Source organism: Empidonax traillii, unplaced genomic scaffold (assembly GCF_003031625.1).
Source record: "Empidonax traillii isolate 1590-97213 ecotype Southwest subspecies unplaced genomic scaffold, ASM303162v1 scaffold325:size649781, whole genome shotgun sequence".
In the NCBI taxonomy this organism is placed as follows: domain Eukaryota; kingdom Metazoa; phylum Chordata; class Aves; order Passeriformes; family Tyrannidae; genus Empidonax; species Empidonax traillii.
In genome coordinates this window covers 374,960-518,906 of record NW_020955518.1, presented here as the reverse complement: position 1 = coordinate 518,906, position 143,947 = coordinate 374,960, and the positions used below count along the sequence as shown (strand labels likewise).

The following is a 143,947-nucleotide window of genomic DNA, read 5'->3' as shown; positions in this document are numbered from 1 at the left end:
GTATGAGCTACTGAAGAGAGTCTCAGACAACATCCTCAGTCAAGTGATTCCATTCACCATAAAGTGGGTGCCTAATTTAAAGTACACTGAATTATTGGCTTCTGGGAAGGAATGTCCCCTGGAAGCAGTGACATTTGAGCACAGCTGGACAAACAGGGTCACAGGAAAAGGTGTTGAGCAAAAGGAAAACAATACATGGCCATTCTGTTTAAAGAGGCCTAGTCCATCACTGAGGTGGATGGAGGTCAGAAGAGTGACAGCATGAAGATAGGGCAGAAGTAGGACATGGTAAAACCGGTAGGTGCAACACCCATGATGCTGAGCTAAGCGGGAAGAAACATCAGGAGATATCCAAAGAATTTTACCAGTGGCAGCCAGAAAACTGCTGGAGCTGATACGAAGGCATAAAAGCTCTGGCATCAGAAGTTTAGGCTACTCTTTCTTTTTTCCCCTCCCCACCACTCCCGTGAATTTTCCTAATCAGAGTGTGGGCTTGCTGATTGCTCTAGTAATGAACAGTGTCTTGGTGTCTTTCATTAACTCTTTTAAGAGAGTAATATTCTCCGACCGCAGTATTCAGCCACACATTGGTGGATGATCCTTACTACTATTCTTTTTTTATTTCCCTTCTGGTTTGCATTTATTTGGCCTAAATAATATCCAACTTGAGAAATTCACTTTTCACTTACTCAGAAAAATAAAGCAGAAGTCAGAGCAAAAAGGACCTTTTTGATGTATCCAACAATGGATCTTCAAATGTGCATGTCCTACATTCCCAGGTAAGAAATGGCTCATCTATCAGTAATCAATAGAGAGGGTGAAGTACCAGCATTTCTGGGTCCATTGCAGTGTCCTGCATGGGCACAGCCCACAAACCATTTTTTTGAAATGAAGCATTTCACTTTCCAAGGACAGGCAAAGGAGAACCTGGGAATTTGGCTTCAATTTCCAATTCTGCCACACCTTGGTGGGGATTGAGCTGCTGTTCCTGGGTTTTTCTGCAAGTCAACTCAACTCGTCTTCACCTGCACATGTCCATAGGCTAAGGTGCCTAGCAAAAATTTGCCCAAATTTTGGCAATAGGTGACATTAGCCTGATCCAAACACTGCTCCAGATGTTTTAGTCCATTTCAGATGCATGGTCAGAAGCATGGATGTTCCCTGGATCCATGGCACTGACCTGAGCAGGCTTGCTGCCCTGACACCTTGGATAACACCAGAAAGTTACACTAGTGCTCCCTTCTTCTCTCCTGCATTCCATCCTCCTGGGATCAGGGAAGCACAGTGTTCAGTTTTCTCCAGCAGCAGGAAGTCCTGATCCCCAGGATCACACCTACTGGTGACCAACCAGCCATCTCTGGCACCAGCGGCAGGGCCACATCCTTCTGCTGGGGAAAGCTCAGTTCAGTGTCACGTGTGACGCTCTCAGGCAAGAATCCAACTCCTCAGGGTGGCCTTCAATTGCATCAAACGTTGGGACACACTTTCTCTCTCTGAAATCCCTTTATTTGCTCCATCCACACTTGTCGAATTTTGCAGCTAATGGGGCTTGGACCCTACAGACAACAGCATTCAGTCCCACACCATCTCAGTTATTATTTTTCAGCCTATACACTGCATGGAGCAAGGGTTTTGTGAAAAAAAAAAAAAATGGTATAACCTTTTTCTGCTAACTCTCCCTATCCCAAGATGGATTAGTTCTCCTTACTTATGGTTCCTTTGTCAACCAGCCCTGAGAACTATAGCTTTATTACTGTGAGTTTAAATAATTATGTATATCTCTCCTAATAAGAAAAAACATGGTTTAGATTTTGTAACAGGTGATCTTGAGGACTTCAAGCCTGATATGTCACTGCAGCTGGCCATCGTTCTCAAACTGACTAGTTTTCTTATAAATTTAAATTATTAAAATCTCAAGTTCTGAGCTTTCAGGGTGGCACATGCATTTTACAGATCTTATTTACGTGTTAGTCACATTTCTATGGGGCTAATCATGAGAATATCCTCCTGATGAAAGCACATGCTGTCATCCCAGTAGCAAAGCGTTGCAATGCCAGGAAAAACTTCATCAACCCAAACATACTTCCTAGGTTGGAGGAAGGCGAATGCCTTCTGCATCATCCGAAGACTGGCAACATTAGCACTGAGTTGGTACTTCCTCCAGATTTAAGAGGTTAGCTCTCTCAAAGAGGAGATTAGACTGTTCTTACCCTACTGAAACATGGAAAATGCCTCTGACAATGTCTGGATTGGAAGATTAGTGCTGTTAAAGTGTTTTAATTACTATGGTTTCATGTATGGAAATTTCTGGACAAATAGGCAGTGCATGTACAAACTTAACTGATCTAAGCACACAGAGTTAAACCTAACACATTTGGGTTGAGCCTGCTGCTTTTAGGCTGACCATTGTCAGGGGAAAAGTCATGGATGTGAGAGTGTGAAAACTGGGATACTTTCAGAGTTTTAGAGGTACTTCACAGCTGAGTAAAGTCCTGAACTATTGTTGTTGAATCTCATTTCTCTTTGGTACCTTGTAATTCAGTGATTGCAAAGGTTTACAATAACCAACATATTGTAGCACAATACAAGACTATAAAATTGCTTTATTTTCCTGCCAATTATGTGGTGAGATATATATGGCTGACATGTCTTGCCACATAGGGGGAAAAATCATTTCCCAATTATCTTTGTATATTCTTGGCTAAGAAGTTTTCTCATGAGTCACAAATCATTTTCTCATGGCATCAGTAACCTTATTACATATGCAAGTAATTTTATTCTGTAATCTAAAGCAGCAACAAAATGAAATTTTCTGATATCTCTCCTGGCATTCAGTTATGAGAAACTGCAATAATTGTTCCTTGTCTACGAATAGCAGTAGGTGAAAAGGATCTCAAAAACAGGAATACCATCGTGTTTTTAGTTGGCAATAAGAAACACAATGAATAGCATATATAATGATCTTGACCTCAGCCTGTCAGTCATCACTGACTATTTTCCATCAAAGCTTCAAAACAATGCCAGCTCAAAAAACATTTCCACAGCACTCTTATTTATTTATCACATGGAATTAATATTGGCCCCACCCTTTTTACAGTAAGATCAAGAGAGAGTTCTAAATTGGTTTCAACAAAGGAGAAACTGAAGATTCTTTTTTCATTTGCTGACCCTCGAAAAAGAGAGAATACTAGTAACCACATTAAATAAAACCCAACATAACTACTTGGCAATCAACAACATTGTAAGTATGAAACATTTTATTTTGATGAACATTAGAAAATCTAAACATAGTGATCCCTGCTTGCCTGCTTCTTCCGAGTTTGTCTGCCTCTCCCAAGAAGTGGTCTTGCTGTCCTCCACGAGAGATCATCCACTATGAAACACATTTTTACAAAGAAAACCACTTGATAATGAAGGTTGTCTTACTAATTGGCTATTTTGAAGTCTTTATGATGAACGTGTCTTGAGCTGCTGTTCTTTCCATTATCCGATTGTTTTGAACCTTCCTTGCTGTAAAAAGATGTCTGATGCAGCCTAAATACTTTTTTTAAAAAACAACCAAACTCCTGACCACCACAAAAATTATAACAATGTCAGACCAGTCGTGGGTATGTGGAAGTTGCTGTAGCAAACCTGTAAAGATCTAGAGTTTTGAGACAAAGGTAACATACCCTAAAATTATTTCAAAACTTCTCACTGCAGCCCACAAATGAAAAAGCAGCATGACTATTTCACATGCAAATTATTCCAAAGACTTAAGTAGGAATAACTGACCTCAAGCCTTCCAAGTTTTTAAACATCTCTATATACTCTGCCTTCAGCAGAAACCTTTGAATGGATTAGTGATAAATATTTTCAGCTCTGCTTCTGAGATGCTACAGAAGATTAGAGGTACAGCATCTCAGATATTATGTTCAGGGTGGAGGGCAGGCCCTGGCAAAGTCAGAGAGAGCCCTGCCTTTCAAATTACGCTACATTGCACAGGAGGTCACAGCCTCAGCCTTCACCCTGTACTCTCAGTACCTCAGTCAGCCTCTAACTATGTTTCATGTATAAGAACTGACCCATGGGACACACTCAGTGAGTTCTTCATATAGTCTTTCTTGCACATGTGTCAGCTGTTTTAGCAAGGATCTATGGTGGTTGATCCGTCAATTAGTGCAGACTCTTTCCACAAGCCAACTTGGGTTAATGCTGACCCAGTGAGGGCACAGATGCACACAGATGTACATGGGCACATGTTCATCTACGTGAAATCAAGGCTTCAGCATGGCTATGGCTCTTGAGAAGAACTTGCTTTTTAACATTTTCCTTCTTTTAAAATGGAGATTTTTTTTTTTTCCTTCTTCCCTTTTGGACACTGCTGTTCTTCGCACAGCATCTAAAGAGACTTTACAGACAGAGTCACCAGCACCATCAGTCCCTCTGCTCTCAGTCCTGCCCAGCCTGGCAAAGCTGGTAGCAGGGACCTAGCAATTGGAGAAGGAGTGAGAGAAAATTGCCCAGAGCAAACCCCCAACACTACCAGCTGAGGAGGACAGGAGCTGAGACAGTCCAACTGGAATGGAAGTGTTTTGCTGTAAGATCAGGAAAGACCAGTCCTAACACAGTAACACAGTAACTAGGACTGTGCCAGTGCCAAACGGTACCAGACTAATTCCAATACCAAGTGGCTCAGCAGATCTGGAAGGGTCATTAGGATTATGACCCTGATCCAAAAACCACTAATGACTTGCTTGTTTTCACTGTTTAGAAATCTGTCTGTGTGTCTGTGACTGTTGAGTTCAAATTCTTCTGCAAACTATCATACTTTGAGAAATTTAAAATAATAATAAAAAAAAAAAGAACAGAGACAGGAACAAGTTTTAAGGCAGGCATGCCTCAAAACAAGACTTCACTCTTGCTGCTCAGAGGTATTTCAGCTCTGCCAGTTTTTTGCAAAGCCCTGGATGCTCAGGATTCTCCAAGCCCACTTGGCTTCCAGATAATGGTGAATTTCAAGTAGGAGTATGATGCAAATCAGGGGGTTTTCTTATCAAGCTGCCACCCAATTCCACGTCATAGCACTTATAGTCACTGATGGCTCAGTTCCAAGCAGTGACAAAGCTAAGGGCATGTTTCATCTTAACTAACTCACACTGAATAGCTTTAACTACTTCTTGGAGATTGACCTTACAGCTCTTCAACTGTACTTTTTCTGCCAAAATTGTTTGTTTCGATGTTTTTCTTTCAAGCGTCTCGAGAGCACAGTTCATACGACTCCACATAAATCTCCAAATTTACAGCACGTCTACGTTATACACAAGATGGTCAGGAAATTATGCCTAACAGAAAACTGTCAGCAGCAGATTATGAGAGAAGTGTGTGCAACAGGTAGTGGTCAGGTAGGAGAGAAATACAAAGGTCTGCAGGAAAACAAAAGAAGAAGCAGTGGGTTTGGGTACAGAACACCAGCTGGCAATAGGCCCAGGATGGAGCGTGGTCCTGCTGGAGACCGGCAGCCCATGGAGAGGGAAACCTGTGCTGGAGCAGGTTTTTCCCAGGTAGGACTTGTGGGCCCTGTGGGAGACCCATGCTGGTACAGTTCATTTGTGAATGACTGCACCCCATGGAGGAGTGACCCACGGGACAGCAGCCTGGGAAGAACTGCTGCCCAAGGGATGAACTCACACTGGAGAGGTCCATCAAGGACTGTCTCCCATGGGAGGGACCCCACAGGAGCAGGAGGAGGACTCCTCTCTGAACAGAGGCAGAAACAACAACTGACTGTAAGCCCCATTCCCAGTCCCCCTGCACCACTGGGGGGGAGAAGGGGGAAGACAGAGAGAAAGAGGGGTGGGGGGAAGGTTTTTTTAAGATTATTTTACTTCTCACTCTTTTGCTCTGATTCTGTTAGTAATAAATTCTGTTAGTAATAAATAAAGTACTATCCCCACTTTGAGTCTTTTTTGCCTGTGAAGGTAATCAGTAAGTGACCTCTCCCAGCTCTTATCTCAACTCATGAATCCTTAGCTGGTTTGTTTTTTTTTTTTCCTCTCCTCTGTCCAGTTGCAGAGGGGATTGAGACAGTGGCTTTAGTGGATACCTGGCACCCAGCCAGGGCCAACCCACTACAGAGTGTCAGCAGGGAAAAGGAGAAATTTTGTGAAGGTACTGTCCATTGTCTTTCCCTCAGAGAGCTCCAGCATTTTCAATCTGAGCTTGTCCACAGATGAGGAAATGGCAGTGAAAATGGGCATGGTGGAGCCATGCCTGACCTTAGGGTAGATGTGCTTAAACCTCCCTCCCTCTCTCCCTTTACAGACTCTGTACCATTGGTCAGAACATCCTCCTCCTCTTCAGTTGTATTTCCCAAGATCATTTCTCTGACCTGCCAAGATTGACAGAAAGAAGGGTTGGTTTAAATAACATGGCAAACAGGAAGAACATTGCCCAGAGGATCTATTTGTGGAAACCTTTGACATCTTCCCCTTTTAACCTTGATAAGAGGTGAGCAGAAAATGGGTGAGTGGCTGGGTAGAGAGGCTTTTGCTGGGGAAGGGCAGGAGAAAACCTCCCAGTGACAGAAGAGTGAGAAAAGGACAGATATGAGCCTGGCAATTCACAACAGGATATCGAGAGGGGCACGACAAAACACCAGAGCAAACAATCAGTGCTTAAAAGTCCAGCTGACTGCTCCCCTCCCATCCTGCTTGCTCAGGTACCTGGTCATTAAAGCAGAGTGTTTTGTTCCTGGACTCCTCCAATGAAACTAAGTCTGTTACCAAGCAGGACATGTCCTGAGAGAAAACTCTAAGCAGTCCTGCTGGACCAGGACAAATGGTCACAACTTTCTGCAACCAAGCTGCTTTTTGCAGCCCAGGCAGTGATAAAACCTTTTTCCTCTGTTAAACACTTCTGTAGTTAGAAGACATTAAAGGCTGGGTTTTGGTAGAGCCGGTGGATGCATAAGGTTAAGCCACACTCACATGTTTAGCTATTTCTTTTTCCAAGTGAGAAAAAAAAAAAAAAAAAAAAAAAAGAATAAGGAAACTCAGGTTTTTAATATAGGCTTTGTCTCATCCTTCCCTAGTATGTAGTTCAGATTTGGCTCCCCAAGCAGGACATTTATTCAGCTGACTTGAAGCTAATCAGCAGTGTTTTGAAGTTAAAGCAGCCTTTGTTAGTCAATCTTGTTGTGAATAAGCTTGGGCGAGGGGAGGAAGAGTTAATCCTATGCTTTTTCCACTATGACACCAAAAAACAGAAACTATTATCTTTTTCCCTTCAGCATTTTTTTTCCTTTGCTTTTCTTTTCAAAGGTCTGGGATAGAAGACCCATATTCCCATCCCTCAGAATTTTTGTTTCTAATAGGTTGCAAACACTAAGTAAAGAGCAGTGAATTTTTTTTTTTCCCTGCTTCCCCTCAGTGAGCTGAAGCAGAAAACATGTTCTGCCGTCCTCTGGCAGAAAAGAGAAGCGTCGGGGAGCCACAACAGAGAGGTCACAGTAAAACGGACCAAGAAAATGGAATATGCATTGCCCAGAAAAGGACACACTCTGGGTAGTGTCAAGGCTTTTCTTTGTCTTGCAGCTATTTTAGCTATTAATATTTGAGATATTCAAGCCTTGAAAAAAAATCAGTTCTGAAATAGGGATCCCAGGTCTTATCTTGAAATCTCTGAGCATTTCCAGCTCGAACACAAGGAATGGTAAATCGAGTCCTTAATACAAATACCAACAAGGAGAAAATACTGCCTTTCGTTCAATGCTTATGTACATGACCCCATACACACTTTTCCCCAGCTGGTAAATTAGAGCTTTTGTTTGCATTTGGGTCCCTCTAGTGGAAAAAGGAGGAAACCCGAGGACAGCTGCAAAACTTGGGTGGGACCTGCTGCATTACAGAAAGCAAGATGAGCCACTGACAGTGTTTCTGCACCATTGTTTCACCATTTAACAGCGGGTCATACCGTGGCTTTTGTACAGATTAAGGTGTTGTGGTGGTAGAAGCCAAATATCAGCCCCCTGCACTCTGACTGGCATTACTCCTCCCAGCCTCCTGGTCACCTACATACCGGGATATTTATTGCACTTCTCGTCCATCATTCAAGTGGGATGGAGCAGCCTCACACAGCTGTACAGATTGGGAGACAGATAGCCTGGCAGCAGCTTTGCAGAAAAAGACATGGGACCCTGGTGAACATCAAATGAAATCGAGTCAGCAGTGCACCCTTCCCAACTTCCTTCTGAGCTGCTGCCAGACTGAAGCCCTGCAGGTTAAGAGAGAGATCCTTCCCTTCTCTGCAGAACTGGTGTAGTCACAGCTAGAAAACTGTGGCCAGCCTTGGGCTTCCAAACAATACAGATGTTGACAGACCAGATGAAGTCCCACAGAGGGCCACCAAGGTAGCTGGGGACTACAGCACACTACCTCACTACCTCCTCCTCACAGGAAGAGAAACTGAGATAATCTTGTTCAGTCAGAAGCAGCAGCTCAGGAAAGACCTTACAGCTCTCTGTACTATCTAATGGGACAGAAGGTGAAGTCCATCTCTTCTCAGAGGTGAAGGGTGAAGAGACGCAAGGCAACAGATACAAGGCAAATCAAGGGAAATTCGAAAGAGACACAAGGGAAAAATATTTCACTGTGAGTACAGTTCAGCAGTGGAGAAAGTATCCAGAGACGGTGAGGAATCTCCAGCACTGGCGAAATTCAAGACTTGATTGAACAAGCCCCTGAGCAGCACACTCTGATTTCAAGGCCCTGTGCTTGGAAGAGGAGGTTGGGACACATGAAGTCTAGAGGTTTCTCCCAGTCCATATTTTTCTGGATTAGATCTCTCATCTAATCAGTAACTCATTTGGGCCCTGGCTTTGGTGAAGATGATTTTGAAAAGGTGAGGTGACTATATGAAAAAAGTACCAAATAGAATAATCCAACATATGAAATTGTGGAACAGAACTGGTATGTGAAGGACAACTCTCAGCCTGCATTTGTCCCACCTAACCCTTGGCACCTGCACTAGGAGGATGGCCATCCAGTCTTGACCCATTCTGAATCCCTTTCTCCATCACTGAAAGAAGAAGCTAAAACACAGAAGAATTCAGTGATGCATTCTCATCAAGAGTTCAGCAGCTCTGGAGAACAATTCTTATGTGCTTCAAATCAAGGCACACGACTGTTCAGATATCATAGAATAATTTGGGTTGAAAGAGACCTTAAAGATCATCTAGTTTATGTTTTAAGCTAATTCTTCTTACTAAAAACTTGCCATGGGGGCCCTGATCCCTTCAGCTCCATGGCAAGGGGCGGAAGGCAGCATATGGACCTTGCTGGTAACCATGCATTTCTGGTTTCAAACACTATTATGAGCCTCAGTTAGAGAGGCACAATTGGATGATGTCTGTCTCTGATTTCTTGGCAGCTGTATGCCTTTGTGGTAGTTCCCCACAACTGGGTCCCAGCACACCTATTCACAGTGGCGTGCTTACTTCCTGCCCACAACTAACATACATCGGGTTCACACTGGTCAGGACAGCTTTGCATTCTTATTGCAGGGTATCTTCCCTGGCAGGACCTTCCTAGCCTGAGTCTTTGCTGTCTGGTAGAAACTGGACCATCCCTCAGCTTCTGCCACTGCCTGTCTCTGTGGGATCTCCATAGTGGCACTGATTTTTCCCATGATGATGAGTGATCCAGAAAGGCTCAGCAGCCTCTGCTCCTTTCAGGGGATGACTTATCCACTCTTTCCTATGTACATGAGAGCAGCCAGTCTGGCTGAGAGTATCCCTGACATAAACCCCCTGGGCAAAGGAGACAATTGGCACCCCTTATGGCCCAGGGGTAGTACCTGATATGACAAAGCATAAAAGAAATTCATGTTTAACAGTGCCCTCAGCTAACCCTACTGACCAAAACACCACCAGCAAAAACCAAAACACCATAGTGGGGGAATGTAGAGGTGCCTTAGCTAGGTTGGGACACAGATTTCAACCACATTAGCAGGAAGCTCTTCTCTTTGATGCAGAGCTGGCTATTACTCTGACAGTGAGTTTCGGAAGAAGTTACCTACAACAGAGGTTTCAGAACTATTTTATACCAGATTCTGCACGGAGTGTCCACAAGATTATGAAATATCATGTCACTCATTTCTCCAGGTCTTCTATTAGTAAAATCTGATAGGTTGGACTCCACAGTCATAACAAGCTCAGAGGGTTGGTAAAGCAGCAGATAACTAAATTAAGAAAAAAATTATACATTTACTAAGTTTGGCTACAATTCCTGAGAACAAACAAATAATGATCTTAAGACCATTTTAGTTGCTTGCTCCTAAGACTAGAAGTAATCAAGTTTCTCAGCAAAACAGTTTTACAAAAACTTTGACATGAACAATACTCATGCAATACTTCACCCCGAAATTAGGACTGCAACAGGCTGAAATTTCCTTCAAAAAAAATCACAGTCCAAGGAAACAGAAAAACTGATGAATTTCGGCGAAAGTATTTTAAGTTTGAAGGAGTTTCAAGTAAGAAAAGCAGGCCTTAGATTGGAAAACTATTTGGTGATACAGGGATACAACTGCTACCAGCTTCACCTAAAACATTCAAATCAATGTATACTGCAGAGTCTGTAGTAAAACTTAGATTAGTGAGCCCAAGTGTTTTCACTGTTATTTGCATTGATACTTACTATGAGAATAGCAATTTTTCATGTATGAATAAAAACATCAAGTCTAAGCCTTTCTGGCACTACATATAACACTTCCCTTTTCTCCCACATGTTAACATGGAGATTCACAGGCAACATGCCAAGAAGACCAGAGAAGCTAAATTCACTGTATAAATAATTCAGGATCAAAACCACTGGTGGTAAATCTGGAAAGTCACCATCTGACCTACCATATGTGGTTACTATGGAAATTGCTTTCTCCTTTAACTTAATGTACTCAGTAGTGGGAACCATTTCCTCATGATTCACATGAATCTCTGGCGTGTGCTCCACTGCTAAGTGCCAGTGAGAAGCTGTTGCAATGATATTATAATACCTTGACAGGACTACAGGACTGGAAACTGCCCCAAACTGGGTCTGAGCTAGCCAGAGTGAAGCTGGAATACCTGTCATCAAAAGCAAATCAGAATAGGACCTGGCACCCAGTATTGCTATGTGGTCATGTCAAATGCCAGTAATATCAGTCCCAAGTCAGTAATAAAACTGTAGCTCACAACGAATAGGCACAGCTTGTTTCCAATACAGAAATAATGTTCATGGCCACCTGCTTATAAAATGTGTTCTCGTTTGGATTTAAAAAGGCCAGGTTTGTCATATGAAGGATTAAGTGCAGTGCAAAAATTCAAGAACTCAGGACTTCTTACCTGCCCCTGTTAGTGCTACGTTGTCTCCAGAAGTAATTTCACTTGTCTGTGCCTGAAACATTTAAATACTTAATTTATTCCTGTGCATATAAACTGGATATCCTGGTGATTATAGCATCAGTCAGAAAGAAAAGCAGTTCTCAGGCTCCTGCAGAAAGACTTTTCCTGGCCCAGATGTGGCTGCACATTTCTGGTCCTTCCAGTAGCTGGTTGTAGAAATCTGTGTTAAGCACATTGCAATGTACTTGGAGGATTCACCCTGATATGAGCTGTGAATCTCCACATGAGAAAGTGTTGGGGGGCTGTAACTCTCAAGAATCACACAGCTCCTGAATGACAGCAGCTGTTATTCTTATTACTCTTTATAATTGCTGTTCATTATTATTTTATTAGTTCAAATACCTCAGCTGTAGCCAAAATGTGGAGCAATAGAGCCTTTCACAGTTAGCAGGAGCTTTCAGCCCTGTTCAATATTCTTCATGTCTGATTATATTGAAGTGTAACATGTTTTTTTTCTGGAATTCAAAGTTTTTTTCCCACCAATAACCAGCTAGTTATGATAGAGATTAAAATGCTAGCAGAGGAGTCAATAGTTTTTTGCAGAGCCTGCCCCAGCTCTGTAATACGGAGGCCATCATGGTGTAAGATTTATGCCCCATTACCTCCAGCACCAATACGCATTTTTCAAACTCAGGCAAATGGAGTTTGATCACACCTATTATAGTCAGCAAAACATGCATCAAGAATTAATCAAAAGCTCTTCACTATGGATAACAGTGACGAGGAAGCTTTGGATTTGGTCTCACCTTAGCATTGCCCTTCTCCAAAGTGCAACACACAGCACACTGTATTTTGGAGTCAGCATGCAGATTCCCTGCAAAACAACATTTATTAAGTGATAACAAGGACACTGTGTGTTACCAACTTTTATCAGGGCATTAGCCTAACTGTAAGGGGTGATGCAGAGCCCAAAACACTGGACCCTGGAAAGGCATTTTGCTCTGCACTCCTGGAGCAGATTGGCTGCTCTGCCCACCAGAGGAGCACAGAAAAAGGATGATCCCAAAATGCTGAAAGCCTCCTAAGAGGAAAGGTGGCCCTTGCACCTTCACGCATGGCACAGCTGCACTGGCAACAAGGCTAAGAGCTGCACCTCAGCAACTGTCTCTGGTCAGGTGCATTAAATGGCTCTTCTGCTTGATCAGTCATTAAAAAGACATATTATTAGTTGAGTGAGGTGCAAAAATCTGCAACAGAAGCTGCAACCTCCCAGCTGTATGTGTGCTAAGGTATAATGGTCATAGAAGTAAAATTTTTATTCTGCTAGGGTAGCTAAGTCACAGGTACTGCCTCAGGTCTGTGGGGGGGGTGATCTCAACTTTGGACCTGACCCTCAATCTGAGCAGATTTACCTGGCACCTGGTAATTTAGATGCACCTCTGCAAGCTCAGATAGTCTGGCTGCCCCTGCACCTCAGCCCCTCAAATTCTGCCTTCATACACTTCATACAGTGCTGGTGTGCCTGTGTCTGGCTTTGCCTCATCCTTTCGATGCAGCGGAATGTACAGAGACTCACAGCAGCACTTCCAGGGTCCATAAGCTCCATCCCTTCATGGACCACACCCAGATGACCCCCCTCCCAGACCAACTCAGACATGCAAACCCCACCCCATGGCCACAAAGACAAGCTCTTTCATTAGTAAGCTCACCCGTCCCATGTTTCTGGTCCAGCTAACTTCAAGGCATCTGAGTTCCTCATGGATCATGGAGGGGGAACGGCACTGCATTCCCAGCAGACTGCAGGGCCAGCTGTCTCAGCACTTTGGATGCTGAAGACCCCTCTTTACCAGACAGGTAGATAGACCTCTTGTGATTGAAGCCCAGCACCTTTCATTATCTTGCAATCACACACTATTATGCTGACTCTCCTTACCTTCCTTAACTTTCATGTGAGAACTCCTCAGGTGCTTAGTTCTGAAAATGATAGATGATCTCTAAATGGGCAAATCTCAATTTCCTTCTATGTAATTAATATTGTCAGGCCTAGGCAGACCTGAGATATCTGACAGCTCTGCACATAAAGCTCTCCTTCCCTACAGCCCACAAAAATTCAAAAGCTGTCTCAGCATGTCCAAAGTAAAGAAGACACAGCTGAGAGTTTTTGCACCATGTTTTATGGTCTACATGGTATCCAAAGCAAATCTTTCAGAAAAAGAATTTGTCTGATTAGCAATTAATTATTTATGTCAGGTAAACTCTGTCAGGCAACTCACAGTTGTTGCTAAGTTATCTGTTTGCATGACCATGTCCACCCATTTCTGCAGGGAATGCATAAGAATTTGCATTACTAGGAAATCCAAATGTTTGTACACTCAAAAATAGTCCAGAGAAGGATTATTTTGGTTCTGCACAAAAAGATTTGGGTTTCATCCACTGAAACAAGGGAAATATTTGGCCCTCAACAGAATTCAGTCAAAAATGTTTGAGTTACAGTTATCATGAGCCAAACAGAAATAATTATTTGGCCTTTACATTGCTTTGTTTGTTTGTTAGTTTCAATAAAACCAGGAATTTTCCTCATCAGTTTTTATTTGACAATGAAATTATTTCTTTCCAAGTCGTGTTTCCAAAGGAATATTCCAACTGGCTTGAGCTGCTCACATATTTGTCCAATAAAGAAAGGGAAAAATGTCAGTGTAAGACACAAAAGCTTCAGTCATACAAAGATGACCAATCATGAGGAGTGCATTTTACTTGGCTTTTTCAAAAAATCCATTGCTCAGTAAATAATTCTGAGTTCTTGTTCATCTACAGATCTCAAACAAGATTTCTAAGAGAAGCATTTATCCTTAAAATAAAAATTCGCTCTTTTCACATGCTTTTCAAAAAAAGTATGTACATACACTTCACATGCAAAATTATTTCTAGCCACCCACACTAGCTTCAGTAACCACATATTCCAATTTCCATAACCCATTTTTTTCCCCCACAATCTCTCCTCGCTGAACTGTCAAATCCTTCATTGCACTCTAATCTCCTTTTCCATACAATTTCCGTTCAAGAACCTCATTTATTTTCAGGTGCTATAAAATAAATAATCATTTTCTAAATTGATCACCAAAGTAAAATCTGGGCTTGCTGCTGTTGTCATTCTACTTGTAGTTCACATACACACGTGTGCACAAACCTTAAGAAAATTAGGAAAAGCCTGGCTCTAAAATCTGAAACTCATGGGATTTCAGGACCTACACTCTTGAATTTTACATACTCTTAAGGCTATGTTTGTACTTGAAGCAGGAGAAATTCACTCTATTTCACAAAAAGCAGTCACAGTGCACGCTTCTATCTCTCAGCTTCAACCAACCCAAAACACCACATCTGACAGAGTCCTGACCGTGTTCATCCAGCTGACTTAAATCCCCATTTTCCTGTATTCCAGGCTCATAATTGGCTTCTGACATGCAGTTTGAGGTACCTGGTACTAAAATCCCTGTAAGACATTATATAAAGGGAACATCATATATCACATGCAACACTACAATAATAGAAACAGCATACTCAATTAGCAACTGAATTATTCATTCTCTTACTTAAATGTTCTATCTCCATTCTTCAGTATAAATGAAGTTGTTATAGAATCCCTACCCCACTGCAGCCACCTAATATGGTTCAGGAAGTTAGAAGAGGGAACCAGAAGATGACAATCCCAAAAACAAACATTGAAAAGGAAGATTCAGCCTTCACAACAGCTGAACACCCCCTAAAACAGCGGGGTTTTTCCAAAGTATTCCAGTCTGATATAACTCTGCTACTGTTTTCTACCTTCGACTTCAAGATTAGGCTCTCCAGGTGCATTTGGCAGCTCATTCCAGAAAATCTGCCTGGATATTCAGCCTAAGGCTGCACTTAGAGAAGTAGCTGGTTACTAAGATCTCATTAAAGTACGTTAGAAGTTTGTCATAATTTGTGCATTTTCAAAAATCTGTTTCTCCTAATATTATTTGCCCCAGAAAGAAAACGTACAAAACACTGTGAAGTTCATGTGTCTTATTTGGTCTTTTTGGAATGCCAGCTTTTATTTTCCTTCTCCTGAAATGGACTTTTGAAACAAAATTCACTTACAAAAGATTTAAATTCAGACCAAACATTTTGTCTCATTCATCTGCATTCTGGGAATTTCACTTGGAAAGGGTAGTTTTTCCTTTCCAGTTGAGAAAGAAAAATCAGAGTTTCCTTGAAACAGAAGACCTAGTCTCCACCTATACTATTTGCCATCAAACGCGCTTATAAATGTTAGGAAAGGATTTTCAAATAATCAAACTCATATCAAAATTGTTCAGAGCTTCACTTGTGTCACACAGAGGAAATAGTGCTGTGGTCACTGAGATCAGGCTAAGTCCCCACACTGGAGCACATGGCTCCAAATGGCAGGTCTGTCCTGGTGCCTTGCTCCATTAAAAGACTTCCAGATCAACCAAAATGTCAAAAAGAAACACCCAGCTTTCACAGAGTTAGGCAGGAAAACATTGATCACATCCAACAGCAGCAGGAGCAGCTTTTGCAAATAGTACCAGTGAGCTTTTATGTGATGAAACTTTGATCTGTCTCAGAAGGACACACTTCTGAAAGTCACTTTTAACGTAATCCTGGGAGTACCATTATTAGTGATATCACTTCAAAAACCAAATAGGATAAAGGGTTAAATTTATTGCACAAATAAGTCAATGAACTCGCTGACACTGGGAGACTTCAGATCACACAGTGCCAAAACTCTGCGGTCTCAATCTTCCCTCGTAGTTGTCCTACCAAATGACGTAACTGGAATTTTTTTCCATCCCTGAATAATTACAAAGATGGACATTCTCCACTGGGAGAAGAATAATGAGTGTGTAGTACACTGAGAGGGATGTTACCACACCCAAAACAAATGAGTCATGGGAGAACACTTTGAAGAACATCACATTTTACGACATGAGATTCCCACAGTGTTCTGGAGTTTTTTAGGACCAGAAAAAGGTACCTGTGATGTCACCAGGCCTGTTGGGTACTTCCAATCTGGGCTTTTGCTGCCAAGTATTCCTGGAGCAGTGATTTAATTTTGGCTGTGTCACTGCTGCTATGTCAGCTGTACTGCTGCAAATGCAGCTCTCATGTCTTTCCAGCTGGGCTGTTGCTGTCCTTCAAAATCCTTGTCATGTGTGATTCTAGGAATGGACAAGTCAGCAAGGTAATGGTTGCAATAATAAATTCTAATTGCATGTATCAGTACAGGAAGGGGAAGATCAGTAATGTTTTACTGCAGATAGCAGCTGTTATGGGGCCAAGTCTGGGTCTAACAAAAACAAACAACAGCCTGAATAAAATGAGGTTTTTGCAGATCCACGCTAAGAAGGTATGTATATGTTTCCCTGCTCCCAACCCTGGTAGAGTGGCTCAATGGGGAAAGGCCACTGGTGGGTTCTTTGCCTTGGAGAGAGGGGCTTCTGTCCTGATGTGGATCCTCCTAATCTAAAGGAAAGCTTATTTCTGTGCCCTGCACTCCAGTAATTAAAAGAACAGACAAAACAGGACCTTTTGTGACATGATGTACATAGAAATACTAAAGTGTGCCAGCTGTTCATTGAAACAGGAGCACAGTAATTCTCCCTTGGCAGTTCCAGTGAGATGGAGCAGCTTCTATCCCTGCACGGGCTTACAGGGCCCTCTGTGGCAACCATCTCCTTAGCTACAGACTGCTCCCTCTCCAGAGCTTCACAAGCACACTGTGACTGCCCCTCAGGACTCCAACTGCATTTTGAAAGAAAAATGAGGAACATACAGATAGTGTTCGTTCTGGAAGACCAATATATATTGAGTCAAGCATAAAATTATAAATGGAGAAGCAGAAACAGCACTGGAGAAAGCAGTTTGCAACAAAACCAAAAAGGAGCAATGTGGATGGATGCAACAGCATTCCATAATAAAGTCCTTTTTCATCTAATTAATAGTTGTTTTCCTGCAGGGACATGTAAAAACTTAATCACTGGCCATGCAGTAAGCTGACACCCATTTTTTAACTCACACAAATCGTCTGACACCATTCAGCTCTCTGGTGGGTGAAATGGAGCCAGGGTGTGAATGCCACAGAGACAAGACCTCAAGACCCCAGCAACCTCACACTGCAGCCTGTCACTGACATGGGGGTCTAGACCACCCAGACTAGCACTAAGCCAGGACCCATTGCCCCACCTCCATGCCACAATGCAGACACAACCTCCCGGAGTCCCCTGGGGACAGATTTTCACCTTCCTGAGACTCCAGAATGCATGCCATTCAATGACAGACCACATATTGCCATGCCCAGCTGAGCTGTTCTAAGTTTCCTCATGCACAGCCTACAGATAGGGCTGTACACAGTTCAAGGATGCTTTGCCTTCACTAATCTTTTCCAGCAACAGACGAACTACCAAGCAGCAGAAATCTGCCATATCAAACACAGGTCTCTTCCAGTTTCTCACTGTATTGATGAAAATTGTGTCCAGAAAGAAGGAACCAGAAGCAGCAGTCTCCAGCTCATTCCTTTTCTGCAGTTCGAGGAGGCAGCACAAGACAGAAGTCAGCACTTGATAAGTCAAGAGCAAGAAAATCAATCACACTATTCTGATAAGGAAAAGGTGGAAGGTCTCATTAGGAACAAAAATATCAAATACATATCCACTAAAGCAACCCTCTGCTTATAAACTGACCTTACAAAAGCAAACAAGAATTTCTCTATTGACTAAAATGTCAGTACAAACTCTTTCCAGCCTGAAGTGACCCATTTGCATTGCAACAGCAGAGACAAATCTAGAACTGTGAATTTGTGTTTTGATGAAATGCAAAGACTGGACAGCCAGTTCCAGCTGTCTGCTGGCTACTGCAGGGCACACATGTCAATAGGATGTATACTCATCCATTTTGGGTGGCATAACATTACTGGACAAGATCCAAACAGCACACAATTAAAAAGATAAACCAGTTAAAGAAGTTGATTTAGATCCGCATTAAAATAGAGGTAATCAACAAGGCAATGGTGAAAACATAACCACACAACATACTGGAGGCAAACCAGAATGAGTGTCTGCTATATAGCACATTTTATTGACAGAATGCCTTGTTACTCACTGTGTTTCCTAAACAGAGAAACTAGAAAGTAAAATCCATTCTTGAACTGAGGCTGGGGTGAAAGATGACAGAGTGAGGCAGGATGTCCTGGTGGAAGGTGACAATGACTGTCAAACAATCAATATTAACAGAGGAAGAACCAGTCCTGACATAGTCAAAAGCTTAGTGCTGTCACTGACTGTTGGATTCTTCCTCTGCAGTCAGTGGTTTCTCTGATTAGACTGGAGGAACAGTGATTTTCTCTCTGGATAATTGCAAGAATAATTTCTCTGTCCCAGAATTTTAATAGATTAAAATTCATGTACTTGGGGAGACTTCCATAAGGTCTCTGGAGCCACATGATGACAAATTCCCTTGCTGCTGCAGTCTGCTTTTGAACTGATCCTGGATGGTGGGACTTTCCTCTTGCTCATTGCAAGGGCTCAAGGAATCTTTTGCACAGGCGTAAATCAGAACAACTCATAGATTTCAATTCCTGAGGAGAATTAGCTAGATCACCATTTTTAAACTAGGATTTTAGGGCAAAGAAAATTGTTTTAAATGAGTCAGAGCAAAATCCATCATCCCTTCAGCACTATGCATATTTTTCTCTACTCTGTAATTTGAACTTTGGAAATTCCAGCAATGTCAATCAGGGCAAACTGAGAGTCCCAAGGAATAATGAAATAAAACAAAATATTCAGTCTTACATCCATCACAATTTAGGAATTATCTAAAAAATGAAGTGGAACCTCTATAAAACCCTGAAAAAAAATCACATTTTGTAGTATCAGCAAAGTAGGAATACCCACCCTTCCCCCCACAGAAATTCACATAGAGCTGTAAACACGTACAGTATATATTAGAATTGTGACCACCTCTTAAACTGACTGTGTTGGAGGGATTTTGTTGCAAATCCCAAGGTACTCTCAGTATTATTTTATTTTATTATACTACTTAAATAAGCTTTATAATTTATACATTGGACTACATACATTAACTTCCACAGTAGCTGTAATCCAGTAAAGAGTTTTCAAAAGAAACAAACTTAGCAATTTTTATATTGTTTTATATTTCAATAGAACAGCCAATATCAATTCTGTTAACCCTGATATTATGTGTTAGATTAAAAGTCTGTGGTAACAATTTCCTGATTTTCTAGGAGTTGTAAGAAAAAAAGCTAGACTCTTCTATATGAAGGGATAGCTGAAATAATAACCACTTCCAGTCTAAAAATGGTACATGTCATCACCCAACAGAGAAGTGCATACAAAAGGCAAAAGGGGTTTGCTTGATATTCTTCTGTGAACATGCATATTTAAGTAATAAACAGGGAGATCAAAGGAAACAGAAATGCAAAGGATACAACTTGAAAAACAGCCCCAGCATGGCAAGGTAAAAGAGAAAGCAGAAGTGCCAGGGAAAGAGTACGTGGCTTGCAGAAAAAGACACTGCCTCTTGTCATCGAATCATAGTCATAGAATGAATCAGAATGAAATGGGTCAGAAGGGGCCTTAATGATCATCTATGGCACTCCTGCGCCATAGGCATCCAAGTCTTAAAACTTCAGAAAAAAATTGATTTTGTATGTTACTTGAAAGTAAGCATCCCTGTGTGAGAAGAGAGGACTACACTCCTTCCTCAGTTTCTCCTCTTCACAAGGGCCCATTGATGCCACTCAGCAATTTCCTGCAGGTCTCCATGTCCAGGCAGGTCCCCTGAAGCCAGTGTGTCCTCTGAGGAAGAAGAATCCGTAGGCAAAGCTCAGACCATGAGGACAAAGCGTTTTTGGGCTCAGCACGACATTTCTGCCAGCTTCCAAGGTGTTTCACGTTAAACAGCCCTGCTGAAATCAATAGCTCTGCTCACATTTGTACTCTTGCTCACAGCTCCCCTGGATGTTGCATGTTCACGTCCTAATTTGGATAATCAAAAACAATATCATCAGTGTGGGATTATGGTTACAGAAGTATAACACGAAGGAGAAAGTCACGTAAGAATGAAAAACTGAAGGAGTACACTGATGTATTTAAACAAGCAACTCTTGGGAAAAAAAATTACGAAAAAGCCCTGCTATTGTATATCGTCAAGTCCAGTGGCAGTAAAATGAAAGAAAATTTAATGTTTAATTCAATGATTATTCATTAAATATTGAGACTGTGATAGGACTTAGAAATCAACTGTGTTGGCCTTCACTAGGTTATCAGTTTGGGGGCTGCACCACCATGAAATACCCCAATTCAAAGAAATACTGCAATTCAAAAGCTCTTTTGCAGACTGCAGAGAGTCGTTCTCCCAGTGAGGCTTTGGGAACCCAGGAGACACAACACAGAAGCAGAAGCAATCCTGCATAAGAATCCTCACAGCTCATCTTTTTCTGACCTATTTGGAAAAATTCCCCAACGAAGGAAGCTCCCCAGGCAGCTTGTTTCACTATTCTCACAGGGGTGTTTTATCCAAGCCAAGTGCTACTGCAGGTTTGCAGCATCCTACATCAATTGTAGTGTGTCTTGACTTGGTTAAAGATGGATTTTGGCCAGAGGCTTTGTTGTTACTGTCATAAAAGTCCTCGCGAAAAAATTATCAGGTGAAACTGTAAATATTCCAATTACACTAGTTTTGTTTTCCACTCCCTTTTATTTAAAAAAGTCATTGTTTATTGGCATATTAATACTGGTATCTATTAATTTAGATGTTTGTCTGGAGAGTCAGAGTTAATTTACTGACTTGTTTTGTTACTTCTTTCTGTGATGTCTGTTTGATTGGAGTCCCCATGGTGTCTCTCCACTAATCCCTACCTTAATTTGAAGGCTCCAGACCAGTGTTAGAACCCATGTAAACTGCTGTGAATCAAATGCAGGTGATATTGGTCTTTTCTGTCTGCTGTGTGCCAGCTAAAGTGACAAACAGACTACAGAGTCACATAGAAATCATATTTTCATATTAAGCTATGATTGTGATATACAAGGGAGCTCATTGGGCTGGTCAAAAATTGTCCTAGGGCTGCTATCCTGGCTCAGAGCAGTGATCCATTAGCTCACTGTGATGTCCCACTCTTAAGGGGAAGGGAGTACCCAAGATTCTTGGATGTTCATAGTCGAAAGGAATGACTAAAGTCAGAAAGTCCACAAAACCTCACAGAGCTGTATTAGTAAATTACACACTTGGCATGGAAATTGATACATTACCTCTTATATAAGCACATGACAGTGGGGTTTGGATAATGGGGTACAGTGAAAGGGAAAAGAAAGAGAGAGACAGATGTACTAATAAGAGGGAGAGAGAAAAAAAAGAAGAAAGAGAGAAAAAGAGACCACCAGTCCTGGCTCCAGAACCGATGCAGCTGGGATGTCTAGAGTCTTGAGGTAAACATGCAGAGCAAGCACACGGGGCTTTCTGGGGGTACCTTTGTACAGATAAGTTTTCCACATCCTGGAGATAAGTTTTTCATTTTCTATGCAAAATAGTTACCATGCACAGTCTGTTCTTCCACCCCTTTCTGGAAACAGGTCAGAGGACTGTGGGGTCTTTTGTGGTCTTTATCCCCCCCTACAGTCAGTACCTTTTTCTCAACCTCATTCCTGCACTTGTGCTGTACTGTGTTGTGCTTATGCCCAGGAGACACAACAAGGACATTTGTCAGAGAAAAGTGCTGTCCTACCTCTATATGGCCCCCTTCTCCAGCCGTATCCTGTTCTCCTTCACAGTGTGTTATTACCAACAATCCTTGGTTGTTATTACCAACAATCCTTGGTTGTTATTACCTACACTCCTTAATTGGCTCCACAGCCATCCAGCTGTTGGTGTTTGAGACATACACATTAGCCCCCTTATCTTGTAGGTTTTTACCCTCACTATCCTGGCTTTTTTAGCACAGCAAGTCCCATGTACTTCAGAGGAAACCTTTTAAAATATCATACAATAGTCTGATATGGATTGCACTAAGCTCTGTGCTAAATCTCAGTCTTAAACCTAATTTTAATGACTGGATTATCCCAAAAGAGCGAGATTTAGTAATAAACCGCTAAAATCTGAGAGAGAAAAAATGTAAAAACAGCTTTAATGTAGAAACTAATTTAGTAGTGATGGATAAAAACAGTATTAGCAAGAGATAGGTAGGCTCCAGCTGTCATCCTTTCTGATATCAGATCCAGATTCAAAGACACATTTGCATTACTAACTACTCTATAGATATGGAAATCTCAGTAAGATCAGCAGGATCTGAGAACCTAAGTGGAAGCCAGGCACAGCCTTGCTCCTTCTACACCAGCTCAAGGAAGACTTATGTTCCACTTGGGCTTTTATAAATCCTGATTCAGAAAAGATTCATGCACGTACCCAATTTTAAACCTCAGCTGTACTGACCCCACTGCAGTCTGACAGAGTCCAGTTCTGTATAATGATTGCATCCCAGAACCGCAGGACAGCTGAGGTTGGAAGGGGCCTCTGGGCATCATCTGCCCAAAACTCCTGCTCAACCAGGACTGCAAATAGTCCCTCTGTCTTCACTGAGACCACTTCCCAGGTACAAAGCAAACTAATCATGCATATCTTTTTGTGTAGGAGACTTCAGCAGGTCCCAAGGGAAGGTTTCTGTTCTTACTGCAAAATGTTTAATTTAGAACAGACAAATAGTCTCTACCATGGTAATTCAGAGCTTTTCAGTGAGCCACCACCCAAGAATGACTGCAGGCATCCTCTCCAGTGGAATGCATATATCAGCAATGCTACATTGCACTGAGCTCTACCAGCAATCAGACATTTTCTGAAGCAAGATCAATGCAAGGAGGTCCTTTGTACTTGACCCTAAATAATAACCAACTGTGAGAAAGATTGGGAATTAGAGGTACCTAACTTTTGGGGTGGAATTCAACTCCAGATTCATAGGGAAAAATTTAGCTGTCCACAGGTGCATTAGTAGTGCGCTCACGTTGCAGTCAGCTCCAGGACTTGATTTTGTTGGACAAATATAACTATGTAATGTTTGATATGCTCCAGGGCATCCAGTAGATCTACACAGGGGTGGATGACATGACAGTGCACCCATGAGATGTCCAGTTCCTCCTCGAGCAGTGTCAGAGGTCAAGCAAGATCTCCTAAGCTGATATCCCAGAGCACCCTGGACCATGTTAATGTAGGCTGTCCTGATTCAGTCACCTAACACAGGCACCTAGTGCCACCTAAGATGCCTGTCCCAGCTACAATTCCAAATGGCTACAGGTGTTCTTTAGATGCTATACCATATCTGGCAGCCCCATGTATGTGTTGGTAAGTGCACTGCAGCATCTCAAATGACACTCGGTGCATACGTGTGGACAAATGATACCACTTTACTTTCACTGGAGAGAAAATAGCAGTTCACACCAACTACTTTAGGCAGGTTCTTTGTGATGACATGAACTGCATCATGGACATGTCTATTGCTATTTAGTGGGTATATAGAGGCTCTAGATGATGTGCTCAGATACAGACATATCTTCACCCGATCAGATGAGAAACACTCCAAGGAACACAGTTATTCATATTACAGGGGTTTCCTCAGAGATTTTATTCTCACTGAATAAAAAAAAAAAGAAAATAGTAATTTTTCCATGGCTGGTTTAAACTTTATATTCTTAATCATGAAAAAGTTGGGAATACCTTTAAATCTGCAGAATACTTTCTTAACAGTAAAGAATAGAGCAGATCATTTCAGGAGGGAAAGTCTTCAGTTTTTCTCACAAAATATAGCATGAGAGTTTACTAAATTAAGTAACAACCATGGGTGAAAGAGAGTTGGAATTATTAGATCTCTTAAACTGCAGAAATAGTTTAAGGGATGAACATAAATAGAATTATGTGCCTCCTCACAGCCTCTACCAATGAATATTCTATCCAATCAAAGTGAATACAAGCTTGATAGGATCAAGAAAAATGTTATGAGTGGGGTGGCTAATTATTGAATGGAAGGTTGGCAGTGGAACAACTAATGACATCTCATCACTAGCTCATTAAAATGGGCATCTCAATCTTGAAATGAAATCTGTTAAAAAAAAAAAATTAAGACACTTTAATAAATTCTACATTCCAGGAAGTGAATTCAGCGTCAGTACCTAAGGCTTATTGCAGACCCACTTTTGGTGCTTTTGCAAGTGGAAGGGTTTTAAGAGGAAAAGTCTTTTGGTCATTAAGGGTATCACAAAAGCAGTTCACATTATGCTTTTCTTACTTGCCTATGTAAGTTTGGCATGAGCCTTTGTTTACTGCAAATGTGTGTGTTTATGTACCCCTAAGGGATAAGACTTAATTGCCAAAGGGAATGACAAGTTAACTGTTGTTTAAATGTAACGAATAACATTAATTTTACTGAGCAGGACAGCAGCAAAAGTTATTATCTAGATGGATTTTTTTAAAATTTCTAAACCAGGATGATGCAGACATCATGCCAAACTAAGCTAAACACAATTCCCTAAAAACTAGGAATCAGATAGTACTTTTGCTTCTAGTTTTCATATCATATTATAGTCTACAAATTTGACTCATTAATGGGAGTAGCAAAAGGTTTCTCAACACATAGAAACTTAAAACTTATTGTCTTTAACCATGTTCCTTTAGAAAAAGGGGAATTTATTTGGTGCTTTCCAGAGGACTAAGTTATCTAGTCCAACCCTGCTGCCATGGGGGTCTCCCTTGGAGTCCCCAAATACCTGCACAACTGGTTACCCAGCGTAGCTGAGTGTCAATTTCGATGTAGCAACCAATTCCATCATCAGCTGGACGGTGATGGGATGATGCTGAAAAGGATCCAAGGGTGGTGACTATGAGCCAGCAATGTATGAGAATTTCCAGGGGAAACGAACAAGATGTATTATTAGTTCTCTTTGGAACACCAAGGCTCCCAGTTGAGGGAAGTAATTATCCTCTTCTGTTGGGTATTGGATTGCTGGGTCTGGGTCTTGGCCCCACCCAGTCGAAGACACTTGGAGCTCAGAGAACAAGATCTAGGAGGAGACGCTGAGGGAGATGAGCCTGTTCAGTTTGATCAAAAGGACACTAAGGGGCGACCTAACAGAGGTCAGCAGCTACCTGGTTGGAGTTACAAGGGTGACAGGCTTGGACCAGGTTGGACTGTGTAGGCAGCATGGGAGAATACTGCCCAGAAAGGTTGTGTACTTGGAGATTTTCAATACTCAGACAGGCAAAACCACATCAGACCTGGACTAAAGTTCCCTTGCTCTGCGAAGGCTCTTGTACTACAGACTTCCAGAACTTCATGTTGTCAACTTACCTGGGATCCGTTGCTTCAATGTCTGCACAGCCTGACCATTCTTTCAGTCTGATCCTCTGCTCAGCTTACTGGTTGACCAGGGCACTGTGGGATGGGAGCAGTGGGATGGGCAGTAGGATATTAGAAAGAAAATCTCCATGGATAGATGCAAGTTTCCCTCTTTACTGAGAGAAATTGTAACAATTGTCTTTGTATTAACAGCCTCTGTAAACTAGCATATACAGAGATGAAAGCAAGACCACTCTTCTTAAGTCATTTTTTCTCAACAGTTGCAAGTAATATGAGCTTGTAATATTTGTGTTTGTGTTTCTCAGGAAGAAAAGGCAGGGGAAAGACTGGCAATCAGAGAAACAGCTGCTGTGGCATTAGTGGGAAGGCATCAGTAGCTTCAGTCTTTTCAGCAAACTGGCCTTCCCAGGAAAGTGTACCTAGTGACATTTTGATATTATGTCTTTGAAAGGAAGAAGCAATCTTAACTACGTGGCAAGAGGACAAGAACAGTTAAACACTGTTCTTGTCTCATTCACACCTGTAAAGTGCTCACAGAAATACACTTCAACTCTTTTCCAGATGCGTAATAAAGCACAACGTTCTCATGTGCCTGCTGCAAGATGCAGACCAGAGAGCAAAGACAGCTTCCAGCATTCAGAAAGCCTTACACTTTGGTAGCTGGCCCTTCTGAGTCAGTGCTCTCTTCATTAGTGCTCAAAAGTCAATAGAGAGGGGGGCACACAGCATGTGCAGAGCACCATTTAACTGTTCACAGTCTGCCCTGGTTATTTTGTAGGTGCTCAGATCTGAGACTTCAGATGATGGTAAAAATCATCTGGCACAACTTGCAGCATTGCAGAAACCCAGAAGTTTCCTTGCTGTTCATGTAGCCTACTGGTTAATCTACAGCGGAGCTCTGTGATAGCCCCTCCTTTCTTCCTAATGTAGAAAGAGAAAGCATCAGCCACGCACAAATGCTGGAGAGCAGTAAGTGCTCTGTTCTTAATCTCCCCCACGTGTACGAGAAAGTAAACGAAAGCCAAGTAAAGAAAATGGGTCACAGAGGACCATATTTTCATAGTGCAGCTCTTAAGCTGTCAGCCATTACAAGCCCCATGCACATTAGACCCATTTGTGTCACATTTGCACTTGCAGATTGAAGGCCTCTGGTGTAATAACTGTTCATTTTACACCAGCAGAGCCTTGACACCTGAGGCCAACGTAGCCCTGCGAGGAGCAGAGACAGCTCTGTGAAAGCCAGGTTCTCTTTCACAAGAACTAAATCAGAGCCCTCTGCTTATCAGACAGGATCCTCTTGCTGTGTTTGAGATTTTGTCCATGTATCAGAAAAACAATTCCTGTAATTCTGGTGGGTCAGGGCTTTGCTGTGTCCATAGGCTTTTTCTGTCCTGTGGCTATGATACATGCAGGCAGCTGCACTGGAGAGGTAGGGAAGAAGCAGGACCACCTCTGGCAACAAACCACAGTCCAAACATCAAGCTCCAGCAACGGCTTCACAAGCTGTTGAAAATTAATAAGTACCATTTGCAACACAGGGTACTAGAGTAAAATGGCTTCAGTCTCAGGAATCTGTAGCATATCTGGCTGTAATTCATGGCAGTTCAGCTGCTGCTGCATGGATGACTTGCATCCCTGCAAAAATTGGTGGGATTCATTCCAATTGTTTGAAAATAAGATGGACACCAGAAGGGTCAGTGCTGCCCTATTCAAAAAGGTCAAGATGAAACATCTTCCTGCACAAACTCAAATATCAGACACAGAAAGTGACTGGGGAAAAAAATTAGAAATTTATATTGGGAAACAAAGGAAAATACGTCACAGCCATGATCAGACTTACCAGGTCTGTATGTGTCCCAGATGGCAGAAGGCGAAGCCTATCTGCGTTAAAGGAAAAAAATGCTTGTAGTACAGACATTTTTAGTTGAAAACTTAGACTATGGAAAGAATATCTTGGCTGTATTTTGCCCATTAAGCTTAGTGAAGTGCTCTGGGATAAGGAAATGAGTGAGAGAATCCCTGGCCAGATTCCACCTTGGCTTCTACTTACTGCAACCAACTTCACAGCTAATTCTTGTGCACCCCTCGCTCCATCAGAGCATTTACTAAATGACTTCAAGTACATAACTATCCCACTCCCATTTAGGCATTAAACAAACACTCAAGTTTTGCTGGCTCAGGGCCCATAGTGAGTAAGAATAATCATGGATATAGCAGTAGCCAACAAAATTAACACCTAATTCTTTACAGTGGGGCCTCTAGCATGAAGAACTCTTCTTCAGAGTGAGAGCAAGGGTAGAGATTGCTCAGACCTCACCACGTTCTCAGGCACAATGATGGGAATCAGTTCACCTAATGGCAGATAGCTCCTGCACAGGTGTTGACAACTCTTCATCACCTTCAATTCCTTTTATAGGAAGTGGAGAGAAAAAATGTGGTTTTGCACTGTTCTTCATCTGATCACTCTGGAGGTCTGTCCAGGGGATTCCTCATACACCTGTTCAGTAGCATTCTGTTGACCATATAAGGGCCAGCTCCAGATAGACAACTTCTTTTTAGGGAACTGATCCTTCCACGTATCTGCAAAAGGCAGGGACTGTCCATCCTCTCAGGTCCGTACAGAGAAACTGAGACCCAGCCCAGGTGTGAGGGTCAATGAGGAACCCTGGCCTAGCCAAGTAACTCTGGGGCTGCAGGGCCACTTCCAGGGAGCAACCTAAGCAAAAATCCCTGCCTCTCAAAAAAAGCCTCTCTGAAGTTCAAAATAAGCCAATGAGCCTTGTCCCCAACAGGGGCTAATCCCGTCCCTGGATCAGCAAGGTGACTGCTCCACAGGAGGGCTCCAGGCAACAGCAGAGCCTGGAAGGCACTTCTGCCCCTTGTACAGCCCACCCAGAGAAGCTGGGGAACCCCCTTCCTGTCCCATTTTCCCAGCCCTGGGCCCTGTGGCAGTCCCAGAAACTGTCTCCCCTAGTCCCATCTGACAGGGAAACAATAAATGATGTCACCATGTGTCCCAGAGCTGCATTTTGAGGCCCATATCCTGAGGAGGTGCTGGGCTGGCCCTGTGTAACTAACTTCACACGGAGGAAATAGAAAAAAGACATCCCAAGAGCATTGGGTCAGGAATAGTAAAATTAGTGAGTTACTTCCAAGGACTCCCACATCTCAAATCAGCCCCTGAGAGAGGACAATTAACTCCCCACCAGCCCCATTCATTAATGGGGATGCAGAGACCAGTGCAATGACAATGCCCTGAGAGAGGAGGCAAAAACCAGCAGGAAATTATGTGTTTAGCCACGGTCTTCCTACAGCACAAAGATTGCTTCTGTGATCGCCAGGGCTCCAAGCTGGAGACAAGAGGCGGATGTGCATATTCACAGCTTGGGTGGCAGATTGACCAAAGGAAATGCCCCAACAGGAACTGCTTGACAGCCTTAAACAGATGTATCTTTAATGTGCTATGGGGTTAGTCCATCAGTTCTTGCTGAGTTCCCACTTTTAGGTGAGTTTATTCTATTCTAACTCTTGTGTTTGCCTCTCTGTACTGAAGTTGGTTTCTTTCTAAGATGGTTTAACGTGCTTGCAGCTTTTATCCTCAGAGTAAGTCTTGGATGTCCTCGGGTAAAGTAATATGCCCATTGCAGAAGTCAGAGTGCAAACAGCTAAGGCAGAGAGCACTATTCCTCTCTCCTCTTATGGCTGGAGAGCTGAGGTCCAAAGAGATCAGCTAGCTAGTGTTATATGTGAAGTCAGTAGCAGCAGGTGTAACACACCCCCCTGACCTGTATCCTCATAGCATCCTAACTAGATCAAGGACTGCCACCCACTTGGTTTCCACTCTGCTTGCAAGGTTTTGTGCTTCTTGGGGAAAGAGACGAATCTCCTGGTTGGAGCTGTGTTGCCAGCTTGGGCTGCATTATGGTGTTTTAACCAGATGTGTATGTGTCTATGCTGCGTCCACCAGAAACTGGTTTATAGTGTGTCCCAGCCTGCTTATAGGGGTCTTTGTCAAGTCATGCTGAACACACTCAGTGCAAGTTATTTAACAGCTGCTGGATTTAGACTTAATCTAGCTCAGAGGCTGTGGGGATGCTGCCCAAGAAGTTCATGAAGCTTGTGAAGGGAAGAAAATACTATGTTTTACTCAGGTCAGTTCAGAATCCACTCCTCGTCCAGAGCAGCTGCAAACAGAGGTGGTGAAAGGGTTCTGGAGAGCAAGTGCTCCACTGACAGCGTCCAGGTATCTCCCCAGTGAGCAGGGAGGCCAATATCAAGCGTCAGTGGCACATGTGAACAGCTGTAATGGGAGGAAAGTGCTCAAATTATGAGGTTTGTTTTCAATTCTTTCCTCAAACTCAGCTCCATATGCTGTTACATTTTTCCAGCCTCTGCAAAGTGATTCACGTGGCATGTTGCCTAACACTGCATGAAGTGTGCCCATATGAGGTCTCACAAGTACATGGGAAGAGCTCTGCACTAAGGCAGGTCCCACCTCACCAAGAGCAGGGAGAACCCACATCACTGCCTATAGTGCTCCTGCCTTTCTTCAACTAAATATGGGATATGAGTTCCTGCATTTCCCAGCCTGCAGTGCCTCAGGGTAAACTACGTTTGAAGATCCCATCTCTCCTGTAGCTTTGGTCATGCCGTTGCATCCAGTTGAGAGAAGACACTGTAACTCTCGCAGCAAACTCTGTCCTGTTGGCTGTAAAAGTCCTGCAAAAAACTGGTCTCTGACCCAGTGCCATGCCTGATGCTCCCACATTGATCTCTTTGTCCAAGATTTATACAGCAACATGATATAAAGAGCATCTTCTATCCGGAAATGTAGTGGCAAACTTTCAGCTGATTTTGTGCCAAAAAGATCTACCATAAAACTCTAATGATCTATTATTGAGAAGGATATCAGCAATAAAAACCCATATAAGTCTGCATATAAATATGAGTGAGCATTATGAGAGTGGGAAACAGACATGCAAACCCTGCATGCAAACTCTTGAGGTGATTTTGTTAACATTTGGAGCTCTGGTGTAATAACCTTTCACATAAATACTGCAAGACTCCACTACATAATTATTCCATCTTGAATGTCATACTCTGTATTTTTCCCAGAATACAAGTGGTTTGGATAATTGGAGGGAATATTTGGGAGTCAGTCGCTCAGTTCCAGGTTCAATTGCTTTTACAGCAGCATGAGCATATGTTGGAGGAATGTCAACTCCAGGGGAGGCAGGGAGACAGAAGGAATTTGATCCCCACTAATACCACATCCTAAAGGGTGGAGGGAGTCCAGTGCAAAGTTGACTGAACTTACAGCTAAGCCAAACCATTCCTGAGCTAGTAAAAATATGTTTCCTATGATGAGGCAACTAGCCCTCTGGACAAAGAGAGGGCAGGGGATGTTGCACCCCTTAACTTTTGACGCAGTCTTCCATCATGTCTTTATCATCAGATTGGTGGAATGTGGGCTGGATAAGAGTACAGTAAGGAGGGTGGAAAATTGGCTGTGCCACCAGGCAGAGAGAGGTGTGACCAACAGTACAAAGTCCAGTGGTCAGGCAGGAGCTGGCAACATCCCTCAGACCAGTGCTGGGACCGGTATTCCTTCTTGTCTCCCCTAGTGGGTTGCATGACAGGACAATGAGCATTCTCTGCAAGGATGCAGTCAGCAAGCCAAGGGATAGGGATACACTGGAGAGCAGGATGCTGTTCAGATGGACATGGAGACACTGGATTAGGTGCCCTTCCTCCATATTGCAGGTTCATATGTGATCCCCAAAGATCGTGCCCAAGTGTTTAAATGCCACTCATCTGGAATTTTAACTGTGTTGTGTGCCAAAGTCCTTCCCTCCCATGCACAGCATCCCTGATAAGCCATCCTTCATCTCAGGCAATGAGAGTCTAAATAACTTTGAGGGTCTCAAGATGAGATGCTTAGCCTGAGGCCCATTGGTTTCAACTGGCATGAGTGTTGGACCTGGGACAGCCTTCCATGGGGCAGCTGGAAGGATTCGGCCCTGATTGAACAGTGACAGGGAAAAAAAAGCGGTGAAAAAAAGGTGGGGAGATGGAAACCAAGAAGCTGTTCTTCACCTGCAAGAAACCCTAAGCCTGTCTGGGTTTTTCCTCATCTCAGAAAGTCATTTTGGGTGTAGATTTGTAAGAAAATGAGAGCTTCTAACCTACTTCTTCTAACAGCAGTGTCTAAAATTCAGGTATTCCTGACACTTGGGAATTTGCCTCAACTGCAACACTCAACCGCTAAATAGCCTTAATTTGGGGGTGTAGCTCCATAGGGTACTTTCAGACCGGAAGTTTCTCCTACTTTTTGCATTTTCGAGGCATGTTTTGGCATGAGGCTAAATGCTATGTGCAATCAGATGGAGGTCATGGGGACATGCAGCTCCAGAGGGGAAACCAAGGAGACCATTGAGGCTGCCCTTAAGACCCATTGATAGGTACCTACCTTGGGGATGGGGTTGGGGCAGGAAAAGAAACTAGCCATGAAGAACAGGGACCAGAGTCCTGTCATTCATCCAAGGAACACCCTGCACATGTCAGGAGAAAAGACTGAGCCCTACTCACAGCTAGGAACTAGCTTTGCACAAGAGCATGACTTGAAACCTGGGCATTTCCCTCCACCTGAGCAGATGTCTGCAAATCCCAGCCTTGGGCTCCCACTCCCACTGTGAATTCCCAAATGAGAGGCCTGAGTTCATAGGACAGCAGGTCACCTAAACACAAGGCTCAAAGCTACACCGTGATGCAGCATTTGAGTCATGGCATTGAACCGCAAGATTTCTTACTTGATGCATCCATCTGCAAAGGGAGACTAAGATATTCATAGCCCCCACCAAGGCTCCTGAGAGAACATGAGGCTTTGAGGCCAGGGGAAGCTGCCCAAATCATCCCACATAAAAGACAGCACATCCTGCTAAGGGAATGGGGTAGTTTTAGGTGTGGAATCAAGATTAGGAGGAAGGCAAGTAAAGTCTCCCTCTTTGCCTTCTCCAAAATACAGCATTATATTTTTTTTTTTTCAGTGATGAATTCTCTAAGTAACTACTTGTTTAAGACAACAAACGAGGCATTTAATTACAGTGATGCCATTCATAACATGACAGTTAAGCATCTCTTGGCTTTTATAGTATAATCTTTATTCTATACAAAGAAAAAAAAAATCTGGGCTAATCTGAGTGAAGGGCCCTGACCCCATGCCCCAATAACAGCAAATCCCTCTCTCTAGTCACTCAAATTTGTTCTCTCCACACCATATACAGTTTGCATGATCATCCACAGCTTTGAGATGGGTAAGTCAAGCACCACAGAAGCCTTCATTACATATTGCTTGGTTTTGCTCACATCTGGTGATTTAGGCCATATTCTAGTAACAGCCTAGTCCAAAGTTTTTCAAACTTTCTGTATTACTGGACATTCAAGTGGGTTTCACTCAACCCCACCCATTACTTGCACTGCCATGGGCTTTCCCATCTTAGCTTTTCTCAGCCTTTCAGTGGGAAATGGTTGAAAGTGATGTGGTTCTGCAGATTAGCTGGATCTCTCACCATGGTCTTAGAGAGAAATCCAGGTGCAGTTTAGGAACATTAAATGGGTGTCAAGACCAAACCATTTTGACAACCACAGCTCTCAAATGGCACCACATTTCCACCATGCTCTTCTGCCCTTGTTGAATACTTTCAGAAGGAAGTTCTGAGAGAATAATCATTGCAAAAGTCACCCAATGTACTGCACTGTGAGACTGCACTGATGTTTCATTAATGAAGCATCAAAACCTGCTGAAATCAGCTGCTTCACTGTGCAGGTAGGACAAGTTGCAAACCAAGCAGAGAACTAGCAGAGACCTCGCCAGATAACCCACATAGCCTTGTCCACCAGCTAACAAGCTCTGCCTTAGTAACTGCCTGACAGATGTTCAAAATCTCTCCCTCCTCCAGGCAGGTAGCACCTATGTAACTCCTGACCCAGGGCAGGGTGGTACAGCAGTTTCAGAAGCAGCAGTGGCACTCCAGGATGGCACACACCCCTTCCCCTCTTATCTCAGTTTATAGCAAGTCCTCACTTCACAGCCAAGATATTCAGGTAGCAAGAGAGGATGAGTGACTTACCAAAAAAATGTGGTGTAGGGTTATTATGTTTGGAGATCAGTTCTCTGAGGTCCCATCTCAACATTATTTTAACTGTTAAGCTGCAAAGGAAGTTAAACAGCTACTAATCTTCACCTGCTCCATCCCTACGAGCTCACCACTGTCACGAACCTGCAAAAAGAGTATTGTCCTTTAAAAGGCAGTTTTTCCTTGACCATCTAAAAATACCTATCTGTGAGATGCATCTTCATTTATTTTAAATGCTTTCTGGAGAGATGTGCTCAAGCTATAGTGTGATTTGAAAGCTTTTAGAGGTGTAAACAAACAAAAAAAAAATCTGCTCCTCAAAATCAAGCAGCAAAAGACAACTGGTTTGGCCACTGCTCCCTCAGACTGCGCACAGCTCACAAGGGCCGGAATTTCCCTCTCAGCAGTAGAACGGCTTAGTGAGCACACACTCTGGGAAACTGAAAAGAACAAGCCAAAATTCAGCTCTTATGGAATGGTTAACGTGAAAAATAATACTTTATTATAGGCAATATCCTCGGAGACTTCCTCACACACATTCATGATTCGGAGCAGCTACAAGGAAGTTGTGCAAACTTTCCATCCTCGCATTAATCGTAGAAGCACCTTGGAGTCCCCACAAGAAAAAGCCAGACTGCAGTAGGCACTTTGCATGCATACAATAAAGGAGACAGTCTGTTCTCTTTGAGTTTACAATGAAGCAGATAACAGAAATAAATAGATGAGCTTTGAAAGAGCAAGCAGCATAGAAAGCATCTACCAAAATTATGACACTTTGAGTAAGCTGTGAATGCATGGAAATTGCTTTCTAATTGACATTTTTCTGAAACTCACACTACATTGCTTTCAAGTGGACAGAGCAGTATCACAAAACACCTTCAGTCCATTCAGCACAAGCTTGACAGCTACCAATTAACCCATCCATTAACCGAACAGTTGAGGGAAGAAAAAGGGGCCAGAGCATCATGATCCTCATTGTTATTGTGTTGATTAAAGTCTCTGTAAATTATGGCTACATAACTTGTAAAGTTTTCTTGCCTACTATTTCAAGTTTCTTTGCTGTTTTTCAGTTCTAAGAGAAAAATTTTCTGACGACATTAGAATTCTAAAAAATAAATTTTCCTTCTTTAGTAGGCATAGGAGACTCTTCAGATGACACATAATGTCAAAACAAAGCAGGTTTTGGGGGAAAAGATGTTTTCGCTTATGCTATTTTCTCTACTGAGATGAGGTTGAGGTTTGTATTTGCCATCTGAGGTCAGTGAGAGCTCTCTGATGGGTCTCACTCCACACAGCTTTATAAAAAAATGATGTCTTCAGTCTTAGTTTTGAAAAATCTGCATTGCTGTGTCTTGCATTCACTTTATCATGCTGATTTCCAGATCACATGCAAAGTTGTCCAGCTCATGAAGTGAAGTTATAAAGACTGCATTTGTACTTTCAGTGGAAGAAGGTATCTCAAGAAAGAAGGGAGAAAAGATTTACATTCCTCCATTTTATTTTTAACTACAGAAAACAAAGGAAGAGAAGAAACTTGAAAGGACAAGGATCGGTATTTCTCAGAGAAGTAGTGGAAGTACTCAGAACAGCACAAGGGAGTGAGAAGGAAGCATGCAGCACAGAGGATTGGGGTACATCTCCTTGGACAAATGACAATCCCTCAACAGGCCTGCAAGGTGGCCCACAGTGCACCCTAGAGCATGTGCTGGGTGTTTCCCATGGGTACCAGCTGGGTTTCCCAAGATTCAGATCCAAGAGCATGCCAGCAGCAGGGAGTCCAGAATCAGCACACTTACTATCAACACTCACTCTTTTCTTTTAAGTATATCCAGACATACCAGAGAAGAGATCAGAGCCTCTCACCACGGCAAGGTCCACAAGATGAATGTAACATGCTCGAGGACTGCTCATCAAGGTGGTGAATGCAACCAGCTTGGTTCACTGGGAGAAGTCCATAAAACACAGGAGAGGAAAGTTATGTTAGGAGCTTATGGATTAGCATCCATGATGTCATTTCTAGAAGTGCTACACACTTACTACCACTCCCAGAGTTCAAAGGGAAGTGACAGCTTTCAAAAAAAAAGACAGCATAGGATTTTAATATACTTTTCCTGATTCAGAGCGTGTGAGGATGTCTCATCATCACATGGATGGGGAAGAAATTGCAACTTTTTCAATGTTTTGGCAGAAAAACAAAACCTAGATTAAAAGATATAAATCAAGATTTTATTAGACAATCTTCAGTATGAAAACCCCCCAAACTGTATCATTTTAGAGAAGTTGGTCATCAGGAAAGGACATTGTTTTCTTTTTTTAAGCACATTAAAAATGGATGAAAATGAGCACACAGCCCTCCAGCAGCTCCCAGCCTGCTCACTCTCAGGGGTTCAGTTGGAAAACTGTGCTTGGAAAACATCTACAAAAATGTTGGCAACTGTATATCAGCTTTTCCCCAAAAGACCTAATGGGTTTTTATTATCCAAACAGATCAGATGGCTTGGAAAATCCACATCTGTACCAAGCTGCCGAATGCGGAATGAGATCAAAATGTGAAACTAAGAACTTCCGATACTTTCTTCGTGACATTACACCAGAGAGAAGAGAAGGAGGTTTAGCTTCTCCATTCCCTGTTCATTCCCTCACCTCCTGATGCCCCAGCAGAAGGAGGCTGTCAGTGACTGAACAAGTTCCCCACAGGGCCACTGAGCCCTTTCCCAGCTGAGTACATGGGAAAGAAATGAAGAGCTTTGGTTTCCACGGCCCAGCCCTTGTGATGGTCTCAGTACCAGCATTACACTCAAAGAGACAAATCAATCCTTGCAACCCAGAGGAAGAATGAAAAATATGAACAAAGAACTTTTCACTGGTATTTTTTTTAAACCAGAGACAATGCTTTTAATATAATGCTTGTTTTCATCAATTTAGTTTCATTTTTTAAATATAGCTTCAGGCTTGTTAGAAGGAATGTTAAGATTAAACCCAGCACACAAGTTTCTCTGCTCATAGTCTTTCCCCCTCTGGACAATAAAAAAAAAAATTGCACACTTCCTTTTTTGCTCTGGCAGTGACTGCTGTTGTTATTATTTTCCTCCCTTTTTGCTGATGCTGCCAGTTGAGTATGGAAAGACACAAGAATGGAGAAAATCGACAGGAGAAAAGGTTTTTGGAGTGAAAGTCACCTTACATCACTTAAAGTTGCTAGGATTAGCTCATTTGAACTCCTATGGATTTGGAAGGTGTGGTGTTTGCAGATAAATCCAGCTTTTTTTCAGTGATATGGTTCATTCACTATAATAAAGTTTCCACCAGGATGAATTTGAGTTTAGCTTTAGGCTTCCTAGTTCCTGTTGTTGTATGCTAGCACAGACTGCTCTGTGCAAACGTGTGTTTCCTTAGCAGTCAAGAAGGCAGATACTAACTCAAGCTGAATCCACCAAAATATAACAAGAGAGACCACTTCTGGGTTATGGAAAAAAATTAGACACATGAAGCCCAGAGCAATAAAAAATAATGTGAAGTGGGAGGAGTTTTTCTGTGCAAACAACTGACTGTTGAGACGGAAAAGCCTCATTAAAGAAACATAAAACTTACAACTAATTGGATCCACATAATTATTCAGATCTGCAAAAGTCAAGACAATCCTGAGATAAGCCTTCTGTATAGTTCTCTTCTGATGTGAAACTGTGATAAAGCACTTGGAGCGAATAATCACCTTATTCCCAGAGCCAGATAACAGGCCATCCACAAATATTTATCTTCATCCAGTTATCAGCAGCAAAGCCAATATTGAATTCCTCATTCCCTTCTCCCATAGTCTGTCTGGGTCTTCTAGGGAATGGGCAGCCTTGTACCCCAGATATAGAAACAGCACAAATGTCACATTTGTGCCTCACTGCAGTGCTGAGGTGGCTTTGGCAAAGAGGGAACATCTTGTAAGTGCAAAAACTCACCTACTAAAACCCAGGCAGACACAACTGAACCACGTTATGGAGACAGTGGACAACATTTAATCAGATTGGACTTGAAGCAAGCTACACAAGACCGCCAAGCTTTATTCATCCCCTTAGTGATCTAAAGTTGTGTCAGCCTACACTGGGAGCCTATACTCCCACGCTTTACACAGAAAATGACCTTGGTGTTCTCTTTTTGTGACTCTTTTTGTGTAGGTTCCGAGTATAATCAGTGCATAGGGCTAGTGCTCAGAGTGCACAGAGCTAATCTGAGAATTAGTTCCTGTCCCACTGGAGGCAACAAGATATTTGCCATTTTTGTTAACGAGGACCAGGATTTCTGTCAAAGTGCTTACAAAAGTAGTAAGTTGGAAGAGAGGAAAAAGGGCCATCTATATGGCCCAGGCACTACCTGTCTACTGGCAATAAAGGAAAGCTGTAGCTCCTGTGTTGTGACCATAGCTGAAACCCCATAGCGGTGGGTAGAAACTGTGCTGTCCATCTCAAGGTTTCCCCCTTCCTCCCACAACCTACACAGATGTGCAGATTTCATATGGTGAGAAAAGTCCATGACACACTTTGATGATATGGTCACCAGATGGACTGCATCTGCAGTGGTCCTCAGATGAAAACATCACTAGAGTTTCTGGTTGACTCAGGGCAGCTGTAGTTGGAGTGATGACTCTACACACATCTGCATGTGTTTCCAGTATCCAGCATGCTAAGATCCACTTTCCCCAAATCTCCAAGGTGAGAACCTACTACCACTGGGTAAGTCAGAACCAGGCAAGAGCACTGCCAGGGGCCCTCCTCCAACCTCTCACACATATCCTCACTCATTTCTTCTAACCGTGGTACATGTCACTAGTTAAGTCAACAGGGAATTCCCTCCTAATCATCCTGTTGTTTCTTACCTTCAGCATCTGCTCCATCATCTTCTCCACTTAACTTCTCTCCAGCAATTAATTCAGAAAAACCACTTTGGCACCAGCTTCAGTGTTTTAATTGTCCAAAATTCAGATGAGATTCAGAAATACCTTCTCAGCCGTCACTGCTGTGCTCTCAGCATTTTCCCTGTCCATGTGGTGTCAGATGAAGGAATCCAAGAGTCTCACCACTGCCTGTATTTCTTATCATCTCATTCACACTTTTTTTTTTTCTGTAGGCTGAATTTTTAATCATGGTTTTCTACCTCAAGTGCAGTCTCACATTCACATGGTCACAGTTTTCGAATGATGGTGAACCCATGCATGGCCAGCTTGGTGCCCGTGCAGTGAGACCTTGTGGCCATCCACAACCTGCTGAGTCAGCATTGCTGCATCCCAAAGAAGCCCCTCACTGAAATCAACTCTGGTTTCAGAAGGGACCTCTGGGCCTTCTCATGAGACAAATATTTCTCCATGTAAGATCTGCTGGGACCACAGAAGAAGGTGAACTTACTGCATTAGGCATCTGTTTTCCACCACAACCAAGTTGTTTTTAAATCACTTACAGTTTTTGTAGGAGCATTACTTTTACCATAAGTTTCAATGGGAATTTCTATGCCAGAGGAGCAGATGAGGCAGTCCATCACATTTCCCTCCCCCCCTTTATTTTTTTTTAATTTGACAGTACACACAAATATTAACATATCATCCTGATAAAGCTTTGTTTACTGGCGTAGCGCCAGCCCCTATGCCGTGCCTCCTGCTTGGCAGCCTAATCTCCTGAAGTTCGAGGGATGCAGTCCAAATCTCTTAGCAACATTAAATCTCATTCAATTAATTTTGTTGGGGGACAAAATTATTTTGTTACTGCTGTTTGCCAGTCTGCCATATACAATATGCCATCCAGCAGTCAGGCCATTCAGCCTTTAGATATGGCAAGGAGGCACAGCATGATCCAGCACAGGAGCTCTGGCTACATTGGGCATCCTGAGCTGCAGTGCAACCCATTAGCCAAAAACTCTATCAAGTCCTCAGAAAGGTCCACAATGGCAACAGGTCCAAGCCACTGTTTGTGTTTTAATGGCTTCTGTTGATGGCCCCTGTGGTCTGCACCTAGCAGAGACACCTCTTCCAAGGCATCATTGCTCTCCCTTTGGATTCATATGCTGTCCCTTGCTCAAGAGACGCTGGTGCAGCAACACCAAAGAGATGACCAACACAGCCTGGCCCTGGACTGGAGCAGGTCAAGTCCCCTGCCCACACTAAGTGTATGAATATACGTCTCCATGTGGCACTGCTCTATGAATAAAAGGCCATTATTGCCTCCAAGGGATGCTCTTTTGTACCTGTTAGAAAGCAGGGAAGTGCATGAGGATATGTTCTAGGTCTGCAGAGAAGAAAAGGAAACTACTACTGAACTCAACTAGAAAATGCTGGGTGCTGTACCCTCTGGGAAGTGGTGGGTTAACATCAGAAGCCTCTCCTATGTGTCATTTTACACAGTATTTATGCTTAATTGCAACACGTGAAGCTTTAATTACAAGTCTAAGACATTAAAGGGAAATTAGTTTAGTCCAAATTCATTTTTTTTCCAGAACTAGTCAAAAACAACCAAAGAAGCAGTAATTTGTTTCCACCACACAGCAGGTGGCATTATATCCTTCATTAAATCATAGAGATATGACTAATATTAATCTTCATTTGAATCACTATGCATCAAATTTGGTATCCATCATACCAGCCTTAGCATACTAATTATTTTTAAATGTATTTCATTAATATGTTAAGACATAAGTAAAAGCAGTGAACAGGACCTGGGCAGGAATCAACCCCTCTCCCACCTCCCCTCCAGAGAGCAGATCCCAGCACTTCTCCGAAAGGTCTGCACCACTATTACAGCCTAATGAAAACATATAGAAAATCTACACTTATTTTTTCATTCTATTGTTGACTTCCAAAAACCATTGCAAATAAATTCAATGTGTTGGGGAAGAGGGTACCCTTATCTTCATATTTTTTAATATTGAAAGAAGTCATTCTGAAAACAGATGGTAATTTTATTGTTCATAGGCAGCAGAATGCATACTTTTATTAATTACCCTCTTAGTGTGTCCCTTCCCTGCCTTTTCCAGTCTTCCCCCTGTATTGCCACCCATCTATTGAAAAACAAACTCCCATCCTGTCTGCTCAGTCTTGGATGAAACACAGGTGCTGGCAGCATGACATTAAATTTAATTTGTATCTTGTAATGTAAATGGACCCAGAGGTTGAAGCAACAGGCACATGTTTTTTATAAATCAAGTTTTACATACAGTATCTTTTTTCCCCAGACACTCTCAAAGTGCAGGAAAGTCAGTATTTTACAGAGAGCATATATGCTGAGTTTAACCCTCTCTGTTGAAAAATGTCACCATAAATTTGTCACTGGACTAGGGTGACACTTAAGGTGGCTACTGTGACAAAATATTTTGCAATGAGAAAGCTGCCTTTCTGCGATTTTCAAGATCAGGGGAAAAAAGCATTTCCCTTTAACTGTAGCAAATACACCTCACCTAACCTGTAATTTACCATGTTATCCAGCAGCTAGCTTTGCAAACCCAGTTTTCCAAAACTTAAAGAAGCTATTACTAGCATGGCCTTGCAGCAAAACAAAATCCCAGAGCTACCCTGGCATGCAGGGAAAATCTATGTGCTGAGGATCTACGGGCACGTCTCTTACTGAGAGGATGATATGAACTCTTGGCTGAGCCAAGAGGATAAAGACTCCAATTTGTTTCTGTGAGCACTGTGATACTGCTTTTATATTTCTGATGGTGGTATAGATGCACTTTTCCGTGAAAGCAGGAAAATTTCAACTGCCACTGCTGAGATCCAGGCAGGTCTTATAAATATTTACCTCAATATGTAAGCCCAACTGAGCCTTCCTGCTGGTGTCACCAACGGGGTGAACGATGTGCAACACAGCTAAGCCAGTGGGTTTAGACTCCAGGGTTCTGGCTGTGCCATGGGTCCCTTGTGTGGGGTTGGCAAAAGTCGCAAGACCCCCCATGCTGGCATTGATTTTTATGATTGCTTGGCCACAGTCAAAGCCGTCGGAGACCTTGTCTCCAGTTTCCCCAGGCCCTGTGTTCCCACCAGTAAATTGGGATAACCTCAGGGGATGATAATATGAGTGTGCAGTAAAGCTCATGAAGTTAATATTCTAAGAACCTTGAGATCCTGGTACATACAGAGTTACAGAAGGATTGTTATTTTTGAGCTTGCACAGCCAAAGACCAGCAAACCGATAACATTCACCTTCAGAAAAGAGATTTTTATCTTCTCACATTAAACCTGCCCAGGGTAAACAAGTTTCTGTCATCCTGCTGGTAAAATATGTTGCCATAACGGTTTAGTGTAACATTTGACCTGTTTCTCTTGAATCTTCCTAGATTACGGTCAAGCCATTTGCACTTCAATAGTTCAGGGGCTGCACTGTGTTTTCTGGGCCTGGAAAGTAGTTCAGCTGTAAAAACTTGCTGGAGGCTGTAAAGTGGCATAAAGAGGCTAAACCAGGGAGTATGTTTAAAGACAGTTTTGGAGGGAGAAAATCATTATACTTGATTCCCTCCCCCTCTGCCCCCCTTTTGGTTGTGAGCCTAAAAATTATGAAGGTCTTCAAGGTTATATCTCCAAAATGGCTTAGAGACAAAGCTACAGCAACCATTTGCCATTTCTGTGACTCAACAGGTAAAGCAGAGAGCCATCAGTGCAAAGTTAAATGGTCTGATCAGTATAATACACTGGTGCTATACTGATTCTGTATGTTCAAAAAGGGACAAGGGAGGAGTAGATATGTGAGGACTGTAAGCCCTTTGCATCAGCTCTGCCATGAGGGACAAGGGAACCTGTAGAAACTGAGGGCTATGTGCTTTTCTATCATCATACAGACCTTGGCACAGCAGACCCAGTGTGGTCCCCTAGATTGTATCATCCTATAGAACTGGCCACGAAGTCGTAATATTTGAAAGTCTAATACTTCTCTGCTCAGTGTGCCACTTGGAAGTGCATAATTTTTCCCAGGTTCCCTCCTCCCCTTCCCAAAACATCTCTCAGCTTTGTTAATATAATAAATAAACATACTATGTAATAGCCATGCATTGTCTAAATCCTCATAAACAGCACAGTGTCTATTCAGCAACAAATAAAATAGGCAAACTAGGCTGCCTGTTAACTTTCCAGGTCTTCAGAGAGGTGGCAAATTGCACCACCAGTCCCTCTAGAATTGCCAAATATCCCCATCAATTCTGTTTGCACCACCAGTCTAAAGATGCTATATTCTACTCTAAGGGACAGATAAAGACACTTTCTGAAACACATACTACAGTACAGATAAATATACAAGCTGTCTCCGTGAATTAGTTATATGTGCAAATAGCTTCCTGAAAGAGCAGGCTCAGTTTGACAGTTAAATTCTGATCCAAAATCAGCAGGAACCACACAAAAAAAAAAAAAAAAAAAAAAAAAAAAAAAAAAAAAAAAAAAAAAAAATCCCCCCTACTTTGAACTAGGGGCTCTGAACCAGGTCCTTGGTTAATTGGAAATGGATAACACTGGATATGACACCTGCTGGGCGGTCTTTGGTCGTTAATCCACTCCAGTTGTCCACAAAGGCTTGCAATGTTGTCACCCTTCACGCCAGGCTCAGCAGGGAGGTGAGAGATGAATGCCTCAGAAGGTCAAACCACTCACCCCAGCCCTGTTATCTTGTGGATGGGGTTGGGGCAAAGCCACAGGGGAGCATAGGTGAAGTATGCATTGCCACCAGCCATGCAACACCTGCCTCCAAGCAGGTAAAAGGGAGTTTGGTCTCCAGCACTTTCCATCTACGGATACACAGGAAGGAAAAAAAAAAAAAAAAACCAAACAAACAAAAAAAAAACCAAATAAAAATCTTAAAAATTCCAAGGATTTCTATTGAAATAGTGCCATAAAGTAATAGAAACGACTTCTCAAAGAAAGTAACTTTCTCTAGGGAAAAAACCCCATGATTTTATCAAGTGGATGCTCCCCCCTAGTCCTAGCACCAAAGTCCTGTAAAAAGCTCCAGAGAGAGCTTTAGCCCGGCTTTTAGGCCAGGTCAAATCCCATCAGCTTGTAGCACAGATCACGCTTTTGTTAATACAGAAGTTGGTTTTTATTCCTTCTGCCAAAGCAACCTGGCCTGTCCAGTCCCGCAGTGAGGTCATAACTCAGGGCTGATCACATCACAGCACGTTGCCATGGCGATGCTTGAACTGTCACAAAGGATGTGCGCTGTGATTTCACAGCAGATGGGCTGTGAGGGAGGAAGCCCTCATTTAAATTTTAAAAATTGCTTTAGTAATTAGCAAGAGCAATAGAAAAAAAAAAAACATCGAAAAGAAAAGAAAAATCCCCAAACTACCATTCTCAGCAAAGGTTGCAGGATTCATGTGGGATCTGCAGGCCATCCCCAGGGAAGGTCAGGTTGCTGCTTCAAGTTCACTGAATTCATCAGCTCTTTGGGTCGCTGATAGGTGCAAAAGTGTCTGGAGCCTGCCTGGCTACAGGAGGCCCAGGGCAGCCGTGGGCGAGCAAAGCCCCCCTGAGCATCGGTGCATTTCAAAGCACGCCGGCACCGGCACCGGGCCAGCCGCCCTTCGCAGGGACCCGATGGGAGTGGCAGAGGGCAGGCGGAGGCTGCCGCAGGCTTTATTAAAACACGAACTGCCTGACAGGAGGGGAGGTATAGCGGTCTGACTTCACAAGTTTTTATCAAGGCGTTGGCTCAGTTGTATGGCCCTTCTTAATACAGCACAAGGAGCACAGAGTCACACATATGTGCTCGCATCCTTTCAGGGACAAGGTGAGGTGTTATCCCTCAAAGGTAAGAGTGAAACACCTTGGCCCCCTAATTCTCTCAGCCCAGCAGCACTGACCCCACAATAGCGTACACTGGCCTTGTCCTCAGCATCTCTCTTACCGACTGATAACCCATTCCCACCTATTGTCCTGGTGCTTGGGAAATGAGATCAATAGTAAACAATGGAGGCAGAGCAGATGCTGTCAAGCTTTCCAGACAGCCATGATGCAGCCCTAATCCCTCCGCAGGCTTCTCCATCCCTGGCAGAGGTGACCTTGAGGAAGCAAAGCCTCAGGTCCCCATTCCCATGACCTCCAACATTTCATTGCAGAGACATCAGAATCCCCTGGCTCACCACAGCATCTCTCTTCCACATCACAGCAGCTCAGCAACCTCAAGGCAGAATTAAATGTCTCTCCCTTCTGCCTGCAGCAGGCAATGCACGTGGTGTTTCAGGGACCTTGGGCTGAGTCCTCATATTTAATGGGGAGAGCAGACTTCAATGCAGCTTGTTCCTTGTTCGTTCAGTGACTAACTGTTGATCTCTCTAAGAATAAGCCAGATGGTTCCCGTGATAAGTGATCAGCTCTCCTGGAGTTTTTGAAACAGAAAAAGACAGATGCCTGCGTGCCTCTTGCCAGGACCCATCTTAAGCTCAGGCAATGAGTGCAAATGCTTAGGGAGGTTGTGTTCAAGGGATTCTCTCCATCCAGGCTTAGCAACTAATCTTCCCCATCAGCCCTGCATCCTGGAGGGGAGGCTTCTTGCCTTCTGACAGCTTCCCCTGGCTTAAGGGCACTACAAATCATAAGATCAGCCCTTATAACTGGATCAGACTTTGATACTGTTTTCCTTTTCTGTGCATTTATATTAACATCTCATTTTGCAGACATCACATCTGATCCATGCTTATTACTTCCGCTTGTATTTGCACACCCCAGCAATTGAGAACACTGATAGGAGAGACAAAGCATTTTAGCAAAGGAGAAAGCTTGTTTTGGGAAGTTGTTTTGATAGAGTGGAAAAAAAAAAAAAAAAAAAACAGGTTGGGGAATGAGTGGCAAACACACAAAGCTAAAGAACTTAGTTTCTCAGCCACTGATGTGAACGGCACCAGTCAAGCACAGCTTCCTGCTCTCAGCACAATGATCAAGGTCTTCTCAAGAAAGAAAAAAAAGGCAGCAGTTTTTGTCTGCTGACTTCTTTTTAATTTGTTTTTACCTTAATTTCTACCTCTGACTGTATAGAAAGTCTGATTCTACTACTGAGTTGGCATTGAAAACACCAAGTGAGAGCCAGTGAATCACTATACCCATGTAGGTTTAGAAGAACAGGAAGGAGGAGTTAGGAGCAAGGTGTAAAATTAGCAATGGAAGCTGAGCTTGGTTCTTCCCAAAACCAGCTCTAAGGCAGCAGCTTGGCCCACCAGCCTAGGGCTGGTTCACCTGCCCTGGGAGAAACAAACACATCAATCCCAAAGCTCACAGCCTCCCCACTTGCTGCTATGTCTTGTAGGCAAAACTCCACTTGATCTCACAGGGTTAGGCCAGCATAAAATGAGCAACATGTAGGCACGCACTCAACAGAAAACAGTACTTTTATTTGAATGCCTCTGTTGTGGTTCTTAAAGGATGTGCATTCCCTTTGAGGATATTTATGCAGTCTCTTCAGAGAGAAATTCGGAGCTGCACCTCCAAGACCGGGAATTAGATCAGTAATGCTGACTCAGCCTACAATTTCATAGGATTAAACAGTCAGAAACAAACCATTAAGCTGAAAAAGACTGAAACGTATGTGACAATACATATGTCAGACACTCATCTCCTCATCATAAAAAAAATTATATATATACATATCAGTACACAGTTCATTATCTCTGATCTAAGTACTATTTCAAGACGAGTTTGAAACTTCATCTGAGGGCTTTATGAGCAGCTGTCACTTTAAATCCAGAGACAGTGCACAAAGGGAACAGAGAGGGCACTAGATTTAAAGCAAGTAAGTGCTCTACCCTCACTTTCCTGGGAAATTGTTCATGTATATTCACTGTGTTTTGTAATCAGTGTAGCTTCCATTGTGTTATTAATTAAAAAGAGAGGCCTTATGCAAAAGAAATTTAAAATTGCAAATTTCCTTTTGCATATTCTGTAAAAGTAATTTCCATTTTGTCATGTTACCCTGCATCGTGTTAATGTTAGGTTTTTATGAACAAATTACATATCGAGACTTCAGAGTTTTCAGATTGCACTCATCACTGATACTTTTTTTTTTTGCATGATTTCCCCAGGAATCAAGGCTTTGGTAATTATAAACTCTAATCTTAAACACAGTTCTCCCCTCCCTCACTAAACTTTTCATCATTTCACTTAACTTCAATTAAATTTGATAGAATCAAAGCTAACAGACGAACGACAAGTCTTCTAAAAGACAGCATCTGGGTAGAGATACCACACAGCCTGCTTGTCTCACTGCTCAAGATTCAGAGGAGGCATTAAATGACCAAGTTGAAAAACACTCAAAAAACAATTTCTGTGCACTATATTTTGCACTTTGATGTGAGAAAATGCCAAGTCACACACAAGCATGTATCCTGAGACTTAGATTATACAGTGTGAGCAGCCTCTCTAGCAATAATGTTGAATACACAGGTGCTCAAAAAGTTGTCCTTAGTTTGTTCATTCAGGATGGTAATAACAACTGCTCCAATTTTAAACCAACTGCTCCAATTTTAAACCCACATCCTCTTCATTTTAAATACAACGAATTATGCCTCATTTTTAATGACCTCCCAGCTCCTAATTTGTGTGACATCATCCACAGTTTTGTGGAAGGCGGCTGAGTCTCACTGCTGGCCTTACTTGGTGGAGAGATCTCTTTGGTCTCAGGTTAGAACTGTCTTTGTAACAACCCGTGCTTTTAAGGTCTGAAACCCCACACCGGCTTCCATTGATGGTCCATTTTTACACTTGAAAGGCAGCATTAGCTGCCATATCACCTAATCAGTCAAAGACCCTTCTGCATTTGAAAATGCAAAAAAAAAGTTTAACAGGCCTTAAAGTAAGTGTCAGTTAGGACAAGAGCAAGCAGATGATTTTTCACCTGCTTTTCCATTGATCTGCCCTTTCAAGAATATTTTACACTCAAAACTACAGTAATCTTATTAACACTTAGGCTTTTCTTTTTTCCAAACCACAGAAAAGGAATTTAAGACAGTAGGAAAAAAGCGTATCCTGTGGAAAAATATCTTTGAGCCCTAAAACAACTCTTCCCCCTCTACCTCCCACTCTGAGCATTCAAAATTCAGAAACATTTCCAGGGATGGGCATCTACTGAAGAGTTAAACAACATATAATCACTAGTATTTATAAGAAAAAGGAATAAGAAACACACACACACACACAACAAAACCCCTCAAAAACAAAAACGACGAAACAATTCTAGGGAGGAAAACCGGAATTTGACAAACATCAGCAAGCTATAATGGGCATCTTCCATACCCGAAACAAGTGCAGAGGGGATGCCCATGCCCATGCTTGTCCTTGCCTAACAGCTTCGATCTGAAAAGAACAGGAAAAGTTAGCAGAAATCTCGGGGCTGGTGGCAGCGAGGAAGGAATCCATCCTGTTACCAAATACTTACAGAGAGAGACTGTACTCTGTCAGGCAGTCAAAAACACGCCTACTCAGATAAGGGTATCCCTGCAAAGAAGTCTTTTGACACTGCTTTGACATATTTAAGTTCTTCCGCGATTATGCAGTTACAATAACTTAGAGCTCTTCTGACACTCAGACACGAGCCAGTCCCCCAGTCCTACACGGAGAAGGGAAATAAAATGCTGCCCAACGAAGTTACTCAGCTGGGTTAAGGACTGCAGCCTGGCCACCCCGATGGTGACACGGGGTAGGGAGAGAGCCGAAGCAAGCAGAGATTTAAAGCCTGTGGATCTTTAAGTACACAATTAAAAGATTAATCTAATGCGATCAAGTCAAAGATACCGCATCGTAGACAGCACACCCCTGAAGTTACAGTGAGATTATTCTTCTCCTAAGTCCTATTAGCCTGGGCTTGTTTGAAGATCTGCTATCTAGTAGCAAGATACAATCGGTAAAAGATTTCTTTTAATTAATTCATTGAAGTAAACAAAACATAGCCTCGGTTCTATCTGCCTACATCTCTTTGGGAGAAAGGCAAAGAGTTCAACGACAGTTTTAAATCGGGGAGAGTATTCCTGCGATGCAGCAGAGGAGCGGAGATTGCAGGAGCATCCTTCGGAAATACACACCACCTTCTGCAAAGCAACAAACAACCACCGCTTGAAACCCACTCCAAAGAGGGTGGCTTGGAAAACCACAAGCCGAGGATGAAGAAGTGCCTCCCACCTCCCCAGGTAATCTGCCCCGTTTCGGAGGGGCAGCCTCAAGGCAACAGCCTCATCCAGCCCCTCAGGATCCCATCGCTGTCCCTATAGCAGGGGTCCAGCCCCCGCCTTCTATATAGCAAGCATTCGATGCTGAGATAGTGGTCCCGTTCCTACGTCCTAGAACAGGGTCCAGCCGCTGCCATTCCCACACAGGGATGTCCAGCCCACGCGATACTGGATCGAGGGTCCTCACTCCCAGTCCCTCTACCTAGGGTCCAAAGCTCCTCGGCACATCTACCGCTCGCATCGCCCGGGGCCGGGGCGGGGAGGGGGCAGCGCCCCCGCTGCGAGCCCCGGCTCCTCCCGGAGGATCGGGAGGGTCCGCGTGGTTCCGCCCGTGGAGCCGGATGGGGAGTGCGGCGGGGACCGGCGGATCGGCCGGCGATGCCAGCGGGAACGGGCCGGCGGTGTCACCACGGGGGCAGCGGAGTCCCCTCGGGCAGCGCTCCGGGCACGGGGTCGGGGGGTCGCCAGGGGAACTGGTGGGGCTGAGCAGGGGGAGGCGCGGCCGGGGCCGGGCGGGCGATGGGGGGGGACGCGGCCCCGGCGCGCAACTTTCGGCCGCGCCGAGGGACCCCGGCGGCCGCGCCGGCGGTGGTATCGTATGCAAATACGCAGGCTGACGTCAGAGATCATGTGGGGTTTGGCGTAGATCCCCGCCGATCGAGGGTTCTTTTTTTTTTTTTTCCCTTTTTTTCCCTTTTTTTTTTTTTTTCCCCCCCCCCCTTTTTTTTTTTTTTTTTTTTTCTTTTTTTTGCCGCGGCGGGGCCGGGCCGGTGCGTGCGCTCGTGTTGCCCACGGGCCGGCGCGGCGGGGGCGGGGGGCGCGGGGTCCCGCGGCCGCGGGCGGCGCACGGAGCGGAGCGGCGGGAGCGGAGCCCCGGTGTCCGCTCCGCCCGGGACAGTCGGTGCCGCCGCCCCTGGGCGCAGGTAGGAAACTTCCCAGGCGGGGCCCCCCCTCCCCCGGTGCGCGGCGCTCCCCGCCGCCCCCTCCCTGCGCTCGCCCCGGCCGCTCGCACCCAACTTTTCCTCCCGCAGGAAACCGTCCGGTTCCTGGGACTTCGGCGGGGGCCGGGAGGTGGGGGAACGGGGAGAACGGGGTGGGGGGCGAGACTGCCGGGGGTGGGAGCCGGGAGGGTTGTTCGGGGTGGGCTCTTTAATATTTTTAATCTGTATTTTTAATTTTTGGCCGTGCAGGCTCCCTCCCCTCGCCCTTCTCGCGCTCCCCGCCGCCTCCTGATCGCAAGTTTGGGTGAAGGGGGGGAAAAGCCGAAGGAGGAGGAGGAGTGTGGGGGGGAAACATGTCTACGTTTGTCTATGTCGACATCAGCAACACAAAATATGGCGTCCGCTTTCGACAGGGCGTTACGTAGAGGCGAGCAGGGCGATTTTGTCAGCGCGGTCCCCGCCGAGGAGCTGCGGGCTCCCGGGCCGGGGGGGCAGAGCCGCCCCGGGGCGCAGGAGGGGCCCGGCGCCGCGCGTGGCTCCGCGCCCGCGGCCGGACTTGGCACCGCTCTCCTCCGGTTTAATTTTTGATTTTTTTTTTTCCCCCCTGCCCCCACTCCCGTCGCTGCCAGCCCCCCTCCCGCCCGTGACGCCGTGGCGCGGGGCTCGCTGCCGGTGACTGCGGAGCGGCGGCACCGAGCCGGGACCGCGGCGGGGCACAGCCGGGCGCCCCGCTCCATCCCTCCTCCAACCTCGGCGAAAGGCTCTGCCTTCCTGTGGCATTTGATTTTCTCCGGAATAAAGGGGAGTTTGGGGAAACTCGGGCTTTGGCACTCTGCATCCGCTTTTTTTTTTTTTTTTTTTTTCCTCTAATGAGGGGTGACTTTCCCGTTTGTTTTAGCCGGCTTCCAAAGCCATCACAGAGCCGTCTCCTTTTATTTTCCCCTTCCCTCTTTCACTCTGGGATGAAGGCGACAGAGAAAGACACAGATTTCCCCCTCCACCCCCCTTTTCTAGGCATAGAACTTGGAAATGACATAGGGATGTACCTGTCTGACTTTGGGGTATCCCTGTGCCCAGCTCCTTCCTGACCACTTTTGTTCTTTTAGAGCCTGGGAATCCCTCCAGATGGAGACGGCCGGGGGGGCGGGGCATGGCTCTGATTTGCTTGGGCTGCCCAAGCACCTCTCCGATGGCGGCTCCCCATCCTGTCCCACGGCAGGTACTCCTCTGAAACCCCGAGAGCTTGCGAGGGTCCTGCCGTGCAGGGAAACTCAGCAAAAGTTTTGGGTTGTGAGGTAGAGAGCAGAAGGGGAGAAAGCATCCAAAGAAGTAGGAATGGGAGGGAAGAGGAAGGCGCTTGCTGGGTGGGAAGGTAATACGGTGATCAGGATTGCTGGGCATCAGCAGCTCCTGCCCACTGGGTCCCACAGCCCTTCCGGGAGCAGCGGGCGAGGGTGGCAGAGTGTGCAGTGCCTTGAGAAGCTGCACCTCTGGCAGTACAGGGCATCTCCCGCGGCAATACCAGCATAAGGCTGTCAGCTAGGCAAAACTTAATTTGATTCCTTTGTCCCAGGTGTCAAATCCCAGTTCAGGAAGGGATTTTAGCACATCGTTTAGTGAAGCCATGATAATCATCCCATCAGCAACAAAAAAATGTTTCTAAATTGGGGCTGAGAAGTAAAATATCAAATACCTCAACATAATTATTTTTCAGCAAATGATGATAAATCATTGCCGTTCTCTGCTTTGTCATCCAGCTCACCTACAAATAATCTGCAGATAGCTTACCAATGAGTTGCCTCTTTTAAAAAAAACTACAGCTTAAACTTCACGCAGGGCTTATCACTGCTGGCTGGGGCTGGGGTGGTCATTCAGACGCAGATGTGACACGGGAGCTCTGATGTCTCTAGCAGAAGCCTCGTGCATACAGCCTTACTGGGAAATGGCATGTGAAGTAAGAGTGCTGTGTGCTGCCATGGTTTTATTAGACTGGTAGATGAGTATTATTGTTAAAGTGGTATCTGTGACCAAAGTGCTTTGCCAGTGTACTATATTTCTGTCCCAGTGAAGCCTTTCTAATGTAGATGTGGCTTCAGTATGTTGTATGGACTCAGCAGCTCTTTGAAACACAGAATTGCAAATCGATCTGGGTGTCAGGGAAAGCAAGGTGCTGGCCAGCAATTGGGACGAATATGAATGCTAAGAAGCCCATGCATTTTTAAAGTTGTTGCTGGTCCCTATTGTAGTTCAAACCCGTATGCATTTATCCCCTCAGGCTTCTTCAGAAAGAAATGGCCAACAGCTCTCCCATGTTGTCCTCTCGTATCTGTGATGAACTTAGTGGTGGAAAGCGTGTATAGGTGTGTATAGCTCAGTGATCAGCCCAAAGACCTCATGATTACTCACCTTCATAAAATGATATTTTTCCCACCTGTCCACCCCAAAAGTTCTTCTGTTAGAGTTTCATCACACAGGACATTTCTTGCTGTCAGTGTTTGAAAGTAGAACACTCTTTCCAATTGCTTTATCTCAAAGTACCACTTCTTTTTTCCTTTTTACTCTAATTACAATCAACAATTTCTAGACAGTGTCTCTGTAAAATCAATAACCCATTATATGAAACAGCCCAAGTTGGCAGTGTCATGTTTTGGTTCTCTCTTGTTGCAGGGGAGAAGTTTTATTTTGTTTTTATTAAAAGTCAAAAAAAAGAAGGCCAGCATTAAATATAGCAAAGTTACTGGCTGCTTTTTGCATTTTCAAACCAGTTTCAAACTGCTCCAATCTGGAATGAGAACACAGCAGGTTTTGCTCATCCTCGTAAAAGACAAAGATTTTAATGCCAGGCATGACATCACTGTACTTGTGTGTGTGACATCTTCAGGTTTTATTTCTTTTTGCTTTGCTCTAGCTTGGATGATCCTCAGAAACTCTCTTTGGAGTCTCTTCTGGTTGGGATGTTTTGACCCACGTCTAAATTATTTTTTTGTGTGTTTGCTTAAGGAATAAAAACATGTACTGAAAAATAAATTAAAATAGTATTTTAATTAGAATTTTTTCAGAAACAGACAGTGTCACAGCTGAATTCCCTGAGATTTCAGCGTGGCTGTCAGGTTTCAGTAAAGCTGCATTGACATTCTGTGTGGAGTGTAGTTGTGGTTTGACTTTCTTTCAAGCATGAGGATAATTCAGCAAGTGTGTTCTTTCCCTAAAAGTTACTGCACATCTGCGTGATGGTATCTGTTCATACTGTAAGTAAGTAATAAACAAAATAGGCATTAAAATAGTCTATAAATGCTTTAACTTTAAACCATTAAAATTATTGCTGCTCTTCTATCAAGGTGTGTTTATATGTGTCAGATCAGCTGGAACTAATATGTGTGGTTAGTTTATTTTATTAATCCTTCAAAAATGGATCTGAAGTTTACTGGATGTCATGATACAGTTCAGTCCCAGGGTAGCAGTATTTGGAGGTTTTTTTTGAAAAGTTAAAAGAGTTGTTGATTTCCAGAATGTTCCAAATACTTTTCATACAGGTTAGTATTTGAGAGTTTCATTTGCAAAGGTGTAGCAAAATGGAAATAAAATTAACTGAGCCCTCAGAAGATGAAGAGAATTCAGTTCCAGTGTACCTTCCAGAGTGGTTCAGAAATCACCAAGCCAGCCTTCCCCCCACAAACTGCCATGCCTTTGCAAGTCAGAAGGGCAGTTTGGTTTACTGTTTTGTTTTAAAAAATATGCACTTGGGGTTGCGGCAAGAAATGTGAGTCTGGATCTAAGATGATGCACTTGGGAGGGTTTTCCCAGAACCATGAGACCCTAAACTGGTTTCTGAAGTGAAAACTGAATTTTCCATAAGCTGGGTTTATATAGAATGATCAGTACTGTGAGTCTGCTGGTGAAACCAGGAGATCAGTGAAACAGAGGGAGAGGTGTGAAATGATGTTGTGTATTTAGCACTGAAGAGGCCTCAAATGGTTTTTGTTAGTGAGCAGGGAGAGAATAATACAGGTAAGCAGAGGAGGTTTATATGTTGGTAACCAGAAGGGGACTTTTTAAAAAAGCCTTCCTGACGTGATTTGTTCTGATAGCTGAGGAGTTGGGTTATGGTGCAACATCTGCTTGAATTCATGGATGAGATTGCACGAGCTGAGCTGCAGTGGGCAGTGCCCCGAGCGGGGCTGGAGGTGGGAAGGCTCATGTCAGTGCTTGACAGGGGAGAGTTTGCCATCTGGAGGGCCGACAGAGAGGGGAGGAGGGGTCGGGAAGCAAGTGGGGAAGAAGGTGATCTGTAACACCTGCGTGGTTAGAAATCGCACATCAGGAGTGGAGGGGGGTGAGATGTCAGCGAGTTTTGACAACCTTTTGTGAATTGTCCGGTTGTGCAGGTACGTGCTGGGGGGTGAAAGCAGGGCACAGATGAGGAATTCAGTGTCATTCTGACAATGAGCCTCCCCAGCTACATCTGCAGTTCATGCCTTCTCCAGATTGTTGTCCAGTGGGGATCTGATCTAGCTAACCAAAGCCTGGTCACCACTTGCTTGCCTCTCAAATAAACTTTTACTGACGTTTTGAGAGGAATTTGCAGATCCCAAGACCCCTCACCCCAACCTACATAGACTACATGCTAAACAGGGCCATGGCCCAGGCTCACTCTTAGGCTCAGTTTCCATCTGCATGGTTCACAAACTCTGAAATCATCTCGTCTTCTCTGTCTTCTGCTGCCTTTTGTCTTGCAGCTGGGAGAAACCTGCTGGCTGCCCAGCCCCTGGGGCTGGGGGTTCAAAGGTACCTTTAAAGATCATCTCATCCAACACTGCACATGATGAACAGAGACGTCTTGCACTAGACCAGGTTGCTCAAAGCACTGTCCAGCCTGACCTTGAACTCTTGCAGGGATGAAGCATCCACAGCTTTGCTGAGCAGCCTGTTCCTCTCCCTCACCACCTTCATCGTAAAAAATTTCTTCCTTATGTCCAACCTAAACTTAATCTCTTTCAGTTTAATACCATTGCTCCTTGTCCCATTGCTACAGGCTTTGGTGGAAAGTGAGCATGCATGTATTTAATACCTCCTTAGACAGGGTACCAGCCGCCTTGGAGCTCACAAGCCCTCTGGTCGGGTCAGCATTCTACAACCACATCAAGAACTTTCTCCTTGGGTTAATGTGCTACTTGTGGATTTATCCTCCCAAACTCTGTCACAGTAAGTGACAATGGCAAAAATGCCCCTTTGCTTGTGCAACAGCCTTTCTGCATGTGGGTTTTGCCAGCACAGCTGCATCAGTGACATGTCATGCCCTGGGCTGATATGACCGCGTGGAAACCATTAGCGGCACAGAACTGATGTGAGATGAGTCCATTGCAGAGATACCTGTTGTCATGTGCTTGTTCAGCTCTTGATGTCTGCACATCAAGCCTCCTCTCTGGGAAACCCGTGTTACAGCTGGAGTTAAGCCCAAGTTAAGCCCAGACTTCCCTGCAGGTGCAGGCAGTGGAGGCTCTGGATCATAGGAGTGAGCACATCCTGGTCCAAATGCAAGTGGCTCTGTGCATGTCATGGAGTTTTCTCCATACTGGTGTTATCTGACCGTGGTGTAGTTCAGTTCACTTGGGAAATCCTTCCACAGTTTATCTTATGTTCTGGAAAAATGTTGCAAGATGAAAAGCAAAGTTATTTGCCTTGTGTTACTCCGCTTAGCAAACCCTTAGCTTTGGGGTCGCACAGAAACAGCCCCCTGCTTCTCTCCCTCCTTCCTTTCTTGAGATATATATCTATATCTTTAGTATTATTTTTAACCTGTAGCATTTCCATGCTGTGATTTACAGTGTTGTTCCAGTTGGCACAGATGGAGGGGACTATTAATTTCATGTGAGCAGTGGGAGGGGTGGGATGGGAACTTCTTGCACTGGTCTTTGTGCCCTCACACAGGCCTGAAATCTTGGGGTTTACTTCCCACTTTTTTTCCCCTCATTCTTCCTGTCCTGACCTTATTTAGCCTCTTAAATAATTTTTTAAACTTGCAACCTCAAATTACCTGTTGATTTTGGCTTCTCTTTTGTAGTTAATTGCCTCATTCCCATAATTTTCTAATAAGTGTTAAAACTGTTTATTTCACTTGCTAGAGCTCAAAACAAACAACAAACAAACAAATGGAAAGAGATTTTCTCACTTTTTATGAGTCAGTGATCATAACTAAGGAAGTCTCAAGTTCAGTGTTATTTAACCTCTTGTCCAGTGTCGTGAGCGGAGGAAGAAGTCATGGGAACAGAACTGTATAGGGAACAATGTGGGTCCTTTTTTTTTTGAACAGAATCTTGTTATTTGTAGTTTGGGGTTTTTTTGAATAGCACCCCAAAATAGCAGGTTCTGAGCTGTTGCTGAAGGGTTTAGTAAAATACCAGTATTTCTCAAGAACTCTGTGCCCCTTCCCTCACCTCCAGTGTATGTGTTCTTTTTCTCACTCCAAGTTTTGGACATTTATTTTTTATATTTCTCAACCTAATTTCATACGTATTAGTTTCAGTTACTTTATGTTACACGTCACTTAGATAGCAGAAGTGGAAAAATACTTGTTCTTTTTTTCTAAATCTTATTTTCAGGACGAAAATCCAAGAGTATAGCAGTTGGAGGTAGTTAAGTTTTGTAGGATTTCAAAGAGTGCCGGGATGGAAGCCTGGGAAGTGACGCTGGGAGGTTTTGCCTCCTCTCATGCCAGTGGAATCCGGTACTAAGCAGACAGCGCCAGCATCTCCGAGCTTTGCTGCTGGGCAGGCAGAGTGCTGCTGATTCACTTTTGCACAAAATGAAGGAAAGTCCTGGTGTGTCTGGCCTGAAGTGTTTTTGAGGATGTGCCTTCCCCGCCCCTCTTCCTGCCGCCCACCTCAAAAGCAAATATGTTTTGTTGTGGGTTGGTTTTTTTTCCAGCATCCTCTTGAGCACAAACTGTCAGACACCACAGGGAGTTTTTCCTTGTCTTTTGTCTCTCCAGAAACTGATTTATTTAAATGATATGCTGGGAGCATACTACTGTTACAGGCTTTGGTGCTTGTTGTCTTCTGAGCTTCAGTACAGTTTCCTTGAAAATTGTGGAAGATAGGATTATCCCTGAGAGTCATGGTTTCCCCTAAAGCTGTTTTTTTTCCTGCATTTTTCCATAGAAATTCCCCTTCCTGGTCTTCTGAGAAGAGTGGCATTGGGTCAGACCTATTTATTTCTGTGTGATTGAAAGTGTGGAAGTTGTTTGAGAGCTCAGCTCCCTCTTGGGGAGAGCACTTGGCTACCTGGCTAGAAGTCCACATGACTGTCACTGCTCCCACCCATGAGACTGCTACACCAACATCCTCCTTTTGCTCAGGCATAGGTAGTTACAGAGTCCTTTGTCACTCATTTATTTACCATCTGGCATCCCCATGTCATCTTTTGCAGCCTGTCACAGTTACGATGCTGCTTTTCATTATTGTCATGTCATACTTGGTACCAGGAGGAGTCATGACTTTGCAGTTGCACATTTTTTGGAATGTGTTCCTTATCTCTCAGGACTTGGCAGCCAGCTGTTTTTGAGAGACAGAAGCCCTTTTACCCTGGGCTTTGACCTAAGGTGCCCATCCTCCCAACCTATGCTCGGATATTGAGGTGCCAGCTCCACCATGTTACCTTTTTGAGGGCTAGGTTTAGTTTTCTTTGAAAAGCCAGCAGTGATACAATGCTAAAAAAGCCTCATGGCATTTTCACACCAGGGAAGGTACCTGGGGTTGCTGCACGGGAGAGCTGGCAAATGCAACAGAGTCCGTGACACACCAGGAGAGGCTGGGGAGTGCAGGGGCTGGTGGCCACTGAGGCCCTGCAGGATTTTTCCCAACTAGTGGGGGTAGGAAGTTCCCAAGTACAAAAGGTGATGAATAAAAACCAGGAAAGTGCTGCCTTAGGAAGCCTTGACTTCCCTCTGCCTGTCTGGGATTCTCCAGCATAAGAGAGGAATTGGCTCCTCGGGTGTTTCAAAACAATTGGAGTGATGAGGAATAATGATGTGTTTGGAGGGAACTGTTTTCTTAGCTGTTTTTAAATTGGCAGCTTCTCTTTCTTTAGAGTTGGAGCATCCTCACAATTTTACTGTTGCTAAAGCAGTTTTCACAGGATGCCCCTCCTCTACGTATCTGCCGGCATCTTGTCTGTGTGCCTGGTGGTGATGTAGAGAGGATGAGGTGGCTTGGGAAATACTGCTCAAGGCAAACACAAGTTTCAAAATCCACAGTTAATCAGATACAGGGAGAAAAAAAGTGTTGGTCTCTGTGAAGGATTTTGCTTTCAACCCTAAGTATGCTTGAAGTGCCTTAAATTCTGTTTGCTTCTCCCATTATCCTGGATCTTAGCCATATCTGTAAATACCTTACTTTCATGTTTTACCTTATTTTTACGTGTTTACTCTCTGTACGATGGTCCAGAGGAGCGTGTGAACACTCAGTGCATGTCCAAGCCAGGAGAGGAGTGTCACAATGTATTATTTATGCTGAAAAGAGCTTGTACATGGGGATGATCTTAGCCCTGGCCCCATCTCTTCTCCAGCAGCAAATCAGAGCGCTGAGTTGGTGGATTTGAAGTTAATCTCCTGAAATCTGAACTCCTTTTTGCTTGCTCTGTTCTTGCTTCCTAGGGAGAAGTGGAAGGTTTTGTTCTCACCTCAAAGCACTCAAGGGTGAGTGCTTTCAGCCTCGGGATGTACAGCCCTAAGATGCATGTGGTCACTGGGCACCAGACACCCTTTGACAGCTGGCCCCAATTTCCCGTTGAGCCCTATGCACCTCTCCCACAAAATTTCTAGGGGACATAAATATAGCGTTCTTCTGAAAGAAAAACAAGCCACAAACCCCTGTCTGTCCCTTCTTCCCTGTTTAGGTGGAAATGCTTTGTTGCATGCATGTTTTGCATTTTTAATTTCTTTGTGGTATCCTCTTCCTTCCCCTCTTCCCCTACCTGCCTGTTCCCACCCTTTGGAGGGCTCTGTCTGCATCCTAGCAGGGAGCCTGCTGTGGCAGGGTGCTTGCAGGACAAGGAGAGATAAGGAACTCTCCATCTGCAGGGAAAGCACTGTTGTGATGCTTGATGGAGTGAGGGATCTGCTTTGAAATGTGCTGCTGAATATGAAGCACTCAGTGAAGAGTGTGTGAGGTACTTTGCAAGGAGATATATGTGTATTTAAATTTAACACAAGGGCTGCTGCATCCCAAAATTGGTGGTGATGTAAACAGTATGCCGTACTGTATGGCAAAGGATTTGTGGCTGTTTGCAGGCTGCTTTACTTTCAGAAGGTAGCAGGCAGCAAGAGGGGATGGGAATTACCACATGGCCTCTGCCACACTTTGAACTCTAGATGTTTTGTGTGCAGCACTATGAGATGTAGTTTGCTGCATTTTGGACACGGTGCATTTGCGCAGGAAAGCTGAATTTGTACCTGAGTCTTCTCTCTATATTGATTTCTGCAGCCAAGGTTTGAATTTGATCCTGTTTTTCAGTTAGCTGCCTTGGTCTTGAGACATCCTTTCCTCTTTACCTCTCACTGGCCCAAGCAGTAGGATCACTGCTCGTGCTTTCATCTAATACGCTTCAGTTATTTTATTTTATGTTGGGTTTTAATCTGCATGCATTTTGTTCATCCCCGTGTAGATAGGGGGGTTTATTTGTTCCTTCTTGCTCTTGTCCTGACCCTTTTACTGAATCTCAGGGTGGAGCCTACCATGTGTTACAAGGTCATTGTTTGGTTTGTGCATCAAGGCACTGCAGTAACATCTTCCCAAGAGTTCCTGTGAGGAGCTTCTGGCACAGGTTGACTGAGAGACCCTTCTTCTGCTCAAGCTCATGAATGCACAGCAGCAAAGACTGTGATTTGCCACCCTTTATTATTGGTCTTTCACAACCTACAGATACCTTAAAACACTCTTCACCTTTTGCTGTGACCGCCTGGCTTGTTTGGGGTTGGAGCTTGATTAATTTTTGGTCAGCGTATGAATGGCCCTTGTCCCTTTGCTGTGTTACAAAATCAGTAAAAAGTACTCTTAGGGTTGAAAACAGAAAATGTAACACACACTTACCACTGAAGGTTTTACATTGTTGCGAGAGGACAAGGTAAAATAACTTTTTTCTTCTTCCTTAAATGAAACAGGCCGCTAGTCGGAAGTTGAAGAAACATTTGAGGTTGGATGAGGTTTTTTGGTCTTTAAACTTTTTTTTTTTTTTTTTACTTGTCTGTGGTTTTAAAATGTCTGTTCTTAAAATATGTAAAATAGATGGTATGAGAGTGAGGAAACATCCCAGTACACATTTGGATTTGGAAGGGTTCTTCGTATGTTAAGTTTTATCCTTAATGTGATTTAAATAGTTCAAGGTATTTAGGTCTTTAAATCAAGGTTTATAACGACTTTAAGATGCTTCCAACTTAAAGCATGAAGGAGTGTTACATGCTGTGGGTTTTAAAAAGAAGCACTGTACATTCATTGGTAATTATGTACTTTACTATCAAGTCTGAGTAGTGATTTTTTTTCGAAAGCATGGTTGGCAAATTATAGTTTTTAATCAAATTACAGGATAAAATAATTACTTGAAATTTAATGTAATAAATTTATTTTATAGGTCTTAGTACAGTAAGGATCTACTTAGGTTACCTTTGATCTGCATTGAGAGTAGCAGGCAGAGTCTTGTTGGAAGGTGAGCAAAGTGAAGGACCAGTTTTGTCAAAAACTAGAGGACAATTATCCCAGGAGGTGCTTGTAGGAAACCTACTGCTTAGGTGAGAGTAGGATGTTGATAGGGAAGGTTTTTGTCTCTTCAGTGAGAACCTGCAGATAGATCAGGCAAATCATTATTTAACAGAGGGCCCAGTGGTGCAGTTGTCTTTGACTCCTGCGCTACTAAACATCTCTGGTTTGGAGGGTAGAATTAAGATTGTAACTTTGAAAGTAAGCTTTTCTTTTCCTTTTCCTCTTCCCATTGCATGCAAGGCTCTTGACTGCCAGCTCTGAACGGCTGGAACAGATGAACTTTTGCACTCAATGCTAAGGACACTTACATAAAAGGGATATACTCAGATTCCATCCAAACCCCACTCAGTTTTCTGTGGGAGGAGATGGGTCTGTGCTGTCCCTGTCCACGTGGGGGTCTTCAGGGAGCATCTCTGCTCCCCATCCTTTTTTTTTTTGTACAGACACCTATCAGAAAACCACAGGAAAAGCTTAATCTGTGACAAGCCAGATGTGATGTGAGCTGAAATCCAGGAGACTGATTATTCCTGGGGCCAGCAGGACCAACGCAAACAGCTTTTAGTGCTTTTGACTTGTGAGACTGAATTCCTGCATGCACTGGAAAGAGGGGTCAGACTAACCACTCTCCATAGCACCAGTGATGGGTGTCTCTCCTCCACACCCTGTCTGCTTTCATTAGACCAGTAGGAAGTTACTGTACTGGGATTGTTAGGCCCACATACGCATGAATGTGGAGGCAGATGAAAACAAACCTCACAAATCCCTTAAAATCAGGGATAAAAAGATGGAAATTGAGTTTGGCGGTGTCCAAACTTATACCCAATTCTTCATGCCGTCCCCTTTCATTTTGCTCCTGCGCAGGCTGTAGGGCTGGAGTTGCTCCCAGCAGCCTGGCCGGTGGCACCCTTCCTCAGTAAAGCTCCTGGCAAGTGGAGTTGCCAAAAGGTGACGCGCTTTCCCAGCTGCACATGTACAGACAAGGCGATGTCAGTTCAGAGGTATGAAAAAGTCCAGCAAAAATACCTTTTCACCAGAGTCCTCTCTGCATATGAGGCTGAAATCACAGAAACTGTTCCTTGAACTTGCCTGCCTGATTGTATTGTGAATTTGGCTTTCAGGGTGCAGCTTTGCACAAGCAGTTGAGACCTTTAAAAGACCCAACCAAAACTCCACTCCTTTTACTGGCATTGTTACATATGTATGACTAGAGGGTGCACGCAGGCACCTGCCCATAGGCATTGCATGGTCCTACCTGGGTAAGTGTTTGGAACATTTCACCTGTGTTTAAGTGAGATGCAGCACTGAGGCCTTTTCACTCCCACAGATGTGCCCAGAGCAGCAGGACAGTCCGTTCAGACCATCTGCAGCAGTCTCCATCCCTGCTGGGTGACAGCAGCAGGGCAGGGGCGTTGCATGTGGTTCTGCTGGAAGTCCTGTGATCAGCTCCTGGGTCTTGCCGTGATGGGGAGAATTTGTTAAAAGGATGAAGCCATTCCTTTGCATTATCACATTGTAGCGAATGGGCAAACACTACTGTTCTCATCTTGCCTTTACCTCTGAGATCACCAGCAGCTGCTTCATTAACTATTAATGGCCTGCTCATTAATGCTGTAAAAGGCAAGGACCAATCTTGCAAATTTTCTGGACTCTTCCCCTGAAATATTTATGACTTGCTCACTGTGCAAAAGGGCAAGAGCAACAGCAGAGAACATGCCTTCAAGTTTTGTTGAGCATTATTAAAGAGCAGAGCTCATGAATATGAAGAAGCTGCCAGCTTCTGTCTGTTTTTTGGCTTTCCAAGCTAGCACTGCACATCTGGCTCTAGGGGTTGAGTGGGCTGGTGGTTTGCTAAAGGATTGGTGACAGAGTCTTGAATGCTTTATTGATGATCTGTAGTTCCTGTAGTGCCTTCCTTTGCATCCTCCTCTACAAGCACCAAGGTGTAATTGATACCTCCAGGGGAGATATCAATTGGGAAGGTTTTGCTTAAGAGATGGGGAAACTTAGGCCCAAAAATTTCCAGTTTGCCTGGAACCAAGCAATAGAAAGCCATAAGAGAATGGAAATGTTTTACCCAAAGCTCTAATGCTACTTTTGAAGTCTGATTAGTGTGAAAGAGGATGCTCGCCAAGACTCCTCTGAACCCATTGCTACAAGTCATTCCCATCGCATTCCAAACAGATCTCCTACATGATTGCAGAGAGCAACACTGAGTAGTGCTTTCCCTGGGAATGTACCAGTGCTTTTAGCTCTCCTCAGTACCAAGAAGCACCAGGGAAGCCATTTTTTCCTTCCATCCAAATTTTGGAGATAAAATTGTGCTCTTCTCATTGCTTATATATACCAGCAATAAAGAGTCTGTCCACTGAATCCCAACTGCAGCTCATCTGATGGTGCACCAGGCAGATTAAAATCTGTATTTCTTTCCCACAACCATCTGCAGAGCAAACACTAGTGTAAATACATGTGGGAGGCATTTTTTGGTAATGTAGAGAGATATACTTTTAAGAGAACAGGTATGACTCCAGGAGTCTGTACAGACTGGTCTGTACAGTGCTTCACATCTCTTCCTTATGCAGGTGGCCTTCAGAGTAAGAAAGCTCTTCTGTGTTTGGAAGGTGCAGGGTGTGTCAGGAATAACCAGCCTTCAGTACTGTTTGAGCTTCTGGGCTTGCACGTAGTGCCCAGGTAAAACCCGGTGGCAAAACAAATCAATATTGGAAACATTCCCTGGTACAACTTTCTCATTATTTCTTACAGAGTGTGAATATTTTATCCCAGATTATATCACATTGCAAGGGATGCTTGGTTTCCCTCCTGGAGTGATTCCTTTTAGTTGCTGAAGGAAAGTTACAGTGGATCCAGGATAGAATTTCAAAGCCCTTCACTGAAGTAGTGTTTAAGGGTTTATCTTAACATCTTGATTTCACAGTGCCGTAACAAGTGAATGTGGTAGCCACAGCTTAGTGGTAAAACATGGTCATATTGTGCCCTACATGACTACAGCAGGCCCTAGTGGGACTCCATTGTCATGCTGATCTCCAAGAACATTCCAGGAGCGTACTGAATGCCATCTGGTTTTGCCCTCAAAACTACAATAAGTGTTTCTGGGGAAGACTTCTGGGACTCTACTGCTACAAGAATAGCATCCAGGTCTTGAGTGACTCTTGTCATTCTTTACTGAAGCAATTCCTCCAAAAGCTGGAAAATGGGTAAATGCAAGAATTGAGTCCCTGTCTGTTGACTGGTGCAGCTGTAGTTCTAGAGACAGATGCACTGGAGGCTGCAGAGCAGATTGTTGGTGGTTTTTAGTTGCCAATGGTGCTGTTACCTCTCCATCTGTAGAGCTGCTCTCTTCATCATGGAAGGTCTTCCCCTCATCTCAGCAACCACAAAGTTCCACCTAAGTTTTGGGACCCCTTTCCTAACTTCTGCCTTGGTAGTTAGGAGGAGTCTGCCACCCAAAACAGACCCTGTTCCTCCTCTCTGAATTTGAGGTTGAATCACAGGTAAGAGATATTATAAAATCTCTGTTCCTGACCAGAGGGAAGATCAGTGTAATTCAAAATGTTGGGGGTTGTGTCTTATCACTGCCAAAGGCATCAATGATCAAGTATCAATTATGTGAGAAAACACAGTGATAATTAACAGTGTCAGTAAGTAGAAACTTACTGTATCCTGTGAAATAACTGGAAAAAGAAGTGGTTCTCTGTCACAACATCAACTTTTGGTTCTTGGTATCATAACATGAACTAAATCAGTGGCTGGCAGCAGTGGAGTTCCAGGTGTGTCTTCTGCATGCTGCTCAGCTGCAAGTTACACCTCCAAGGAAAAAGCATGTCTGTGCTCAGTCTTGTGCAGACTCCTGATTGCAACACTTTGGGACGGAGAACTGGACCTTGCTTTAAAGAATGCTCCAACTCATTATTCATTTTCCTTTTCTGGCAGAGTAGTCGTGTCTTGTCAAATGATTGTTCACATTCATGAATAATGGTTTCTAAAGTCTAGCCCTTAAAATGATGTTTTGTCATCTAAGTGATCCATGGGGTACTGGTAGTTCACTAGGACCTGTGGGTCTCCAGCATTTTTGTTAGAAACAAGCTGTTTATTAGCTATATCTGTGTTTGCCTGTGCCCTCAGGGGTGGTACACAGGGTTAGAAGAAGTCTTAGCTTAAATTTTCACTTGTATTTAGACTAGTGGGTACTCCAGCCAGCAGACACTTTGGTTCATGGTAAATTCTGATTCAGAAAAACGTTATACAAGCCTAAAATTAAGAGGAAAAAAGGGCAAAACTGCCTAATGGGCAGAAATGGGGGAACAGATCAGCCAGCCAAGTAAAATGTCTCCTGGTTGTGTTTGGGATGAAGCTAAGGGACCTGCTAAACCTTGCCTTTTGAGAAGAGTCTAATCATCCTTTGAGATGTGTTAGTTTCTCATTTTTGCCACTGATGCTGTTTATGCATTGTGCTTGCCTTGGCTTAAGGAGTGAAAATTGCCCTTTTGACTGCCCTGCACATGGAGGTGGATTCTTCTGCACAAATGTGACATGACAGACCCCAAAACAGTGCTCATCTAGAGTTTGTGTATCAATGAAAACTGTCCTATTGTGGTTTTAATAAAACCATTTATTTCGTGGCATCAGCTTCTTGGCTCTTACTTGACAGCATCCAGTGGTCCCTGCCTCCAGCAGAGCAGCTCTGGAAAGGCACAAAGACTGGATTTTGTGTTATGGCACAGGCTGTACTGTATGCTGGGAAGTTAGCTTGCATCCTGTCTTCTGCTGAAAATAGCTTGGGGTTAAGCCGTGCCCACACTACAGACCTCTGCCAACAAATCTGTACTGGCCAAACGAATGGAGAGGTCCCTGAGTGGTGTTGCTGTGCTGGCACAGCCCTGAGGCACAGTGTGGGTGCACTGGGGAAGCCACCCCTTCTCTGGCCTGTAAGGGACTTGTGCTGGGCTCTTGTAGGCCAGGGCTCTGCCGCAATAGCCCTGTCTGCTGTGTAACATTTCGACGAGGTTACGTGGGCATTCGTCTGTTGCTGGGGTGTTTCTGGGGTCTTGGTTCCTGTAAATTTCGAGTGATGTGTTTTCAGATCCTCCTGAGTAAAACAGAGGTGAAAGATGCATTTCAATGTTGCAGGTCTGCTCTCATCCTCCTCCTTTGTGGGGTGTTCCCACTGCACTCTGGAGCAGGGCACAGTAGCTGTTATTCTAGCTGTGTGCCATCCAGTGCTGTATAATACTGTGAGATGCAAAAATAAAAAGTGGAAAAATATGCAGACGGAGGAAACAAGGCACAACTTTAGCTCTTGGGCAGAACAACCCCCTTCCCTCTTCCTACCTCAGCTTCACCCTTGGAGTCTTGAAAGATGGGTAACTGTTGGATTTTTACAACCTACTCAGTCTTTCCACACTGACTTTTAATCCCTGGCTCCCTTCAAGAGATTATGTTGTTACACTGCTACTACAGGTCCTTTGATGAAATGTTGCTCTTCTCTTCCTCCCCAGCCTTTTAGAGTTACACATTTCTTTGCTCGAGGAAAACACCTCAAGGTTATCTCCAGCCTAATTGGAGAAGCAGAGAAGAGAGTGGTTTATTGGTACTTATTTAATCCCATCTTTCTTCAAATACAAGCACCTGGTATCCTTTTGGGTATTTTCCATCCCAGTATTTGTTACAAAAATTAAGTGAAGAAGCTCTGAGGAATAAAAATGGTTTACACAAGGATGGGTGGGAAATTAAAACCTCCTCTGCCATAGCATGTCTGGGACTATACCCTCTTGCTCTCTCCTTTTCCTCTGGTGCACCCATGTCCCTGGGCTTTGAGTTGCTTCCTGAATGGCTCAGCTTCTCAGTACAGTATGGGACCAATGATTTCCAAACAAGTCCCTAAGTATGTGCCAGCTGAGTGCCACAGATGGCAAAGACCACATCAGACCCGCAGGTCTCTTACTTATTTGTTTGCTTGTATGTTGAAAGTCACCCTTTGGCAAAACTAGTGCAATAATTTGATCTATTGGAATTACCCAGTTAAGTCTCAGATAAGATAAAGGTCTATTGAGATGTGATTATCAACAAGAAATCATGAAGATCACCGAGTTGTCCTCCATTAGGAGTGTGAGCTTGACTACTTGAAGCCGATACACCGCAAGTGTGTGATTTCGGCTTGGTTTTCTCCCAAAGTAAGAATGGGAAGTGTCTCATCCTTTTTAACAGTCTTGACCACTCCCCTCCCCCCCAGTGAAACTTGGCATTTTTTCTTCCTGCAAAAGGGACCTAGAAAATTATTTTGCTAGAGCAGGGTCCCCAGTTAAGATGCAGACGTGATATGGAGAAGCCAAGCATGAAGTGTTACTACTCTCCAGCGAGTTTCATATATATATGTATATGTATATATACACACCCCAGTTCTCTTAATAGCCATGGATCACAGGGATGTCTGACTTCCAAGAGCACGAAGCTCTCACATTTAGCCTGTTGCAATAGATAACAGGAGATGCAACCTTAGTATCATTTCCATTTCTCATTCCCCCTGTTCCACACTCTCCCTGCAGCCACGAAATCACAGTTACTGTAGGAATTCACACTGGTGTCCCAATGTTCAAAACCAACACTTGTTATTTTTACCTGCTACTTGGGTTTTAGTTTTGGGTTTTTTTGGAAGCAAAATGCTAAAGACAAATAAACAAGTCAATAAGCAAAGCATTTAAATGACTATGCAGTCATTATAACTGATATCAGGGCAAAGGAATGCAAACAGGCCAGTCTGTGGCTTCATGCATTTAGCTCCTGTCCCTCTGTTTTGTTTTTAATTTTGAGCACAGGAAGGGGCCACTATGTGACCATATGCTTACAAAATACTGGTTACAAATGTCTTCCAAACAATGTTGGCATAGTAATGATATGTCATGTATGTATCATGTTTTGTCATGCTATAAATGTGCCTATGTGACTCCAAACCTTACTGTGTTTCCTTCTCCTGTTCCTCAGCGTAGATAAAAATAATTGTTTCCCAAAACTTCATGCTTCTCTTCTGAATAAATTGGATTTCACTTCATTCAGTGTCAGTGGGAATTTCAAACCCTGGGAAATTTGCAAGCATATTGCAGGGAAAATGTTAAACATTTGCTTAAGCATCATTGATTTGATCTGTTAAGTCTGTTTTTAAACGTTAGGAGCTATTGCCTCTTTCCAAACATTGGTCTTACTGGAGGGCTGAAAAAGAAGGAGAGATGCTCTCCACTTGGAAGGCCCTAAAGATGGAATTGCACCTGGAGGGAAGAAATAGTCAGCAGAAGTTGATGCTGATATTGCTGTGAACATTATCTTGGTCATACCTTTTAGTTTTCCAGAGATAAGATCCTTTCAGGATGATCTAAGATTCCTTCAGTTTTCAAATGTTGGGTTTGGTTTTTTTTTCTCTCCTTGTGATTTGTTTTCCCTTATTTTTCTTGTCATGTAATCGCCTTTTCAGGTTTAACAAGGTTTTGAAGTTAACACTACTTTGAGGCAGTGATATGTAGGCCAAAGAGGTTCGCACCTCTTTGGTGTGAGCAAGTTCGTGTGATATTTGTGGTGGGAGGTCTTGTGATGAGAGTGCGGAGGAGCAGGGACTCACGTCTCCTGGATCCAGATTCGGTATCTGTGGCTTTCCCTCCTGCGAGCCTTTGGCAAATGAGAGATGAGTGCAGGCTCCATGTAACCATCTTTAAAATAGATATCCCTTGGGGAGAGTATCGATTAATTAACATTTCAGAGGCGCTTTGAGTTTCTTTGATAGGTGTTGCAGAAATGCGAAAGAGGTTTTTTTTTTTTTGCTAGACATAGGCTGTCTAAAGGATGAATTTTAATGATATTGGTTTACCTGGTAAGTGCTCTTTTTCAAATGGAAGACTATTTAGCTTCTTTTGTATGTACCAATATGGTATTTTACTGCAAATTTAAGCCAAATAAAATATACAGCATCTGTACCAAGACTGGATTTGGTACCCTCACATCATGAAAGCTCATTCTGATAATTTGCCAGTAGCCTCAGGTCTTTGATAGTAATTTGGCAGATGCTATACTGAACCTAATTTGCATCTGTATTTACATAAATGCTTTAATTAAAATTATATGCACCAACCTGAGATAGATGAACAGCACTGCCTGCTATTTGTTTACATTCCCTGACAACAAAACCCTGCCTTGGCTGCTTCTTGCTGATTGTATGACTTGACAAGACTATTTGAGGTGCGGACTAGAAACCTGACAGGTTTCTAGTTAGACTCTGCTGCAAACTGCTGAGGAGCAACATGAAGCTTTCAGGACAAAATTCTACCTGTATTTTAGCAGCAGAGGAGATCTGAGCAACTTGATTCAAGGGGTCAGATTTGGTCTATATCCAGTCCTAAAGCTCTAGCTTTAAGGTAGTTCTGTGCAGACAGGATTTCTAGTTCCTTGCACACGATATCTGCTTTGTCCCACATCCAAAATGTGAAACCCCACTGAGGACAGTAGAAACACATTTTAAATACAGCTTCCATCAAGAGAAAATTTCTGAGCGCTGTTCATCTTTGAACAGAGCATTACAGAGCTCCTTGTAGGATAGAGTGCTCTAGGGGATTTTGGGGCGCAAGGGGGTCCTGATTGTTTCAGTGGAACATGTGAGAGCGTATGGCTGAGTTTGGATGAAGGTAGTGAAGACTCTGGATCTGTTTTTGCTTAGACCACACATTTCATTTGGAAAACACAGTCATATAAATTCAAATTAAATCCAAACTCTGCAGTCTGCCTTTGGACAGTGGAGGTTCATGTTGCTGCGCTGCTTTCCCGTTATTTGGAACTTGTCTCGGAGTTGCAAAGAAAAGAGATCCAGTGGCAAAGTTATGACTGATTTCACAGACTGCTTTGAAGATACATGAAGGACAGGCTAAAAAGAGCTGTAACTACCCTGCCTGCATTTGGAGGGTTGCTGAGCTTTGTCTAAAGTTGTTTACTTAACTTCCATTAGAGGAAATAGTTCAGAGCTGCTGTTTCCTTCACTGAGAGGTCATGTATATGTCGAGGATTGGAATTGAGGTTTGTTTTAATAATAATTAATAAATAATTAAAGCTTTCTTCCAGCCCAAACTATTCTGTGATTCTGTATAAATTTGGGCATTACCACTCACTTTCTTCAGTGACTTCTGACTATATTTACCTGTAGTCTTTTCTGAATCTAGTTTGAGAGACACATTCGTACTTTCAGTTTCAGCACATTTGTACACTAACATTCATACATTAACCCGTTTGCCTGATAGCTTTGTTGAAGATGATAAACTGTCCCCCATATTACGACCTGCTGTGGGAGGGATGGCCAAAAACGTGTTTGCTGAAGTCCACCTGAAAGAGCACAAGGCAAAAAAGCATTTACATTTGTGGCAAAGTGGCCTAAATATTTAACTTGGGAGTTGTTGGTCAGCAGGCTGGAATGCAGGCTCAGGGATGTGGGGTGAGTGGCAGTCCGGGGTGATGGTGTCGATGAAAGCTGCAGCTGGAGCCCTCCCAGTGCCACAGCCCTCAGCCTGGTACAAGAATGCCAGGGGCACCATCTGCCAGCAGCTGGGGTCTGCTGGGGGTCATAGCCAGGCAGCACTTTGCATTTTGGGAAGTGATGGTCCTGGTCAAGTAGTGGGCGTGACAAAGCCAGATTTACAGTCTTGCAAAGCCACAGCCTTAATTTAAACTGACATAACATAAATAAATCCAAACTATTAGTCTTGCTTTGCCTCATCCATAATAAGAGGGTGAATACATTTCCCATATTAAATTCATTATGTCATGGGGGTGCTCTGATACTTGAGAGGAAGGCGGGAAAGTCAGCTGAAGGGAAGCAGCCCTTGTTCCCCCTGATGTGAGGGAGAGGAGGGAAAGGTTAATTTTCAGTGTGAGGCTAGTGGATGAAGGGAAGGAAAACATTCCCCCAGGGAAAGTGTCCTGTTGGAGTGGGATATTTATGTTGAAATCTGCTCTTCAGTTGCCTCCTCCATTGGCCAGCTGTCCTGGCTCAGCCCTCCACTTTCCCCTCAGACATCTGTGCTGCATCTCCCAGCAAGGGAGGAAGCAGCATGGTGGCTGGTGGGCAGGAGCCCCAGAAAGTTCCCCACTTCAACACTGAAACAGCTGCTGGTTTGAATTTGGATCAACATTCAAGGTGTTGGTACCTCTGCTGGTGCCCAGTTTGGTACCTCTGGCTTTCCCAAGGGGAGCTCTTGGTGTGTTGTGAGGTCAGAGAGCAAGCCAGGGAGAGGGTCCAGAGAGCAGCCCTGCATTTGGAGAAGGTTTCTTTCAAAAATCATCTTTTCTGTTTGATTTGAGAATCAGTGCTAGTGCTGTAAGTCTAGCAAGTGCTGTAAGCCAGCCTTCAATCAGCCTGTGTGTATTTTAAGAATTGTGCCGACTGTTACAGCCTCAGAGATACCTGGAGATTTGGTCGAGAGAAGCCTGTCCTAGTTTCTCGGGGTAGCCAGCAAGGCGTGCTTGTTTCCCAGTTTAATGTGAGCCTTCCCAGTCTTTATTTGTCAAGGCATTTTCTTTGAAAGATTGCAAAGCTCCAAGCAACCAGTTAATGCATGGGGGAAAAGAGAAGTCAGAGTGTAACATAGCAGTAATCCCTGCAATTAAAAGTATATTAATAACTGCACTTCGGCCGCGGATGGAGTACAGCAGGGTGGGGTTTGGAAGGAGGGCCATCCTTTGGTAGGGGGACTCCAGCCCTGCTGCAGAGAGGGCTATTCACTTGTCTGCAGCTCTTTGGTTATAGATGTGCAGTGCTGGAGGCAGTGTGCAGCAGCCTGGTGCAGGACTGGCACGCTGTCCCTAGTGAAGACCAGTGCTTACTACTTGTGGCATTTTCTTGTGGCAAGTAAATGTTGGGGTTTAGTCATTTGCCTATCAGATATCTGTTAGGCTGGGGGTTTTGTTTGTGTCACACAGAGGGTGTAATGGAAACCATTACTCATCTTTCCATCCCAGCTCTCCACGCTGGGAAAAGGCAATGTAAAAAGGTTGATGGATCTGTCCAGACAATCCTCTGGATCTTGAGCATGCCAGACAGGCATCCCAGAGCCAGGAAAGAAATGCTGGGCTTATTCAGACCCTTCTTGAGCTCTGATTTGGAAGTGCATGTGCTCTGCTCACTGTGAAACGAGGTCTCGTCAAAGCAGGCACCAGGTTTCCAGCAGAATCACACTTGATAACCAGGCTCTTGGACATTGTTGTTCCCAGCATCACACTACCACCAAAATATGCAAAAAGCATCTCTCAAAAGTAAAAGCATTCCTTTCTGGAAAAGCACTTGGGAGCCATTCATCAGCTCTTTATTTTCACCAAAATTTAATTAGAATTTCCAACTACTTTATTTATTTTTTTCTGCTGTCATCTGAAGTTGCAAGCAAATTTTGTGAATCTCTCCTGCTATAATCTGTCACCTGTTTGTAGGCATCCTCCTAGAAGTGTCCTTTCTCCATTTCCCACGCGTGTACAGATGAAGTTGATACAAGACCTTCAAGATGTCTTCAGCAAGTCATCTCCTCCTAAAACAGGATCCACTCTTTTTGTCACCCAAGGCCAGTTCTTACTTATTATTTCTATTTCAGAGCACCTCAAGACACACATCAGGTTGATGAAATGACATAAGGCAAAGCTGGCGGCTGTGCCGAATAGTTCATAACCATGGAGGAAAACTTGGCAGAGGGGCAGAGAAAGGAAGGGATGAATTGTTGGTAAAATGTGAGTCTGAGTGTTTGTCTCGTTAAGTTTTGTACACCTAGGAGCAAAGAAGTTAAATGGTATTAACAAAAACAGAAGCAATATGGGAAGAGGACATTTACTGAATTTAGAAATCAATTCAATGCTCTTTCACTGTTAGTTGAACTTTATTATTAAAAAAAAAAAAATCCACCTTTTTGATTTGGAGTCACCCAACAAAACTAATCCTTGGCTCAGATGGATGTTTGACTTAAGTTCTGATGTTCTCTTTTTCTTCTTTTTAAACTAAAAAAACCTTAACTTTAAAAAAATGATACAGTATTTGTAGAATCAATAGAGAAGCTGACCCAGATAAAAGTGCACAAAAATTGGTTTCATGCCCTAGAACTCTTCCTGCTTTTTGATGCAATGTATCTGATCCTTCAAAAAGGACGTAACATACAGTGATCTCAGCAGCTTTGAAGAATTGTTCTGCGAGAATAACAAGGAGCACTGGAGAAAGGGGTGTGCACTTATACGTTTTTTTCCCCTCATTAAATATACCATGAGACAGAAGAAATTTAATGTCATATTGCTGGTTATGTGGAAAGATAAGATAAATTTTGTATGAAATCTGATTTTGTCCGATTTTTAAAAGGTGAAAGTACATTTCTTCTGAACAGCTCATCACAGTAGGATGTGAATTGCATGTTCAAACCTGCTCCTACTGGAGTGAGTGGCAAAGGTGTATCGAAGTAGTAGTAGGATTCTCTCTCAGAAATGTAATTATGTCCTAGATCCTGAATCAGGTAGAAAGCTGTAAAAAATATCTGCTGCTCCAGATGTTTTCCAGTAGAATCATAGAACAGTTTGAGTTGGAAGAGACCTTAAAGATCATCTAGTTCCAACCACTCTGCCATGGGCAGGGACACCTCCCACTAGACCTGGTGGCTCAGAGACCCATCCAACCTGACCTTGAATACTTCCAAGGATGGGGTATCCCCAAGTTCTCTAGGCAACCTGTTTCAGTGCCTTGCCACCCCCACAGTAAAAATTTCTTCAGTATATCTAATCTAAACCCAATCTCTTTCAGTTTGAAGCCATTCCCCCTTGTCCTGTCACTACATGTCCTTCTAAATAGTCTCTCTTCATCTTTCCTGTAAGTTCCCTTCACATACTGGAAGGCTGCAATTAGGTCACCCTGAAGCTTTCTTTTTTGCAGGCTGAACAATCCCAATTCACTCATCCTTTCCTTATAGGAGAGGTGCTCCATCCCTCTGATCATCTTTGTGGCCTCCTCTGGACTCACTCCAACAGGTCAATGTCATTCCTGTGCTTGGGGACCCCAGAGCTGGATGCAGCACTCCAGGTGGGATTTCATGAGCGCAGCAGAGGGGCAGAATCACCGCCCTCAACCTGCTGGTGATGCACGTTTGGCTTTCTGGGCTGCAAGCTCACGTTGCCAGCTCATGTCCAGTCTTTCATCCACCAGCACCCCCAAGTCCCTCTCAGCAGGACTGCTCTTGATCAGTTCCTGCCCCAACCTGGACTGGGGGTTTCCCCAACCCAGGTGCAGCACCTTGCACTTGGACTTGTTAAACCTCATGAGATTCCAATTGGCCCACCTCTCAAACTAAGGAGGATCCAAATTTTAAGTTGATTCCAATACAGGACTTAGATCTGCAGGAATCACACATTCAGTATCTGAACCTCTGTAGCTTTGGCTTCCAAAAACATCCCAGGCTGTTTAGGGCTGTAGACCAGCACACATAACAAATCAGTGTTCAATGTAGGCATTGGTGAAGTGAAGGTGATAAATCAATAGGAGGGATTTGTGGGCCCGAAAGACTGGCAGGCTGTAGGAGAGTTTCATTCCATCCCTTTGTATTCTTGGCCTTAAAGTCTAGCTGGAGGGGAAGGATGGGCCCAGAGTTACTGATTCTGAATTGAATAAGCAGAGGCAGTGCCCAGGCTGTGCTGCCTGTCCCCAGGATAGGGAGGAAAGACCACAGAAACAACTGCTTTGTGGGGATTTCCACAAGGTCTCCCAGTCCTTGGGACCGAACCATTTTTTTTAAGTGCTTGGTGTGTGCAGACTTTTCCCTTTTGTCTCCATTTGCCGGAGCATGGGGGGACTGAAGAGACAGCGCTGGAGCTGTGCAGGGTGGAGAAACGCAGCAGGCAGGAATGTGCCATGGGAGATGCTCCAGTCAAACATATAGCAACATACAGGGGGCTCCAGGCAGCCTTTCCTATGGCCTGTTTGTGGTTCTGTTTTTATGTGTAGCTGAAAATAGGTCACCAGGCCCAAATATGTGGGGCTGCTGACCCAAGTGCATCTCACTGAACTTTTCAGATAAGTCACAGGAATGCTCTTACTAAAAGTAAGAGACTCAATAACATGTAACATTGCTGGTTTTCATGAGCGAATGAAGCATAAATACAATTATTTAAGAGGAGCAAAGTGATTTCTTGTTTACACCCTGTGCTCATTTCTTTATTTTACCCCTTTTATATTGATGGCCTATGTGTTTGGCAGGGATTTGCAAACATGTTGGTGCTTACAGCCAAAAGTAGGAATGGTCTAAACAACCCGAAAAGGGAAACCCCTTCCCCTTGTATTTATTTTTATGGCAGCAAAATGTAGTCATTGTCTGGTCTTGATCAGTTCTCCTTTTTTCCCTTTGAGTTGTTTGTTTTGTTTTTCTCTTCAGCTTGAGGGTGGAGAGAAACAAAAGAGGGAATGAATTAAGAGCAGGAGAAAGGAGTGACTGCTGTGGGCTGTGTCATGTGGTGAGGAAATCAGGCTGAAACTGGAGAGACCAGGCCAAACCTAACAGTCGTACTGGCAGGCCTTGAATTGTGTCACTCTGACAGTGGATCTAAGCAGTGAAAATAGCTGGTGATGTTTCTGGCTGCAGTCCAGCATCATCCATATGTGAGATTGTGCTGATGGGCTGCTGCTCACAACACTTTTCGTACCTGCCTGCTCTTAGAGGCAATCTCAAAGGATGAGCCCTGTCCTTTCCAAATTGGCACATGCATTTAGACCATGGGGACTGATGTGGGGTAGCTTATTTTTGTATTGCATTCACTTCAGTTCTCTCTTTTGGTCTTTCCACTATAGCACTGCTGTTATTATGGGCCCAGGTATTTGGTGGGTAGAGGAAGGAGTGTGTGATTTTCTGGCTGTGTCCTCAGTGTACAACTTGCACCATGTCTCTCCAGCAAACTTGTCTGACACCTGGATGAATCTGAACACAGGGACTGCAACACTACAGGCTTGGGGAGGACTGGCTGGAAAGCTGCCCAGAGGAAAAGGATCAGGGTGTGATGGTCAACAGCCAAGGAACATGAGCCAGTGTGTGTGCCCAAGTGGCCAAGAGGGCCAATGACATCTTGGACTGTATCAGAAATAGTGTGACCAACAGGACCAGGGCAATGATTGTCCCTCTGATGAGGCTGCACCTCGAATCCTCTGTCCAGTTTTGGGTCCCTTGCGACAAGAAAGACATTGAGGTGCTGGAGTGTGTCCAGAGAAGGGCAATGGGCCTGGTGAAGGGTCTAGAGCACAAATCTTAAGAGGAACAGCTGAGGGAACTGGGGTTATTTAGTCTGGAGAAAAGGAGGCTCAGGAGAGACCTTATCACTCTACAACTAACTGAAAGGAAATTGTAGCCAGGTGATCGGTCTCTTCTCCCAGGTAACAAGTGACAGGACAAGAGGAAATGGCCTCAAGTTGCACCAAGGGGACATTTAGATTGGATATTAGGAAATGATTTTTCACAGAAGGGATAGTCAGGCACCGGAACAGGCTGCCCAGGGAAGCGCTGGAGCAACCATCCCTGGAGATATTTAAAAGATATGTAGATGTGGCACTTAGGGACATGGTTTGTGGTGGACTTAGCAGTGCTGAGTTAAGGGTTGGACTCAATCGTAAAAGTTTTTTCCAAATGGTTCTATGATTCTGTAAGAGGATATCCCGTGGTGTTGAAAATTAATTAGCAGGTTAACAGTCTATAGTTTGGTTGTTTAAAGTAAAATAAAAGTTATTGCTGTACATATGTTGGGCAGCAAAAGTGTCCAACAACAGTGCAGCAATTGCTGTGTTGGAAAACAGTTAGAAATCATTGTTCTGGCACAGGAGGCTCTGACAAGTGTTTTCCAACACATTTATTACTATGAGCAAGTAGGTAAATAACCAGAGGGTGAGTCTGAAATGCAAGGTTTAAGAGAAATGTGAAATAGTTTAACCTTACTAAAGGCCAAATAAATTAATAATGAACTTCCTGTTTGCCAGAATCCTACAGGACATCACTGTCTCTCTCTGATGGAATTTTTTTATGTGGTCAGATACTCTTTTTCTAAACCCCTTGCTGCCAATTTAAAATAGTATATGAGACTGAGATTTCTCACCCTTCAAGAAAACACTTTGATTTGTTGAAAGAAGCTAGGAACAGTTAAGAAGATAGGAAAAAAAGGAATATACCTTTCTCTGCTGACATCTGTAACTGGGGGATGTGTTGAAAAGTAAATATAATCCGCTTGGAGCAATGCTTTCCCATTCTCTTTCATTCTGGTTCAGTGCTCTGGTTCCCCACAAACTAGATTTAACAGTGGAAAGTGAGATACAGAAGGGCTGTGGGACCTCAGTGAAGACGTGGGGGATCATCCACCCGTGCTGGGCCGTGGAGTTAATGTTATTGCTTGTTTGCATATGTTTTAAGAGAGCACTGAGATGAGAAGTGGCAGAGTCATTGTCCATCTGTCCGTCCAGTGCCAGGGAAGTCAGGCCAGGACCCTCACCAGCCCCCGTTTCACTTTGCAGCTGAAGCCAACTGCAGCTGCTGTTGGCAGCCAAACCACTTCTTCTTCCCAGCTTCAAGTAAAACTGTGGATGGGCACATCCTGGCCCTGAGCAGCCTGTGGCTGAGAGGTTGGAGCAATCCCCTGGAGGTGCCAGTCAGGCAAAGGTGGTCTCGATAGCTGCCTAGGCTTCCAACATGCTTTCTGAAATCTTCTAAAGCTCTAAGAGAGGGAAAGTAGTTTCTATGACAGTGCTTAACACTGAAAATGGGACTAAACCCATGAAGTTTTTTCCTTTTTTTTTTTTGCTTTTTGCTCTTATGTACTCTTATTTTGCTATTACTTGCTCTTTGCTTATTTTTATGCTTCTGAATATTTCCAAAAGCAGATGGCAATATTAAGAAGGCAATGCAAAGAGGGGTTTGTTCAGTTCCTGTAGATAATAGAAGTTTATCTGGAAGAAGGAAAGGCTGGGGAGCTGCAGCATGGTATAGCCTTGGAATGACTCTATGGGACAGCTTCTGCTCACAGATACCTAAAAATGGTACAGTGTGGATAAAGGCCTTTTGAGAGTAATTGTCACCCTGCTGAGGTGGAGAAGACAACCCTTGGCAGGAGCCTCCTACTCTGTGTTTTCCAGGTCAGCGCCAGTGGTTTTCCTGGGGAGCTCAGGGGCTGCCAGCAGCAGCTGCTGTGGTGTGGAAATACCCATCTCCGTTTCAGTTTCATTCAAAAGGCTGGAGAAAGGCAGATGAATGCTGAGTGGCACAGGGATAAGACCGCTGGGGATGGAGAGGTGGGAGGGATATCCCATGGCCTGTCTGAGCATCACTGTCTGCACAGTGCGTGTGCACTTATGCAGAGACCTTGGAGCACTGAAGGGTTTTTAGTGGCTCTTTCAGTGCATACTTAAGTGTTTGATGGAAACTTTCAATTGTATTTTAAGTGTCTGTCATAGGGATGGGGGCAGGGATAGGTTAATTTTATTAGCTTTGTGAAAAGGTGTTGAAGGTAAGGATGCTCATGAGCATGATGCTCCATTGCTCTGCAGTCTGCCAGGTTTGATGAATGTTTAATGAGGACTGGACCAGCAGCCGGGAGCTGTTGGGGCTCTTGGGATCCGTTGAGATAACTGGGATTTTCAGCATGTGGAGACAGATGACTTTCAGGAACATTTGTATCTGCTAATCATGCTGTAATAACAGTCTGCAATCGAGAGGCTGCAAACCCCCCATTTCCAACACAACTGTGCATATTTAATTCCATAGAAAGCATTTATAGTCTGCTGTTAGAAGTAATTCAGATCACTAAGGTAGTAATTTTGATCATGGTAGTTTTTAGGGAACTAGAGGTATAAGCTGCACTGAAAAGTTAATAAATGCCTGGTGCGATACAAACACTGAGGGGTGAAGAGCAGGGACATGATGGGGGGCTGTCAGTGCCTCACTGTGCATCCCGGCCTCGGCTATTCCTGCCTTGCTGAGCCAGCAGCAGAGAAAAGCAACAACCCTGGGCCCATTAGGTTGATGAAGGAAATTTGTCCTGACCTATTGCCTGTACTACAGATTTTGGGCTTTGGGGCAGTCAGGCCATGGTGATGGGTCACCAACACACCAGCAGTGCTGGGGGGAAGCACCAAAGCCTGGTGGGGCTGTGGAGGGTTGGCATGACCTGCTCTATGGCTGTACTTTCAGTTGACCCCAGGGTTTAAACCACCTAGCTGGCATCTTTCAGGAAAAGAGGTCAGGAGGAGTGTGGGTTTTATTTTCCTTCATCTCGAGCACAACTGGGGAAAGCAAGTGCTTTCAGGGCTCCCAACTCTGTTTCTCTCTGTAAAATGTTCTTTTGCAAAATTGATCATTTCTGTAGGTTGAGAGAGTCTCTAAGGAACTTTTCTGTCAAGCATCTAAAAAGTACTATTATTTCTCTTCCTTGCTGTAACAGCAGCTCGAGATTTACATTTTAGCTCACTAAAGATATCTCAACAATCTCATTTTTTGTGAGAAAGTTCATGGCGAACAAAGCAAACTAATCCCATTTTCAGGTGGTTGGTGCTGTAGTGTCTGGGTTGCAGAAACCATGTGGAGTGCTGGTGTTTATCAAGTATTTTAAAAGCCTTTTTGTTTATTTTGTTTTGTTTTGCTATGAGATGTTACTTTTTTTGGAAAGCATCTAGAATAATGAAGCAGCTGGTGGCTGAGCCTCCTGCTCGGTGTGCAGGGAATGAGGTATGGCTGGGGTAGCTGGAATCATTCACTGCGTACTGTGGACCACATAAACACACAAACAGGCAATTCCTGTGAACCAGGAGGTGGGTGGTAACTCACAAACCACCATTACCTGTTCTGTATGTGTACTCACCATGACACCACATGGAAGCCAGCAGATACAGATCTCCCCAGGTCTTGTCCATTACTGTGAGGTGTTTGTGTGGCACAGCTCGTGCAGATGAGATCATGATGCCTGCATGAATGCCCTCCTGTGCAGTATGGAGGTCTGAATTTGCCTGATTCCAGCATTGTGATGCTCTCATGTAAAGGAGAGCTGCTTCTCCTGCCTTGTGCTGGCTTGGAATAAGCATGCCCCCAGTGGGAGGCTGCTCAGGAGCTGCCCACACAGGGATGCTCAAGACAAACAAACTCAGGCAAGGTTTTTGTCAGTGACTTCCTAACTGTTGAAAAAAATTCAATGTTTCGATATGAAACATGTTTGTGACTCCATCATGGCACTATTGCCTAACTCCAGGCATTCAAAAGCAGTAGCAGATCTCCCAGAACCGTGAAATAGCTTGAAAGATCTGAAATATTTATGTATATATTTATATACATATATTACGAGCTTGTTTCTGAGCTGTTATATTAGATCCAAATCATGTTCTCATAGCCACGAGGGGCAGAAACTTTTTGCATACTTTCTGAAGAGGATCGTGCAGTACGAGTACAACAGCAAGGGATTGGATTTAGTAACCCTGGAGATTTCTTTCTGCTTTATGTTTCCAAAAGTGGAGATCCTTGCAGAAGCTGTACCAGCTGGGTCTTTAGGAAAAGCACCAAAATTTGTGAGGCTCATTATACAGTCCTAAGAAGCAACAGCTCCATACATACATATTTATTTTAATTAACTTTCTAAGCAGAGGTTTGAGATCAGGGGAAGGATAGGGACCTGTGTTTCACTGTAGGTGATTTTGTCGTTCTTTGAAAGTGTTTTACTCATAAAGGTGGTTTTAATTCTGTTGGCAGGTTGTAGGATCACTTCTGTGTGTTGGACATAGCACTGAAAAAGCAGAGTTTCAGATAGTGGTTTTTCTATAAAGATAACCAGACTAAGCCCATTAAATACAGAAACAGCTTCATGCTGACAACCTACCATGTGAGAATGGAGAATATGACCCAAAAGAAGGAGAAAGAGCAGCAGAAAGTTGCCTGCTGAGTCCAAAAGTGGTGGAGGTGTAAAGAGCACAAAATCTGCAGCTGTCCCTTGTGTTTATTTCTCTTTTACAATTCAGTGAAAGTAGCAATTTTTTGCCTTGCTCTGAGACAGAGGAAAGCGGGAAGCAGCTTCCCTTTTATCTATGAATAAACATGCAGCTTTTTCTAGTCTCAGCTCTTAAAAAATGGTTATGGTTGTGTAATAGCTTCTGGGTTCCCAGCTCCTCCAGCAGCCAATATAATCTATCAGGAAATCAAGTCATATCTTCTTTTGAAAAGAGCCAAAAAATACCAACCTAACCTGCTGGGAAGGAGCAAAAGACTCCAAGTGATTTTTTTTCAGGTTTGCCAGCTGACCTTCCTCTGGCCAGATAACAGAGCCTGGAGCTTGAAACTCAAATACTGAGTTTAAAAAGCTTGAACTGAAAATGCAGGTTGTGCTCATGGTGCTGCTGAAGCAATCAGTCAGCTTCTGCCTCTTTTCTTGGGGGGCTAGCAAAGTGGTTTGCTGCTTATGTTTCTTTTACTCAGAGCAGTCCCATGACTATTCTGTTATCTCTTTACCTGTTCTTGCAGACCTTCAGGCACAGTGTTTTTCAGGTGTGTATACAGCCACTGCCAAAGGGGAATTTTTTTCTGTCAGTTCTGCTCTTGCAGCTGCTGAAGCTAAACTTTCCTCTCCTGTTGTTTCAGGAGGGGAAAAAAAAAGCAAAAATGAGGAAAGCCAACTTTAGCTTTGGGACAGAGCAGGTGAGTCCCTTTAAGGAGGAGAAGGACAGTTTTGATGGCATTTCCCAATAGGTAAAGAGTTTGTTCTGGTACATGTCAGCTGCAGCAGATGTTTTGTGGGTATTTCCGATGCAAACCACAGGACATCAGCGTGTGAGTACTCTCCACTGTTGCTTGGTTTAAGAAATGTGGATGTTTTTTTTCCCCAAGAGGGCCCCAAGGTTCATCATGTTACTGTAAAAGGGCTGGAGGACCAATCTTTGAAATTCTGCTTGTCAGTGGTGGTTAGTGGGAAAGGGAATTGCTGGAATTCCTGTCAGTCGGCATTCCCGGCTACTAGTGAAAAAGCTAAATCATCAGTCACACAGTGGAAGGGATGGCTGATCCTTTCTCCTCTTTTACTTTTCTCCTTGATTTATTTTCCCTCTTTTGTAGGTGTCAAAAGTACTGCTCACCTTCAGAGAAGTATTAAGAGCTGAGACTCCCAGGATGTAAGAAATCCAGTGCTGTGAGTGAGTAGCCTTTTTTTCCTGTTTTCCTTTGCATGGGAAATCCAAGCTTGCCCAAACAGAAGGAGAATATTTAAATTTTTTTTTACTTTTAAAGACACTTCAAGAAATGTTTACAGCAAGCAAATCCAGTCTTCTGGAACCAGTTGAGTGCCTTTGGCACCTCTTTGCAACCCACAAAATAAAGTCAGCATTGTATTACCACATAGGCTGAATAATTATCTTACTGCAGATATGAACCACATGAATGCATTTAAATGAGAATATGGTCAGCAGAATGGACCATTAGCACCATCTGAACCTTGTTTGTTGTTTCCAAGCCATTGAGAGACACAATCTTGGTGAAGATTTGAGGCTAGGTGCTTGTGTGTTTTGAGAGTCAGGAAGAGCCCAGATTGGCTGTGAGGTTATTTTTGTGTGTGTGCACCACACCCCAGCTTTGTCATCAAAATGGAAAACTACCCAATATTTGGTTCTTTCCTGATGTGATAAAATAGCTTCAAAGGAAGTTTTACATCACAGGAGACACCTGCACACTTGCTCCAAAGCAGCTTGGCCAGGAGCTTTTACATATATATAAACCACCACCCGCATCCCCAAAAAAGTGTATATGTAAGGAGCATCTGCACTATGACCTTTTTCTGAGCATTGCTAAAGGGTCTGAGCTGTGGTTTCCCATCAGCTGTGCCTTGTTTGCAGCTCTCCAGGTGGACCAGTCAGGGCTGCATTAGACCCAGCTCAGGAAGCCCCAGCTGGAGTTCCTGATTGTGTGCCTGGTGCAGTGTGGGCTCCTGGGGCAGCTTCTCTGGTCTGGTGAGAGGCTGAATAATAGGGCAGACATTTGGACTGATGGTTTGGATGCTATTGTTCTGGGCTTTATTGCTTTCTGTAAGTAAATTACTTTTTTGTAAGTAAATTTTCTTAGTAGAGGGGTTGAATAAGGGGATTTTTTTGAGGTTTTTTAAATCAGATCAACTCTCATCCCATTTTTACCCTGTTCTGTGGTGATGAAAATTTATGGTTACTTGGAAATCAGTGGAGTTTTGTTTCCATTTTTATATCAGTGGCTTACAGCCTGTCTTCTGTTACAACAACAAAGTCTATTTGGGTTAGAGCAGAATAAAACCCCAAATTGAAATCAGCCTGAAAAAAGAAAGGGTTGTGTTTTGTTAACAGGAGAGAAACTGAGTCCATCCACGTTTGGTAAAGACATGGTAAAAATTTCTTGATAAACACCTAGCAAGCATTCAGAAATTGATAAGCAAAAAAAAAAAAAAAATCCTACTTTCAGCCTTTTGTGAAGGATCCCAGCAATCAGTGCAGTTACTGGGAGAAAAGGGATGCAAAGTGATGACCATGTTTTGTATTGATCATCCCTCAGAAAGGTGGTCCATGGTTTATATTCTTTCTTTGAATCGCATATGTTTTCTCTTTACTCCTTAGTGACTGCCACAGAAGACCTGATAATTGAGCTGTGGGGTTTATTTTTTGTCAGTCACTTACAAAGCATTGTACAGGATGGGTGGGCTCTGGCCTGTTTTTTACAGATGTGTTGGCTTCAGAGAGATGGGAAGAGTAGACAGTGCTGATTTAAGTGAAGAAAATTCAGCAGAAAGATGCCATGTGTACATATTGTGTCTCTCAAAGTATATCCACACACGAGAAGTGCTTTTTGCTCATCTCAAAAATAAAATTTTCTTGTTTTTCTATTAGGTAGGCAGTGTTGAAATTTGGGAAGCATTTCTATGCTCCTAATGAATCTATATCCTAATGCACCCCTGTGGTGGTTGCTTCCACAAAGGGAATAAATGTAGGGATCTTCTCCTGCCCTTCAGAGGAGGGCTGCCAGTCCAAGGTAAATGTTGTCTGTGCTGTTAAGTGAAAGCAAAGCAGCAGTGCTGAGGAAGGCATGTAGTCCTCGTGCCTCTGATATATGATAGCTGTGTTAAGAGGATGAGAGAGAAAACAAGAGCAGCCTGCTTGGATGCTGCCCAGGTAACTGGTGTATGGTCTCAGATGGCTCTGAAATTATTGCAGCAAGATGTAGTTGCAGCTCAGGAATGAAAGGAGACTTTTAAGTTCTGTTTACCTGTCTCCTCCCACTCTGGCTGCATGACAGAAGCCTGAGTGAGGAACTGGGGAGCATGAGATGGCTGCAGCAGAGCGGTGCTGACTGAGAATCTATGTCCTGCTCAGAAGCTCAAGGAGAAACCAGAGCTGGAAGAACTCAGTTCCTGTACGTCTGCTCTCTGCGTCTTCTTGCAGTATTGCCCTGCAGAATGTTTCAGGGTCAGGTGTTCAGTGAGAGATTTGGTGGAGAGAAAGGAAAGGAGGCTTCTTTGCCATCTCCTTTTTTCTGTTTGCCTGCTGGCACTCAGAGGTGGAGCTTGCCAGCAGCTGCTCCCAGAGGTGCCGTCCCCTGCAACGGATGGCAGTGTGGGATGCAGCAGGGGCTTAGGGTGGCCTTGACTGACACCCATTCAGAGGGGACCTAAACAAAGAGGTGACATGCTGTATTATGAGAAGTCAGAAATGGTGTTGGTTTGGCAATCTCCTGCCACTTCTGGTGGGCTTGGGGCACTGATGAGCAAACTGTGAGTGGTGGTTGCTTCATCTGTTAGGCTTTAGTTCACCTTCCCTTGTAAGGCAGCATCTCTGTTCTGTTATTTAAGAGCAATGCCCTCTTTTTTTGTGTGCAGGATTCCCCTGATGAAGTTTTGTTCTCAGAGCAGTCCAAGGCAGAGCCGTCTGTTGGTGGAGGGCCAAGCCCTGGGAGGATGCAAGCAAAGGTTCCCTTCAGGTTATATGTGCTCAGGGAGAAGCATCCCCAGCTCTAGCATGGTAGTGTGGTGGCTCTCTGACCCCGGGTCTCTGTGCCAGGACAAGTTGGTGAGGTAGCTGCAGATCAAGGAATACTCAGGGTAGGCTGCAGCACTGAACTGCAGAGGCACAGCAGGTCTGGCGGCAGAGCAGGGAGGATAGAGAAGCACTTTTATGTATTGGAAAAATTTGGGGGAAAGTAACTTGGAAAAATTAACTCACTTATGTCAAGGCTTCTGGATTTATAACTGTAAAGCAGGCACTTGTTGCAGTGAATTGATCTTTATCAGATAAGATTTAGATGGGTTTGGGGTTATTTTTATTACTTGGAGCTTGAGCAGTGAATTCACAAACATTTTCTGCGAAGAAGATGACAGCAGTGTATCCTAGGAGTGCCAGCACTGCACACAGAAACAGCTTTGCAGAATGCAGCAGTGGCACTGCCTCCTTGCTCTTACATGGGGCGAGGGGTTGGGCAGCAGCTGCAGGAGCCCTCGAAGGCTGAAACCATCACTTGTACTTGACACCAGAAAAGCCACCACTCCAAACAGTGCACTCCCCACAAAATCCGTGCACATTCTCCCCGTGCTCAATCAGCTGACTGTCTGGAAATGTTGGACAGACTTTGTTTTATTTTTGAAAAGGGAGGGGAAATACTGTTACAACTGAAGAATAGAGATGTGGAGGAGAAGTTGGTTAGGGAGCAGGAGAAACTTAGTCAGGAGAGATGAAGCTTAGCCAAAAGCCTCCATTTCAGTTCCCAGCTGAGAAGGGAGGAGGAGATTTCTTCCATGTAACTGCAAATTTGGAGTTCATATCTCAGCTGAGGGGAGGAAAGAGGGCAGGTTTTCCCAAGAGCTGAGTGCTGCCCAGGTTTTGGTGAGAACAGGGTTGCTGCTGCCTGACTCCTGCAGCCCCAGTGTGATGGTCCTTTGGGACCTTACTCTGTAGACAGGAGCTGATGGTGCCTAAAGAGGCGAAAGCAAATTTTGTTCCGTTCTTCTTGTTTTTGATAGTGTCTCTTCTTCCTTTTCTTTTCCATTAAGTATGATGTCACAAATGACATCAGTCCAATAACTGCTTGCGGTTGTCATAGTCACAGCCTGTGACACCCAAACAAAGCAGCAGGAAAGTGAAGCTGGCATACAAATGCTGTAATATTAATCACATTCCTTTTGGTTAATAACTACGTGGTTATGTATTTATTTTCCATTGGAAAAAAAGAGGAAGGGGGCTTAAAAGCAAAAAATTGAGTCATTTAGGGGGAGGAAGGGGGTTCCCAACTCCATCTGAGCAACGCAGCTCAGATAGAGTGTTGCCTCCCAGTATTCTTCCCCTAAGCCAACATTTCTCTGGACCTCAACTACTCAGCTCTCTCCTGCAACTCTTCCCATCACTGCAGACCATGTGGTGATGGTCCAACATGAAAAGGCAATGGGAGACATTCCACTGCCTCTTAACACAAGCTGTGTCCCCAGGGCAAAGCTTCCCAAGGACTGGCAGTGAGTGCCAGCAGGAGCCACAGGTTAGCCAGCTTTGGCTGCTGGATGGCTGAGGTTGTCATTCTTGTGGTGTATGGACAAAGTGTAGAAAGGTTTTTTCTTTATCTGCAGGGTTTAGATGTGATGGGGGAGTGGTTGTTTGTGGTTCTTTGTTCTGTTTTGGGTTTTGAAATCTGTAAAATAAGCTATTCTGGGTGAGCAGCAGAGCTTGTTTGCCCTTGCAAGGTTTAATCTCCACTCCTTTGGAGTCTTACATAGTTGGCCTGATGGTAGGAAGGCACTTGCTGCAAGAAATTATGCCAATAATGAAATTTAAAAATTTTTACAGAAATAGATCTGGTACAAGCGCTTCATTTGCAAGACAAGCACTAGAGGCAGGTGGTCGGGGCTTGCTGGGCAGGAGCCACCTAAGCCCCTTGCTGTTGTGGGAATGTGGGGAGCCACCATCCATGATGCCCTCACCAAAGTGCCATCCACCTCTGTGCCCCTACAGGAATGTACTGACCCAGAGCGCTCCAGCATGGCTTCCCCAAAATATGTGGGCATGTGATTTGTGGGATGAGCCCGGATAACCACCTAGCCCTGCCTGAGCTGGGAGCAGTCAGCAAGCACGCAGAGAGCAGAGTGTAGCAGGGAGCGCTGACCGACTCGGGGGCTCTGGATTCTGGCATTCGGTGCCGTGGCTCCTGCCGGCGCTTCCAGGGGGGTGCTCATTATATAATAGCTGCTGGTTGATTAATATGCTGTGAGTCAGAAGCGCCAGGGTATTTTAGCTTTCTCTAGTTGCTATGGCAACGTTATTTTAACAAATAGCTTTTTAATATTTAATTAAAACTCAGCTCTTGGCAGGCTGGAGTAAGAACTATTACAATTACTACTACAAAGGGTTAGCAGTGAAGTGTGTTTTGGAGTCACGTTTTTTGGTTGGGTCGGTGTTGTATGTCCCCCACTCCGATCTGTCAGCTTCAAAAAATTCAAAAAAAAAAAAAAAAATCACTAATTTATTAGTTGTGAGAAATGTATTCTTGTTCCCAAGACACAAAGCAAATGTAATGCAAATCTGCAGTTACTCTTCACAATTGAAGGTTGTCACTTCTTTCAATGTACGGTGCCAAGGCAGCTCTCTAAGGATGAGGCGATATGATGGTGTTTATTAATTGCTGCTTTGTCACTGGTGTTCCTTCTTCTACCTTTGCCTTGCAGATGAGATCATTCCCATTTTATTTGCTTCATGTTCCCTCTGTGTCAGGTTGGATGCTTTTCCCTTGCCAGCTTGTGGAGGAGGCTGGTGCTGTGTCCAGATCAGGCTCTGGACGGATTCCTAGTCTTTTTTTAGGTGAGTTCCTCTGCTCCCTAATACCAAACGATTCTGCAACGGAGACAAATGAACAGAGAACTCAGTCTCTGGAGAAAAATAAATATTTAACAACTCTCTTTGTAAATACCCTTTATTTATAGAACAGTTGCAGGTTCTATCGTGCTTGATAAATGGGGATGCTTTTTATGCAAGAATTCTGCCTTGAGGGACTCAGTGGATACTTAATGTCGTCTGTGATATAATAATGAAATAAATGTGTCGCTCTCATGGGATTCCCTTCCAGCCCCTATTTCCTATGATTAACTTCAGTATTGCGCAGTTTGTCTCTATTCACATTGCATTCCTTAATATTGTGCTGAAACCTCATTTGGAAGGTAACACCTTTATTTCCTGAGGGGAGGGGATGGCTGCAGAGACTATATGTACCTCTATCGTGTTATCACCCTGGTGTCTCGCCAGATCCTTGAGGCTGGTGAGCTCAGCCTCTCACTGTCATAAAGGCTTGGATAGTGCTGTTATCCCACCTTATAAACAAGTAAAAGTAAACCTGGAGAGAGAGATTAGTATGTGTTTCACCCCAGCGTCTATAAGCTAAGCAGTTTTTCTGTAGTAGCTGTCTGACCACTTCCAGCATTAGTTGAAATACTGCATTATTTGCAGAGGTGTTTTGCCCTGCTTTACAACAGATGTTCAAGGCAGGTCACAGATGTAACACTCAGAGTTGTCTCTCCCCATGTAACTCTGAGCCATAAACTCAGATGGGGAAAAATTGGACCAGACAACTGCCACCCTGCACCGAAGATCTTCTATGCAATTTCTGTAGGTCCATAACTGTGTCCAGGCTGGAGGATGTCCTCGCTCGTTGCACTGCTCTGGTCACACAGTGTCAGGTCCCCAGTCCAAAGCAGCACAGCTAATCTCTGCCATACATTTCTCACAGCTGTGCAAACCCTGTCCCCAGGCATGTAAACTAAGGTGCAAAAGATTTGCCTAAATCCTTCTAGCAAACCAGGAAGAGAACTAAGGCTTTCCTTCCTATTTACACTGAAGATGTGTTGTTGCAAATGACAGTGATAATATTATTGCTGTGGTAATACAGCAAACAGTATGGCTGTGTCAGGCAGTTCTTTAAAGCATCTTTCTGAGTTGCATCCCATACTTATTGCTAAGTTTTTTAATGTCTTTTTAAACCTCTCTGCTAGCTGACATCAACCTCAAGGAGTCCAAAGGTGATCCCAGGATGTGGTGGAAGTGATGGAAGCAGGGGGTCTCTGGGTGTGATAGTGACAGCCACAGAGCAGCACATGCTTTCAGCCACTTGTGTCAGCTGCTGATTCCTGAGAGGTCCAGGAAGGAATCCTTTTTATTTTCTATCAACAAAGATCTGAAACATACTGCAAAAATATTTGACTGGTTTCATAGCAAACATGGGTCTCCATGAGGCTTGCAAGGCAGTAGCTGGATGGCAGGAGGTCCTGCCATGCTGGAGGGGCATCATGGAGGGACAGGTAGTGACTGTTGTGGGGGAAGCTGATAAGCAGCTGGATGAAGCTGGCATTGCCATGGAGTGGAGGAAATGAGTGCCACTACATGAACAAACACAATCAGGCTACCCCAGAGGGGTAAGGGGGGCTGAGGGGTTTGAACTAAACACCCTGACCAAAGGGAGCTTGTGGAGCCACTCCTGAGGAGGAGGTGGGAAGAGTTTGGTGATGGTGACTGGCAAGGGTAGGAGTCTGAGCATGGTTTTGAATATCAGAAGGTGGTGGGTTAAGTAGCTGAAATGGGAATTCTAGTGAGAAGGCAGAGAAATAACACTTTTACCTGGAATTTTCATTACATGGTCAAATTTTGGAAAGGATACAGAGAAAAGTGCTGCAGAATAGCAGTCCTGCTTGGGCTGCATGCTGGAGTCTAAGAGAAAGAATACTGACAGAACAGCAGATGGGAGAGCAGGGAAGGTTGGGAGCTCCGCCACCCCTGAGCAAAGGTGGCCTAGAGGTGAACAGTGGGCTATTGGGGAGGGATGGCTGTGCCAGGAGTCTGTGTTGGTTTGGGGGAATCCTTGATGGGTACTGCTCCTGAGTGCTGTGATAAGTGGCAGATCTGGATAGTCAGATCTGCTCTGGAAAGCTTATCCCAAGGACGAAAATTTGGTTTGTCGGGTGAGGCGGTGGGGAGAAGAGGACGGGTGCCTGCATTTTTGTTTGGGTAGATGTGCACTGGAGTTGTACTGGAAAAGCTGAAATGTGATTTACAAGGGGAAATAAAAGCTCCACTGCAAACGCAGACTGATGTGAAAGAGTTAAGCTGCCAGATCCTCAGCTCAGCCTCACCATGTGGGTGAAATGTGCTATATAGATCTTCAATTTACAGTAATTTGGGACTCAGTTGTTGTCTGGAGAGGCATGACATGCACTCTGGCAGATCTGACTTCCCCACCCCTGAGTATAAAGGTGAATCCAGGCTGGCAGTGCTCAGAGATACTTCAGTAACAAAGACTCCCCCAAATGAAGCCCAAGAGCCTTTCTTTTTTTGTGGTTGTTTAGGATCCATGCACATATCTTGCATTGCAAGTTGGTGATCTTGCCCAAATTCCCATGTTACCAAGAATGCAGTCTCCCCCCCTCACCTAAACACTCCCTGCACTTAAGTGGGAGCAAAGCCTGCCTTAGCTGGTCCTAACTATTTAAAATGCTATTTTCGTGTGTCCCTGATAAGCAAGAACATCAAGGGATGGAATAGAGTCAGGTGAATTAAAAGAGATTTGAAGTGACAAAAATTGCAATGAAGTTTCCTGGAGCTTCCCATCTCCACCTGTTCCAATTCTTTCCTTTACCTTTTGCTGCCATCAATAGTTTTTGGTAGTATTGTCTTCGCTGTGGCTGCTCTCTCATGGAGATGTCTGTTGGAAATCAGGAGGTTGATATGTTGAAAGGAGGAGCACTTGGGCCTGTGAATCTGCTTGTGTGTTGCAGAATGTGCTGCTGTCTCCTAACCCAGCAAATGCAATGGCAGTGAGTATCACGTGCTTTGCATCACCAATAGTTTCACACAGTACAACTGTGATATTTGCAAAGGTAATTGTGCTTAATCCCAATTTTTCTGGTAGTGGCGTTAGGGCAGAGCATCACATAAGTGCTGAGCATAGTAGTGGTCTCTGAGTTCACTCAGTTTTCATTGTCAGCATTAGTTATGACTCAGGTATAAACAATCTGGCAAGTTTCCTGTCTGCAGTTCTCCAAGTATGGTCGTCTGCTTGCGTGCCTCAAACCAGACTGTAACTGTGTGTGCTGCACTCTGAAATTCAGCCAGGTTTGCTACAGATGAATCAAACCCTGCAGCACTCAGGACAGCTGCGTTTCAGATGCTGCTGTGCGTGTGTATAGGGAAGGGCGAGGAGCAAGTGTGGTGCTCAGGATCTACTACAGGAGGAGATTCAAGCTCTAGTAGGATAGGGAATAGTCTTTCCTTTATAGTCTTTATTTTTATTAATATTGGATTAAAATGTGTTTTATATGATTTATATATGTGATTGTATCTAGTGGTTGTGTATTAATTATTATATACTATATGAATGCAAAGAGCGACTGCATTTTTTTTTTACCTCTGTTACAAATCATTCAGTGCACTCCCATTTTGATGTGACCTTACCCTCCTGTTAGGAGAATTTTCCTGTCTGACTATCCAGGACCTGTACCACCTGAGCTGGGACCGAAGCCCCTTCACAGTGGGCAGCTCCAGTGAGCCATCCCACTTGCCCCCCTACACTCACACAATCAGATGAGGTTTCCTTACCAGCTGGACCCCAGGTTTCTCATAGAAGAGTCTCAAATATCCAGATCCTTAAAATAACTTAATTGTGGTGCAAGAACAAAACAACAGCTTGAGCTGGGGGCCTCCCAAAGAGGGACCCCAAACAAAGGGTTGAGATCTATGTAGTGAAAGTCTGGACTCTTCCAGCTGAGGATTTGGCTCCTGTTGCATCTGAGTGTCTGGTCACCTGGCTTCCACAGAGGTCCTCCGTGCCCTTTATTATGCCAAGGGTGGGCACCCACTCTTGCCTCAAGCTCCCACCACCCAGAGCTGAACCTGCAGCTCACACTGCAGCTGCACCTTGAGCTACTGGCACTAAATGTCTTCCTCAATGACTCTGATGGCTTTCGATTAAGTAAAAGCTCTCTGAGTGGCCATGGGCAGGCCATCCCTCTGATACTGGAGGAGTGCAGGGAAGGAGCAGCTTTCTTCTTTGATCTTGCTCCTACTGGAGTCAGTAGCTAAATTTCAGAGGACTTCAATGAGCCAGGATCAGTGCTCTAAAAATACTTCCAAGGCACTTGGGAAAAGCACTCTTGAGTAAATGAGGAGCAGCCCTTATGTGCCTGCAGGGCAGAAGGGAGCACACCCTTGGTAGGTGTTGCTTCTTTATGAACACATCCTTTTGGTGCATATTATCAAAAAGAAAGAAACTTCTGCAGCAGCAGTGTAATGGGTAGTGCTGTCTGTTGTAGCAATAAGTTTTGATCTGTTACTGTAGAAATTCTGCCACTTTTTATACGAGAAGGCCCAAAAGCCCCTTCCTTTGCTGTCAGTGAAAATCTCAACCTGAAGGGTGTGTTTTGTTTGTGCCATGAGGATCTCTGAGCATCTCTTTCCAGATGAGTCTGGATGAGTAATTGTGTCACTTGGATGACCTCCTGACACACAGGTTAGCTTTGTGCTAGCCCTGACCGCCAGAGGTGGCAGTGAAATTAGAGATATATATTCCCTGTGTGTTAAAAGCAGTGTAAAGCTTCCAGACCCTGCTGTAACTTACATCACTTTCAGGGATTCCAGAGAGTGGTTTTGAGCATAGGAAGGAGACAGGGGAGGCTGGGGGTCAGATTTGCATCCCCTGGTATGTGATGTGTGCCCACAGTGGTGGCACGGGTAGGCGTAGGGATGGTGGGGCTCATCTCCTTTCCCAGTGGAAAATGGCTTCAATGTGTCCTTAAGCCTGAGGGTGACCAGAGGAAAAAACCCCGTGCTCAGCCCCTGAGATGGCCCCAGCACTGCTCTGCGGTTGTGATATATCTGGTAGACACAGAGCTGTGCACTCAGGGATGGGATAAATGGAGAGGACAGAGATGGTGACCTCCAAACAGCTCCTGTGGTGGCAGACTGAAAGGAAGCGGTGTTTTAGCTGTGCTTTGTAGAGGGGAAGGTGACTCCAAAAGGGCATTTAAATAACAAAATAAGTAGATGGTAATTTGAGGGTCTCTTAAGCTAGTTGCAAAAGTAGTAAACATGAAAAAATCTCATTTATAAGAGCGTGAAGTTTCAAGGCTGCAGCTCTGAGCAGCATGCCGGGGCTAGGAGTGCCATGGAGCCCTGTGATTGTTTCAGTGTGCTGGTTTGCTTCGGGCTCACGGAGGGTTCATTCTGTACCTGTATAGCCTCCCTCTGTCTGTCTGTTCTCTCCTTGCCCAGAGGTGCTGGGTCTGTGAGAGAAGGCTCACTGGGCCACTGGCAGTGACTGGAGTTTCCCACTTTGCTTTTTTATTTGCTATGAGTAGGTTTAGCTTAGGAATTACCCCTGCAAATCATGGTCCCTACTTATGACACCTGGCTTCTGCAACACATCGCTTGTCTGCCAGCAAACACATAGCTGTGCCTGTCGGCTCTCTAAGGCCAGTCACAGATACCTGTTGGAACTGTGGCTTCTCCTCCTAAAAAACTCAGTCGATTTGCTGTGCTCTGGGACATGACAGGGGGACAGAGCACTGGGCTCAGTTGTCGTGGCCTCTTCCACAGCTGCCTGAAACGCTTGGTGGTAACATCAATGTGATGAGCTCCTGAGCAATGTACAGCATCGACAGCACAACAGCTGCTGGAAAAGTGCAGAGTCCTTTTGCAAGAGCCCTTCTCAACACCATGAGCACTGAGATGATGCCATACCAACAGCCTGCTGGCTGTTCAGCATCTCCCCTAACATGTGCTGCTTTTGCGTTGCTTTCAAATGCCAGAATTTTGCAATGAATGATTTCAGGTGCATCAGTTCTTGCCCCCTGCAGTGCATGTTTGTGATCTTGTCTGGTCCTGTGTAGTGTCTGCTCAGGTGGAGGCTCCTGGGGCATTTTGAGCATTACAGTATGCTCACATTTTGTGTTGTCACCATGACTGTGCAGCACTGGCTCTGTTTTGGGGGAGCAGCCTCATTGGTTGCTGTCAATCTACTCTGTTTGCTTTTCAGGAAACTCTAGCAGAATTAAGCTTGCTGGCACTGTCTGACACTGCTCTGTGCCTCTGCTCTTTCTCAAACACTCAGCCTTGAGAGCTCTAAAAGGCTGGTCAATCCCCAGGGTTACCTCACAGGAAACAGACATTCAAAGAGTTCACGTAATTAGCTGCACTTTCCTTTTTAGATACCACCTAATCTGCTTGAGTGAAGGAACCAGCTGTCCCACTTGCTTCATCGAGGCTGGCCTGGGCCTTGTGTAAAGACCTCAGTGTGTGTCCTGGGGCTTTCCCTGACTCTTCCTGCTGGTGGGAACCTCAGCTGGGATGGCAGCACAGATAACATTATGGCAGGGTTTAAGTGTCGGTGCTGTCAGACACCTGTATGAAATGCGTAGGACTTCCATTTTTCTCCAGGATGCTGACCTCCTGGGCATCCCATTACATTGTTTAGAGATTTGAGTACTGAACACAACTGAAAATTTGACTGTATCTGCTTTACAAAGGCTGGATTTTATTACAGGCAATTGGAAGCTGGGGGAGGGAGGGCTTTGTATTCCTGTGAGTCAATTTGGTGGGTTTTCTTTTTTCACTTGGTCAAAAAGATGGCTGATAGCATGGCTAGATCCATGCACTCTGCCAGTCTGCACATCCTTCCCCATGTGGGTTACTGGGGGTGACAGGTGTTCTGCTGCTGCTCCTTATTCCCTTCTCTGAGACCCTCTTTGCCAGAGGCTGGTGCCAGATTGCTCTGTGCACCTTCAGCACAGCAGTGGTTAACCCAAGGTGAGCTGTGTTTCGTGGGAAGTCCAGGAGAGTGGTCCCCACTTTGCAAAGGTTGACGTCATTCTGGTGGATACCACTTGCACTTTGCCCTCTGCAGTGTAGAAACTCACTCAGATCACTGCCTGAAGGGTTTGAACAAAATATGCCTGACTGCATGAGTTGAAATTTCTTTGGTTTGACCTTAAGACAGATTTGCCTGCAAGGGGTTATTGTCAGAGACAGCAATGCTTGGTGGTGTTTGTTGCTCTTGAACCGCCAATTGTTGAACATCTAGCTTGTTGCTCAAAATTGCTATTTTCCTCATAGTGTTATTAGACAGTTTTGAAGCATATTCACTTATGAAGACAGCAATATTTAACACTTTTTTTAACCTTCAAAGCAATTTACAGCTAATAATCCTCCTCACTCTCGTGTGAGCAGGGACATAGTGTGTAAACTCTTTGGGACAAGGAGTGGGGCTTGTTTGGGTTTGTAGCATGATTGGGGGAAAACTGCTGATCTGGGAAAACCTTGCCATAGAAATCCTGCCTAGGAATTATACAGAGAAACCACTTCATGTGAATAACTCAAACACACTGGAGAAGGGATTGGGATGTTCCTAGTGCAAGCAGTTAAACCATATCTTGTCTTTCTCAAATTTATAAAATGCAATTTTAGCTGTCTTGGGAGGTTTCCTCTTGTTTTTTAAACTTCCAGAAGTCTACATGGGAGATCTTAAAATTGGACACGTACTGTGTGACTGAGGGATTTCTGAGTTAATTTGTAACTTGAAACATAAGAAAACAAAGGTTTTCGTGATTTGTTGCATTAGTAAGATATATTTGAACCAGTGCTGCATGTCATTAAACATATGGTGAATAACATCTGACATACATGCCAAAAAGAGTCTGAGATAATGGGACCAAAATGTCATGCAGTAACAATATTCACAAAACAGAGTAATTTCCTGGAATATAATCCTCAGGGATTGTAAAATTAAATTTGAAAAGGCATCCCCATTCCTATCTTGCCCCTTAACAAGTAAAACCACTGGAAATTGTTAACCCCTTGGTTGTTCTTACAGCAGCTTGTGAAGGTTAAGCTTCTTGTTAGGTCTCAAGTGCCTTTTTCCTACCCCAACTTCCTATGGCCAAGGGCAAAGAGAGTCCATGCACCGTTCATTTCTAGAACACACTTGTGCTGGTGGAGATTCCCCACAGAGATATAGATGTTTTCTGCTTTGTTCTTCAGGTCTGCCAGCTATTCTTCAAGTCTTCAGGTTTCCTGAAACAGTTACCATTTTGGATAATACCATTGCTATGTGTCATGTAATGGGCAGAAAAAGAGTCTTTGGGCTTGTTTTGATTTTATTTAGGAGATATTCAACGAAGAGGCATAGTTAAGTGTATAGAGAATCGCTGTTGGCACTAATAGTGGTGTTCTCCAGGGGTGTTTTACACCTTTAGAGAATGTATAATCTAGTCAAATTATGGTAATTTATCCTAAAACTGTGGTGATTAAATTAAGGGATTGCTGAGGTTTTTGGGTAGGGTTTCTGAGGGTTAGTTTCCAAATGTGCTCTGTCTGTCCCTAATCCGTGTTTTAAACATTGACTTCAGCTTCTAGCTAATCTTCTTTAACTTATGCTGTGTTAGTCAAGCAGCTAATTCACTGGGAACTCTTGCAGGTTCCAGTCTGTTTGCACAGTTCTTATTGAATCAGATTGGAAAAGCACTGTGGAATTTGAAAGAAAAGCAGAATGTGGATTTGTGATCTTTCCTTTTTGTGTCGTCTGTTTGAAGGAGGAAGACTGAGATGCCTTCATCAATGTGAATCATTAAATCAGCAAAAATATAGGAAAAAAACATGTTTTATCATTGCTGCCTTGACCCGTGTGCTGAGCTGAGAAGGGCATGCCTTTAGGTTGGGCTAAAAATTGCGTGGGAGTGAGGGGGCATTGCAGTTTCTGTGGATTTGGAATGGGAGAGAAAAGCCTGGAGCCCTTGACTGGGGCTCTGCTGGTAGCAGCCAGCTGCCCTTGCTGGGTGGGATCCAGCAGCAGCAACGCTGGCCTTTTGGGCATCTGACCTGACTTCAGAAGACTGAGGGCAAAGCTGTTTCTTCTTCATTCTCCTCTTCCCTTTCTCTCCAAGCCCTTGTAGCCCTGTAGCCCTTTGCTGCTGCCTATTCCTTTCTCTCTGTCTTCTCGGCAAGCCCAAGACCAGTTGAGGTGCAACCCAACACCTGGTGTTTTTAACAACTAAATACAAATCACCCTTCTCACCTGAGGAAGACCAGGTGCAGTCACCCATGTGTGTGCTTGCACACGCAAAATAAACCTACAGTCCCACCAGGATAAATGCTGTATTCAAATCGCACCTGTAACATCATCAGAGTTCTGGTTTAAGCAGGGCAGATGGAAAATGCCCTGCTGACCTAATGCCCATTAAAAAAATTTATCTGTAGCTGGTGTCAATGCACTGCTTTCTTCTTTTCCTTTCTTTCCTTTTCTTATCATTTCTGTGCTTTCTCTTCTGAAGAAGTTCAGTGCTGCATGAAAGAGATTACAGGTGCTTTTCATCTTACCTCTTTTTTTTTCCCCCCAATTTTATTTCTTCCCAGCAAGCCTCAGGGTTTTTTTTTTTTTAGTGTGGGGGGTTTTTTCCTTTTTTTTTTTTTTTTAAAGCAATTGATTTATAGTTCTCCTACCTGCTGGGAAAGTTTGACCTGCTACTGAGCATCTTCAGACAGCCCTTCTTATGAGTCACTTGGGACTGGAAGCACAGAGGGCCAGGTTGAAAAGTGTTTCTTTCCTGATGCTGTTTACACCCTAAGGGAATAGTGATGGCATGTGCTGTTTTTATATAGCTGGATATACATTCAGTGTATATGTGCCTACATCTTGAAATGGGGTTGTCCGAGGAGGACAGACTTTTTTTTTTCCCCCCACTAACACTCTCTTGATTTCTCCAGATCTGAATGAAATCCAATTGCATTTTTTTTTATCCCCACTCTTTCTCTTGCAATAGTTTTGGTGGGGTTTTGCTGTGCAGTTTTGCTTTCACAAGATTCAGGCTATGCTTTGGTTCCTCTGAAACATGAGATGTGGATCCCATGCAGAAACACTTTCAGTCTGTCAAATAATTCGTGGGTTTCCCCATTTGCTGCCCTAATCTGTATGTCTGGGGCAGGAGGAGACACAAGGAGAGCAGCGGTGCTGAGCCACTGCACCAAAAGAGAAGGGAGAAGGATGCCTTTCACCTCACTTGGGTTCATTGCAAGCCCTATGGATCACAGGGCTACCCTGTTTTTCAGCATTTGAAACCTGAAAAGATATTTCAGGGCAGTCTGAACAGGGGTTTGCGGGGTTTTTTTGTTTTTTTGTTTTTTTTTCAGTTCCTGCCATCTTGATACCAACACTAAATTGTTTCACCTTCAAAGGAACAAACTTGACACGCCAGGATGGCCGCTCTTCATCTTTTCTAAAGGATGAATCAGCCAGCACTGAATTTCCTCAGACACATCTTCTGCTTTCATGTGTTGGTCTGAAAACACTGACCTTAGCAGTTAGACTGTTTTATTCTACAAAAGGAGTAAAATCTGTCTATTCTTGTTTGGATTCAGTTTTGAAAGAATAAGATCTAGAATTAGAAGCAAATTATGAGAAGAAAAGTGAGAGGCCCTTTTTTAATTTGCTTTCCTAGACCTAATACTAAGGCTCCTTTCTCACTTGCTCATACAAGTCCAGTGGACATTGCCCTTGAACTCTTTTAGTTAATGTCACCTTTCATCATTAGCAAACAGCTAGAGATGCCACATTTGAACTTGGCAAGTGACAAAAGAGACCAGTGAAGATTTACACACTGGCCCTGCTCTGAAGATGAATCAAACGCAGGGTGACCTGTCCTGTGTTGTTCCTCCTGTCCCTTCTTGCCTGGGGGTGGTTTGGATGCAATTAACTGATGTGAACTGCCAGTATTTGGAGAGGAGGGGTTTGGGAGCCGAAATCAGCAGCCGGATCCAATTTCTCAGCAGCCTTGTGTGCAATCGGGCTGTGTTTCATCATATTCACTTTATTTTAATAAGTGTTACGAGAGGACTGCTCGGTGACTGAGTGAGGATTTTCCATTACAGGCTCAGCAGCCTTTTCACGCTCCCTGGCTCTATTCCCTCCTCTTGCAGTTCTGCACATGGGATAACTTTGCTTTAGAAATTATGTTTTTTCAAAAGGAGAGCAGGGGCCTGCATGAAAAAGATGATGGGATTTTAAGGATTTCTAGTTTGTTCCCTCTCTCTCTCCTCTGATTTACTGTTGTGAGGCCATAGGACATGTCAGGGGCACTGAATGCATTGGGTCAAATAGGGCCCAATTCCTCTCCAAGTCCAAAGCAGCCCTCCTCTGCAGGGACTGCTTCTCAGGAGCATTTCTAGAGACCACACAAATCAGGAGCTACGTCAGCAGTTTGTCTGGTTTCTTCTACCTGAGTTTCCTTCACCTCATGAACATTTTGGTGAGGGTGGAGAAGACGAAAGGTGTTGGAGGAGAAGCTGATCACCTCCACAAAACAAAAAAAATCATTGAGAAGAGGAACTTTGGAGAGAAAAGACAAAAGTAAATCAATAATTTTTTTTTTTTTTTTGGGGGGGGAAGCTCTCTTTCAAGTGAGGAGCATGCAGTAAGTCTTGACCTAGTTCCCTGAATATCACAAAGATCTTGAGACTGAAGTTTGCTTCAGGAAATATTTCCCTGTCAGAAGGCAGCTGATCTCCTGGAACTGATGCTCTCCACATAAGTGGGTGTTTTGTCAATGCTTTTGTTGGGAAAAAGGTTGAAACTCAGGCTGGATATGAGAGGTAATGCCTGATGAATGCTCCTCTGAGACCTGTTTTCAGATCTCTACCTTATAGATGGGACTATTGTATTTCCCCTTCCCTGCTTCTTATTTGGATTTTGGGGTTAGGTGACTTCAAATAATAGCATCAGCTCTTGCTGTGGAATGTGTTTTTTTTCCTAAACGTCAGAAACTGTTGTGCAATTAAACTTCCAGAGAAATAACCCTAGACTGCTCTGGTCTGGGTCATCGTAGTGCTTAAGGCAGCCTTGCAGGTGATAAGACAGGGAAGGAATGCTTCTGAGAAGAGATGCTTGGAGGGGGGAAGTCCTTGGGAGCTGATTTGTGTGCCAGTTTTGAATTGCCAGTAGTTACACAGGCTTGGCTACATGGCTAGGTTGAATACTAGCCAAAGACAAGGCCCCAGCTCTGATGTGTCTGGGGATGCTGAATTGCTTAAATATTCATCAAAGAACATGGGTAGAGGGAGTGTTTTGAAGGTCTAAGTTGTAAACTTGTAGTTGCAGAGACAAGCTTGAGAGCCTAGCCTGTGTTTATTTAGTGCTGCAGCAATGGCAGGTTGGTCCTAGCAAAATATCAGGTGCAACATCTGGTGATGACTTTTGGAGGCTGGAAGAGAGCTTGTGAGTACCCTGCCTGCCCTCCACACTGGCCAGGCTGCCCACAGCAGTGGCAGATCTGTCTGTTTTCCCAAGGAGATACCCACAGCAGCATCCTGCTGTTGCATGTGGAGACTGAGAGCATGGCCGAGTTGCCTTAATTCCACTCCTTTCTGGTGTGGAGAACGATTTCTTTTGACTACAGAGGTAATTTTTTATGCTGTTTAGAAAACAAAATGCATTGACTGTGCTTTACAAAGTAAACAAACCAACCAACCTGAAAATGACCGAGCAGCTGGTTAACAGTTGGAGCTAAGACACGTCTCAGCAGTGAGGCTGTGGAAATGCCGCCTTTCCCCAGTGTATTCGGTTTCCCAGCATGACAGGATTGCCAGGCTGGTGGCGACAGCCGGAGATTTTCAGCCGGCTCTTTCCCTGCCCTCCTTCGCTGTGCAGCAAAGTTTGGAGAAAAGCACGCTTGGTGCTGGTGGGTTGCCATGGAAAGAGCTGCCACGTTGCACCAAGTTCATAGTGGGGTGTTTGATTGTTGTTTCTTCGTGGGAGAAGAATTTTCACAAGTGTTACAAAACTGGGCGACCGTCTAAATCAACGCAAGCTGGTCACAAAATCAGTGTTTCTTGAAATTATGTCATTAAGGAGTTTTTTTTCCTTCCCTTGGAAGGAGCACACGTGTTTTGGCAAACAGTTACTGAATATTAGTCTCACACTGGATTTTGGAGCCTGCTTTCAGCACAGAGGAGAGAGTTAAAAAGGAGGAGGGTTTGCTGGAGCAGGTGCGAGTGAGTGTAAGCCCTGGGCACACTGTTGTAGACCTGGTCGAGGCCTCCCAGAAACAGGGAGAAGAAACCAAGTTTAACAAAAAAAAAAAAAATTTAAACAAATGCCCTTTAGTGAGAAACTGTTTTAAGAAGCAGTTGTCCTCCTTTTGTGCATTTCTCAAGTATTGCTCAAGCATCATTGTTACAGTTTCTTCATCTGGATGAGCTATGAAGTAGCCCTAGGGGAAATCCAGCCATCAGGGAGACAAAGAGGCCGATGCCTAAGATGACTCCAGCCCTGAGCCAGAGCTGGGAATAGTGGGTGTGAAGGGATTAAAACCTGTGGGAGGAGATGGGAGGAGGCAGCTGCCAAGCGTGCTTTGTCATGCTTTAAGGTGTTCTGATGGCAAACCCTTCTACTGGTAAGAAATAAATGAATGTGTGGTTTTTCCAGTTCTTTTGTTGTTTTTTTCCCTGTCGTTTTATTCTTCAGTACAGTAATAATCTCTCTGGGTGAAACATGGTCCCTTCAGTGGTTTGAGAGTGTAAAGGGCATTCCAGGCAGATACCAAAGCATCCAGGCTTTGGATGGTCCAGATCAAACTCAGTTAAGGAAGTAGGAACTGGTTTGTTCTGCATGCCTTGATGTTTAAAATTAAAAGTGGAAGAAATTAAATGTGTCCTTTGTGGCATATGCTGTGGCAAAAGTCTGCAAAGGCATGGATTCTGCTAATCTGATAGTATTTACAAGTGTGTCAATTATTGTTATTTTTTAATACATATCAGATCAGATCTTATGAAGCTTCATTTACTTACAAAGATACTTTTCACTTTCTTCCACTGCGTGTTTCCAGAAGAATCGCTACTTCTTTTGAACTGGGGTATTAAGTAGTTTGTGAGTGAGCCAGTAATCATCTCCTCTTCGTATTTCCTGAGTGAAATGGAAATGCGGAGATTTTCGGGTTCTGCTAAATCCCACTTTTTGCCAGCAGCTCTGTGTCAGGACGTGCTCACTGTCTACCGCCCTACACCCCATATTGTCATTCTTCCCCAGAGCTCCTGGGTGCTGGCAGCTCCTGTCCTTGTCCTTGAGGAAAGGTGGGACAGGCTGTATTCATAGCTGCTGCTTTAAAAAAAAAAAGAAAAAGTATGTATATACTACATGCACACACAGGCTGGCAGATTAAACACAAACAGCAAAATGTTGCACAAAGGAATTGCACATTTTTTAGGTCAGATCTGTCTGCCAAGTTTGTGGCGTCTGGAGGACAGGAATATACCTGAAAATAGGAGGGCCTTATAATTAGGTGGTCTTGTAGTATCCAGGTAGCAAAAGTCATGCAGAGAGACTTGAGGGCAGTTTTGGTGCTCCCTTAGACCCATCCTTGCTGCAACTCTGGTTAGAGTTCACTGGAATTAATGCTCCCCAAAGTAGCAACTCCACAGTTCTGCAGTACTTGATATGGGAAGAAGGATCTCATGTTTGGGAGAGGGGGGGGTTATAGTGTTTGGGTTTGTGGATTGCAGTCGTCAGGGGAGTATTTCTAACCCAGCCATGGAAACTCAACTCTGTGTGACAAGGGGGAAGGATTGCACTGCGTGCCCGACTTCTGGCACGAACAAAGGTCCTTTGTGGCCATGCCAGATTTTCCCAGCAGAACTGTTACTGTGCACAGAGGGCAGTGGCTCTGCCCTGTGACAAATTGCAGCAGCAACGAGTGCTGCAGGGAGGAAGAGGAAGCTTGTTTGGTCCCGTGATATCCAGAGGGAAAATGGCGTTTGTTTGCCTGCCTGGTGGACGCCCTGGTTTGTTTGGTAGGGACACTTAAACTGTATGCAGCCACCTGAAACTTCAGCATACTGTGTGGCAGGACAGGCCCTTTCCCAATGAGTAAGGACAGTTTTTATAAACCTTCTAACTCGGGGAGGAATTGCCTTTTTTTTTTTTTCTCCATTAGAAATTATATATATCACCTTTTATTTTCTAAGGAAGATAAATATTTGATTGGGAGCATATTTGTTGCATGACAGAAGACTTAATGAATAACTTCAAACAAGTTTTAATTTCACACTTCATAGGGTGTAGACATCTGGAATATCAGTGATGCTTCTGCTGGCTTCTGGTTTCTGATGGCAGACGACAGTTGGAGTCTTTTGATCCTGTATGCCTTAAATGCCCAGTAAGCTGAGGAATATGTCTTGCAACCTTCAGTGAAAGAAAAGCATGCAAATGTTTCAAATGATCTTTCTGGACTTGCTGTTTGTTGTCTCTCAACCTCTTCCATGGAACACATGGTAGGTCCTCTGTCACACAGGTTAAAGGATTATACTAAAGCGAAATGTTTTGTATGGATGTGAGGATTAGGTGCTTACTAAGAAAAGAGATAATTAAATCACTTTGAAAACAAAATGCAGAGATACAATTTGAAGCCAATAAGAGGAAAATGATGTGCAGAAGTGATCTGATTGGGCATTACAAGAGATGAAGTACAGTAGATTTAGTAGAAGAATTTTAACAGGCACAACATGTGATTAGGATGACAGAAGTCAAAGTAGCTAGGCATCTTTTAGAGGGTCACTTTCAGAATTTTTCAGAGTTTGAGGAACTGACCAAGGGATAATGTGATGTATGCTAGGAATTCTCAGCTTGTATCACCCACAAGCAGGAAAAAAAATGCCCTTGACTGAAAAACATGTGAGTCAATGCTTCTGGGGCCTCCAGAGAGAAAAGAGAACAAGTATATTGATGGTGCCCACAAACTTTGTATGAGATTGGGATTGTCATGAGAAGATCTTGATCTCCTGGGAATCCTCCCTAAAATATTTGATTTTTCCACAATTAGGGCAAAAAAAGTGGGAAGGGCAAGAGTTTTTGTGCTGTAGGATTCAAGCAAAGGAAGGCCAGGAGGAACTGGTGTGGTTTTGCTAATGATATGCTTTGCAGCAGCTGCAGAGAAAGGTAGCTTTTAGCTTGTGTAAGGACAGAGAGGTTTGGCACCATCAGTAGGCGAGCTTCTTTCCTGTGTACATGTGCCTGGCCCGATGGGTGATTTCTGAGGGAAGGCAGATAGTTCAGACCTTTGATCTTCAGACTTTTGCTTCCTCCCATGAGCCTCCTGGTGACAGTTGTGGTGCTTTTGTGACTTAGGTGCTTGTTTGCTGAGACCTAGCCTAAGAGTAACAGCTCCTTTCACAGGGGCTGTTAAATGTTTTCCACCTGTGAACCAGAAGGATAACCTCAATTTACTGGAGATGGGAGCAGCCTGTAGCACGAAAAACCTTGCTGCAGTTTCCAGCCCTGCTGAAGACCTTGGGTGAGGCATGATTTTTGCACTGTCGATAGCCAGTCCCTTCTGGTGGCAGCAAGCTGTAAATTGACTTGGCCATTTAACAAAGCCTTAGCCATGCTCTCCTCATGCCTTAATTGCCCATCTGAGCAATGGGAATAATAGCAGTGCCTTAACTCACAAGCCTGCTGTGAGGATAGGTGTCTTAACAACTGTAAAGCTCCAAGTACTGGGCCAGTGGGATCCTCTGACTACCACAGGTCATTAATTATGTAAGCCAGACTCCTATGTGAGGGGAAAGGACCCAAAAAAGATACCTGTTTTACATAGTTGGTGGAGTCATGTCATTGCTTTTAGAGAAGAAAAGCCTCCAAATGTGGAACTTACATTTTCCGTGGTCTAATAAGAGGCCGCTTTTGAAACAGTCTTTCCTTTAAGCAAGTAGAGCACAACAAAATATAATGCAAAATGCAACAAAATGAGAATGAAAGTTATTTACACCAAGATACTTGCAATGCCCCTCAGCAGAACCAAATTGCTCATCACCAGGAAGATGAGGATATGCATATGCATATGCAAGTATTCTTCTAAGCACCTCATTTCTCTTAACTGGCAGCAGCCACCTTTCTTGCATGTTGCTTTTTGTCTCTGTCTTGGTTGGGAGTGGGGTCTGGCTATAACTGTGGAGAAATTGTGTCAGGTTTGAGGAAGGAGATGTCTTTTCCTGGCAATTTAGGAGTTCTTTTGTGTCGCAGGAGTCTCCTAAACAGAGATCCACGTTGGGAAACACATGTTCATCATCTGTCAGTAGTGTAAGGTCATTCATCTGAATTTGTCTAGTGAGTGGGAGACCCGGCCTGGCTATGGACACAGGCAGCATGGAGTCTGCAGTGTGCTGCCCAGAGCCAGCAGCAGCACTCATATGGGGTCTGCTTGCACATGGCAAACAGAACATGGCATTTTGACGTGGGATGCCTGAGGTTTGCCTCCTCAGTTCATCAGGGTACTGAACCGTGTCAGTTAAGCCCACAGCTGACTCTTCATGTGCTTAAAACTAGAGCTGCCCTGAAGTGCCTTGGACATCAGATTTGTTTGGTATTCTCTGGCTGAGTTTGGAGGACACTGGGTGTTCAGGTCATCTGAAAATTCACATGGCAGTTTCTGGGGGTGGCTCTGTTTCAAAAGAGGTGTCTTAAAATTACTGCTTCTGGAAATGTAGAGGTGAATGTTTCCATTTTGTTGCTGTGCAAGTATTTGGTATGGTGGGCTGCAAGACACTGCTTTGTACCCCAAACCCAGCTTTTGAGCTTCCTTTGATAGTGTCTGGTATTGTAGCTCAACAGTTTCCATTCAGGATATGGTTATTTTTAGTTGTTACAGTTATAAGCCAAACCTGATGTTTTAAAAGACAAAATTACTGGATACTGAAGCTTTTTCCAGTGGTGCAAAGGTTGAAACTCTATAAAGCTATGTCAATCTAGATGACTTGAAGTGATCGCTGTCAAGTTCACTGATGTGTAGACAAGTGGATATAGGGAAGTGGGGGCAGAGAGAACAGCAGAGCTTGGGAGGCACAGGTAAAACCATCCTGTGGGAGGGAGATGTTATGCTAATCTGCTTGTAGTGTTTTATCTTCTCATCTGTATTTCTCCTTGGGGAACGTGAAGATACACAGAGAAGTCCTTGGGGGGGAAAGAGGTACAGTGAGTGACTCATCAGCTTCATAAATCACAAACCATCTGCGGTTTTTCTAATGCATCATGAATGAGTCAAAGGGGGAGGTGTGCAGCTATAGACACACACAGGTTACTAATGTTTTTTGTTAATTATTGAACTCCTTCCTCTCTTTTGGGACTTCTGTAGGCTCCTTCTGTGCTGCAATTGTGTTGAATGAGGCTGATGCAGAGGCTGCTTCCCTTATTGGACAAATAGAGTTGGCCAAGCATCACATAAGTCTGTGTGTATTGCTTGTCTTGTTCAGACATGGTATCCTGGTCACGTAGATTTCTTCTTCTTTCTTTTTCCCTCAAATCTGAACACTTCTTAGAATTGGTCACCAAATAGTCTCATGGCCTCAGCCTTCATTCCTTCCCATCTGTCAGGTCCTTTGGGCACTTTTTTCACTGTTTACTCCTCTGGTATGTGCCTGTCAGAGCCAAGACATGCAGGGCTGTAGGGGCTACTTGTTGAGAAGTGAAAGCTTTTATTTTTTGAGAAATTTAGAGCTTATGTCTACCCCGTAGCCATGCAAGAGGGACGTCCAGAACGTGCATCAGCAAAATCTGCGAAAACGTTTGTGAGTGCCTTGATCATTTTATCTGGAAAAAGTTGACATTCTAATGACTAAAGGTCTGCTGTGGTTCCCAGAGCAGAAAAGTGTGGTGAGGGACATAAGCAGTGTGAGAAGTACTGAAGCAGGAAGACTTCTGTACTGTTGCTTGTTTTGTAAGCACATGGAGTAGAGAAATCAAATGTCTTGATTCTGTCATAGCCCATCTTCTTTCTGTTTTGAAGTCATTTAACTGATAAGAGTCTCCATGAAAACAGTAAATCTGATGAGAGAGAATGTATGTGTGTGTATAAAATATACAGTAATATAGAAGTGTACCCTGTCTAGGTGGCAGTATTATAGAATGACGGATGACATAAAGGAGAAAGGGGACCAGATGTCACTGTTAAGATGTTTGATCTAAAGAAATGGGAAATGATTACTAAAAATTATTTTAAGCAAAGAATACTTACTTTAACACAACCCCCTTTCCCAGAAAAAAAAAATATCACTCTTTAAAAGCATATCTGAAGAGAAATGAAGCTGAATGTTTTATTAGAATAAACTGATTTTTTCCTGCATAAAATCAAAGATGGATACGTCCAGGTTTTACCCACATAGCTGAAGATAATGTCTATAGATAACTTTTGGTTTGTATCTGTGAGTCTCTTGTCCTCCCACTACATGGTGCTGGATAAAAACTCAGTATGAAAAATTACTTAAATCCAGTGACTTTAATCCACTGTGATTATGAGAATTCAGTGAGTTGCAGAGACAAGTAATTAAACTAACTAGAATGAATGTTTTTATAGCATTTCTGTTTCTCTCTTATGAAATGTTGGTCTTCATTTCTCTCTTATGAACATGCAAGTACTCACCCTAGGAGTAAACACATTACTTATTAAAGGAGATAATTTTGACAGGGTACATGACTATAATTTTGGAGCTCATTGCCCCTGGAAGCCACCAATAGAGGGTTTTGGAGAGAGGTTCACTCCCCCTGCAGGTGTTGAGAACTGTTGCTGATGTATCTGACTGTGCCTTGTGTGGGTGATTCATGCATCTTCTTGCTTGGAAGAGGTCAGTCTGTATTTCTCCTTTCCAAAGGAGAGGGCAAGACCCCAGGAGTGCACCCATTATCACCTTCTGGGTTTTGAGTGTGTGCAGTCAGAGGTGCTACTGGGATTTTGGGTCCTTTTATGTCCTTGAGCATCTGTGACTCTAGAGGAGGGCACCAGCTAAGCCACATGTTCATCAATACATAGGTGCAGGTGTCTCTGACAGAAGCACACACTGCAAAGAAAAAAAGCTTTTCCCGGACTGCAGCAGCACCTTCACAACCCAGTGGGGGCTGCAGCACTTGCTGATCACATTTGCCCATGTGCCCTGTTTCGTGTGCAAGCTGCGTGTTGCCGACTCTTTTTTTGGAGGAGAAAGCAGTGGCTGGGAAGCAAGGAAACCTGGATTTTGTCCCCACCTTGGCACTCCAATTCTCTCCCTCCTGCCCATTGTTTGCCCTGTCTTCTCCAGTGTGTGCCCTCCTGGAAAAGGGCCATCTCCTGCCTACCCTGAGATTAAGGCCACTGCTGTGTGAGGAGTAAGTGGCTTCCCAACATAAATATTCTTTCAGGGCATGAACGAGTTTGTAGGTGCTGTTTTTCATCACTAGCGGATTATTCTATCACTTTTCCAGAGAGCAAAAAAGCTATAAAGCCAGAGCTAATCCACTTTTTAGCAACTGAACTTAAACCTGCATTTAAAAAGGGAAAAAAAAGTAGAAACCAGTGATTGATTGCAGGTTGGTATTTATGATAGAACGTTCACAGTAAACAATGTTCAACTTCCCCTTCTCTGGGAGGGGGTTGGCCTCTCACATTCATACCACCGTTTCCCCCATGTCTTTGGCTTTGCAGCAGCATGAATAAAAACATTTTAGTTCAAAAGAATAACCTGTGAGCAGTGTGCTTTGAAATAAGCCTGTGGCGTGGTACTGCCACACAACCTTTTATGGTCCAGCCTAAGAGGGGTTTTTTTCCCCAAATACCTGTGTTTTTCAGAGGGAGTTTCTCTGTCTCTACACAGTGGTCACATTACAGCGAAGTTGTTAACATTAAAAGGCAGCTTTCACGTGATTGATTAGGCATGCACTTCTTTGGGGTTTTCTACCACTGTTGGTGTCTTTTGGAAACTGCTTCATCCTACCCTTAGTCCTCTGATTTTTGTAAGTGTTTTTCCAGAGTCTCTCAGTGACTGTGCTGTAGAGGTGCATGGCAGAGGTGGGATGTGTGCTGGGTTTACTTCTGCCCCCATTCCTGTATTGGCAAGCAGTTTCACAGGACATGTTGCTGGGGGAGTCAGGAGTCATTGAAGCAGTTTGATTTACTGGTGGCCTTTGAAAGGTGTGACTCTCTGGTCCTTAAAAGAAAGAAAAATTATCAATTGCTGCTTCTCTGTAGACAAAAATTCATGGCCACGGCACCCTGCTACAAATAGCTATGTGGGAATTATTTTTATAATTAGAAATGTCTACACCAACATATGCAAATTGCAAACGTATAGCACTTTCAATTTTATTTTTTCCACATGCCTGCAAAAATTATTGCTGTAATGATCTGTATACCTCCCCATTAATTGTGGTTTATTCAGCTTACAAAGAACTGCAGAAGTGTTGAAGCTCTAGGCTGCTCTGACTTAAATGCTGTTTTAAAAGCTCTGCCCTAGTTCACAAAACCTGTCTTTCTTTCTGTGGTTTTCTTTTGTAAATTGTTACCGTCCTAATCCATCATGCAGGAATTATTTGCCCTGGTTAGCTTCCGCTTATTCTGCTGCATATAATTAAGTGATGTTTTAAGTGTTTTATCACAGTGGAGAGCAACAGCATGTTTTTTGCTGTGCTAGCTGATGTGCTTTTTGATATTAGTGTAGCAGCTGCATGCTGAAAACAGTTGTAAGGAAGGAAGAACATCACCCTGGGCATGTTCCTTTTTTGTACCGTGAAATGTGTATTTCACCTCTCATCCTTGTAATTGTAGGAGAAAAATATTTCTGCAACCTTAGTGAATGTGAGTTCAGTGTCTCTGATATGGAGCAGGATAATAGCTCAGCTCTGTGCTGCATGTGTTTGCATTGCTGCAGCCTTTGTGGGTGAAGAGCAGATGGACATGGGGTGTTATGATGGTGTCAAGTAATGTCCCTTAGTTTCTACTCTGCTCTGAACTCTGTGAGCATGACTTCTGGTCAGCCATGCAGGCTGGGGTCAAGCGTTAAAAGCAGAGATGCTCACAGGGACACACAAGCTTGGATGGTTGTGGGAGGGACAGGATACCATCAAAGCTAAGCCGAAATGAACAGACGCTGTGAGGTCTGTCATGATGTGGTTGATCTTGTGCCCTAGAAGCGGGGGGAAATTCTTCAGCTCAGGAAAAAGGTGGTGCAGGTGGTATCTCTGGTTTAAAAGCAACCTGAGGTGTTTGCAAGGCAGTGGGCAGCAGGGCCTGGCTGGCATCTGAGGGCAGAGCATGGCATCTGTGTTGAGGTTTGCTGAGATCCAGTTACTGAGCGATAAAGTGGGGATAGTGCTGCAAAAGAACCCACAGATTGAAAGATCTGTGTCCAACAAGTCCTTGCTGGGGAGCTCTGTGCTGTGCACCTCCTCTGTTATTTCTGCTGCGTCCCCAGGCTGGGGAAGGGGCGTGGGAAAGCTGTAAGGAGGAGTTTGTATCTTTGTGATATTGAAAGTCATGTTCAGACAGGGGGTGTGTGTTGAATTACATGGGTGGAATTTGCACTTGCTTGTCCCGCATAGCAGTAAAGATGCTGTTTGTGGAGACTGAGCTCCTAAGCAGTAAAGCAATAAAATACTTTAAACATCTCTCTCTTTAAACTCTTTAAACGTCAGCTGGCCCTTGCAAGTGAACACCCCTGTATTTCTGTGCCTGTTTGCAGGAATCCTCATGGTAATGGTTTTCCCACTGTTCATTTTCAAGTGAGACCTGGTGCTGAGAACTCTCTGCCAGCACAGGGCAGAGCAAACCAATGCAGTGAGATGAAAAATAAGAAAGATTTTATTGGCAGTTTACACAAGTGTCTGTAAAGTGGTTTTGAGGGTTGTTTTCTGGTTGGCTTGCTTGTTTTTTAGAAGCAAGGTATATCTGTGAAAAGCAAAGATCCATTTGCACTGGCTAGGGGATTCAACCTGTTTCAGCCTCTGTGTTATGTTATTCCAGCCCTTAGCTGTAAGCAAGATGCAGCACAAAGTGGTGATGTTTCTTTTCCCTTCCTGCCAAAGTTAAGGTTTTTAATTTGACATCTCTTCAAATTTGGCTTCTTAATTTGACATGTTTTCAAATTTGGTGGTCTTTAGACAGCCTTTTTCAGACTCAGTCATGTTTTCGGGGATGATGGAAAACAGGCAACATCTCACCCTGTCTCCTCACTGTCCTACCGCTTCCCCAGCCACAGCTTTCAGGGTTTTGACTGGTGCTTTGTGCTGCCAAGCTGTGTCCCAGCTGCCATGGAAAATTCCTGCTCTGCCATCACGTTGGAGGAGCCTGTGGGAACACCACTGCAGAAAAGGAGTTCAGTTTCTACACAAATATTTGCCTTTTGTTGTAGGGAAAGTAGGATATAGAAGTAGCTATGTGCACAAGGTAAAATGGGAGAGTGTGAAAAGATTTCAGTGTTCATCAAGAGAAAGCTTTTTTAATTTATTTTTTTTTTGCATCCATTAGCTTGAACCATACAGTTTGTTGCTGGATGGTGGCATAGCTACACAGGCAAAAGTTTTCCAGTGCTATCCAGGCCCAAAAAACAAGGTTTCTTTTCCCTGTGTGATTCTCTGCAGTTTCCCCAGTCTGGGGCCAGGTTACCCGATAGGAAATCTGGCATTTCCTCAGTCATGCACAGGGTTGCCATGGAGGTTCCTCTTCTGTCTCTGAGCCGTTTTAACAGGGGATTGATAGATATCAGGACTGTGGCTGGATTATTTCATTAATTAAACAAATTTCAGAAATTAAAGCCAGATTAAGGCCTCATTCATAACTGCTGAGACACACTTTTGGGGAGATAGTTTTAAAAGAACATGTTGCTTCTGACCTGTATGCTCCTGTCCTGGATGGCTTTGCTGAAGCAAAACAAATGGAAAGTTTTTGTTCCTGCACATGGGTTCTCTGTGGTTTGGTTTAGACCTCATTCACAATGACAGATTCTGCTCAGAGCCAATCACTCTTGTTTTTCACCTGGTTGCCTTTTGCTGTTTTGTGCATTTGCTCATTTAAAAAGAATATTCAAAAAATTAGTTGGTTTTATTTTTTTTCAACCCCCTGCAGTATGGGAAGACAAGCAAAAGATGTGGCAGGTGAGCTGGGGGGGTGAGGGTTGATTTCCCTCTCCATACCCAGGGGGTACTGGCTGCTGGCGGCACCCCTGCACTCCATGCCTGTGGCACTCCCCACTGGCAGCAGCCCTATAAAGAGGTCATTTGTCCAGGGTCTTGTCCATAGCAAAACAATAATAACAGACTGAACAGGCCAGCTTTTGGGATAGAGGTTGACCTGGCCATGGTGCAGCCTCGTTCATCGAACATCAGATATGGATTTTGCTCCTCAGCAGGATATATGTGCTGTGGACATGGCTCAGGTCAGGTCAAGTGTAGGTCAGGTTCCCATCAGCATGTGCTGGTTGTTAAGCCATTGCTGTAGGGTAACTTCTCATCTCCCTGCAAATTTTGGTAGTCTTTGCTAGCTGGAGAACAGCCATCTGCAAGTGAAATCCAGAGGTTTGTGGGGTCAGGTTTGCCTGCCTGCTGAACTCCAGTGGATTGACAGCCTGAGAGAGCTGCTTCACTGCTGACTCTGAGGAGCTGAAGTAGCATCATTTAGCAGCTTTGTCAGGAGCAACACCATGTATTTAAAGCTGTCTGCTGGGGCTTTGATGTTCTGGCAAGCAGCTCATGTTTGAAAGCTGTGAGATGCTTCTGATGCTTTCTGTAATGTCCTCAGATGGGATGTGGCAGGACCTGCAATCGTATGTCATGCAGCTCCCAGGGATCTGTCATAGGGAGAGGGGGGCCCATCCTCCTTTGAAGCTGTGTATTGTTTTATCCCAAATGAATCCCTACTGAGGTCCGGGAGGGGCCACAGCTTGGAGGTGCCAATGAACTCTCCTCTTGTTGGTCCTCTTTTCCTTCCCTGTCTTTCAGGGTGTGGGTTGAAGAGACAGAGACAGTCTCTGTCTGGTTATGAGCACCCCAAACTGCGCATCTTGTACTAAAAGTCATTTGGTTTTCTTACTGACCTCCAAAAAGAAGCGTTTGACTTGGGCTTGATTTCTATGGTGGATAGTGATTCTCATGTGGCAGAAAAAATGATTCAAAATGTAGGGTTAGAAACCAACAATTAGACATGCAGAAACCCACTATGTGGAATAGAAGAGAAAGAACAATCTGTACAGTTTTCTAGAAAAACTGTAGCAAACAGACTTTTCATTTTTCCACCCTCTTATATATGTTTTGGAGGGACCTTGGCTTTTCTTCTGTATCAGAACATCCTTGTTTGGGGCCAGTCCTCCTGTCCTCAGAAGAGTTGGGAGATCAGCTCAGCAACTCAGTGCAGGAGAGAACTTGCTGAGCTTCCAGAGAATGAGGAATTCAGAACATTGAGTCTGACTTTAAAGAAACCTTTGACTGCTTCAGAGTTGTAACCTAGATCACAGAATATCAGAGAATATGCGCAGTTGAAAGGGACCCACAAGGATTATTGAGTCCAACTCCTGGCCCTGCACAGGACCATCCCCAGGAGTCACACCATGTGCCTGAGAGTATCATACAAATGCTTCCTGAACTGTCCCACTTGGTACTGTGACTTCTTCCCTGGGTAGCCTGTTCCAGCACCCTCTGGGTGAAGAACCTATTTCTTATATCTAACCTAAGCCTCCTCTGACACAGCTTCAGGCCATTCCCTTGAGTTCTGTCACTGGTCACCACAGAGAAGAGATCAGTGCCTGCCCCTCCTCTTCCCCTCACAAGGAGGCTTTAACTGCAATGAGGTTTCCCCTCAGTCTCCTCTTTTCCAGCTGAACAGACCAAGTGCCCTCAGCCACTCCTCACATGGCTTCCCCTCAAGGCCCCTCACCATCTTTTTTTCACTCCTTTGCACACTCTCTAATGACTTAATATCTTTCTTATATCATGGTGCCCCAAACTGCCACAATATTCAAGGTGAGGCCGCCCCAGTGCAGAGCAGAGCGGGACAATCCCCTCCTCGACCCTCTGGTGATGCTTTGCCTGATGCCCCCCAGGACACGGTTGGCCCTCCTGGCTGCCAGGGCACTGCTGACTCATATTCAACTTGACATCAGCCAGGACCCCCAGGGCCCTTTCTGCAGCACTGCTTTTCAGCATCATTCCCCAGTTTGTATGCACATTCAGGGTTGCCCCATCCCAGGTGCAGAATCCAGCACCACCTCTTGTTGAACTTCATATAGTTTGTGATTGCCCAGTCCTCTAATTTATCAAGGTCTCCTTCTCCACTCTTTCTCTTCCATCCCATTCTTTTACCTTTTTGTTCTTAGCTCTTTCTTCTTGTGGAGGAGGGAGGATGTTCAGTGAAATATAAATAAGCCTTGCTCTGTCTTTGATGTCTTTTGAATTTTCTTCCTTTTGCTGATATTGCCACATGAATTTTGCACGAGGTCATACATTAGAAAAGGAGCAGACCATTAGGTGCAGCTGTGGCCTGGGCAGGAGAGCAAGCCACAGAGGAGTATCCTGGGAACCACGGCTCCATCCTCATCTTCATCACCGTGGCCCAGGGCACTGCCTTACACCTCCCTTCCCTCATCTGAGGAAGTCAGTGTCACAAACATGGTGGGATCTCCGGGGAAGAGTGGGGCAACCTGATCACCTTCACCCTGTTTCCAACAGCAACTGGTCTTACAGAGCCCATTCTGCCCCCTTCTCTTCCCTTGTAGTAAATTTGGCTTCTTATCAAAAGATAAGAAGCTTCAAAGATAATTAATTTTCTGCAAGCATAATTAAACATGGGTGACCAGGAAGATGGGTGTTTGGACAGTTCTGTGTTTGTCTCTAGCTTCTGATCCTTTCTTCACTGGGACAGAGCAAAACAGAAAAATATCTGCAGGAAAATAATTGTGAGGGGAAGTTGAAGGGAATTTTGAAGGAATAAGTGGAAATGATAGAGAATATTCTGTGTAATTCAGTTTAAAGGTCAGCCCAAATCTACAGAAAACCAGGCATCATTTCTTCCACTGTTCATCTGCTTGTTTGTTATTAAAAGGCAGAAGGAAAAAAAGAAAACAGAGGAGGAAATTTTGACTCAGAGGTGCTGACGCTTTGGGGAATGGTGATGACAACACTGGTGATCCCAGGTTGGAGGGAAATGGCGCTCTCATCCTGACTGAGGCAGATACATAAGCTTGTGGGCAGCCCCATTACTGTTTCATGGAGCTCAGCAAAGATTCTCTGTTTCCCAGGGAAGCACACTGGGAGCTTAAATGCACCCTTGAAAGTCAACCAGATGCTCTTGTGCTTCGCCACATCGGAGCATCACTGGGCTGTGCCAGGGCTGGGCAGTGCAGGGGTGGCAGTGGCTGTGAACACAAAGCACTGTGCAGATATGCTGAGGCATCTGCACTGTAACAAACAGTGTCTGCATGGCGTCTTGTCTGTGGTGTGTTTGGTGTTTCACAGCTTGTGTTTCACCAGAGCCTTATCTGTGAAGGTGCTGGATGGAGAATTCGCATATGAAGTGTTTTGTGTATGGAGAACTACTTCACACTGGGGTTTGAGTACATGGAGCTAGAAGCTGCCATCCCTGCCCTTATTCCCAGCTGGAGCTGCTTCCTCTGGCAGTATATCATTTTGAGTTCCCATATATACAGGAGTGGTATGATCTGTGACAGGCAGAGCAGCAGAAATGTGCTCTAGAGACCTTCAGAGTATTCCTCAGTTGCAGACAGAACCAAGAAGTTAGCAGCTGCTTTTACGGTGGCTATTTCTGACTCTCATGCCAAGGCTTAAGCAAGAGAAGCAGGCTCAGGGACAGCATTTGGGTGGTTATAGACTACTGATGTGTCCAGATGTAACTGCAGTGAAATTTTATTTCATTAGAACTTTATATCTTGGATTCTGGATGCAGCTTTTCATTTACAGGCTTCACAAGGAGAAAATCTGCATTTGGTTAGACATGAGATCATAGACTCACAGAATGGTTTGTATTGGAAAGGATCTTTAAAGATCATCCAGTCCATCTTCCCTGGAAAGGGAAGGGACATCTTCCATTGGATCTCCAGTTCAGATTCTCCATTTAGTACTTCTACAGAAATCAGTGCAGGTCTTACCCATTTACAAATTTCAACTTTCCAGCCTCCTCCAATTTGTAAACCGCGGTGCTTCTCCCACTCTACTCCAAGTGCTTCTTGAGTTTTCCATTAAGACTGGGAATTATTATGAAACCAGGGACCATCTGAGCAGGAAGAATAGTAAATCGGATTCAGTCAGAAAAAGCATCCTGTCAAATAGGGAAGTGACTTTTTTTAATCCTTTTTTTTATTAATGAAGCTTTTGACAACTAAATTCCTTTCTTTCCCTCTGCCCATTCCTGGTGAGTGCAGGTAGATCCTGAAACAGCTGGTGTAGTTCTTCTTCATCCTTGTTTTGACTCATGTTGGCCTCAGATCCTTTTAAAAACATGTTTTACAGAATTCTTGCATTTGGGAACTTCCAAAACTGCTTCAGCATATGAATTGTGCTTTAAAATGTTTGGGGTTTTGGTTTTGAGGGTTTTTTAATTCTGTAGGGAATAAAATGCACAACTTGGAACTTGATGATACTGTCACAGGAAGGGATCATGTTTAAAAGGTGTCTGAGGGCTTCTGTTGCCTTTGGTAGCTACCTCTGTCAATGTTGAGTGAAAAGTGGTGTTAGAAGGAAACTTTTCTTCCAGAAAAGACTTGATAGGCCTCCACAGATCGTCTTCAGTTTCTTTGAGCCCTTAAGATGCAGGCCTTTGAAAGTGTTGATTTGCATTAACTCTTCTTTCTGCCTTTACTTTTACAACCAAGGCAGGCTCTATAGCTTTATTTAGAAATCACCCATCATTAGTAACCACAGTCATTTAGTAGACATATTTACAAGGTAAGTGACAGTGGGAAGTAATTAAGTTTAATATAAATCACACTCAATTTCAAATCTACAGGCTTCAAAATAATAATTAATAGAAACTGCAGCTTCTATAAAAAGATGCAGTATTTATAGCAGTATCTTCTTTCTTTTCCAGCTAAACATATTGAGTCTAGTGGAAATTAAAGTCCTCTGTCTGTTCATCTTATTTGTTTCAAAGTCATTTTTCTTCCTGTGGTGCACTTCATTGCAGATTACCCACTGCTTTTACTCTTTGTAGGGAGATTTTCGACTCTTAATATGATGACGGGGGGGAGGAAGAATTTGGCCTTATCCAAAATACCCTTACAAATGCATATACAAGCTGTGGCTTTCTGATAAATCTCTGTTAAATCAGTGTCTGACAAGGTGTGCTTTGTTTCACAGGTGTCATGCAGCTGACAGGTCCACTGGCGGAGCTGATGGTCACAACCAGGGCAGAGATTCATTAAGCTAAAACAGAGTAAAATAATCGAGGTGTTTTGAAGCTGTTGGCAAGACCTACTGAGTTAGTTGCTTATCCTGTCAAAAGGAGACACCATTTGGGACAACAGTGTGCTACCAGAGGCTGCCATGGCCAGCAAAAGAAAGTCGACGACTCCCTGTATGGTGCGAACTTCTGAAGTGTTGGAGCAGGAAGGCACCGAAGGCGTAGAGACTTCTAAAGAGAAGGGGACTGATGCACCACAGCAGGACTCCAAAAAGAGCTGGCCTTCAGAAAACACAGTCAAAGACTGCGAAGTGGTTGAGGCAAAGCCCCCAGCTGAAAATCAGTCTAAGAAACCCCAGGGTGGTTATGAGTGTAAGTACTGCCCTTACTCAACACAAAACTTAAACGAATTTACAGAGCACGTTGACACTCAGCATCCGAATGTCATTCTCAACCCCCTGTATGTCTGTGCTGAATGCAACTTCACAACCAAAAAATACGATTCTTTATCTGACCACAACACAAAATACCACCCGGGAGAGACCAACTTTAAACTGAAATTAATTAAACGCAATAATCAGACAGTTTTAGAACAGTCCATTGAGACCACCACTAATGATGTCACTGTCGCAAGCGGCGGGCTAGAAAATGCAGAGTGTGATGATTCACTTCATGGGGGAACTAGCACTAATAAAGCGCCAATGATGAAACTGGGAAAGCCTAAAGGGGAAACCAAGAAGGGATCCAAAAAGCTGGAAGAGGGAGTTACGGAAAACCACGTGGATGGTGCTCTCCCCCGTATCATCACTGAAGCCACTGAAGCTATTGCCTGTATAAATGGAGACCTTCTCCAAGATGTGTTAGCCCATGTTATGCCCTCTGTACAGCTGCCACCAAATATCAACCTTGTCCCCAAGGTCCCGGTCCCTCTGAACAGTACCAAATACAACTCTGCACTGGACACTAATGCAACCATGATCAACTCCTTTAATAAGTTTCCGTACCCAACACAAGCAGAGTTGTCATGGTTGACAGCAGCATCAAAACATCCAGAAGAACAAATCCGAATCTGGTTTGCTACGCAACGTTTGAAGCACGGTATAAGTTGGTCTCCTGAAGAAGTGGAGGAAGCAAGAAAGAAAATGTTCAATGGTACCATCCAGGCAGTTCCCCAAACCATCACCGTCCTACCAGCTCCTTTGGCAACTGCAAAAATGCCGCAGCCCATCATCCAGACAGCTTTGCCTTGTCAGATACTGGGCCAGACTGGTCTGGTTTTGACTCCCGTGTCAAATGGGTCAACTGTTTCCTGTTCACCGATTACACTCGCTGTTGCCCCAAACCAGGGGCAAAAGAGGACAATACAGACCTTATCAAGTGCCCCAGAGGCCAAGCGTCCTCACGTAGTTCAGGTGCCTGAGATTCCTGCCAAGCTGACAACTGTGCCACTGACACCAGCCAGCGAGCGGAAAAAGACAAAGGAGCAGATAGCAGAGCTAAAGGCCAGTTTCATGGCAAGCCAGTTTCCTGACGACGCAGAAGTCTACCGGCTTATAGAGGCAACAGGTCTTTCCAGGAGCGAGATCAAGAAGTGGTTCAGTGACCACAGGTACAGAAGTCAGAGGGGCATTGTGCAAATTCCTGGCGATGCTTTAGGGAAAGATCAAATAGCACCTTCAGCTGGTCGACACAGCCGGTCGTTTCACCCGTACACGGATTTTACTCCCCAGAGATTCAAAGAGAAAACCCAAGAGCAGCGTAGGGTGCTTGAGGAGAGTTTCCTAAGATGCTCTTTTCCTACCCAAGGAGAATTGGACAGGCTTCGAGTGGAGACTAAGCTGAGTAGGAGGGAGATAGATTCGTGGTTTTCTGAGCGGAGAAAGATAAGGGACAACATGGAGCAAGCTGTCTTGGACTCAATGGGATCATACAGAAAAATTAAAGAGCAAGGAACTCCCAATGGTGCAATAAACCAGGCAGAACTTCTGGGTGGCTCTCAGCTCCCTGGTGCTTTATCTGGGTCCTCAACCACATTTAAGAAAACACAAGAGCAGATTCATCTACTGAAAAGCACATTTGCAAGGACCCAGTGGCCATCACCCCAGGAGTATGACCAGCTAGCATCTCAGACTGGGCTCACAAGAACAGAAATAGTTCGCTGGTTCAAGGAAAACCGGTCTTCACTAAGAACAGGGTCACTTAAATGGATTGACCAGTACCAGCAGCAGTATGCTGTTGATGGTCATAACAAGCAAAGCCAGAAAAAGGGCTCAAAACACACTGAGAGCCCAAAGAACGGTAACGAAGTGTCTCGGCAGCATTACCAGGATCATAAAAAACTGAACGAAGAGAATGGGGGGAAACCAGTGGTGAGAGCAAAAAGAGACTGTGAACCACTGAAAGACTCTTTGCTGGGGAATCAAGCAGAGGGTGTGGACAGGGTGGAGTGCAACAGCCACGACGGCCACGGCAGCGAGGAGAACGAGGAGCCGGCGGAGGTGAACTGGGTGGAGGTGACGGTGGGTGAGGACGACGCTGCGTCGGACTGTACGGACAGCTGGAGCCAAACGGCACCCGAAGGACAGACAGAGCTGGCAGACTGTGACTCTGAAAGTATATCTGGAGACAATTCCCACGTATAGACAGGTAATGGTGATGCTGCCCTGTTTTTCTGAGCCTGCCTCTGTCTGGGTCTGCTTCCAGCATCCTGTAGCCCCTCTTCAGTATAAATCCCTGGAACGAATCCCTGCTGGATCCATGTGCCTGCTGGATGCCTGAAGGGGAGACCCATTCTGCTTTTAAATTAAAGCTAACTGCGTGGTAGGGGAGGAGTTAGTGCTATTTGCCTTGTTTTTTGTCTCCTTGTGGGTTAAATCCTGGATAAGGGAGATTTTTCTAATTTTTTTTTTCAATAAGTGATTAAACCTTAAGCTTTCTGCCTTTAAACAACCTATAAAACCTCTGCCGCACTTAATGTAAAACATACCAGCTGAGCCACACAAAGAAATAGTAACACTAGTTGCTAATATCCCCCTTGCTAAGAGATCATTGATCTCCTGTGAATAGAGGCTGTGGCTGTTTTTGCGCCTCAGGTCCTTCCTTTGCAGCATCCTGCCCTGCTCAGAATAAAAGGTCAGGGGGGGAAGGGCCCAGGACAGAGATGCTCTTTTATGCAAAAGCAAGCAAAAAAAGAAAAACGTTGTGGGGACTGAAGTGGCTCATGCAAATGTGCTCTCTTGCAGGTGAGAACTGTCTCCAGCCTCGCTTTGTTCTGCTTGCTCACATTAGAAGCTTAGGAAGTGCCCCAGACTAAGCTGTGTGGGTGTTTTAGCAGCTCTTCTTCACAGGATCTTGAATTTAAAAGCAAGCTGCAGGGCCTTGCTTTAAGGGGGGTTTGTACGGTCTTTCACAGTGTGAAAGGATGTGTTATTTGGAGATCTGAAGCCTGTTTCTGATCACAGTTGCACAGGTATAAATCTGGAGCAAGCACCGTCAGCATTTCTTGACTTGCATGTTGAATTGAGTTCACTGGAGCCTGTAACATTTTGTGCTCAACCGAATCTCTCTCTCCCAAACTGGAATTTCCTTAAGGTAGAACTTACCCTACAGAAAGCTCAGCATCCTGCATTAACAACCATAGTGAAGGAACACCTGTTTTAGAAGGAGTTAGTAGTTTTCTGGTGTCTAAAATTAAAATATACTGTAGTATTTCTTTTTAAAGAAAAAAGCCAGGCAGGACTGATAAAGTGCCTCCACACTTGCAGTGAAGGCTTCTACTGTTACAGTCGGCAGTGTTTGGATTGAACTACCGGTTGCAGGTTTTTGGTAGCAAGGCCTGCTGACTAGCACTCCATTTTCTCCATGTGCAATACTTGTCCAAAAGTCTCCTGGACATTTTCTTTGAGTTGAAAAGGAAATCTCTGCAGTGGTATTATTTTTAACTATGAATTGTGTCAGCTAATCTTGAGCAATGTTATGGCATCATCTATATAACGAAATATGTTAAAGCTTCAGACTGCAGTGCAAGGCACTGTCCTGCATTGTCCTTGCAGAAATTGGTAATTAAGGATGTGAGTAACAGCTTGTGTTACCTGTGTGGCAAAGGCACAGATGAAAGGAAGAAGGATGGGGGAACATCGACTGGAGGCAAACTGGGGTGCCACTGTTGAACAGCCACATAAGAAGGGAGAGCCAGGATCTGAGCTGCCTTTTAAAATCAAATGTGTGATGAATAAATGCATTGAGGGGTTATTTTTTTTCAGGGTTGTTATTCTAAATCGTTTCCTCCTTCCAGCTATGAATATTGGTTCTAAGGAGAGGGAGCAGACCAGGAGCAAAGAGGGGGAATGGGGAGGAAGGTAGGAGCCGGGAGAGTTGCCTGAAACCACTCTTTCTTACAAACCTCTTGTACTATGAAACAAGGCTCTGCAACAGTCCTGTTCCAGCAGCGTAGGTTTGGTGCCTGCACTTTTGTCAGCAGTGCCAGGTGTGTTGGAGTGAACCTCCTCCCTCTGTGCCCTGGTGCTGATACTGACCATAAAGCTCCAGGGCTTTGGAGGTGCTCAAGTGTCATCAGAAAGGAATTTTAATAAGAACTTTGATGTCAGTTAAACTTTTGATGAGGGATCCTTTTGATGAGGAGCTTTCTGGTGGTTGCGTGTAAAATACACCTGCTGAGAAGAGGTGCACTGGAGCAGGACTTCTGCTGCAAACAACATGCAGGAAGATCAGAGGGCATTTTGTCCTGCTCTTTGCCTGTTTCTCAGCATACTGGCCTGGGGACTTGACAAAAGACGAAAGTCTTTTTAATTTTACTTTATTCTGCCTGTAAGTCTCAGTAAAGAAATGCAAGTGCCTGCTCTCTGGCACTCATGTGGAGGCATTGTCACAACTGCTGTGACACAAAATGTGGAAGCTTTATATCCCACATTGGTGGGACCCATGGAAAAATCTCAACTGCTGTCTCCATTTTCCTGAAGGATAAGCTTTCACTCTTTGTCCAGCATATCTTAGAAGTGTTCAACTAAAGCTTTGGTGTTCAGCTAACAAGGTGTTAAGTAACATTCAGGGTATGACTGGAAAGACTGTGCAAGACCTGATTGAGAGCTCGTTTCTGCCTGTTTTCATATAAAACCCTGATTTTTCCTAACATCGTATTCCTCAGGTACCACATGTAAGAGGTGGACTGAAGAGCTGACGAGGGACTTCTCGAGTCTCACACAACCACACTTACTGGGTGAACCTTTCATTGCTGAGCCCTAAATCAGACAGAAACATGCTCCTTTGATCCTCATGGTGTTGCTGTTTTGTCAGCTTGATGTACATAGTCTAAAATGATCATTTGTTGCTGACTGATCTTTATACTCCTGTTGGCTGAATCTGTGTGCAGCTTCTGTAAAACCTCATCTCTTCCAGAGTATCTTGGTCACTCTTTGCTCTGTTGTTTAGCTTTGAGTTTCTGGAATTATTGAAGAGCATTTGTGTTACAGCCTAGACAGACCTTAAGCCTTAAAAAATTGAGTGTTTCAAAACTGATCCCTGTTCAGCAGATTCTGCTGCTGCTACAGCTAGAGGGAATTTCACAAGTGCCTCACCTTCTTGAGAGCAAGATTCGTGCTGGGCTCTGAAGTACCATCTCAGAACCAAGAAAAGGCTCTGTTACTAAGTCCATATCTGAAGCTTTTGGCAATATTGCATTTATTACGTGGAGCAGGTCAGGTTTTCTGAGCAGTGAGGCTGAGAAACCTGTCCCCATAGAGTAGCAAGGCCTTCAAGACGCTGAGTGGCTGCTGTCAGGAGCACTAAAGCCATCACTGAAAATGTTCCAGATGTTGCATCATGCAGCCTTGTGTCCCCCTTGTAATGAGGCCCAACTGCTCTGTCAAGAGAGTGCTTTAGATCTCTTTCCATGAGTACAGATATTCCTCTCTTCCTACAGCACAGGTCAAAATTAGGTCTGTTGTCCCTGTTTGTGCAAAATTGACAAACAGAAACTGGTCCTAAATTAAATACAGAAAACTACAGTTCAGACAGGAGAGTGGGACCAGAGTGTGCCTGAGTGGTTGACAGCTACTACTGGCTTTCTTCCTGATGTTGTTTCCCTGTGGGGTTTTCCCAAGATCAGAGCTTTTGTTTTTTGTCAGAATCATACTTTTTCCCCCACCACCACCTTTTTGCAGTAAACTGTCTTTTTTAGAGTTATTTTGTGACCTCCATTTTTAAGCCTGAACCTTGCAAGATTGTAGACGCTAAAGTTTGTGGCTCAGGGTGGGAGCGAGGTAGGTGGAGACCCTGGAAGATGTGTACCTGGCTCTGGGTGGCTGTGACCATTGCTCTGTGGAGATGTGCCAGGAAAAAAAGAAAAAAAAGTCTGAAGGCAGTCACCCCTTGCAGGTGCTGGGCATCAGAGGTAGTCTAGGTTCTTTTGGCATCTCCAACCCCTTCTGCACTGCTGCAGCAGCTGAGATCACGTTTGCTGGTGGCACCATACATTCCTGTTCCTTGGTGTCCAAAACTGGCAAAAGTGAACAGCATTGGGGTTTCTCTTGCTTTCTGCCTAAGTTCTCGCTCTTCTTGTGGTTTGGGGTTTCATCTAAAAGGCTGACTATGGTGCCTGTTACTGATGCTGTGCTCCAAGGCACCGTCCTGAAGGAAATCAGCATGGGATTGACTGGTGGTTTTTGCAGAATTTGGGTCACCCTAAAGCATTTGAGGGAATGAGAAATAAGTAGGATGTATTTTTTCCCCTGAAACCAGTGAGGTGCACTGGACGCCCAAGTTCTAATGTAATGAAGAACTTCAGGGGGAGTTGCAAAACTCAATGCTGCAATTAAAATTTTCCAGTGAGTTAAGAGGAGCAGAGGCCTGTTCGAGGAAAGGCCACAAAGATGGGGAGGACTTTTCCCCTTTATGTTGGTGCAAGCCAGTGTCCTTTTCCTGGGTGTGACTGTGGTGTTCTCTGTGTTGCAGATGCCAGACAGAGCTCACTATTTCTGTGGGAAATATCAGACCAAATAGCAACATTTGTACAAGGTGTGAAATAACAGGTTAGCTCAGGTTTTGGGAAGCACTGCTGCAGGATGGGTGAGGAGGATGGTGCAGGAAAGCCATCTCATGCAGCTCCAGCATGAGTGGATGTTTGTACTTGCACAATTACACCTGAGAGGGGAAGAACGTGCTGAACATAATCCTTGTCATAGAGCGCTTGCTCTGTGCTGAGAACTGGGGATACATGTAGGTTGGTGGCTGTTTGAAGATTGGGTGTTGGAGGGTTATTTTTTAAGCTCTGGTCCATGGTGCAACCTTTATGGAGGTGCAGGAGTCATAGCAGAGCCACAGAGCTGCTCTGCAGAGCGCAGGCACATCCAATTTTTTCCATTGTCTTGCAGTTTGTATCATTTTCTAAAATTGTGCAAAACAAGAAGCATTATAAGGGGATTCACGGGGGGAGAAAGACCTGAGATCCTCATGGTTTTAGCACTATATGTCCTGTGTTCGCAAAGCAGCTGCCCCAAACAGGTGTGCACATCATCTTTGAGTCAGTGTGAGAATCTGCCAAGTCAAGACTGGCCGGTATATCCCTGTCAGAAATCCATGGGGGATTATTAGCTGGGTGTTCCATGCAACAAAAGTCCAGGACCCTACCGCATCAGGCTATGATAAGGATAGGCTTCAGAGTACAGTTAATAGAAAATACAGTGTTACTGTGTGTGCAGGGATGTAAACTGGATGCCGTGTTAGTTAACAGCCAGTTAGTTCATTGTTCACAGTGCCTTCAAAAATAATATGCTACTTTTATAATTTTTGCAGGGGTACTCCTCAGCTGCACTGTCCTGACATTGGAGGGGAAATGCTGTCTGAAAATAGAAGAAAACTCTGTTTTCCTGCCTGGGGTGAGATAGCGTGTTGCGACTCCAAGTCTTAAGCGCCACTTGTGGAGGCACAGCGAGAAATACTCTGGTGGAGTGTCATCATGGAATCGTTGATAGTGCCAAAGTCCTACTACTGCATTACAAAAGAAAAGAAAGAAAGAGAAAACGGTCCTTGTACATAGATTTCTCTTCGGTTTCTCCCCCACCCGCTTTCCTGCCCACCCTCTTCCTCTACTGGAACAGATTTGTACAACATGAAAATTTTGTTAATTTTTTTAATAGGTGCAAGTTATTCTTGCATATAATGCAATTGCAGAATTTTGGGATTGGTTTGGGGGAGGGAAGTGTCTTTTGTGGGGGAGGGAGAGGAGACTTTTTTTTTTTCCTGAAGTGTTTTAAGACAGAGTTGCAATCTTTTGGAGTCATCTTGGTGCAGATCAGCATCTGAGCCCAGATCCCCACACCAGTTTACATTTCAGCCCAGTTAAACATGTTCTGGAGTGGTGGGGTTTGTTTTTTTTTCTCTTGTTGTTTTGAATTTTTTGTTTTGTTTTATGGCCACCTGCTACTGGTTGAAGTATTTAAATCTCTGCTTTTATGTGCTCCTACAAGGCAAGTCTTCTCCAGCTCCTGTACTTCACTTTTCACCAGCCAGCCCCAGCTGTGGGTCTCTGAAGATTTGGCTAAGAATGCCGTTTTTTGTTTTGGTTTTCTGGGTTTTTTTAGCACTTTTTGTTTAAACTTGCATTACAACCCCCAGAGGGGTTGGAGTGAGGAAATTAAGATGCTTCATAACTCAGACTTGTTTGTGGTTTTTTGGCTGGTACAGTGATGGACACCATAACCAGCAGTCCGCCCTCCAGCTTTAGACGTTGTAGCGCACAACAGAAATTTCTTATTAACCCTTGCCACTAAATTTTTAGATCAGTCCTAGGTTCCTGATTGCACTTTTTTGTTTTGTTTTGTTTTTTCAAGTACTGCTAATTTGGATTTGTGTGGGGGTGTCTGTCCGTGCACGTGTGAGGAGGAAATGGAGAGAGAGCAGGAGCCTGGGTGCAGGAGCCGTCCGGTGCGTTCCTCTGATGAGCTGGGTTTGGAAAACTTGCCCACCTTTCAGTACGCTGCACAAATAGGATGCTAGGGAGTTTGAATAAATCCGACTTTTCTAACTTGTTGCTCAGTTGTTGTAACTCAATAAAGCAAAGGCTAAACATTTTGGTAAACCCTTTCTCATCTCTTTATTTTATTCCATTTAAAATCCAAACTCATCCCAATCTTGATGCACAAGGACTTGGTGCCTTTAGAGTCATGATTAGGGTTTTAACTGGTTTTGCAGTATTCAGCTTAGCAAACACTAACCAGATCGAAGTGAGCTCAGTGAATACTCGTTCATTCTCCCTGTGTCAGTCAGCTCCTTCCTGCAGGAGGGATTTGGATAGTACTTGGGAACGGAGAGTTGGGAAACACCTTTTATTTTGGTTGCAGTCACAACTGAATGAATGAATGAAGCCATCCCCATGACTCACCCATATGTAGTTATTTTTATTAATCATCAGCACAACATTTAAGTATAGAAGGAGGTTTGCAGTGGGTGGCAGCAAGCACTCGGTGACTTTTCTTACAATAAAGTTGTCTGGTTCAGTGCTGAGGAGGAGTGACTGCATGAGGCACCACTTTGCCCATGGAGCAGCTGATGTCATTTGTTGTTACACAAACGCAGCAAACAAAGGCTGACGGAGGATGAGTCTGCACATCTCCCATCACAGAGCTTGGATGTTGATCTCTGTGGTGGAGGCAGAGGCTGGTGCAGTTGTGTATGTACCCCCTCATGGGTTGTCAGATCAGTGGATGCAAGCTTCTAATGACTAACAGGAAAATGCCTCTGAAGATGCTCCTGCAGGACTCTAAAGTTGTAACTGAAACTAATTGCCACTTTTGTTTGCTTTGCTTACATGAAAGGATGCTAATATTTTAATTGCCCTTGTGAAGTTTTTAACAGCCACTCGGCGGCATAATATTCCTGTTTGCATCTCCCATGTCTGGTGTGTGTTGTACATCTGTGTGTTTGGAGCACTGACCTACTTTGCTTAATTCCCAGGGAGCTCGGCAAGAGGTTTAGGAAGAACAAGACCCACCTGGGTTTTTCTGTATTTGAACATCCCAGATGCTGTGGGATTAAGGCCCAGGACTGGAGCTCTTTAAGATCTCTCCAGCTGAAGTAAAACAATAGCAGTGGCCCCGGCGTCTGTCATCACACAGATAATAAAGCTGAAGCTGTCCCACAGCAAACAAACAAGGCTTGCCAGCAAGGGCAGACCAGGGGAGCCGAGGAGGTTTGTGCAGGCAGGGGGTGATGTGGCACCCAACCTTCAGACACCGGGGCTCGCTGGGGAAAGCCGAGCCCACGTTTTGTCTTAGCTTAAAGTAACCTGGGTCCCCTCAGAGACTGCTTCAGTGTGGCTGCCAGAACAGCTTCAGAAACTGAGCATTGGAAGCAGGCTTTGCTTTTAATTAATAGGGAGGCAGTGACTGTGTTTCTAGGAGAGTCCAAGCGGCAAGGGACAATCAGGACATTGTTTGCACACGGTGGCCATTAGGGATAGGCTTGGCCTTGGGGTATGATTGCACATGGATAAAAACAGGCTGCTGACACAGAGTTTTCTCCTGCACAGCCCTGCATCCCCCGTGCAGGACCCTGGCATAGGCACCCTGGTGTGTGGCTGCGAGCAGGGCCTTGTGCCTGGCAAAGTCCCGCTGTGAGGAGAGGCTCAGGACAGCCTTTCCTGGGCAGGGTCCCCCAGGATCAGCAGTCCCTGGTGATCAAGTTTTGATTGACATCTTCCACCATTAACCTAAGTGTCTTGAAATATTCTAATCAGAAAAAAAATCTAGTTAAAACAAAAATGTGCAAAAATGAATTGGATTTTTGCACATGTGCAAAACATTTTTTAAAATGTGGCTTGTAGAAAAATCCATCGCTGGGAAGTTGGGAATGACTTGAATTAGGTGGCCCCTGCTTCCTTACTTTAGTCTGCTTTTTGCTGAGAAGAGAATGGATTTGCATTGTATACATATTACTTCTTCTGCCTGATCCATAAGATCCTGGAAAGCTCCATATCACTGTTGGAGATCTGGGGACTCCAAGCATTTAACAACACAGTTACAAATTCAGACAGGTCAGACAGAAGCCGTATTAAATGCCAATAGGGAGATACTGCTCAGACTGCAGAGAAGAAGAGCATCACCTAATAGTTTGGGTCAGAAGGAACCATTTAAAGATCATCTCATCCAACACCATTGCTTTGGGCAGGGACATCTTGCATTAGATCAGGTTGTTTAAAGCCCCATTCAACCTTGGCCATGGGAAGTTCTGGGGCACCAACTTCAGTGTGTATGGCCTCTCTGTAGTCTAAATGATTCGGTTTTCTCAGATACTTTTAATGGGGAAAAAAAAAAAAAACAAGCAAAAACAAAACAAAAAAACGTTTCTAAACTCAAGTCTCTGATTCTGACCTTTGGGAATTTCATTTAATGTATCCCTTTGTAAATCAGCCAGGGAGTGGTGCAAGTAACCTGCATGTGCAAGGTGAAACCCAGCAGTTGCAGGGATCACTCTCAGAAGCGGGGGTGTCCCAGCACCACATGGATCATCACAGGCTGGAAGGAAAGGGCTGGGTTATGCAAGAAAGCTGAGTGATTAGGAGCAGAATGATAATTATGTGATGATCACTTAAAAATTCAGATAAATACATAGGTAGGTAAAACAGCAAACAAGATAATTAATATTTATGCATTATATTTGCCATTAGCAGGAATTTAACCACTGAAACTTTTGTCTCCTTCTCCCTCAGATATTGTTAGTTAGCAAAAAGACACATCCTGAAATCTTACTAGCTTACAGAAGGGAGAAAAGAAATAATTTTGAAGGCACATAAGACAAAATTGTAGGTAGTCCATTTGGCATCCTGATAGCAAGGAAAGAGCACACCAGTGATGGGAATGAACTTTTTATTATCATGTGCTGAGGAAAAAGACATGAGAGGGAAGTCATCTGTACTCATTTGATCAGTAACTAATGGAAAGCAGTTGTGAATGGGGCCTGTGACTTGAGAATAATACTGGAAATATTCATAATACAGAAGGAAAAGTGAATGTATTGAGATTGAAAGCAAAAGAACACACAGTGAAGGAAAAAGCAGCATTAAAAAAAACAGGACAGGGTTTCTCTGATGTTAGGCAGTTGAACCATGTCCCAATCAGATTACTGCAAGCTCTGGCGAGGACGGAGGTAAGAGCTGAGTGACCGGGTAATTGTCAGACCAAATCACACAGCACATGTCGAGCACAGCAAGAAAAAGCAGGGGGGTTCTAGTGTTTTCTTATTCCCACCAAACCTGATGCTCCAAAATGGTAATTCCACTTAATATTAAATTCTCATAATAAGTGTACTTTGCACATCCAGCAAGTTGGCTCAGGCACAGTAAATGGGACGTTTTTGGAGCTTCCTCTGTACATAAACTCACCATCACCTTCCTCCTATTTTTAATCTTTTGAAAATCGAGATCATCCCAGTCTAGATCATGTAAAGCTTAGCGTGCAGCAGTTTTAATCTAAAATATAAATAGTTTTGCAACACATCTGTAAAAGAGTGAAAGAAATAGTAGCTTTAACCCAAGTTTATGGACAAAGGACCTGAGACTTGTGTGTAGTTATTCACAAGACTGCTGAATAAATGTGCTAAGGGCAAGAGCTAGAGTTCAGCTTGGCCTTGTCTTGCCTTCTCAGCAAGGAAGCTTCATTTTATATTTGTATCAAATCATTGCTGTTTCGTTGGCATTTCTGTTTTCACTCAAAGCCTTTCCTTCTACAAGAAGCAAAGGCAGAAGGGCAGAAATGAGCAGGCTCATCCCACACAATCCTGCCAGGACATCCCTCTTCTCCAGCACAACTCTCCAGGCAAAGCTTTCACCTTCCAGCCTTAATTCCCTCCACCTTTAAGTCTCTCTCTGAACATTTTCCCTCCATCTTCCTTTCCCAGAGACCCATTTTGGGGGGGGTGTTGTGGTTTAACCCAAGCTGGCAACTCAGCCTCACGCAGCTGTTTGCTCACTCCCCCTCAGCTGGATGAGGAAGAGCAATTGGAAAGGTAAAAGTGGGAAAACCAATGGGTTGAGAGAAAGACAATTTAATAGGTAAAGCAAAAGCTGTGTACACAAGCAAAGCAAACAAGGAATTCATTCACCACTTCCCATGGGCAGGCAAGTGTTCAGTCATCCTCAGGAAAGCAGGGATCCATCACATATAACAGTGACTTGGGCAGACAAATGCCATCACTCCAAACATCTCCCCTTCCTCCTTGTTCCCCAGCTTTTATTGCTGAACATGATGCCACGTGATATGGAATATTATAGAATCACAGAACAGTTTGGGTTGGAAGGGACCTTGAACGTTCATCTAATCCAACACCCCCAGCAAAAAGCAAGGACATCTTCAACTCAGTGAAGCACAAATCCAAAACATACCCCTATACTAGCTACTGTGAAGAAAATTAACTCCACCCCAGCCAAACCAGCATAGGGGGCCTCAGGGGAAGGTGCCAGGTGCTCCCCCCAGCCTGGCTGGCACTTCTGACGAGTGCTGCAGCTGCTCTTTTATTCCCATGGATGGGAATTTCTTCTCCCCTTATGGAAGAAGCCCATGGCATGCCATGGGGTGCTTTAAAAACACATTAGCATGCATGTGTGATTAAATCCCTCATGGTATTAGGAGGATTGCTGTCTTCTCCAACTGAGAGGGGCAGAACTGTTCAGCCTCTTTGGCCTCCCTGAACCATTCACAAAAAGTCATTAATAATACCAAAAGGCATTTTGCCACAACATGGCATGGGACACACATCTGTACCTAAATGTTCAAATTTGACGTATTCCACTTTTTCATCCTTCCATAACCTCAGTAGTCCCTCTCATTTGAGCGCGGGGGCTGCCAGCCAGTGCTGGTGAATGATGATGCAGCTCTTGAGGGAGGTGGAAATACTTGACTTTCCCTCCTGCTTTGATGTGCTCCCAAGACACATATTAAACAACAGCATCACATCTTATCGCCTGACTGTTAAACCTCTTCATAAAGGGATCCTCCTCAGTGCCTATTCACTGTAGCTGGGGTTTCACAAGAACTCAGGCTTATTTGGCTGCTCCCTGATGGTCTGTTGTCTACAACTCCAGTTCTCCCAAGGCACTTTTGAACATCTACCAACACCTTCTGTTGGCTGTAGCTTCAACTGTTGAGCCCTGTGGGTTGGCTGCTGCCTCACCCAAAGGGCCATGTTCCCCCAGAACTGTCTCCAGGCGAGGAGAGGATGCTGAGCGGGAGAGCTGGAAAGTCAGGGAGGCTCTATGCAAGCAGGAATTTGTATCAGCACTAATTTTGATTGATTGGCATAGTCATTCACTATTACTTGTGACACATTTGGAGACGGTCCCTGCACATGCTAAGAGGAAGGGGACATAAGTGGAGCAGCTGTGACAGAAATGGGATGGCAGAGGTTTAGGCACTGTTCATGACATTATACAGAGGGTGAGCAGAAGTACCCCAGAACTGGAAGCACAGCTCCAAACCTCCTCTCCAGCACAGATTCAGCTACCACCAGACTTCAACCACAACTAAGCAAACAGCAGGCAAAGAGCACCAGAGTTGGGGTGAGGGGGTCCATGGGTTTGACCCGACACGGCCCAGGTGAAGAGCCCAGAGCCAGGAGAGCAAGCCAAGACCTATCCCTGCATCTGAAGGCTGGCATGCTCAAAGGCTCCCTTATTAGGGATTTAAACAAAAGGAATTTTAATCTTTTTTTTTTCTTCTTTTTAATGCCAGCATTTGAATGGGGGGGATGCAAATTTTAACACAAAGCCACACGCTGAAGGTCATGGAAAGGCAGACACTGTCTTCAGTAACATTAAAAGGAAGAGCAACCCTGCTGTATCAGAGCAAAAGAAATGAATCCTTCTTTTGATTGGAAAGAAAGTTTCTCCATGCCTGGTTGCAGTGCAGCATTGCACAACAGAGGCTGCTGTGGCTGAGAGCAAGGAGAATTAATTACTTTGCTTTTTGAAGCATGGACTGCTCTGCTCTGCTCTGCCAGCTTCAAGAACGATAAGCGCTTATCCAAAGAGCGCAGTTTTGTCCTCCGGCACAGAAGTTTCGCCTGTCCAAGTCACAGGAGGCTGCTGAATATTTGTTTGGTTTTCTTCATACTTGGCCTATACTTGAACACTTGAACCTGAATCTTTTCAGACACCAATGTTTATGCCATCTGAAGGAAGGACACTGGACTGAGCACCAGTGTTGGCCACGCAGCACTGTGGTGTCATTGCATTTGGCACTGCCCCACAGCGCTGGCTGCTGCCACCACAGCACACTGCAGCCCCACAGCACAGGCAAGGTTTTGCCAAAAGCACATTTATCTCCAAATTACCTCCTCTCAGAGGATTTTGCTTTCAAGGGCATTTTCACATCTCCACAGAGATCAAGTACACCTCTCCCTGAGGGAGCAAGTGGTGGGGTGGTAGCACTGAAGGATGTCCTCCACGCTCTGCCCTCAGCTAGGCAGCAGCAAGTTAAGCCACAGAATGGGCTTACTGATGGTGTGTTTGGCCTTTCAGGGGGCTGAATTATTTTCTTGAGTCTCTTATACCTCCCACCCCCACTTATTCATTTAGGAGGAGATTTTTTTTTTTTATAGAAGTGACTTGGAACTGAAGTCATTCAGATTGCCGAAGCTTTACTCCCCTACTCACAAATAACTTCCAGGTGGCCCTTGGCAGGAGAAAAAAGCTTTCGTTCAGTAAAAGCACCACCAACCAGTTCAGGGTAGCTGCAGATGCTGCTGCACTGACCTTCAACAGGCAAAATCACATGGTGTTTAAATTTCCACTCTAGTGTTGACACCCCTTCTGAAAAAAAGCAGTTCCCTTCTCTCCCAGAGCCACCGTTTCTGGCCACCTGCAGCTCTGGCTTGCCAGAGTCATAACTCCCAGTGCTCCTTCTATTCCCAACTTTTTAGCAAAAGCTGTTCATTTACCTAAACAGTTGCAGAAGAACCAAAGGACACAGGCATAAGGTAGTTTTTACATGAACAGCTCCTGCTGGCCTGTTGTTAACAGATGCTTCCAGCAACACTCAGAGAACCTCATCCCAGGTCTCTGATTGTAGAGCCAAAACCAATGTCTCCTCAGCATCCTGCACACTGAATTTCTTAATTCATCTTCACAGTCACAGCATCAATTTTTATTTTTTTTTAAAAAGCATGCTAAGTATAAGACTAAATATAAAAGCTACACGGAGCTTATCAGGCTTTTATCACCCATTTCTTGGTACCAGCTAGAATTGCCCTATTCCCATGCCTGGCATAACTGATTTTCATTTGATACTCCTGAACCACACTCAACTAGCACCTAAGCAAGCCAGGAAACAAGCTGGCAGGTAAGAAAGATCAGCACTTCTTTTGAATTATGTTCTTCCTGAATTATCATGTGCAGATAGCAATTTCTTAATTGACACTTATGCTTGTTCAACACTGTATCAATCTTTCAAATATGACCTAGACTACTGGCTTCTTAAAATCATCACCACCGGGGTTGCAAGACAGATGTACAGGGGTGCGGAAAAAAAAAGATATTTATGCCCACGTGCTCTCTGCTGTAATGGATATTAAAAAAGAGAATTCCTGCAGATCCAGGGCATCAATACACTTTTTTCCAACTCCCTTCCCACCCCTTTCCCCAGCTCTTTACTGGGGTTGCAGTGCCAGTCAGTGGCTGCTTTTCTGGCAAACATGTAGCAAAGCTGAAGCCTGACACACAGTGGCATGCTCAGAAATAAATTCAAGTCCACAAAATTGCCCTAATTTGGGCAATGTTTGGCTTACAATTGCTCCCTGTCCAGCAAGAAACATCTAAGAGTAAGCTTACCTTTTGGCATTTACTTAACAAAGCTTGCAATTTTAAGACATTCCTTTGAAAGGGAAAAAGATTAAAGCTTTTCAGGTTGGGTAGCAAGTGATTGGTCCTGAGATTCATTTACACCTTAGGTCAAAAAAAAAAAAAAAAAAGCAGCAATACAGCAAGGTACCTGAGTGATCTTGGCAGTGGCATCAGCGCTGAGTTAAAGATCACCAAAAATGAGGGAGTTGCCATGTGCTGTCCTGCCCCTCGCCCTGGCTGGCAGGGATGCGCAGCCCTCCCCCACTGTCCCAGCCCTTGCCAACCCACTGGCACTCTCGAGCTTCTTCACGGCTGAGCCCCCGGTGTTCTACCCAAGTCCCCAGAGAGCGAGCAGGAACGGAGCCCATCTCCAGGCACTAAAAAAAAAGATTAACTCATAGAGTGGGATTGATTTCCCTCTGGCCTTTCAGCTTTGGAAGCATTAAGACTAAACTATTCTTGGACAGCCTTCCCCAGAGTCAGGGTGCTGCCTTCATGGTCACAGAAGTACAGCTGTTTTCCTACTTCCCTCTCTTTTCCCTAGATTCCTCCTGCTTTCCCTCCCCTTCAGTAACATGCCTATGCATCCTCTTCAGTGTGGATTTTTCTTTGAACAATGCAGCCAGGGGTCAGGATTAATCACAGAGTTTTCCATACTTCATTTCCCTGCTCATTGTCCCGTGCCACTTGTTGAGAACCTTATCTTTATTAGCTGGTCTTATCACAACTCGATTACACATTAACAGAAATTCTCCTTACTCAGCAGGATTTCCTTTTGGCTTCAGAGGGCAGCCCTGTGGAGCAAGCCACTCCAGCCCAGGAAGTGATTGATCTCATTCAAGATACACAAGGGGACACAGAAAGCTCTAGGACAACTCTGAGGAACCGGCAGGGGCAGATTTAGAGGACAGAGCACTTCTATAGGGGAGCAGACCCACTAGCTTATGTTTTTTTATTGGCATTAAATTATACAGTGAATATTTGGTCCCTGTGAGCTGTGCACTAATAGCAGCTACAGAGAGATCTCAGATCCTTCAGCACAGGGATTGCATCCAGCTAAAACATCCCCCTACCCACTTACCTACTCAACCAGATAATACAGCCCTAGGGCCTGTTGTTACCTGTCTGCTTTCAAGAAATTAGACTGAAACAGTTCTTAGAGAATTACTAGACCTTCAAGTGCAGTATTATTACCCCTATACATCTAAGAGAGGATCTTTCTCCTTCAATGCTACTATAACCTTGCCCAGGAAGGTTAAATGACATCAACTTGTATCAACGGCTCTTGCTTTTTCTTCTTTTCATAAAAAATACATTACACAGAGGAATCCACTATTTGAAAAGGACAGAATGATGAGTGCAAAAGAGGGAGGAAACACACTGTTAGAGATGACAAAAGCAATTCCTTAACAGGTGGCTCTGTGAACCCCACAAATCCATCTTCTTGTGAAGACAATGGTCCATCCAAGAACTCCACAGCCTGGTGAGACCTCAGTGTTGGACAGTCCAGGTGAGAAGCCAGCACAGCTCACCATTTGGTTTATCATAGCTTCCCGTCTGTTTGGAAAGAGTGGCTTGTCTGCAGTGACATGCCATTGTCGTGGCCCTCCACATTCCCCTCTGCTCCCAAAACAGTCCATGCACATCCCCATGGGATGGCTCCAAGGCACAGAAACAAGAAGGCTTGAATTCATTAGACAGTCAGCTAAAACAGCTAGAAAAAGAATGGGTAAGACAAAGAGCACAAAAACTCTTCTTCTGAAGTAGCAGCTCCAAAAGCAGAAGTGGCATTTAAGGACCAGAACTCTTGAATTTAACTAGTTCCAGTCATCAGATCGTCTGAGAGAATGAGTAGCTGATATCTGGAAAACAGAGATGGATGTAAGCAAGGGAAGAGGTATTAAACTGCTGATCACCTACAGGGGAGAAAAAAAAAAAGAGAGAGATTGGTAATTTACTGCCTGCCTGACAGCCAGCAGAGGAGGCAACAAAAGATTATAAATTGCTATAAAACCAATATTGCTACTGGGCACATGAATTTAACTATCAAGACTCAACTTCTGTTTGTGTTTGGAGTTCTTTATGTACGATGGCTGTCATGGCCAGCAATGGATGAAGAGTCCCTGTTACAGCCTGCTCAGGCTTTCTAAACTCATGAGGATTTACATTCTGCAGTGGCATCTGATGATTCCTGTAAGTCTTTCCTGCCTCTGCAGAATGCAGGCACTGGGTGTGGGTACATTACAGTAGAGTTGTGAATACCCCTCTTCTTCCTCCTGTGCTATTGTGAAACATTAAATTAGGCCCTAACACTCTGAGTGCAGTTTCAGATGAAAAAGAAGGCAGATTTAAATGAAAAAATACTGCTCTTACTAAAATATAATGGAAAACTAAAACTGGGATTGTAACTAGCCCAAAAAGAGCAGCAGACATGCTAGGAAGCTTTCACCTTGAATGCAGAAACACTCTGCTCAGAAGCTACAAGTTCTTAAACCTCTCCAGGTAGTCACTGCTCAGAGAATGAAGGAGATAGAAACCTGTTGACAATGATCCAAGTTAGGCCTTTTTGCAACATGCAAATCCCATCTCAGACAAGAGTCACAAAATTATTTCTTTTTATTTTATTGCAATGAGAAGGTGCCACCACAACACTTCTAGAAACAAAGGCTGCAGAAATGTTTTGCCCTAATCAAAACAGTAGGCTCTTATTTCAGCTTTTAAGGTTTTATTTGAGCCCTATAAGCAAACAGAAAACCCATCGTATCTCCTAAGCTAAATGAGTCATTTTAGAAACAAAAACCTGAAGCATTTCATCCTCATCAGTATCACACAAATGAATTATTCCCATGTTGCAACTGCCCCCACCCCCAACACAATTTCTTTCCAACACTATTCCAGTGAAACCTGCACATGCTGCAAGCACACACAAGTCTGCTCTCCAGCTAAGAATTCTCTCTCTGCACACCCCAAGGTTTTACCCCTTTATTTGCAGAGTAGGAGCCACCTTCCCCTCTACAGCCTTCAGGAACAGCAGCTTACATCTTGAGGTCTCCCTGAACCACTTTGGGAAAGGCTCTACTACCCAGGAGGGGCCAAACCAGGGCCTCCTCAAAATAATATGGCTACCTCTTCATCCTTGTCTGTCCTACTCCCTCCTGGGCTGTGCAAGCCCACCAGTTCAACACAAGCAACTATGTAAAGTCACACAAAGCAAGCTCACAGTCAGTCATGCCTCACACTTCTCTCCTTCCTCTTAACCCAGTTCCTGCAGATTTTTTTCAGTGTTTAGGTGTGCTGGTCTCCCGGGGGAGCCCCTGCCCTTGGCTATGTGCTACTTGTACTACTAAAGCCAAACCTGGTGTTGACACAGCCAGAGAGGAACATCCGTCCCTGTGAGCAAGTGGGGCTGCACTTCAATTTGAGCATTGCTAAGACTGAACTGTGGCAGTAGAAATAAAGTAAATATTCCTGTGCTGGATGACCCAGAGCCCCTCTAATTTCAGCAGAAGTTTGAACTCTTGCAAAATGTTTGCACTCCTGCTTGTAGATCCTGACCAGGATCTTCTAAGAATATCAGTCCCTTCAAGATTTATTCTGGTTTCTCATTTTACACAACACAAGGACTGAAAGAACAATGCGATTGATTTTTAAAGCTTTGGGGTCTTCAAGCTTCTCGATGCTGCCCCAGAATCTTTGCTGGACTTTTTCAGCATTAATTGGATTTTGATCTTAAATTACATACCTTGTGGAAGAAGGGTGAGACAGAACAGAAAACAGGACAAGACTAACTTTCCCCCTTATTATACATTAAAAACTCCAAACCCTCTAGCACTTGAGCTTTGAGTCAGCTTTTAAGAAAACTGCTCTGTACATACAAGCTCCGGAGTTAAAATACCAAAACACTGACACCAGTTACAGTTATCTCCTTAGCTTAAGCTCCTAAAACAAAAAAGACCAATGCCCAAGGCACACACATGCCATTTTCTTCTTCTAATTGCTTAAATTCTTAACAGCAATAAGCACAGGCAGTTCAGTCAACAAACAACTGCTTAAAAAGACAGGTAAAGTGGTGTTGCAGGCACATGATCAAGGCTTCCTTCTAGCCAAAGGCTTATCCCCGAGTCCAGCTGTAGATACAAATACCAAGCAGTGTCTCCCTTTGACCCTCCACACACTGTAGGGTTAAGGATTCAGTAGATGAGGACAGAGACAGGCATTGCTTTGCTTTGCAGTCTGAATGAAGACTGTCATTTTCTGAGCCCTACTGCAGAAAAAAAAAGCACTTTGAAAAACATTCTTTGATCAATGAATACAATCCCTGATTAATGTTTTTTCTTCCCATTCTCAAGTCCAGTTAAAAAACAACTTCTCAGAAACTTCAGATCCCTTCCTGATTTAAATTATTCTTCCATCCAAAAGCCAGTACCTTAGGCTTCTCTACCTCATGCATCCACCACCACAAACTAATTTTATGAAAAAAAAACAAAGATGTAACCCGAGTTGCATTCCTCCATCACAGTGTTTGTTCCCCACAGACTGGGGCTATGAGCACTCACCTCTGCCCAAGCACCAGGCAACAAAAATAGTTTTGACTGCACTGACCTGAGACCCTCTTCATTGCCTATGAACAGCTTCATGCAGGAGGGGCACTGTACAAACTGCAGCAGCCCCTCCAGCCTAATCCAAGAGGAGATGCACCCCACTCACAGTGCAGGGAGGGACAGACAACGGGACAACAGCCCTTTCATCTGTCCTCTTGACTGTCAGTGAACTCTGCATTCCATGGTCCGATGGAGATTTTACAGCACCAACACTGGGCAGTGCCAGGCAAGCAAGTCTTAACAAAGCCAAGAGCTACAAAAAGCCTTTCCAGCTGGAGTAGGTGAGGGAGCTCTGATTTTAAAACAGGCTGAGGCGTTACGGTTAACTACTAATTAACCTACATGTTAATTAGGGCTAACCAATACACTAACTTGAAAGCAAAGGGAAACATTACTGTAAAGAAACTTCCTCCATTTAACTAACTAACTAACTAACTACAAGGTGATCTGAACTCTGTAGTGTGAAAGGGGTTTGGCTCAGCTGGTTAGAATATGGTGCTAATAATGCCAAGGTCATGGGTTCATTTCCCATGAGGGCCATTCACTTAAGAGTTGGACTGATGATCTTTGTGGGTCCCTTCCAACTCCAAATGTCTGAAGAGATTCCCAAAGCAGCTTGGCAAGCCCAAGGGTTGGCACAGGCAGCATCCTCACACCTCTGGGGACAATGACAAGTCAATCAAACCATTGATAGAGGGATCCACCCGCTGTCCTTCAATCCATGGCCAGTCCAGGGATTAAATACACCCACCCCCTTAAGAAATACAAATAAACATGCAGATGCAAAAGACTGCTTCTGATGGTTTTGATTTAAACACTGCCTCCAAGTGCCATGATCTTCATCACAAAGACTTACAGTTGCTTTGGTAGCCCAGAGAAACCTGGCCTTAAAAGCTGATTTGATTCTAATGGCATTTTGCAAGTGTTTTGTCCTTTGGAGGAGGGGACAGAATAAAAAAAACCGAAGCACCAGAATTAAGGTTTCACCATCACTTTTTGCCCTTCCAGCATCAACACGATTCTGTAGAGGCCTTGCCAGCATCCCATAGTTACAGGTCCTTTTATGCCCTTTTGCTCCCAGGCAGTGTAATCACTCCTAGGTCACATTCCAGATGATAAAAGGCTGCCACTGCTGCAAACAGAATTCCTTTCATTACCTGAACAGTGTGCTTGAAAAATACAATCAGATGAAGTGTTTTCATCATTTCAGTTCTAGACAACAGCACATCATTACCTTTTAGATTTAAGTATTTCTGCTTAATAGGCACATATTACAAAATTTAACTTAATGAAATCATCACAGTAGACTCAATTCTGAACTTCAGCTTGCACTATCATCCATGGCAAAATAAGAATCTAGGGATGCATAAAACAAGAAAAGCCATTTACAAGTGAAGGTGATGGCAATGCTGAGAACATCTTCACCAAAATTAGTGCTCTGCCATACTACAGCAAGTGCAAATTGATCCATCAACCTAAGCCTAGTACAGAACAAGGGAGAACATGAATCATCTTAATTTTATGGATGCAGAACAGGATTATGAAGTCATTAGGTGACTTGTTATGTCAGAAGCTTCAGACTGTAAATCAGTGTTATCTCTCCAGCTCACTACCTTAACCATCAGGGCAAAGCACTCTTCCTCCCTGATAAGGTACCCAGGGATATACAAACCCAGAATCTTACGTTGTATTGCAAGCAATATGCACAGATATGCCACTCTGAGAATTAAACTCTCAGTTTTGCTAGTGTAACCATTAGATGGCAACAGATCCAGCTTCTCATTAGTCACTGGCAACACCACATCACCAGGCTGTGTTGAGAGAGGAGCTGTCGCCAAGACAAAGCAATAGGAATGAAAGATGAAGCATTTGATTTCATATTCTTGAATCTTCTGCTGACTCTTTATGCAGCTGGAGCAAAATCAAAAGGCACACACTTGCCATGCTGTTCTATCTGGTGTATTTAGTATGGACCAAGACTTTCCAGTTCAAGGAGCACAACAAATTCACACAGTGCTTTTTGCACCGAACCCGTGATTTTCTTTGATGTCACTGTAGTAACAAACAGGACAAGTGCAGTCAGACGAACAATGAGGACCAGAAGAGTCATTCACAGGATGCCCAATGTGTCCATCTCCAAATCAGTTGAGGTAAAAGCCTCGAAAGGAATTCTGGCAGCTTTGCACATCTGTCTGGACAGAGAGGGTACTGCAGAATCCCAAGCTTACCCCTGGAAAAGTACATGATCTGTATCAATCCCACAAAGTTTAAGGGTGAGTAGAAGGACACTTTCTTCCAGAGGACAAAGGATTAATAATCAAGCAGACAAAAACCAGCTGTAAAATGGTGATAGTCCAGGAAAGACACAGACTGTCAAAACTCATGGTATAAACAGAGGCAAAGAAAATGCCTTTATGATTTTGCAACTGATCAGAGAAGACAAGACTCCCATCCAAAAGCAGATAATTTTCTTGAGTACTTTTATCAACAGCAGGAGGTGGTGTCTCAGTGCAGCTGTCATACAATCCCTTGGAGATGTGCAGACTACAAGGGCTTATCTTAAACTGAAATATGATTTAGCAAAACAGAGACAGTAACAGAGATTAAAATTTTAATTTAAAACTTTGCCAACAAAAATTGATTACAAAAAGGGGAAATTATCTGTACAAAATAAGAAAAAAGGTACTCATTTAACAAGAGACTGCCATTGTCAAATGTATGTGGGGGGACAAACAGTGCTTCAGGTCAAGTGACAAAGTGAGAAAGTAAACAAAGTGAGCTCGTAATATGGAATTCCGAAGTGAATTTTCCATAAACAAAGTAAATTGACCTGAAGCAGCTCAAAAGCTAATCAAAGTTTATAAGAAGTCTATATTCCTTGCTAACCTTTTCCTCTTAATTTAGAGAAGGAGGGTGGACTAGAAAGCAAGACCCAGCACAGTGCAACAGGCCAGGACAATTACTTTGGCCATGCTTTCACTCACTCAAGCCTTCCTTCAGGTCTTCCATACAAAAATAATCTACAAATTCAGTGTGCCAAGGCTTCAGCTTCACTTAACAGTTGGGTCCTGACTCAAAATAAAGACAAATACTTTGGGCACAGTGATATTACTATGACTAAAAAGACCAGCTGTACCATGACTCCTATCAAAATGATGGTTCTCAGACTGTTCAAGTTCACACCAAATAAAAGCTGTTGGTCAGTGATAAATTTGTATTTACAACACTGCACTCCTCTTTTCTACCTACATTTTATACAACGAAAGACACGAGCATCTTGAAAACTCATCACTCAATAGATAAAAATGGCAGGTGATTGCTGAACTCCAACTGCTGCAAAATAAAACTTAAACATACAATTGTAATAAGACCATTACCAGTTTTCTACATTTTTGCACAAGCCAATCAACATCATTGAGTTGCAGTGAAGAAATGGAACATGCATTTGTTTCAAGCAGGCCGGCTGAAAACTTCCAGTCCGACTGCTTATTTTCCATTTGGCTTCCCCTCACGTAGTATTTACAAGTTTTTACACCTTCAGAACCCAGATTTAGTGAAGAAACAAAGCAGTAATAAAAATGTTTCAGCCCAGATTCACTTCACCTACTTACAGATACCTGAGATACCTAAGTTGGGGCAGAACAGCTTTCTGTGCCCTAATCTACCCAGTAGAATGACAGACAAGTGATAAAGGGCAATTCAGTCAGACTTGAAACTCATCCTAGTGACAGTGCTCTCCTTCCTCCAACTATAAAACAAAAAAGTGAGCAACTACATTCTGACTTAGAAGTATTGGTTAAGCTTTGAGTAATTGTGTTCCTATGTGAAGTGCTGGATTTAAGTGAACCTCAGCCTGACCTGGCTCACTAGCAGCTCCCTCCAAGGGGGGTCGGGGACAGCTGTCTTCAAGAATGCTGTGAGACATGCACGAGTCCTCCTTACAGCTGGCAAAGCTGGGATAAGTAAGAAGTTTGCTTAAGTCCATGCAGCAAGTCAGTAACAAGCTGGCATTAGAGATTCCTGGATCTTAGCCATGTGCTCTGCCCATGGGAACCCAGTGCAAGGAAACTACTGTACAGAATCATTCCCTTTTCCATGTAATAATTTTTTACCAAAAAAAAAAAAAAATAAAAAAAGCACAGCTAATAATAAACAGTGTATACAGTTTCTTATTTGACAATGAAAGAGTCCTGCAGTAAAGCAATCTGTTCTATTGTATCTTGACCTGCAAAAAATTATTTCCAGCTTTGATTCTTTGATGTCTTAAAGCTTTTAAGAGAAAGATGAAGATTCAGTTAAACAGTGCTGCAGTCAGTACCCTTTGCATTAACCACAATGATATGTTACATTTTTCTAGTTTAAGCAGCATTTATGCTACCCAATTTGGCAATCAAAATAGAAACCTTGAAGCCAAGAATTCACAGATCTTCGGGAAAAACAAAAAAACTAGACAATTTCAGTTTTAACAGAATAAGCCTTGTAACATGCCATGAAGAGTTCAGAGATTTCAATTCTGTGAATACCTGTTACTGACATTTCAAACAAAAGCCCTCTAATTCTTAGGCTTGCCCAGCCCATGATGCAGCAGATCAGACAAATGCTGCATAGCAAGGAAAAAAACTCTCCTCAAAACACAGCTTAATAATGGAAATGAAACATTTGCAATTTGCTTTATGAATGCAGCAGAGAGATACCACTAAAATAATGTTTCCAAAGAACCTGGGACTTAAACACAGCTATGGAAAAGGTCAGCTTCCTAAACTTGGGGGCTTGTTTGAGCCATCTGCCTCACACTGGATCCTTATTTTAACATGGTCAACAAAGCTTTTAATATACCAGGTGAGACAGAATACCATCAGCTTGTTCCATCACATGATGGAACAGGACAGCCAATGAGTCCTGTTGTGACAGACAGACAATACTGTATAAAGAAGGCTTATTTTTAATGGCAGAATCAAATTGGACACTACTGGCTAACCCGGAGCAAGATCTACATTTTTTCCCTTCTGGAGTTTTTAATTTTCTCTTCAAACAGAAACATTCCTTCTAATCAGTTAAATCCAAGAGTACTACAGAGAGCTCAGTTCTTTAGGCATGCTCTGCACCAGGAAGGGTCGGTTCTACATCCAGTTAAAACCGAAGAGTTGATGTTTTCCAAGGGCAGGAGTTCTTCACTGGTCACCTAGTCGGAAACCTTGGCCCCAGTTGTGTCTTCCACCACCCTGCTGATCTTCTGCAGCTCTTCTCATGCTGGCAGGAGGAACACCAAACCCCGACACTCCTCCTCTCCTGTTTGGCAGCCAGCGGTAACTAGGACAAACAGGAGGAGGAGTTACAGAAACAGCTGTACCCTGGGGGTAAATGACAGACTACTTTTCCATGCACTTCCTCTTAGCTGACAGACTTTGCAATAAAACTGGCTTTTCACAGTAGAAATTCAGAGACTTCTTTCCAAATCTAAGCCCTCAGCACACTGGGAAATGGGAATACCGGGGAACTTCCATTTCTGGGATATGTATGGAATCAAGAGAATTGCACATATCCAACAAGAC

General features: G+C 44.0%; 2 protein-coding genes across 5 annotated transcripts in view; one reads left to right on the top strand and one right to left on the bottom strand.

Annotated features, from left to right (window-relative positions):
* The first annotated feature begins 49,898 nt into the window (after window positions 1-49,898).
* ZHX2 (zinc fingers and homeoboxes 2) lies at window positions 49,899-126,042 on the top strand. 3 transcript variants are annotated; one of them, XM_027891669.1, is made up of 4 exons: window positions 49,899-49,977; window positions 81,860-81,932; window positions 116,906-119,594; window positions 124,758-126,042. In XM_027891669.1, the coding sequence occupies exon 3, from the start codon at window positions 117,092-117,094 to the stop codon at window positions 119,588-119,590; it is 2,499 nt and encodes an 832-aa protein (XP_027747470.1). In that variant the 5' UTR covers window positions 49,899-49,977; window positions 81,860-81,932; window positions 116,906-117,091; the 3' UTR covers window positions 119,591-119,594; window positions 124,758-126,042. The 3 variants fall into 3 exon arrangements, with proteins under 3 accessions (XP_027747470.1, XP_027747471.1, XP_027747472.1); XM_027891670.1 differs by lacking the exon at window positions 49,899-49,977 and adding an exon at window positions 78,746-79,578; XM_027891671.1 differs by lacking the exons at window positions 49,899-49,977; window positions 81,860-81,932 and adding an exon at window positions 82,633-82,821.
* A 14,950-nt stretch (window positions 126,043-140,992) lies between these two features.
* Window positions 140,993-143,947, bottom strand: part of DERL1 (derlin 1) — a 17,617-nt gene continuing 14,662 nt past the window's right edge. For both annotated transcript variants that reach the window (XM_027891674.1, XM_027891675.1), the window contains exon 8: window positions 140,993-143,705. In XM_027891674.1, the coding sequence (XP_027747475.1) occupies window positions 143,567-143,705 (139 nt within the window). In that variant the 3' untranslated portion in view covers window positions 140,993-143,566. The remainder of the gene's footprint in view (window positions 143,706-143,947) is intronic.

What these genes read in the sequence shown, in the direction of transcription:
- ZHX2 (XM_027891669.1), top strand. Translation starts at nt 117,092, where the DNA reads ATGGCCAGCAAAAGAAAGTCGACGACTCCCTGTATGGTGCGAACTTCT.